The sequence below is a fragment of the Bacillus rossius genome, chromosome 1 (genome assembly GCF_032445375.1).
Source record: "Bacillus rossius redtenbacheri isolate Brsri chromosome 1, Brsri_v3, whole genome shotgun sequence".
In the NCBI taxonomy this organism is placed as follows: domain Eukaryota; kingdom Metazoa; phylum Arthropoda; class Insecta; order Phasmatodea; family Bacillidae; genus Bacillus; species Bacillus rossius.
The window spans coordinates 284,799,501-284,921,396 of NC_086330.1; the positions used below are offsets into that span (position 1 = coordinate 284,799,501).

General features: G+C 40.1%; 1 protein-coding gene across 4 annotated transcripts; it reads left to right on the forward strand.

Annotated features, from left to right (window-relative positions):
• Nucleotides 1-38,508: 38,508 nt before the first annotated feature.
• LOC134527678 (FAST kinase domain-containing protein 4) lies at nucleotides 38,509-120,291 on the forward strand. Of its 4 annotated transcripts, none has more exons than XM_063360576.1 (10): nucleotides 38,509-38,566; nucleotides 39,030-39,482; nucleotides 42,951-43,114; nucleotides 50,893-51,157; nucleotides 55,227-55,357; nucleotides 58,674-58,827; nucleotides 89,440-89,526; nucleotides 90,649-90,810; nucleotides 102,720-102,816; nucleotides 116,942-120,291. In XM_063360576.1, the coding sequence occupies exons 2-10, from the start codon at nucleotides 39,053-39,055 to the stop codon at nucleotides 117,150-117,152; spliced, it is 1,701 nt and encodes a 566-aa protein (XP_063216646.1). In that variant the 5' UTR covers nucleotides 38,509-38,566; nucleotides 39,030-39,052; the 3' UTR covers nucleotides 117,153-120,291. The 4 variants fall into 4 exon arrangements, with proteins under 4 accessions (XP_063216646.1, XP_063216644.1, XP_063216645.1 ...); XM_063360574.1 differs by having other exon boundaries at nucleotides 38,516-38,708; XM_063360575.1 differs by having other exon boundaries at nucleotides 38,551-38,640.
• Nucleotides 120,292-121,896: the final 1,605 nt, after the last annotated feature.

Sequence of the window (121,896 nt, forward strand, 5' to 3'; positions counted from 1 at the left end):
ATCTTGTCTTCGATGCTGGAAGCCATCATCATTGTATCGTCGGCTAGAGTGCGCCGATAACATGTTAGTTTAATTCGTATCCGCTAGAGTGCAGTAATCATTCATTACTGTGACACCCGCCATCTTGTAAATTGGCCGCCATCTTGAAAATCCGTAATTATTTAGCTAGAAATTCGGGAAAAGTTCCAAAATTCATTACATAAATCACTCATTAATTTACATATTGATTCGATCGATTCCCGTCTTCGGTTCGATACCCGATCGTTGCAATAATGTTTAATCTTATGTAAAAAAATAATTAAAATAAACCATGTTCAACATTCGTAAAGAGACTCTAAATCCTCTACGACCACCATCCTATCAGACATCAAGACCACCATATTGGAAATGTGTAATTTTAATGCTAGAGATCCGTGAAAAAGTTCAGAAATCATTAAATAAATTTCCGATCAATATACTGATTAATTAGATCGACTAAGGTCCTTGGTACGATCTAGGATGATGCAAAAAAATTAAATATAACATCAATTTAACATAATAGTAACAGGTTCGAGGAATTAAACACCGCAAGTTCTTTTACAAACATAATATTTATTACATAATTTCTATTCTACTACAGGATCACTTACGAAAGCCAGTAATCTTATAATCATTTAGTTCCGCAGCGGTGTGAAATGACTAATTCTTAGCTCCAATCGGTTTATACTAGACAGAGTCCAGCCAGAACCTTTACAGACATAGTCCACCTCATCTTGACAGAGTTTCTGGATACCGTTTTTAACAGTTTGCTTCACATCGTTAGAACTGTAAATTACTGCAGCCGATGTCTTGAATGCACACTTCTTCACTTTGTCATCGAACGGATATGGCTCTCCATATATACAGTCCAACCACAAGTTATATTTCAAAGGTCAGTTTGTTACTACATCATCAGTAAGCTGATTGATTATCTTCTGTCTGATATCGTCAAGAAAATTACAAATGTCCTTCGACTCACCGAACGTATTTAGATAATAGTAGTCTTTCAACGTTCCACGAAATGCAGACTGCGCCAAGTAGAAGCCATTATCGTTCACTTGTAATGCTCCGAACACAGTCTTAGGTTTAGTTCCATGTTCAGACGTCATAACAATCGGTTGCTGGGCATCTGTTTTTTTGGTTGTACGCTTTCGTGTCTCCAATCTAAAGCGAGGAGTCGAAATGTCGGCAGGTAGTTCAGCAGTAGGAGCACAGACTCCACCTTTACATTTTTTTGCATGATGTCGCAAACTGTCAATTCGAGTAAACCATTTAAGGCACTCATCACATCGAAACTTCATGCGAGAAGGATTCTTCGTGCATTTGCTCCGCTCATGTCTTCGTGCATCATGGGAAAATGCGAACGACGTATCACAGTAGCTGCAAGGATACCGTGGTGATGAAGACGATCCTTTCAGACCCGATCCAGATACAGGCGTTGCAACAGTAGTACCATTTCCAGGCATTCTCTTATGCACATCGATGCATCGTTGTTGCGACGAAACATTTACTTTCTGCCGCACAGCAGGACCTTTGCATGCCTTCATGTGCGTTTTCATATTATCTTTTCTGGCAAACTGCTTATGACATTTCTCACAAACAAACATTTTACGATATAGGTTCTTGACACATTCGCTCCTCTCGTGTCGCCGAGCATTGCTGTTGTTTGAGAAAATCTTGTCGCAGTAACAGCACCGATGTTCGCTAGTTGTCAAATCAGCATTCATTGAAGTCTCCATCGAGGTCGTATCGTCGATCGTCGTGGTTTCCTGCACATCCAGCTCAGTAGTCATTAAGCTATCTTCTGCTGGTGGTATCACATCTGTTGAAATCTCCTCCAATGTTGACGTCGTCGTCGTTTCCAACGAGATCTGCTCCACCATTGTCGTCGCTGACGTCAAGGTTCCCGTAGACGATGGTACAACGTCCATCGAGTTCGGCGTTAAAGTCGGTAAAGATGCCATCGAGTTCTCAAGAACAGGTAATTACGCGACTTATGCACCAGATGAAATAATCTAGGTGATCCTTACACCGTCGTCGACAGTAACAAACTCAGCGACCTGTGTCTAGGACTCGCTTATATACATGCACCGGATGGAATAATACGCTAGTCAAATCAAGAATCATTTACAATAATACTAGAGTCAAAAAAACATTAAAAATAGAAGGACCATCAACGAAAAGGCAGCACATTTGGAAGCACCGACAACGAAAAGGCAGCACATTTGGAAGCACCGAAAACGAAAAGGCAGCACATTTGGAAGCACCGACAACGAAAAGGCAGCACATTTGGAAGCACCGACAACGAAAAGGAAGCACATTTGGAAGCACCGACAACGAAAAGGCAGCACATTTGGAAGCACCGACAACGAAAAGGCAGCACATTTGGAAGCACCGACAACGAAAAGGCAGCACCGACAACGAAAAGGCAGCACATTTGGAAGCACCGACAAATAAAAGGCTGCACCGCCAACGAAAAGGAAGCACATTTGGAAGCACCGACAAAAAAAAGGCAGCACCGCCAACGAAAAGGAAGCACATTTGGAAGCACCGACAAAGAAAAGGCAGCACCGCCAACGAAAAGGAAGCACATTTGGAAGCACCGACAACGAAAAGGCAGCACCGCCAAAGAAAAGACAGCACATTTGGAAGCACCGACAACGAAAAGGAAGCACCATCAACGAAAAGGTCGCACCGCCAACGAAAAGGAAGCACATTTGGAAGCACCGACAAAGAAAAGGCAGCACCGCCAACGAAAAGGAAGCACATTTGGAAGCACCGACAACGAAAAGGCAGCACCATCGACGAAAAGGAAGCACATTAATTTGTCATTGACTCCAATATTCATTAGCTCCAATATTCATTGGCTCCAATATTCATTGGCTCCAATATTCATTGGCTCCAATATTCATTGACTCCAATATCCATAAGCTCCAATATCAATTGGCTCGAATTGCTCCAAAAGGTTCCATCAGCCTTTTGGCTCCAACAGTTTTTGGCTCCGATAGACATTGGCTCCAATAGTCATTGGCTATAATATTCATTGGCTCCAATAATCATTGACTGCAATATTCATTGGTTCCAATATTCATTGGCTCCAATATTCATTGGTTCCAATATTCATTGGCTCCAATATTCATTGGCTCCAATATTCAATGGCTCCATCAGTCATTGACAACTACAGTCTTTTGGTCCCAAAAAACTTTTGGCTCCAAATATATTAGGCTAGAATTCTTCGAGTCTAAGAGACTATGAGAACACATGGCTACGAGTCTAAAATCATCTAGCTGGTTACGAGTTATACATGGCTTGCGAGGCTACAGAGCTACGAAGTTTCTAGTACACAGGTTTACATGACTGCGAGGATACAGGACTACAAGTCTGCAAGAGTACTTGACTACGAAGGTACTCGTCTACATGACTCCAGTTACCGCATCTGTCTTCGACGGAATTTTCTCTTTTGCTCCAACTGCTCCATCAGCATTATGTTATAAGATTACAAGGCCTCTTGCTTACGTAGCTCAAGTCTACGAGCCTCCAATGCATCATGACTACGAGACTACGAGCCATGAGGTTACGAGTCTATGCGATTGCGAGTCTTCTAGGTTACGTGATCGCGAGGCTATAGGACTACGAAGCTTCCAGAACGCATTGTTACGAGACTGCGAGGCTACAATTCTACGAGGTCCCAAGACATCCTGGCTACGCGACTACGAGCCATGAGGTTACGAGACTACATGACTACGAATCTTCAAGTTTACGAGACTGCGAGGCTACAGAGCTACGAAGCCTCTAGTACACAGGTTTACGTGACTGCGAGGATACAGGACTACCAGTCTGCATGAGTACTTGACTACGAAGCTACTCGTCTACAAGGCTACAATTACAGCATCTGTTTTCGTCAGAATTTTCTCTTTTGCTCCAACTGCACCACCAGCATTATGTTATAAGGTTACAAGGCCGCTTGCTTACGTAGCTTCAAGTCTACGAGGATACTCGGATACGTAGCTTTAATTCTACGAAGTCCTAAGACTTCATGACTACGCGACTTCGAGCCATGAGGTTACGAGATTACGTGACTACGAATCTTCATGTTTACGAGACTGCGAGGCTACAGAGCTACGAAGCCTCTAGAAAACGAGTTTACGTGACTGCGTGGATACAGGAATACAAGTCTGCATGAGTTCTTGACTACGAAGCTACTCGTCTACAAGGCTCCAATTGACACATCTGTCTTCGATGGAATTTTCTCTTTTGCTACATCTACACCATCAGCATTATGTTATAAGATTACAAAGCTACTTGCTTACATAGCTTCAAGTCTACGAGGCTCCAATACATCATGACTACGAGACTACGAGCCATGAGGTTACGAGACTACGCGATTGCAAGTCTTCAAGGTTACGTCATCGCGAGGCTATAGGACTACGAAGCTTCCAGAACGCATGATTACGAGAATGCATGACTAATTGGCCGCATGGCTACGAAACTTTATGTCTCTAACTGACTACAATAGCACTATTCAGTGGTGAGAGTTAATTTATTTCATGCAAAGGTACTTGCTGCAAGCAGTTCCGCTTTTCAACATCGGATGACGTCACGTTTTGCTTACAGGTAAAATAATATTTATTTATTTTATGCGGGATGCGAGTTGTTCACTATCGATCGCATAAGAAGAATGGCATCGATAGTCTTCAAGGAGAAGGAAGTTCGTCCTTCCTGCTAGTGCTTCTCAGATTTCTCACGGTCCGCCATCTTGGATTGCGACGTCACGGCTGTCATCTTGGATGGGTGTGACTTTGACCTTTGACCAAACCGCAGGAATGATCGCAAGCATACGGATTAACCATCAAAATATTGATAAGAATAATCAGGAGCACAAGGAGAAAACCATCATAATATTGGCAAGAATAATCAGGAGCACACGGAGAAAAACGACACATGTTTTCTTTGATATCATAAAATTACAGAAAAAAAAATATTTAAAAATAAAAATAAATTAATACAAAAATTTAAAATAAAAACAAAAAATACATAAACAGATTCTGCTAGCTTGTAAACTTATCATTGTTGAGCAAAGTTAGAGTTCTAGTACAAGCCAGAATTTTATGTATTTTTTGTTTTTATTTTTAATTTTTTTTTAATTTTTTTTTATTTTGAATTTTTTTTTTTTCTGTAATTTTATGATATCAAAGAAAACATGTGTCGTTTTTCTCCGTGTGCTCCTGATTATTCTTGCCAATATTATGATGGTTTTCTCCGTGTGCTCCTGATTGTTCTTATCAATATTTTGATGGTTAATCCGTGTGCTTGCGATCATTCCTGCGGTTTCGGTCAAAGGTCAAAGTCACACCCATCCAAGATGACAGCCGTGACGTCGCAATCCAAGATGGCGGACCGTGAGAAATCTGAGAAGCACTAGCAGGAAGGACGAACTTCCTTCTCCTTGAAGACTATCGATGCCATTCTTCTTATGCGATCGATAGTGAACAACCCGCATCCCGCATAAAATAAATAAATATTATTTTACCTGCAAGCAAAACGTGACGTCATCTGATGTTGAAAAGCGGAACTGCTTGCAGCAAGTACCTTTGCATGAAATAAATTAACTCTCACCACTGAATAGTGCTATTGTAGTCAGTTAGAGACATAAAGTTTCGTAGCCATGTGGCCAATTAGTCATGCATTCTCGTAACCATGCGTTCTGGAAGCTTCGTAGTCCTATAGCCTCGCGATGACGTAACCTTGAAGACTTGCAATCGCGTAGTCTCGTAACCTCATGGCTCGTAGTCTCGTAGTCATGATGTATTGGAGCCTCGTAGACTTGAAGCTATGTAAGCAAGTAGCTTTGTAATCTTATAACATAATGCTGATGGTGTAGATGTAGCAAAAGAGAAAATTCCATCGAAGACAGATGTGTCAATTGGAGCCTTGTAGACGAGTAGCTTCGTAGTCAAGAACTCATGCAGACTTGTATTCCTGTATCCACGCAGTCACGTAAACTCGTTTTCTAGAGGCTTCGTAGCTCTGTAGCCTCGCAGTCTCGTAAACATGAAGATTCGTAGTCACGTAATCTCGTAACCTCATGGATCGAAGTCGCGTAGTCAAGAAGTCTTAGGACCTCGTAGAATTGAAGCTACGTATCCGAGTATCCTCGTAGACTTGAAGCTACGTAAGCAAGCGGCCTTGTAATCTTATAACATAATGCTGGTGGTGCAGTTGGAGCAAAAGAGAAAATTCTGACGAAAACAGATGCTATAATTGTAGCCTTGTAGACGAGTAGCTTCGTAGTCAAGTACTCATGCAGACTGGTAGTCCTGTATCCTCGCAGTCACGTAAACCTGTGTACTAGAGGCTTCGTAGCTCTGTAGCCTCGCAGTCTCGTAAACTTGAAGATTCGTAGTCACGTAGTCTCGTAACCTCATGGCTCGTAGTCGCGTAGCCAGGATGTCTTGGGACCTCATAGAATTGTAGCCTCGCAGTCTCGTAACCATGCGTTCTGGAAGCTTCGTAGTCCTATAGCCTCGCGATCACGTAACCTAGAAGACTCGCAATCGCATAGACTCGTAACCTCATGGCTCGTAGTCTCGTAGTCATGATGCATTGGAGGCTCGTAGACTTGAAGCTACGTAAGCAAGAGGCCTTGTAATCTTATAACATAATGCTGATGGAGCAGTTGGAGCAAAAGAGAAAATTCCGTCGAAGACAGATGCGGTAACTGGAGTCATGTAGACGAGTACCTTCGTAGTCAAGTACTCTTGCAGACTTGTAGTCCTGTATCCTCGCAGTCATGTAAACCTGTGTACTAGAAACTTCGTAGCTCTGTAGCCTCGCAAGCCATGTATAACTCGTAACCAGCTAGATGATTTTAGACTCGTAGCCATGTGTTCTCATAGTCTCTTAGACTCGAAGAATTCTAGCCTAATATATTTGGAGCCAAAAGACTTTTGGGACCAAAAGACTGTAGTTGTCAATTACTGATGGAGCCAATGAATATTGGAGACATTGAATATTGGAGCCAATGAATATTGGAGCCAATGAATATTGGAGCCAATGAATATTGGAGCCAATGAATATTGGAGCCAATGAATATTGGAGTCAATGAATATTGCAGTCAATGAATATTGCAGTCAATGAATATTGCAGTCAATGATTATTGGAGCCAATGAATATTATAGCCAATGAATATTGTAGCCAATGACTATCGGAGCCAAAAGTCTGTTGGAGCCAAAAGGCTGATGGAACCTTTTGGAGCAATTCGAGCCAATTGATATTGGAGCTTATTGATATTGGTGTCAATGAATATTGGAGCCAATGAATATTGGAGCCAATGAATATTGGAGCCAATGAATATTGGAGCCAATGAATATTGGAGCCAATGAATATTGGAGCCAATGAATATTGGAGCCAATGAATATTGGAGCCAATGAATATTGGAGTCAATTACAAATTAATGTGCTTCCTTTTCGTCGATGGTGCTGCCTTTTCGTTGTCGGTGCTTCCAAATGTGCTTCCTTTTCGTTTACGGTGCTGCCTTTTCTTTGTCGGTGCTTCCAAATGTGCTTCCTTTTCGTTGGCGGTGCTGCCTTTTCTTTGTCGGGGCTTCCAAATGTGCTTCCTTTTCGTTGGCGGTGCGACATTTTCGTTGATGGTGCTTCCTTTTCGTTGTCGGTGCTTCCAAATGTGCTGTCTTTTCTTTGGCGGTGCGGCCTTTTCGTTGTCGGTGCTTCCAAATGTGCTTCCTTTTCGTTGGCGGTGCTGCCTTTTCTTTGTCGGTGCTTCCAAATGTGCTTCCTTTTCGTTGGCGGTACTGCCTTTTCTTTGTCGGTGCTTCCTAATGTGCTACCTTTTCGTTGTCGGTGCTTCCTTTTCGTTGTCGGTGCTTCCAAATGTGCTGCCTTTTCGTTGTCGGTGCTTCAAATTTGTGCTGCCTTTTCGTTGTCGGTGCTTCCAAATGTGCTGCCTTTTCGTTGATGGTCCTTCTATTTTTAATGTTGTTTTGACTCTAGTATTATTGTAAATGATTCTTGATTTGACTAGCGTATTATTCCATCCGGTGCATGTATATAAGCGAGTCCTAGACACAGGTCGCTGAGTTTGTTACTGTCGACGACGGTGTAAGGATCACCTAGATTATTTCATCTGGTGCATAAGTCGCGTAATTACCTGTTCTTGAGAACTCGATGGCATCTTTACCGACTTTAACGCCGAACTCGATGGACGTTGTACCATCGTCTACGGGAACCTTGACGTCAGCGACGACAATGGTGGAGCAGATCTCGTTGGAAACGACGACGACGTCAACATTGGAGGAGATTTCAACAGATGTGATACCACCAGCAGAAGATAGCTTAATGACTACTGAGCTGGATGTGCAGGAAACCACGACGATCGACGATACGACCTCGATGGAGACTTCAATGAATGCTGATTTGACAACTAGCGAACATCGGTGCTGTTACTGCGACAAGATTTTCTCAAACAACAGCAATGCTCGGCGACACGAGAGGAGCGAATGTGTCAAGAACCTATATCGTAAAATGTTTGTTTGTGAGAAATGTCATAAGCAGTTTGCCAGAAAAGATAATATGAAAACGCACATGAAGGCATGCAAAGGTCCTGCTGTGCGGCAGAAAGTAAATGTTTCGTCGCAACAACGATGCATCGATGTGCATAAGAGAATGCCTGGAAATGGTACTACTGTTGCAACGCCTGTATCTGGATCGGGTCTGAAAGGATCGTCTTCATCACCACGGTATCCTTGCAGCTACTGTGATACGTCGTTCGCATTTTCCCATGATGCACGAAGACATGAGCGGAGCAAATGCACGAAGAATCCTTCTCGCATGAAGTTTCGATGTGATGAGTGCCTTAAATGGTTTACTCGAATTGACAGTTTGCGACATCATGCAAAAAAATGTAAAGGTGGAGTCTGTGCTCCTACTGCTGAACTACCTGCCGACATTTCGACTCCTCGCTTTAGATTGGAGACACGAAAGCGTACAACCAAAAAAACAGATGCCCAGCAACCGATTGTTATGACGTCTGAACATGGAACTAAACCTAAGACTGTGTTCGGAGCATTACAAGTGAACGATAATGGCTTCTACTTGGCGCAGTCTGCATTTCGTGGAACGTTGAAAGACTACTATTATCTAAATACGTTCGGTGAGTCGAAGGACATTTGTAATTTTCTTGACGATATCAGACAGAAGATAATCAATCAGCTTACTGATGATGTAGTAACAAACTGACCTTTGAAATATAACTTGTGGTTGGACTGTATATATGGAGAGCCATATCCGTTCGATGACAAAGTGAAGAAGTGTGCATTCAAGACATCGGCTGCAGTAATTTACAGTTCTAACGATGTGAAGCAAACTGTTAAAAACGGTATCCAGAAACTCTGTCAAGATGAGGTGGACTATGTCTGTAAAGGTTCTGGCTGGACTCTGTCTAGTATAAACCGATTGGAGCTAAGAATTAGTCATTTCACACCGCTGCGGAACTAAATGATTATAAGATTACTGGCTTTCGTAAGTGATCCTGTAGTAGAATAGAAATTATGTAATAAATATTATGTTTGTAAAAGAACTTGCGGTGTTTAATTCCTCGAACCTGTTACTATTATGTTAAATTGATGTTATATTTAATTTTTTTGCATCATCCTAGATCGTACCAAGGACCTTAGTCGATCTAATTAATCAGTATATTGATCGGAAATTTATTTAATGATTTCTGAACTTTTTCACGGATCTCTAGCATTAAAATTACACATTTCCAATATGGTGGTCTTGATGTCTGATAGGATGGTGGTCGTAGAGGATTTAGAGTCTCTTTACGAATGTTGAACATGGTTTATTTTAATTATTTTTTTACATAAGATTAAACATTATTGCAACGATCGGGTATCGAACCGAAGACGGGAATCGATCGAATCAATATGTAAATTAATGAGTGATTTATGTAATGAATTTTGGAACTTTTCCCGAATTTCTAGCTAAATAATTACGGATTTTCAAGATGGCGGCCAATTTACAAGATGGCGGGTGTCACAGTAATGAATGATTACTGCACTCTAGCGGATACGAATTAAACTAACATGTTATCGGCGCACTCTAGCCGACGATACAATGATGATGGCTTCCAGCATCGAAGACAAGATGGCGGCCATGACGTCATACTAGATGATGATAAAAAGTGGTGGGAGTCAGTCTGCCAGCACCCACCACGAGGGAAGGATCGGTCGTCATTTTTATTTTTTTGCACGTTCGGGTTCGAACCGAGGACTCCGAGCTCCGTGTCGAAAAAGTAAGCTTTTTAAATATTTTTATTAAATTTTTATTATTTGAATTTTTTTTAATAAATTTTAATTTTTTTATTAAAATCGGATAATAAATAAAAAAGTTAAAGATGGCGACCATAACGAAAATTGCAACGGTGACGACATAATCCAAGATGGAGGTCATGGTATCCTTATTCCTAGAAATGGCTTAACTGAGGCTTGAGTTAAGGATGCTTAAGCCAGTTTTAGGAATTTTCAGCCGCTGAATTTTTAAGGACTAAAAACGGAAATTTTTCCCTCGAAACGGGGAATTTTTCCCTCGAAAAGAGAAATTTTTAATTTGTGGAATTTTTTGAGATTTTTTGGCGGAACTTTTTTCCACAGAAATGGAAAATTTGGCGAATTTTGGGCAAATTTTGCCCAATTTTGGCGGATTTGGCGATTTTTGAGGATCAAATTCAAGGTCAAGGTCAAAGGTCAAGGTTACAACCATCCAAAATGGCCGCCGTGACGTCACAATCCAATATGGCGGAGCCGGCTCTCGGCTCCACAGCCTGAAGCCTGCGCTCGGCGCCCCCAAAGTATACTACTATGAACCAAGCGAAGTCACTTTTAAAATATTTTGAACAATTTCCTACAGTAATTTTTATTTTAATAGAAAGTGTTGTACTATAATCAATTGACATTATTTCCAAAAAACTACAAAGTGTTGAAGAAGATATATAATATGAAAGCAAGATGCTATCAAATCTCAAAACAAAAATCAGTAAACTCAGAAGAGGGTGGCAAACCGGAAAAATTGATGCAACTGAACTTTGCTGAATGTTCCGCCCCACTTCCCCGCCTCAAGAATATGAAGGAAGAAAAAAATGTTTGATGAAGTTCAGGTCGATGACCCAGTTATAGATGAAGAAAAGCGTTTTCATGTTGAAGTATTCAACCGAAGCTTGGACATAATAAGTACCCAGGTTACAGAGCGTTTTATCGCGGTCAGTGAAATCTGTTCAACTTTTAAGTGCTTGAGGCCCTCGTTTTTAAAGGACTCAAATGATGAACAAATATTAGGATCTTGCAAAGTTTTAGAACAAAACTACCATATGATCTCTCTTACAACCTAGGCCCATAGCCTGTTAGATTTAAAACTGTTTTTTTAAGTCACATTGAAGAAATGAAAAGTGTTAGGGACTTAGCAGATACTATAATAGTGCGTGCACAAGTTAGTTCCTGGTTTGGTCAATGCGTGCTTATTTTTTTTTTGGACAATACCTGTTACAACTGCAAGTGCCGAAATGTCATTTTCAAAACTGAAAATCATCAAGAAATATCTAAGAAGCACAATGTCACAAGAGCGGTTAAGCTCCTTACCAACAATCTCTATTGAACGTGCTGGGGCCAGAACCATTGACTTAGATGACGCCATAACACAGTTTGCAAGTGCAAAGTCACGAAAGAAGCTTCACTAAAACCCCTTTAAACTGTGACTAGTTAAGCAAGCCTCATATAAAGTATGTTTTATTTTGTTTCTAGTGTAAAATATATTATGATTGACTTTTGGATGAGCTCTTTTACAATGTAAAATGCTTTGCTTTCTTAATCATTACTTGAGAAATTTTAATTACCTATCTTACTTTGATTTCGCAATTAAATGCAATGTGAACTACCTTGTTTACTTATAAAACTACGTTTTAAAAAGAAGAATAGCTTAATTTATAATATTATGCCTTCATATAAAAGCAGATTCCCTTTTGTTACACAGTATTATTTATGAAAATTTACGACAGTTAAACACGTAATCAAATATAGTAGGCGGCACGAATTCTGAAGCTTGGTCCTGAGCAGCTAATGTGGTATTAATCATTTTACAAACATTTTCCTAAACGAAAGTCAAATCTGTCCATGATCATTCAATCTCAATAATTTTAATATTTCCTTTAAAATAAGTTAATAAAGATAAATAAGCATTAAGTTCAGTTACGAAAGTGCCAAGCTTCAGAATTCTTGCCGGATACTATATAATACCTTGTATACTATTTACTAATGATCAACGATAAAAACACAATATAGTGACTACAATATTGTAAAAAAAATGGGTGGGACTATGGGAGTGAATGTTCCTTGCCCTAGAGTGATGTTCGTTGCTCTGGGGGGGGGGGGGGGGGGGAGCCTTGAGCCATTTCTGCTCCAGGGCGCTTCAAACCTTGCTACGCCACTGTCAACAGCCATCTTCCACCTAGAGGTTACCGCTAAGTGTCCAAGAGATCTGGAAATGCAGCCACCACAAGTTGTTATTTAAAATACCACAGGGCATGATATGCTTACAGGTGTGTAGAAACCATTAAAGTGCTTTGACATTTACGTAAAACACTAACAAGTTACACTAAAATATCGCACTGACAGTAGATTTTTGTAAAGTATCACATGGGTAGAGAAAGATTTGATCACCAAAAGTACCCAGCCCGTATTAAATTTAAATATGTAGGGGCACATATCGCCTAATGATGGTGTCCTTATGTAGTGAAACACAGCCGAGTCTTAAGACTATAATAGGTTTTGTTGATACCCAAGTCTGATCAGCTTTGTGGTAACCCCTATGGTCGTCATAGAAGAATTTGAGTACGGTTGTATTTTCGTAAGCCATTCGGATCTGGAGCATGCAGTTGGAAATACAGATGTAGTTGCATGTGCTCATCGCACAAGGCAATCTCTGCATGAGTCGCAGCATTTACTATTGCTGTATGTTGTGTGCTACCATGGTGATGGTACCTAACTAGAATGATAGGGGTAGCTGGTGACTTGCAGCACATACAGCACCATTGATTGCCAACTGGTGACACAGCCTGACCCTGGATAGGGGCATGACATTGTTCTTCTGATAAACATGAATTATGGTTGTGGGGTCCAAGTTCCTCGATAGTTTGTTTGCAAGCTGTTAGAAAGTGTGGGGTAACTGATTTTTCTCAAATAGGATGAGCTGAGCTAAGAGTGGGCAGTACCCCTCAGTGCTGACGATTTGCCTCAGGAACTTCAGCATTTATGTCCCGATATGGCATTTTCTTGATGCTCACATGAACCCACATGACCAGACTTGTGAAGACCAATGTAAGGTATTTAGTATGGTCCTCCTACATATTGTGCCGGAAATTAGGCATTTCGTCACCTTTTTAATTTTTTCTATAATTTTAAAAATTTTTGGGGTTTCTTATTTTTTTAATTATTCTGGTTGTTAATGGGGGTGATTTACTTTTGTTAGGCTGGTGTACGCCATGGATTTAAACTTTGTGCCAGTGGACCGAAGCCCCTTCCCAGGGGGCCAATCTGATATTTTGCTGTCTAATGTGGACATGGTCAGCCCGGTTGAGATTTCTCTCGCCTGCAGTCACGTCCCGATTTTGTAATTTTAATTCCCTGCATGACCAAAACTGCAAAGAGCAGCTCCTGGGCTGCAAGCTGCTACCTTGTAGAGACCTGCTGAGAATAGCATGTCTCGTCACGAAGCAGTCTCCAGTGGAGCTGCGTTCCCACCGGAGTGGCGTTTTCTGTGCCCCCCTTCCTCTCTCTCCACATCACTTTAGTTCTGAGAAATCCAGGAGCAGTGACCTGACATGAACTTAGCCAAAAGACCTAAAGAGACCTCCGCGAAACCTAGCGGCAGGAAAAAGCAACTTCACCCATGGTGGCCAGCGAGCTGAGACTATGCTCGTGACACCTGGCGGCGAGTCAGTTCACCGCCTCCGTTAGTTCCCCTTTACACCGCCAGAGCGCAGCGCCGCTACGCCTTATGGCACTATGCTTTCTTCTCCCGACCTGTAGAAGTAGATTCTTCGTTGCTTTCGTTTCGGTCCGGTAGAGAGCGCGCATGTCGTGTTCTTGTCACGCCCGCCTCGGACTCCTTCGGAAATCTTCAGCTTAGAACCGAACCTACCCCCCTCCTCCCTAGGGCTTTAGTGCCTGTTTTAATTAGAAGCCTGGTCCGCCCTCGTGGACTCTGTCCTCTGATCGCGGCTACTGACCACGTGTGCTCGACGTCCTCTGCGCTAAGAGGCCTTTCGCGGGAACGGCGATTTTCGGTTGCACTAACGATGTAGTCAGTTGCTTAAGGGATGTGATCCCATTTGTACAGTAGCCAGGCAGAGGTAGTTTTAGAAAAGTCATGCGTAGTTAAATTTTTTAGTTATATTTTTAATTCTAAAAATTCTGGTTTCCTTCGCGCATCCGCGAATTTTCGGTGCGCGTCATCCTGATGTCGGCGCGAGACACCTCGCGAGCCCGGTTTCCACACCCTGTTTGGTGAGTAATCTTTTTTTTTCTCCCCAAATTCCCGTTGTTGGCTTTCGCGCCAACTGTGTAGGACTGTCTGGACGCAGGTCTAATTCGTTTTGAATTTGGGCTGTGTTTCAGACAGGGTTGAAGTTACGGAGGAGAGAAATTGCTCCCCGCATGATCTTCGGGACCTCCAGCTGATCCCCCCCCCACCCTTGTTAGAAGAGTTTGGCCGGCAGTCCGAGATCATCCTGGAAAGACCCGGGTGATATAAAATATATATATATTTTTTCACTTAAATAGAAGGAACTGAAACAAAGATACCAGCGAGCAGTGTTTTAAGGACGTCATCCTCAAGAATCTGTAAAATCGAGGAAACTCATAAATATATGTAATTGTTGGGACATTCAAATTTGGTGCAATTTTTAAATTTTTGATTATGTAATAATTTTTTGTTAAGGTGTAATATGTATTATTTTAAATAATCCTGGGGCGCCCCCTTTTAACTTTGTTAATTACTAAGATTTTTATTGTCAGGTTTGAATAATACTAACACAAAATTCCTTAATAATAAACCAGGGAACCTATAGACCAAGCTACTTGTGTAGTGTTAATTTATTTATGATATACCTTCTTCCCTTAAAAGATCCACCAGCTCCCAAGTTGCTTGTGTCAGGGAGATCCAAATTATCTTGTTCTCCACCTCGTGCCACCTCTGGCCAATAACTAAATTTTTCTTATTTTTATTACCCAGCAAGTTTCCAAGGCTCTTTTTAATCAATTTAAAATAATTTAATTTTGAGGCACGAGGGGCGTTACAATATGAGTCCAGAAGATGATCATGTTGTTCAGGTATACAACAGCAAACTTGCAGACATAATCATCCAAAATGCAAACCATTACTGTCTGGAATGTTTCTAGGCATCTTTTTAATTAATACTGCATGGCACAAAAATAAAAAAATATATATTATCACACTGGTACTGTGATGCCATCTTTGGCTTGTCCTTGGGCCAGACTAACCGCAAATATTACCTTCTCTTGAGTTTCAGGGAGGGGTTGTTGGTCATGTAATGCTTGTTGTCTCCTCTGTTGTGAGGGCTGTGTTTGATCCTATTTGCTTCTGGTGAGTTATGCCGCCACACTCTCTGAAGATTGTGTTCTGTCCCCACAGATTGCTGGACATAGTCTTCAACTGACAGCACGTGACAGGCCCGCAAAAAGTGTTGAAATTCTTTCCTCATAAACAAAGTAATGGTATATAGTGCAATGGTGGGTTTTCTGCTCGGAGAATTTCTCCGAAACAATTGTTCTTAATGGGCGATGAATTGTTCCACAGCTCTCCGTCTCGCTGGCCATTCCTGTAGATCTGAGGTGCACACTGTACGAGGGAGAACACTGTTGAAATTGTGGGTGAATGTCCTGGTAAACTCTGGGCGGCATATTCCGAATCATCTTTAGAGGTTCCACCAGTTGCGGGTGGGGCCGCGCAGCTATTCGCCGGTCCTGTCTGCCCACTCGTCATATGGTACTCTGTAATGGGCCTAACACATCTTTCACTGCTTCAAGTATGCGCATGGGTCTTCACGACAGGTGCGCGGGTCGACGTGGTTGCTCCCAGATTCGCCGAATTATGCCGAAGTTTATTGTCATGTGAGGGCTCCTTGGTGAAGGAAAAGGGGGGGGGGGGGGGAATTTTAGTAGCGGGAGTCTGTGACACGCGCAACTTGGTATGCCTGGGACTCGACGATGACAGCGCTCGTTATCAGCACCGATGTCCGGTGTCATCTTGCTCGAATCTCGCATGGGAGGGGGAACTAATAAGCTTGCCATCCCCCAAAATTACTGTTTTGCGCAAACTATTTTATATTAATTGGAACTATTGAAAATTTTTGAATATTTTTGATTTTCGCCAGCCCTATGTTGGGCACCAAAGACCATAATCCGCTGTCTGTGTGTTCGTGACCCGAGGTGGGCCTAGTGGAGGCTGGCAAGAATAAGTTTGACTTTGTTCCGGAGGGTACCAGGTTAGCCCTTGCGGCTAATCGCTGATGTTTCGTGGGTCATCGGCTCCAGTGTGGCCCACTAGGCTTGGAGGGTGAGGTTTAATTAGAAGATCAAATTCTTACTAGACACTCTGCATTGCAGGTCAAGCGAAAAGTGTATCTGAATAATAGATACATTTGGATGGAGCACATGTGATTTTATTCCTGTTTAGGCTGGCAGCTGTGCACATTGTAGGCATTGCACCGACAGGAAAACAGGGCACTTACAAATTAAAATTGGCATGTTAAATAATACATTTAATGAAATAATATGAAATAAAACACTAATCGAACATATTGCAGTTAAAGTTACGCATTTGCTTCACACTGTAAGAGTGGTGGCTGGCAAAGTTACAAATACACTGGACGAGATGAAAATTATACATTAATATTTACTCGACAGTATTGAGAGTTAAAATATACCCATTTTACTTTACTTTTCTTGAGATGAGACCTGGCGACAATCTTGCACAGGATTTTATTGGAATCGGCCAGTACCTTAAATTGATGGAATAACTATAGACACTAGCCGGCTATGGCTAAGGCTATGGTGAGCCACGAATTTACATTAGTCATTACAAAGTCTATTGATGTTGGCAAAAGTATGCTCAACTTTTAAATAAAACAGTGGGCTGGAGTCGGCCAGTGCTGTAAGTTCTGGATCATGCGGTGGAAGGATCGCATGGTGGGTGAAGCTATTGCTAGCCGGGTAAAGCCCTGCACTGTAAATAGTTCCGTGATGCGCGGAGCGGGAAAAGCAAAAATGTTTAGAATAAAAATCTATAATTATCATAAATACTGTAGTCGGTGAGAACAATGGTGATGGCCCCTCGCAAGACGATGAATCCGCCCTGGTGATAACTAAAGACTTTCGAGTGGTTGCTGAAGTTTGTTGTTGGTGGTTGAAGGGGGGGGGGGGAGGGGGGGGACAGTGCCGCCGCCTCCAGCCAATATTCTTAAAATGAACTAAAAATAATTTAACATGAAACTTAATAACTAGACACTTCACAAATCCACCGAATAAAAAATTTAATGACAATTAAGATGCTGAAGGCCTAAAATGTTGTATAAAATATTACATTAAGTTTAAAAATAGAATTACTATTCAAGATGGGGATAGTGTTTGCTTTGAACTGCTCTCTAAATATATTTAAGATGGGTTGAAAATTAAGATGGTGTGAAAGAGAACAACTACAACTTAAGATAGGCCCTAGGTCGTAATTGGAAACTTTAGCATTCACAGAATAGGAAGCTCTTTAGGGGCTAACACACTTTAATGGTGAACTATTACTTGTCTGCACTAAAGGGGTTGATGCACATTGCAAGGGAACACTTGGATATTAAAAAAATAATTATCAACAGAATGCAGCTTACCACGACACTGGTTATTACCGTTCCATGTCGGCATAGTTGTGTCTTACTCGGTCCATTCACAGTACTAGTAGATTCAATAACTAAAAATATTAAAATGATACATCCTGTATCCCTTAGCTGTAAACTTCACCCGAATAAGATCATCGACCACAGAAGAAAAATTATAATGCTGGCTATACATTACTGGAGTCAACACTTTAGCTCAGGTGTCTATAACTCTTCAGTACATCCTAAAAAAAAATAACAAAAAGGGGTAGAACAAACATTAGATAAAACTTTCCAAAGTTTACATATTCACATAACATAATGAGTTGCTACCAGCTTTTGATCAACAGCTTGCATAGAAACAGTATGTGTCTTACAAAATGGCATGAGCATTGATTAGTATAATGATAGCCAGTATTCACCTTGTGTATCATGTCTGTCTTGGCGCCGCCAGTCGGTGCTCCCTCTGAGAGCACAGGTCATTATGTGTCCTCAACACCTGATTAGGATGAATATAATAATCCTAGTATTAGTTTCAGCTATCGGCCACATGTGGATCTACCTATGCCAAGGGCGTGCTAAGTGTGGAGGTAGCCGCCCCGTGTACTTTCGCAACTAAATAATCCTCGATTTTAATAAGTTAGTCATTGACATTCACTTGCTTCGCCGTCCAGCGCATCCTTAATCGCAGCCTCCCGACGCGTCATGCGCCATCATCTGTCCTATTGCTAGTCTCAGGATAGCCTGCCACCCCCGGTTGGTTATTTCTGTGACGTTCTGCAAGCTGTGAATCAGTGCCGCCATTCGAGGGCATGATCCAAAACTCTACTGAGGGCTTGGCTTCCAAAGTTGACACCCATGGGGATACGATTGAACTGATAATGACCAAAGGGGGTGGAAAAGGCAGTATACTCTCTGCACGCCTGGTCCAAAACACATTGATGAAAGCTGTGATTTAAATCGATGACCGAAAAATTTTTGGCTTTGCCCAGGTGTTGCAGTGCGCTCTCCACCGTGGGTAAGGGCCATACATCCTCAACGACCTTATCATTCAAAGGCTTGAAATTATGGACAAGGCGCCAGCTGTCGCCGTCCTTTCATACTAAAAAAGTGGGAGTGCTGTAGGGAGAGGATGAGGGGGTAATAACCCCCTCCTCCAGCAATCTCTGAACGATATCTCGAATGACTTGAAGCTTCGGAGGCGAGACCTTGTTATATTTGCTGGATACTGGTATTTCATCTTTCACATGAAACCGGTAAGGAAGGACTTCACACTTTCCCAATTTATGTGTTATCACGTCCGGAAACTGATCGACGAGATCCTTGATCGCTCTGTCCTCCTCCCTATCCACCGAGCCTCCTGCACACCCCAAGATGATAGTATCGGAAGATTCGTACCGCAGGGAAATCTTGACACCAGGGGCGAAAGAAAAACACAAGTCCCGAGAGTGACAATTCAAGACGCCCTGTGAATGACTCAAAAAGTCTAAACCTATAATCAGCCCAGGTGTCAACCCCGGCACCACCGCAAACAGCCAATCCCAGACAAAATGCTTGATCTTAAAATGGAGGACCACATACCTGGATGCCTGGATAATCTGACCATTGGCCACACCAAAGGAAAGTTGCGACTCCTCAGTGACATGCCGCACCAAGACCAGCTGTGATTCCAACAACAGATCAAAAAGATTTTCACTAACAACAGAGCGCGAAGCTCCGGTGTCCAGCAGAGCTGAAAAGAAAACACTACCGATCTTAACGGGGACACAAAACAGGCCTAGACGCCGAGAGGATTTACGAACTGCCCGACAAAAACGACCCCTCTTACGTCCTGTCAGCGGGCGTTTCCCGGACAATCTGCACGAATATGCCCCGGACGACGACACCGAAAGCACCTGCGCTCATTGGGGTCCAAACGCGGCTGTGAGCACTGCCCAGAAAGATGCCCGAAGGCGGTGCAGTTGGCACACCTGCCCCCCTGAGCCGCTCCCCTGGAAGCCGACCGAGGACTAACAACAATCCCATCTGAGGCATATCTATCAGAACGAGCTCCCGAATCCCCGTCTCTATAACCCACCCCAGTAGTCGAGGAAACCCGATGTGTTCCCTCATGCCCGTAGTCCTGTACCTCGTTCCCCCGATCCCCCTGAGGGCCAGATGAGTTCATGCCCACCTGAACAGAAGACCGAAGTCCAGCACCCCGCGAGGACCGGGACGCAGAGGTCTCGGTTCCCCGATCGGCAGACGAGATCCCGTCCCCCATCTCCAGTCGCACATGAAAAACCGCCTTACGTGGTGAATATCTAGGTTGGTTCTGACCCATCCTGGGCACCTGAGGAAACTCGGCTAGGTACTTCTCATGGGCAATCCTGCGGCTTTCTACTTCACCCCCCCCCCCAAACCCCTAAACCCTCAAAGGTGGTGGGTGGGGTCAGCATGGCGCAGTGCTGAAAAACAGCAGGAGAGAAGTTGCCCAAGATCAACTGGACGAACTCACTCTCCGGCAGCCCGATGTCCAAAGCCTCAGCATAGGAAGTGACCGATGTAATAAACTGAGTCACAGACTCACCTGGCCTTTGAAATAGAAAAACCAAATCCCTCTTACATGAATCATAGACACGGGGCGGACAGATTGCTGATACTAATTTTTTTTTAAACCGAGGGAAATCCAAACCCTGCAAAACTGCCTCGGTGAGCAAGGATACAAAGGTACCAGTGGTTTTGCTAAGTAATGCCTTCATAAAGGCTTCCTGAGGCACCAACTTAAGCTCATTTAGCCTATCAGCCTCAATAATGAAATTCAAAACAGATTTAGGGTCACTCCCACCCAAAACAGGAAAGGATTTTAGAGTGGAAAAGAAAAGTTTTTCATTAAAGCTGGATGACATGGCTGAACTCACGACCGGTGGTGACTGCCGCAGCTGGTCTCCCGCGGACGGAGCAGCCGAGTCCCACAGAAACTGGACAAGGCGGGACAGCATAGACGCCACGGTCTCACCCTCCGTCACTAGGAGGTCGTTCTCGTCCAAATACTGAACCAGCTCCTCATGATGCAGCTGGTAGACCCAGGAAACTCCAACGTGTGTCGCCATTGCATGTAACAAAGACTCACAACACTATAAGCTCTGCTTAGCAGAGTAGCGTAGACGTTGCATGCAATGGCGTTGCAGGCTAACGGAGAGGGAAAAGCCCCCACCACAGCGTGCTACCTCAGCGCTCCAGGCAAATCACAAAAAAATCCCCCGAACTGGGATGTGTCCCTTCAGTTAGGGACGAAATAAGAGCTAGGATGAAGTGAGCAAACATGAAAGACACCCAAAATATTCATGTCAATAGCCCTTTATTTGCGGAGATTGAAAGGTAGACGATGATACGGCCAGTTACATGACGGCGCCATGTACCATGTGACGTAGTGTACCATGTGACGTGTGAATAAATTCAGTTATATTCACGTGTTTTCCCTTAATCGTTACGGCATCCTGGGTGGCCTAAACAGCCCGGGGAGTCCTTTGTCGATGCATCCCTGCCTGCAGCCACGAGGCAAAGAACCCCGCCCTCGAGTTAAAATTCTAAATTTCCTTAGCTTAAATCATTAATTCAGTAATCAGGCAACGGGGACAGCGTCAGTCTATTGTGAAATGATTGTTACAATGCACCACTGCTAATCAATGTGATTGTACCAAATGGATCACACAACTGCGCTCAGTCATGAAACATTTCAAAGGAGATCATAGGCATCCACCCTTACACCAACATCAAGCCTGATTATGAAAAACATGGAACAACATGCAACGAATTTTCAATTGTCTCTTACATGCATTCCTATAACACAATATGCAAAGGAAACAAATGTTAACTCTTATAATAATACAACAAAACACTAACAGAAAAACATATTCTTAGCAACATCCTTTTCCTGAAGGTAACTTTATATGATCAGTGCTGAAAGACCTGAATCTGTCATTAAGTTAAGGTGCATTCATAATAACTTGCACTTTTGTGTGCTGCCCTCGAGCCCAAACAAATTACTCATTTCCAAGAGGACACGTATGATGTTGCCCCATGAAGTCCCATCGACAAAGGAAAGACGTTTTACACTATCATTATAATTACAATTCGCCTAACCCAAAGTACTGACCAAAGAGGGAACACACAGCTCTGGAAAAGAATAAGCATTCGTAGAAGGTGAAAATGGGGGAAATATCTCTGGAGGTTAATCCTAATGAGGCTAGGTGTGACATTAAAAACCTGATTGTCTGACGACTGCTACCAGCCAAGACTTCACACAAAATTCAGCATGTCCTTGTGGTAACCAAATGTCTAGCATAAATAATTTCCTTCTCTATATTACTGATAGAGGTGAATTTTTTAAGGCACTAAATGCATTGAAGCTATAGGCACCATTTAAATTTCCTAAAATTTTCCTTCATGCTCGACTAGAAATTATCATGCCATATACCTTATTTCGGGTGTCTTAACTTTGTGCTAGATCCTAAAGCCTTCTGGAAGCCTTTGAGAAACACAACACCAAACCATTTCGAAGTTCTCCAAAGTTTGCAGATTGCTAATTAAAACACAATATTGCAAGGATTTAGATATTTTATAGTCATAGGGTGGTATTCATATTTATGTCTTGAGCAATTCCTTCGTCAAGAAATTCTTATGTGCATTCTTATTTAAATATTTGTGTGCCATAGACGTTGCTTAAGATTGTCTCAAGAGATCGCAATGGCTGATTCTCGTGAACCTCGTATTTTTAAACTTATATAAATCCTATTTGAAGTGTTGAAGCAATTTGATATGTGTTTTAAATGAATTTAGTGTTTGTTTGTGACTGGTGGTTACATTTTCAAGTGCTAACCAGACCCATTTATTTACATATCGATTACAGAACAAGTACAATGGATGTGGAAGACGATGTGTTTAATGATGGATGATGAAGTTCATATCACCATCAAAAAGATGAAATCTATATTCGTGACACCCAGAATCCATTAAAAAAAATAATTTCAAAAAACTTTGGAATTTACAGTAATCATACATAATCTCCCTATCAAGTTCCTCAGAGCTTCGGTAGAGTAATTGTTAGAGTGATAGACGCGCAGAAAGTAAAATATAAAAAATTAATTGTAGGTTACCTACCATACTTTTAGAATAAATGGCTGAAATTTTATAACATTACACATTTGATTCAATGGATAGTGGGTAACATGTTTACAAACTCCCTTAAAAAAAACAATATCTCATCTGTATGAAGTTTTTATATCTCGTTAGAACAATACCAAATCATTTTTGTAATATATTTTAAATATGACCGATTATAACTGCAAGGGTTCGAAAATGCAGGGGTTAAAGGAGAAATAAATTCATAATTTCCTTCACTATTAAATCTGTTACAATTTATTGTAAATCTTCAAATACTATATATATAAACTTTCTTTTGAAACAATTTTTGATAAGACGAACCATTACTGCAAGGAATAGAAGAAGAAAAAATAGTTGTCTGTAAATTCGGTTTACGGACGATAGTTTAACGTTGACGCCGACCGCCGGTGCTCCCTCTGGTTCGCACAGGCCGTTATGTCCACAACAACACTTACTCTTAAGTGCATCAAACACGCCCGAGCGTGATGTCCGCCGAGTGTATAAAAGTGCGCCGCGACGAGCACCAAAGCGACAACAGCTCCCGGCCGGGTGTGGCAATGCGCCGAATTAAATACGTAATTATTCTGTTCAAATCAAAAACAACCAATTTAATAACAATTTAAAACATAATTAATTCAAGGGAAATCATGTCTAATTGTTTTATAATCATATATTGTGTAACATGTCTTTTAATCCCAAAACTGGCCGGATCTGTTTTCCCGTGCTCCACGTGTTTAGGCGCGAGGCCGCAGGGCGGTCTCGAACTCAGTTACCGTCAGGAGCTCGCAGGGGTCGGACGCTCCGCAAACGCAGAGCCATCAACTTTCGCGCTACATCCACATATCAGCAATAGTGTAAGTTTTAAAATCCTTTTACCAGCTCTGCGCCGACCCCACCCAGTCGCACGATATTTCGTGCGACTCGTAACTAATTAATTTTATCCCAACAGGGAACTTTACATTTTCTACTTAGTTTCGTGTCCAGAGATTAAGGACAGTGTAATTGAGTTACGCAGTTTCGGCTTCACAGCCACTTAATTGTTATCATCGAAGACTTTTAGCAACGTGTGTCGAGTTCTTACTCGTTAACTTTCGCCTTATAACTTTCATCGTCTGTAAATGTGTAACTTGTAATGTGCAATCTAACCGAGTAATTTCCAATTAGAAAGTGACTGTAACGTGTATGATTCCAGTGTACCGGGTTACGTACTTTTCGGGACCTCAATATTTCACCATAGGTTAGATTGCAAATAACTTTGAAACGTCCGTTTGTATGTGCTGTTTTCCATGTTAACGTAACTGCCTGTAGAAGTTCTTGCAGCACAGGAGATCTGTAGCTATCCGCCGCGCCATTCACATTTATAATCGGCCACTGTATAAGTCCGTATACACCACTTGGCAACCTATCCTGGTCGCGCGTACCGTTTACGTAGAGAGATACGCGTGTCGCAGTGGTCAGACAACAGAAGCGGCCAGTACCTGGACCAATAAGTGTATCGGTTCTGAATCAAATGCAGTGTCGTGTCAAATCGTTTACCAGTTATTTATAAGGCGTTCTGGGTGGCCTGAACAGCCCGGGTAGGTTTCGAACAGAGACGAGCTCCTGCCTGCAGCCACTAGGCCGAACCCCCATTAAAACCCCTGAGATCACTTTCAACATTAATAATCAATATAAAACTTAGACAGGCAGCGGGAGTGGCGTCAACGTGACAACGTCATAACAAAACATTTGTTGAAATGATTGCATTCTTTTATGAATAAAATTGAATCATTTTTATTGAATTATCGTTATTTTGTATGGATACAAAGAAGGAGTGAAACGAAATGTACAATTTAATTAATAAATTTATATTTATTTGCACTCATTAATTCAAATATGTTTATTACTTTACCGAAGAGATTATTTAAACAATAACTTTTATACATGTTTGCTATTTAACTTCTTCCAATCTGTGTTATTCTGTTAAGGATAGGACGATGATAGGAAAAGTAGGAAACGAATGGGAGTGTTTCAAGTTGACGCCGACCGCCAATGCTCCTCTGTCGCATAGACCGCTATGCCTCATCAACGTCTCGCAAAAGCGTGTGCACCGAACGCGCCCGTGCGCGCAGCAAAGGGTAGTGCGTGCGACGAGGCGAACGCCATGCAACGAGTGCTGCGCCGGCGGAAGGATCCGGCCGGGTGTGGCATATCCTTCTGCCGCACTACAATAAATTATTTTAATTATATTTTTCCACCGGTTTTAATTAAAAATTATTTTTCATTAATTAATTATTCAGTCCTGTCAAAATTATGTCTCACTGAGCGTTTTGTCCCGAACCTGGCCGGTTCAGTTTCCCGCAAAATTCACACGTTTCCGCAGGAGGGCTGGCGGGTGAGGGGGGTCGCGCGCGGCGACACCGGCAGTGTCCTTCGAGAGCTCAAACAGGCCGGAAGCCTGCGCGCAACGCGGAACCATCAACCTTTGCTTTCACCGACATGTAGTTTTCAATAGTGTAATATCTTTTCAAACTTTTACGTACAGTTCCGCGGTTGGCCTCAATTTACCATGAGGTATTTAATTTAATTAAATCGGTGCTCCAAGATGAGTGTTCTACGTCATACGTAAGTACTGTGGGAAGTTTACGTGAATTTGCGTCGGCGCTTCGCGCCCCAACTTAGCCTACAGGCTACTTAGTTTTGGCCCGCACGGGGCAGCCAGCAGGCAACGCGTGCCGTCGAACATAATAACGATTCAGTCCCTGGGACACATCTAGATATCACGTAGAGTCACCGGAGACACGGGCCTACGTGCCACTAGCCCAGTTTATTAAGTGTTATGTATTAGTGAAATAGTTGCTCGTCAAAGTGTTATCTGCCACGTTAGGGTTTATGTAGCACCATTGTACGGCATTGTGCCGCCAAACATAATAACGATTCAGTCCCTGGGACACATCTAGGTATCACGTAGAGTCGCCGGAGACTCGGGCCTACGTGCCACTAGCCCAGTTTATTAAGTGTTAGGTAATAGTGAAGTGTATTGTTCGTCAAGATATCGTGCGCCATGTCAGAGTGTATTTTTGTAACTATCGCATCACGTGTACAAGTCCACCCCTCACGCGCATTAAAATCGTGAGCCGCCACTGAGGAAGTGAGCTGCGCGTGTGACTAGTCGCGTCGGGCAAACCGTTACGGCCAGAACGGGCAGCACCATGTATTGGGCTGTGCTGTATTAAATTCATCAACTATCTTCCAGAAACTTTGTGTTATTCTTCAGGCGTCCCGAGTGGCCATAACAGCTCGGGGGGCCCTACTGTGTTAACCCCTACCTCGAGCCACAAGGCCGGACCTTCCCTTAGATCACGAACCCGAGCAAAAATCACATCTAAATAGTCAGAGGTAACGGGGACGGCGTCAAAGTTTAATGTGCCTCGAAAAAGTCAAATCGATGGTTGTTCCAATCGAGTGGAAGAGAGATAGATGCGGCGCAAGCGTACAATGAGTGTAACGGGCACAGCAAAACGGGACAATGTGAGTCGATTTATTAGACGTTGTCACGTCAAAAAGTTCGGAATTAAAGAAATATTACTTCTGTTCGCTCTACACTATCAAATCCATTCTTATTTATTTTTAATATTATGTTGAAATTATATTGTAGATAAATTTTGATACAAGCAATTATTACCGCAAGGGGGTCGAAAGTACACAAACACTATTGAAAAAATTTGTCTGAACAATTTTTGAGACGAAATATTACTGTTGGAGGTTATAATAACAAAAGGAAATTAAAAAATTTAAAATTCCTTCCTACGTAGCCTACACTATTATATTCGTTCAAACATACTGTTAAATTTCTAAACATAAATCTTTCTTATTTAATGTTAAAATTTCTTTTACTGTGTAGTTAAATGTTATATTTTTATTAAACTAATATTTATGGTACTGACGTCGACCTAAGTGTCTACCTAGCTTCCGCAGCCCGTTATGCCACGCCAACACCTTCTCCTGTCTTGTGTCGCGAGTGCGCCATATTGTGCAGTGCTATGGGGCTTGGGCAGGGGGGAGAAGACTCGCGCGTCAGGGGGGCCAACTGCCGAAGAGGAATTTCCTTACAGAAGACTCGGAGGTTATGTAAATAATCGTATTAATTAATAATCGTAATAGTTCTGTAAATATTCTTTGCTAATTACTTTTTATTAATATTGAATAGTTTGTGTTAATCATTGTTCACTTGGCTACTGTGTCACGGTCTCCCGCTGCGACACGTCAGGGGTGGTGCGGTCGCGAGGGAGGGGGGAGGGAGTTAGTCGCGCGCGGAGCGCGAAGCAGCAGTCGCCGACAGGCCTTCGCGGCGGACAGATGTGCCACGCAGGACGCCGAGGCGGACAGCGCGTAAGTGGAAGCCGGTGTTGTGATGTGGGAAGCGGCCTTCGGCTTTCCAGACTCCTGGGGACAGTTCCCTGGTCTGGGAGCGATCTCGGTCTGGCAGCATCGTTATCTCAATAGTTCAAGCAGCAGGCACGGGCCAAAAGCGGCACGTGGACAGCGACAGGATTGACTGCGAATTACCGGCACGTTAACATGGGGTGGGGAGAGGCCAATGATAGGACCGCACGTTTTACCAAGGAACAGTCATCTATCTTTCCCGCTGAGTTTGTACATATATGGGTTTAGAGTTAGATTTTCAGTGTTGTATATAGTTTGTGCAAGATAGTGTGTCGGTGGTGGAGTAGGTGAACAAAACTCGCATTGCCGCGTGAAGCTTCAGACTGTCGCAGGCGGAGCCGGGCCAGCCCCATGTAAAGAGTCCCTATGCGAATAAAACAAACATTCTGCTAACACAGGCTTTAAATAATTACATATTCGAGCTGGTTCCTCCCGGGCCAATCTGGCCGAACCCTTCTCTACCTAGAGAAGCTGGGCAGCAGGGCATAAATAAACTTGGGAGGGACAGCCTGGCGATGTCAGTACTGCCGTCAGCCTCGGTCTCGTGTTCGATGTCGGGCGCAAGTCCTAGCGGGGTGGCTGGCTTTTTTAGAGATTTCTGTTCTGGGTGGGCGCCAAGCTAGCTCGGTGTCTAACCGTGTGATGGTCGTGGGTTCGTTGCCCCAGTGTGGCCCGCTAGAACCGTCTACGGTGATGGAATTTGGTTCCTGATTAGGTTGGGTTGTTTAGGTTAATTTACATACACTGTTCTGGTTGTTTTACGGATCGCACGTCGCTCACGGGAAGTGCGGGGTGGACGTTTCATTGTTCACGTTTTACACTGGTTCATTACATTGGGCGCAAGATCTACTCGGCGGTACATGACTGCCAGTGAGGCATCGTAACACATAGAAGTTTTGGTTACACTATTACACGATTACACTTGAAAAAACTGCACACTGTGGTGCTCTTACGTACACAATTACACTCCACACGTTATCTAAGGTGGACACCTCCGTGCCTCTACGTGTGTTTACTTATTAAGCCCTCACGCCAGTCGAGGGTGGGGGGGGGGAAGCTCGATTGTTTTTCGGCCAATCCCGTTAATCGTCTCTAAGTTGTGAGCCCGGCCACTTGTGTGGGCCGCGGTCCGTAGGCTAAACTAGGTTCACAAGCGAAGTGTCGTTGTGGCCGGTGCCGGTGCACACAGCTTTTAGTTAAAGTTCTGCGGTGGCGAGAGTCGGCCCGTGCCGTACGTTGAACTGCCCCGCGTAACCACTGGTGCGGGGAGTTCTATTAATGAGCGGCTGGGTTAGTCCCCACACCGGAAAAGGACCGGGGACACACGGGGAGTTTAATTGTAAGAGAAAAGGTTGATGTTTTAAATGACTATATTTACCAGAAGTGCTTGGGCGGTGAACAAAGGGTGATGACTCCCCGTGGAACGCACGTCCGCCCCGGCCCGTGTGCTGCTCTCAACTGGCGTGTGACCCTGGCGCGAGGGAAGGGCTCGGCCGTTCTCTCTCGCCAAAGTTTCCCAAGTTCCGTTATTCGGAAATTACTATGTTTACAAAAGGCTGAAGGCCGCTTAAAATGTCTAATATTATTACTAATGACACGTTCTGACAAAATACTCTCTTAAATAATTGCAATTTAGTGTTTCACGTAATAAAGTTTGAATTTGTAACGTCACACCAGAGAATGACTGTCTCTTGTTAACTGCTCCGGGGCTAATCAATTATGTAAGCACTGGGTTGCACACTGATGTTAATTAGTTGCTGTATTTAAGTTAGGCTGAAGGCCGCAAGGGGGGCACTCACACACATATTGTTTACTTAATACGTGTGAGTGACCCGGGCACTCCTACGTCGCACTCTATTAGTTAGGGGCTTTTGTTTGTTTCTGATAAATTAATTATTGTGTGGGGAATTTTGTAGGCACGGGGAGTGCGTTGCATGTGTAATTAAAATGGTTCGCTATTCTCTACCTTGGGCTGCGGTCCGCTCACTTGACTCAGGTGGGCCATGGCTAGGGGTGCTTTCCGTTAGCGAAGCCGAGTACTGGCGGGTGCAGGTCGGGCTTTGGGGTGGCCTTCGGCCGTACGATGTCAAACGCCCCCCCCCCCCTCGAGAAGCCCGACCTTGTGCTGCCAGTGGCTCCGCCACGTGAGGGTGCCCCTAGCTTCGGCAGCAGCACCGCTTCAGCAGTGTCCGTGGTGGCCGCAGCTGGTAGGACCTGCGTTCTGGTTATAGTGGCTGCTGTTGCCGCATTCGAGGTGGCAGCACGTCCAAGCTGGCGGGGGCCGTTGCGGCCGCAGCTGGTAGATTCTGTCCCTCGCGGATGGGTCGTCTCGGGTTGGCGACTCGGAGTTGTGGGTGGTGTTGTTTCTCTTTGGGGGCCTCCCGAGGTCGTATTCGGCTAGGTATTCTGGGCGTCGCCGGTCCTTCTGGGGCCTCCCCATCCGTGGTGGTGGTGGTGTGGCCGGTGTTCCGTGCGGTGAGTGGGTCCTTGAGACTGCCGGCATGTTTGGTTTGTTGTTCCTCAGTCGTTGGTCCATGGCGTCGGCCGCTTGCGGTCCGCTTGCGTAGGGCTGTCTCCTGCGCTCCGGGATACCTGGAGCTTCGCTGGTCTCAATGTCGTTGGGGTCGAACAGTTGGCGTGGCTCCGGTCCTAGGCACAGAGCAAATGTTCCCTCATCGGGTTCTTCTATGAACATACTGAATGTGGCGTCCGCGAGAGAGGCCGAGTGTCCCCATGCTCCGCGTGTCGGGCTTACCCATTGGGAAGCGTCTAAGTCCTCAGGCTCCTCCGTGATTGCCATCACGTCGTCCGGTTGGGGTGTTAAGTCCCTTGTCACCATTTCTGTGATCGTTGCATGCTTGTAATCTGTCGTTCGCCCTTGTTGGTGAGGCATCATTGCCTCGTGCGGGTTTTCTGGCGCGGGTGATGGTCGGTCTCTTGAGTTTTGTGCGCTCGTCTCTAGTGTTGGTGGTGCGTCATCGTGGTTGTCACTTGTGGGTGTTGAACTGGGACCCTCCTCCGGGTTTTCGTGTTCCGGGGGTTCGTCATGGTCTTGGTCTTCTGGTGGAGGTTTCCCAGGGCTAGAGGCGAGGCGTAAGTCGTCGCGGTGGATTTTTCGCACTCGTCTGCCTCCGAGTCGAACCAGGTACGACGTCCTCCCTAGAGGTCCCTGCACGGTGTAGGCCCCCCCCCCCCCCAGCGGTGTGCTACCCTGGTGCAGTAATTGCGCGGTGTTGCGGACAGTGGGTGGACGATGGGCGTATATGCGATCACCTGCTCGTACCGCGGGGGGCTCCCGCGCGGTCTTGGGGGTGATTTCTTGCGTATAATTCGCCTGGCGCTGCCTGGCGGTCTCGTGCATTGCGGTCAGGTGCCATGCACGCTCCCTCTCTCCTTCTCCCCCGTGTGGGACGCCGTGGGTAGCCCACTCGCCTGGCAGTGGCAGGTTGTTCCCCTGCACCATCTCCGCCGGGGTTCGTCCGGTCGCGGCATTTACGCGGCGGCAGGTGTAAAACAATGCGTCGGCGACAAGCTGGTCCCACTGGGTTTGGTCGTTACCAAGCCTGAGGCGGAGTTGGTCCTTCAAGTCCTGCTCCCTGCGCTCAGTGGGGTTGGCCCTGGGGTGGTAGGCTGGGGTGGTGTGGTGCTGGATGCTCATCCGGTTGCACCAATCTTGCCACTGTTTACCCAGAAATTGGCTGCCGTTATCTGTCAGCGCTGATTGCGGGTAGCCCCACCGAGGCAGGAGCTCGCGAGTCATGATGTGGATGATGGTGGTGGCCCTCGCGTTGCTACAGGCGTACACTTCCGTCCATCGTGTAAACATGTCAGTTACCACGAGCAAAAATCGTTTGCCCCTGGGTGACCGGGGGTAGGGCCCCATCACGTCCAGCACGATGGTCTGGAACGCTTGTGACGGTTGGCAGGGTTGTTGTTGTTGCTCGCCGTCCCGCCGGCGCGCTTTACGTACTTGACACACCTCGCATTTCCGAACGTATTCCCTGACGTCCCTTGCCATCCCGGGCCAGTGGTGGTGCTGTGAGACCGCTCTCTGTGTTTGGTCTGTGCCTGGGTGGCCTGCAAGGTCATGGTCATGAAAAAAGCGGAGTACCACCTCACGCGCTTCGGGTGGCATGTACGTCTTCCACTCTTCCGCGCCCCCTGGGGCGCGATTTAGGATTCGGTTAGCTTCGACTTTCCAATTGGCGTGGGGTTCCTCTCCTAGACGACTCAGACGTCGGTTGGCCTCGGGAGACTGTTGTTGGTCTGCCAGTACCCTTTGGTCCAGGTCAGTGGCGGTGTTTGGTGGTGTGTCGGCCCCTTCCTCATCAGTGATTATGCGTGTGCACGTGGCTGGTGGGTGGTGCCAGCCGTCCCTCGGGGAGGGGGGTAGCATCTCCTCCCACCCCTCGGCATCTGTCACTTCGTGCTGGTCGCTCGGGTGCCTGGTTAGCATGTCTGGCAGTTGGTTCTCCTCTCCTGGTATGTGTTCGACCACGAAATCGAACGACTGAAGTAGGAGAGCCCAACGTATCAGTTTACCCTTACGCCCTTGCATGGTCTGGAGCCAGGTGAGGCAGCGGTTGTCCGTACGGAGGGTGAATGTCCGCCCTTCAAGGTGGGGACGGTACTTTTTGACGGCCCATATCACGGCTAGGCATTCCTGCTCATTGCTATGATATTTTTGCTCGGCGGACCCAAATTTCGCGCTGGTGTACTCAATGACCTGTTTGTTTCCCTGGTCATCCACCTGAATTAGTACCGCCCCTACTCCTAGTGTGCTGGCGTCGGTCTAGAGTATTAAGTGCCGTTCGGGGTCAATACGTGCTAGCGTATGACACCTGGTGAACGCGCCCTTTACCTGTTCAAACGCCTTTTGGGCCCAGGTGTTCCAGCGGTAACGAGTCTGAGGGGACAGCAAATCCGTGAGGGGTGAAATTATGTGGGGAAAATTTGGTATGTAATTTCTTAACCAGTTGACCAGGCCAATAAATCGTTGCAGTTGTTTCCGCGTGCGCGGGGCCTCTGCCGCTGCGATTTTTTGCAGGTAGGACGGTTGAGGGTGGCTCCCTTCCGCATTGACTAGGTGCCCCAGGAATTCTACTTCTCGCGTGCCTAGATGACATTTCGCCGGGTAGGCCATTAGGTGGTGGGTGGCGAGCCATTCGAGGACTAGGGCAAGGTGGCGACAGTGGTCCTCCCATGTCTCCGAGAAGACGATGACGTGATCTAAGTACGCGAGAGCAAATTGGCCGAGGTACCCCTCCAGCACGCGGGTCATCATGGCTTGGAAGGTAGCCGGCGCGCACTTTAGGCCAAAGGGCATACTTGGAACTGGAAACATCGGCCATCGGTGATCGTGAATGCCGTTTTCTCTCGGTCCTGCTGCCGTATGGGCACTTGCCAATATCCCGATTTGAGGTCTAGTGTGCTGAATACCTGGGCTCTACCGAGACTGGCTACGGCAGTCTCGACGCTGATCTGTAGGGGTGGCGAACTGATTGTCACGGCATTTAGTGAGCGGAAGTCTGCGCAAAAACGTAAGGTGCTATCCTTCTTGGCTGCCAGTACTATGCATGCGTTATATGGGCTGTTGGAGGGCTCTATTACCCCGCCGTGCAGCATTTCCATCACCTGTTCGCGTATTATTCGCTGTTCGCGAAACCCGTATCCGCGGGGTGACTCGTAGATGGGTTGGTCGGTGGTGGTGGGGATGGAATGTTCGGCTACTGTTGTGCGCCGTAGGGGCTCAGTGGTTGTGAACACGTCTCGTTGTTTACGCAAGATTTTGTTCACCGCGTCTTCGAACTCAGGTGGGACATTATGACGTAAGTCAGTGAGGGTCACGCCTCAGTCTGCCGGTGTGGGGGCTCGCCCTATGGCGTAGACTACGAACCTTTCGGACCGTCCGACATTTACTTTGGCGTGGCCTAGTTCCAGTACGGCATCGTGCTCGGTCAACCAAGGTTTCCCTAGCACGAGCTCCTCACTTAGGTCGCTCACAACGATGGCAGTCACATTAGTAATCAGCTCCCTTAGGCTTATCTGGACATCTGCGTACCCCACCATCTGGTCGGCGTGCATGGTGGTGGCCAGGCGCAGCTCGCCTCGGTGTGGGCGAAGGGCACCGGTTGGTACCAGTGAGGGGTGGATGAACACATGGCTTGCTCCCGTGTCCACGAGTACAATGGCTGGCTGGTTGTTGATTTCCACTGGTATGCGAAGCAGGTTGTCCGGTGGTTAGGTCAGTTGTCCCAGTCTGGGTGGGGGGTGCCCCCCGGGGGCCGTGTTGGTCGTCGCATTTGGTTGGTCATCGTTGTGGTTTGTTGACATTGCGTTCACGTGTGCGGTGGTTCCCTCGACTGTTGTTGTCGCTGGGAGGTGGTTGGTGGTCACTTTAGGTGGTTGGGGGAATCTGTTTCAGTTCCCCCTTGGTCCGTTTCCCGATGGTTGTGTGTCGCGCGGTGGTTGTTGACGTGTGTTCCTCTGCGCGTTCCCCCTCTGTGGGCACTCATTGTGCCAGTGGAAGGTGCCCCTTGGGCATCCCAGTTGGCAGTGTGGTGGTCGGGGGGCCGCGTTGGCGTCCACTTGAGGTGACTCCGGTGCATAGGGAGGGTGTCGGCCGTCGAGGGATGGGGCCCCACGTTGTTGGGGCGGTGGTGCCCTTTGGATGGCTAGTAGGCGACGGTCGTTCGGCGGGTGGTGGTCCTCCCGGTTTGCCCTGCGAGAGTTCCTCCACTAGGCCCTCTGGAAGTTTTGTTCTGTGCTGCCAGCTGGACGTAGTCCTCGACGGTTGTAGCGCGGCTTATGCATAGGAAAGGCTGGAGTTCGTCTCTGAGTAGTAGTGTGATCGTGTGCAGTGCCCTGGTCGGTTCTACGAGTGGCGATATCCGGCGGAATAGCTGTAGCTTGTGGGCTATGAAATTTTCAACTGGTTCCCCTTCTCGCTGCATGCTACTGTAAAATTGTGAGGTGCATTGTACCAGCGTAGATCCGGCGTTAAAACGGTGGTTGAGGGCCTCGGTGAACTCTGGCCATTCAATGTCGGCAACTCCCCATAGTTGCCACCATGCGTGGGCGGGTCCCCGCGACCGTTCGCTGGTCCCCTCAGGCCACTCGTTGATGGTTATCCCGCTGTGTGCCAGGCGCACTTCGCATTGATGTGTGTATGCTAGGGGGTCTTCGTGTGGTGCTCCGCTAAACTCCGGTAATTTTGACATGTAGTTCGCTGTCTGTATCGTGCATGCACGTGTGGCGTCGGGTCGGGTGATTATCCCGCCCTTGGCCGCGGTGGTGGTGCGGGTTGCGTGTCCACACTCAGGGCATGGTTGCGGTTTTGTATCGGTTTCCGTGGTTGTTGGCATAGGTTGTAGTGTCATGGCTAATCCCGTCTCTATTTTTCCTTTCCATATCTGATCCCAATATACTTCCCATTGTTCGTGTTTCATGTCGGTCCTCGGTGGTGTTTTGTCCAGTGGTGGGTATTGGCAGGTGCTCCGCAAAGGTAATGGGCCTGTCAGTAGATCCATCGCTCTAGGCCGTTGGCATTGTGTGCATGTCGCGTGAGCTATGTATGGCAGCATAGCGCGTGGTTAGGCACAGTGTTGTTGACAGCTGAGCTCTGTTGACGGGGCGGGCGCACGTAATCGCGCGCGCGCCACGCGGTTGTAGTTGTGAAGGGTGAGGGGGGAGGGGAGGGTTAAATGCCCGGACAGCCGCACAAACGGACGGGTGGAGGATTGAAGGAGGGGAAAGCTGTTCGGATCCCGCGCGAAGCGGTGAGTTGCTAGGGGATGGAGGGGTGGGGGAGTAGCGCCCGGGCAGCCACACAAAAGGGAGAGCGAAGAGGTGGGTGGAGATGTGGGGATGTGGGGGGAATGTCGTTCGGCCCGTCGCGCGAAAGAGAAAGCGGGATGGTGCGGAAGTGAAGAGGAGTTGGGAGTGGGCGCTTGGCTGTGACGTCGCTCGCCTGCGTTGCGCGTTCTGCTGGAATGTCGTGCACTGGGGGAGGGGGAGAGGGATCCTTTGTCCGCTGCTCCTGGCGCGTCAGCCTGTCTAACCCTCGCGTGTCCAAAATAGCCATTTTCTTGTAGTTTGTTCGGTTTTCACGTATTTTGTTCAAAATTTAGCCACACGCTAAGGGCGTTATTTGCCGTCAGCCGCTGTCTCGTGTTCGATGTCGGGCGCATGTCCTAGCGGGGTGGCTGGCTTTTTTAGAGATTTCTGTTCCGGGAGGGCGCCAGGTTAGCTCGGTGTCTAACCGTGTGATGGTTGTGGGTTCGTTGCCCCAGCGTGGCCCGCTAGAACCGTCTACGGTGATGGAATTTGGTTCCTGATTAGGTTGGGTTGTTTAGATTAATTTACATACACTGTTCTGGTTGTTTTACGGGTCGCACGTCGCTCACGGGAGGTGCGGGGTGGACGTTTCATTGTTCACGTTTTACACTGGTTCATTACATTGGGCGCAAGATCTACTCGGCGGTACATGACTGCCAGTGAGGCATCGTAACACATAGAAGTTTTGGTTACACTATTACACGATTACACTTGAAAAAACTGCACACTGTGGTGCTCTTACGTACACAATTACACTCCACACGTTATCTAAGGTGGACACCTCCGTGCCTCTATGTGTGTTTACTTATTAAGCCCTCACGCCAGTCGAGGGTGGGGGGGGTAAGCTCGATTGTTTTTCGGCCAATCCCGTAAATCGTCTCTAAGTTGTGGGCCCGGCCACTTGTGTGGACCGCGGTCCGTAGGCTAAACTAGGTTCACAAGCGAAGTGTCGTTGTGGCCGGTGCCGGTGCACACAGCTTTTAGTTAAAGTTCTGCAGTGGCGAGAGTCGGCCCGTGCCGTACGTTGAACTGCCCCGCGTAACCACTGGTGCGGGGAGTTCTATTAATGAGCGGCTGGGTTAGTCCCCACACCGGAAAAGGACCGGGGACACACGGGGAGTTTAATTGTAAGAGAAAAGGTTGATGTTTTAAATGACTATATTTACCAGAAGTGCTCGGGCGGTGAACAAAGGGTGATGACTCCCCGTGGAACGCACGTCCGCCCCGGCCCGTGTGCTGCTCTCAACTGGCGTGTGACCCTGGCGCGAGGGAAGGGCTCGGCCGTTCTCTCTCGCCAAAGTTTCCCAAGTTCCGTTATTCGGAAATTACTATGTTTACAAAAGGCTGAAGGCCGCTTAAAATGTCTAATATTATTACTAATGACACGTTCTGACAAAATACTCTCTTAAATAATTGCAATTTAGTGTTTCACGTAATAAAGTTTGAATTTGTAACGTCACACCAGAGACTGACTGTCTCTTGTTAACTGCTCCGGGGCTAATCAATTATGTAAGCACTGGGTTGCACACTGATGTTAATTAGTTGCTGTATTTAAGTTAGGCTGAAGGCCGCAAGGGGGGCACTCACACACGTATTGTTTACTTAATACGTGTGAGTGACCCGGGCACTCCTACGTCGCACTCTATTAGTTAGGGGCTTTTGTTTGTTTCTGATAAATTAATTATTGTGTGGGGAATTTTGTAGGCACGGGGAGTGTGTTGCATGTGTAATTAAAATGGTTCGCTATTCTCTACCTTGGGCTGCGGTCCGCTCACTTGACTCAGGTGGGCCATGGCTAGGGGTGCTTTCCGTTAGCGGAGCCGAGTACTGGCGGGTGCAGGTCGGGCTTTGGGGTGGCCTTCGGCCGTATGATGTCAGTACCTTATCCTGAAGCTGAAGCAGAGTGACATTTCCACCAAAAAAAATACAAAGAGTAGTTTTTCAGATTTTCATCTTAAATGTTTTTAAAATCATTTTGCAAATGCTTGTTGCATTTAAAAAAGTAGTTATTCAGTACTAACAGTTATGGAGATGCTATTTTAGTGTAGTTATACTTAAAAAACGGTGATACCAAGTGAATGATTAATTAAAACTATAGTGAAAATGATTGATAAGTTTAGGTTAGCAACATAAATGATATGGTAATATATGTTATATTGTTTCTTATGTCGTATTGGCGAAAATAACTGTAGAAATGTAGCAGAGCTATTTTAAAGACAGTTTGACCTTTTTTTTCGTATTATTTTCAAAATAGTTTCTAATTAAATAGTTAGATACATTATGTCTTAACGTTCAACTTGCACAGGAAAGATAAAAGTTTAGCAAGTTCTTAATAGAAGGTGTGCTTCTTTGTGGTTGCAAAACACCTGTTTTTCCAGCTGTGATTCAAGAGTATTGAAAAAATAAAAATCTTCCTCACTTCAACGTACAAACACACCTCAACTTCTGGTGTTTCAGTGCTCTGTGTGAAAAGTAGCAGAATATTTTACGAATGAGTCAAGTCGGCAAGGTTCGTATATGCTCGTGTCTTTTTGGCTTTCTGAAGCGATTGATTCGTCAAGCCAGAAGTACATCAAACAAGCTGTTGCTTGAGCACGAAGACTTTATGAAGCTTATCTTGTTCATGGACAATGAAACATGGATATTGAAATCTCTGCTTTGAGTAACAAGATGGTCTTCGTCAAGATGGACTCAAGAGATTGCTCAAAACACTACTATTAATACCAGCCATAGAGTATTTAATAAAAATATCTCATTTTAACTTATAATTTTAGTTACGATAACTTAAGAAAAATCTATCATACCCTCCCGAAAAAATAAAGAACTATTATTTCTTACACTGAATGACCCTTACATTGCCATTTATTTCGGTTAACTTTGTAATTGTTAGGGATAAGACCTTTCCAATTTCTTATTCACATTCCAATACCCAATATTCTCATATGAATGATGCGCCTCATTAAAGAAGAGAATGAACCCTAATTTCTCCTTCATTGTATTAACATTTTCATTTTGCTCAAACCTTTGTTCTCTGTACAAGCATTAGCTTCTTAAAAAATAATTCCCGGTGCCACCTTGAGTGTATCAAGAACAAGATATAAAAGTAAGACTGTAAAAACTATTTTTTTATAATAAATCTATGGCTGTAAGGGTAACTAAGGCCAGGAGAATAAGGCGCGTTGTCTTTTTTAAGGTCTAATAATTTTTATCATAGAGTAACTAACTTATAACAAGTGTTATGTAAACGTGTTTATCAATAATTATTATGTAGGTTTAATAAGAATATATAGTTATATACCTTGTATTATTATTCCAAATTTTACATATTTTATGAGGTAAATACATGCCATGTTATTGTTTTGTGACTAAATATAACCTAACCTTTTTTTGGGCTTTGTTTATTATATACAATTATTATGATAATACGCGAACCTTACTGTTATATTTTTACGAGGACTCATGAGAGAGTAAATTCTAATCTTTAGTTTGTCTCAAGCACGTAAGCCCCCTGCGCCCCTTAAATTTACTTATGATTGTTATAGGTACGTTTCGTATCTAAAACCATTAGCAAAGCCAATATTTTATTTTTATCTTATTCATAATTTAATTGCTTATTCAGAAAGCAGCTTATTCTTATCACAGTCTCTGTTTTTCAGGGGCGTGAAGAGCAACCTATAAAATGATTCGACACGTGCCGTGGTTCCTGCGGCAGGTGCTCTCGCGCCTGGGCCCCCACGCCCGCGTTAAGAGCTCGTCGATCGTCTCCGCGCCCGTCCGGTGTAGCGAGTCTGAGAAGACGGCGGGGTCTCCGGCCATTCGGAAGGCTGAAGAGAGCGGCGAGCTGGATGCTGGGGCCGGCTCACGTGCGGCGGGGAGTGGCCTGGTCGCGGCTGCTTTCGCCTCGCTGAAGGACGGGGGCAGGGTGGCGCCCGGACCCGTGGCGAGGAAGCGCTCGTTGGTGGAGGCGCAGATCGCGAAGGCAGACTCGGTGGAGGCCATCCTGACGGTCGCGGAGCTGCCTACGCTATCACGCCACCACGCGCTCCGCATCATCTCCGTCCTGTCGGACTGGAGTGCGAGTGGCCGCGTGAAGTTGGCCGACTTTGAAGGTATATTTTTTTTTACATATTGTGATTGATCGATATAGACGTCTCTGTAGCATGTATGTGACTTTGTCGACGATAATGTTTGAACTGTTGATTAGATTTTCATGAAATTTTAAAGTTAGGCAGATGCTGCTAGTAGAATTTTTACGTTGGTGAATGAGCATAAACTTTTAAGGGTTTTTTTGATATTTTTAATACATACAGATTGTAGCTTCAAAATCAAACACATTGCCTAAATTTATGACTTGGAATCCAAAGAGGATGGATTCCATAAAAATGATACTGCAGGCCTGAAAGTGAACTAAAGCAAATAACAAGCAATTAATTATAACTGAATTATATAGGTAATACACTAATTCTGTAAGAAGTTTACTTTCAAAAATAATTGAACAGTTATCTATTTGCATAATTTAGTTATGTTGTAGGCTTGATTAGCTACATTACATATATTAGTTATTTGATTAGCATTACGTATTTTAATCCAAACTATTTTCTTGGTTTATTGGTTTCTTTTTGTCTATAAGTAACTTAGTAAGGTCTTATATAAACACATCTACATTTATAGTTCTCAAAATTGTTTCTGATTTAATTTGAAAAAAAAAAAAAAATTAGATTGGTAGTATTTTATACTATTTTCTTGGTTTGTGCTGATAATAAGTATGTAATTAGGTACCAACTTTGGTATTTACATACCTATTTTAAAAACAAAACATTGCGATCGGATAGTGATAGGATTTTATGTTGCATGGTTATGCACAAGACCTCCAAAGTTTTATATAAATCTTCATACCAGTGTGGTATAAACTTGATGACATGCTATGTTGTTTGGTGTGACACTTGCCATTAGCAAAATGCATTAATGATCGCGGGCCACTGTCAACCTGAATTTTAAAAGTTCTCAGAAAGATAATTATTTGTTCTTATGTACTAAGCTGGTAAAATTCTAGAAAAGCTTTTATATAGATAGCATATTTTTAAATTATTTTAACTGAACAAAATCATTATACATGGCAACACACTACACACACTTATCAGGAATCGTGGGAAAGAAACCACCCATGGCTCATAGTAAAAAAAAAACCATTCCAACATTTTTCTGAAGTAATTCTGGGCAATTGTATGCAGGGGCGAAGCCAGGGGGGGGGGGGGGGGTTAGGGGTTCAAACCCCCCTCTTAGCACCAAATCTTTAATTAATTTCTTATTCATCACTCAAACAAATTTGATATTAAAATTAATAAAATTTTTACCATTACAATATTAAATTTAAGTACCGAAAACTGCTAAACTAGCACTATTTTACACCTTAAAATCCAAATTTTCCCGGGGGAGGACCCCCGGACCCCCCACTTTAATACGGGGGGGGGGGGGGGGGGGGGGGCATGCTTCTTAACACCCTCCATACACAAATCCTGGCTACGCCACTGATTGTATGCAATATAAATCTGGATTACTGGGTTCAAACCTGGGTCTATTGTATGCGAGTCCAGTGTCGGAGCACTGGTTCACATTGCTGGATAACTGTAATGGTTGACCACAAGACCACACTATTTGTTTGAATTGTGGCATTCGTTTTTGTTTGGTCAGTAACTTTAAAACGGCAAGCATAATGTATCATGTGATCAATTGTTCATAGGACAAGATTATATGGTGAATTGTGATAAAACTGAAATAAACTGAAAAGCGTGTAAACACACTGCATAACACTGAAATGCAAGTGAATACACCATAATAGCACTGAAATGCAAGTTAATACACCATAATAGCACTGAAATGCAAGTTACATCATGGGATTAAGCATCATTTAACTAAAACTTTAATCAAATCTATAAAAAAAAAAGTAATATATTAATGTTTAAAATTCAAGAAATTTCATTATTTCCGGATAAAAATTGTACCAAAGTGCATAGATCAGAAAAATTAATTTAATTTGTTTTACTGTGCATTTCTTAATGAATCACTTTTAAACCACAAATGCTCGCCAATTTATTTACTATAATGTTCTGGAATCTTCTGTTTTAATTTATTACAAATTATTTTACGATAAAAATGCAGCATACAAATTCACATTTTGGTGTAGTAAGTATAACAAAACAGTATTTATAAAAATACAAACAGTAACACCGAAATCGTCTGTTTTAAAAACGAAAGTGGACTAAAAATAAAACCATAAAATCTTGTTTCTAATTATACAGGATCCTGCCATCAGGATAAACTTGTATCCATTATATAGAACAATTCTCTCTTTCTCAAAGTGCTTGACTTGCATTGTTGTGTGTTACCGTCTTCTATGACGTACCTAGCGGTCAGATGTGAAACTGAGATAGAAGAAACAGCTTGGTGTTGAAAGGGGTAATATATGTAAAGTAAAAATACAATTTTGAATATAATCTTTTATAACACTAGAAATGTACATGTATTTACCCTGAAAACAGTGTTTCTATATTCTTACTGGTTTCTGAGAAATCACCATTTATACGTTACATAAAAAAGCATGTGCACTGATGTGACCGCAACTATTCTTTAATGTGTAGGTCTGTGTGTTAGTTTTGGAGAAATTTTGTAATCAGGGATATTGTTTTGATAATTAAAGTATTTATATGATAATAGGTTTGCAATTACAAAGGAGATCTAAATGTTACACATCCTGTTTGTAGTTTTTGTAAATAACTAATTGCATTATGGAATCTTTGTTTTCTGACATTTGCATTTAAAGTAGTATTTTGAGTAGCGTAATAACGGAACAATTCTAATGGGAGTGAAAAATTTAAATTGAATTCGAGATGTGGGTCGTTTGCTTTCAAGATAGCATTTTGTACACTAAAGTACATAGCTGTGACATTAAATGTTGCAGTTTTTTTGACAAATTTTGTTGATTGAAGCGGTGTAAGTTTATGTGTGTATATGACACAGAGAAATTGAGTTAAATCCTGAGAATGGTCGATTACGTTAGGTTATTTACATTAAAAGTACTTCAAAACATTATGGACAGTTGGTTTGTTTATTATAACTACATTAAAAATATTGTAAAATATTTTTTAATGATTGCTTAGGAATTAACAATTTAAGGTGTAGCCATCCTGATCCAAACAATCATCCACATTATTTGAAAGTACTAGTTTTAATGTAGCTATACTAACCCAACCAAACGCCTACATTATTTTGAAATATTTTTTTTATGTTGCTAACCCAACGTAATCAACCATTTTCACAGTTTTAACTCAATTTCTCCAAATCACATCCATACACTGACCAACAAGGGAAAGAAAAAAAATGTCGACGGCCGCTACAGTGCACAGGCATCGCAATGAAACCTATTAACAGGGATTTCTCAGAAACCAGTTGGAATGTAGCAACTCTGTTTTCAGGGTTAGTATGGGAATGTCTCTAGAGTTCAATGAAGCTATTTTCAGATTGTTAATGTAAGAATGTTAGCGTTGAAAGTGGTGCCGGTGTGTGTGTGTGTGTCGCAGGGGACGTGCGCTTCGTGAAGCTGTGCCGGATCCTGGGGAAGAGCGCGCACGGCCCCCGGGCGGGGCCTGGGGGGTTCGGGGACCTGGCGACGGTGCTGGGCGTCACGGGAGACGACGAGGCGGCCAAGCTGGTGGCCGGCATCTCCCTCCCGCAGATGATCAAGGTACGCCGTGCTGGTGCAGCTCGTCCGTGAGTGGTGGATAAGACGAACAGTTACTGGAGGAAAAGCTCGGTTAGGTTAGATAGCTGCGTTAAAGTTGAACAAACTTATTACATATTAATGTAGCTAACCTAACCAAATTTCACCCGGATTCCATGTAACTTTGTTTCCCAGAACACGGGACTCTTACATGTTTAACTCAGATTTTTTTTTTTTAAATTCCATTTTGTTATAATAAAAAATATTTTGAAAATGGGACGACAGAAATAGAGATGTGGGCACGACTGGTTGGATACACGAAAGTACAGGAAATGAATTAACTACGAATGTCACTTTGAAGTGTATATACAGTAAAAATCTATCAAGATGCTTTTCAAGGGACTGGATGATAAAGATGTATTAATAGGGAAAAGTTCTTAAAACGGAAATAGTACAGATCAGTTGCTACATAAAAAAAATCATCATTAGAATGACATACTTAGGTTATGCGCTGTTTGTTCAGCTTTCTTTTTTAAAATTCAGCCATTTGTGCAGATTCCATTACCACAAATATTTGTTGTTGGTTAAAAGCCTCACATTACTTTTAAATGTTTATTATTGAATTAAGTAATTATTAAAAATATTGAAATACCTTTTAAGTTACCATGAAAACTACACATTAGAGATCCTCAGAGGCCCTGGTGCAACCTGTAAAGTGTTTGCCTCTAGGTTTATTTTTTATTTGTAGTAGACACCAGTAGGAAGGCCGTTATGTATTAGCTCTATCATTACTAGTGGCCAAGAGCCTGGGGGAATATTAATGTTTGTGACAGATACCTTGAAAACCACACATTGGAGACACTCAGAGACACTGATGCTACCACCTGTACGGTGGTTGACTCTTGAATATTATTTTTTAATGTTAATAGACACCTGTAGGAAAGTCCTTAATTCTATTGGCATCATTGCACATTTTGATGTAAAAAAATAAAAACCGTAACAGAATTTGCCTTAGTTGGTGGAATCGTCCCAAGCTCTCTGCACAGTGAGATCCAGCGAATAGAGTTAACTTCAGCACAGTTAGCATTCTTGTTATTGGTGTTAATCTCTACAGTTATGTTTTTGCAGCGTTCTTTAATTTGGCTTCAAGGATATTGTAAATTTATAAATATTTTCAATGCAATTCTTTGTTGTAAATACATGCATCTAAACATACCGGGTAATAAATATTTTATTTATGGATTAACTCTGAATAATAACATGTTTACAGTATTACAGTAGGGTTGTGCGAGAATGAGATTTAGGCCTCGAGAAATATTCGAGAAAGAAAATATTTTTCTCGCGAGGAAAGAGACGAGAATGAGAAATTTTTTAAATAATCAAGATTTACTGTAGATATCACTTTCAAAATATATTGTTCTGTAAATAAAACTGTTGTTTATCATATAGAATGACAATTTAGTTGCCTGTGCACAACTGACATGCACCACACGTTATGTAGGCCTACACTAAATTATAAATAAACATTCACTCACTTAGGTAAAAGTCTAGTAGCTAACATGTTAATTGTGATGATAAGCATCAACAAGAAATCATCTTAGAAGAAATAAAAATAACCTGTACTAATAATAACAATAATTGTATCAATAAAAATAACAAATGATGATGAAAACACCTTGAATTATTAAACACACTATTTTTACATTCTTTTTTTATTTTCATGGAGAAAAACAAGTTCTTGCACATGTTCTGTAGCAAGAAGTTGTCTCCTTCAGCTCACAATGTTCCCAGCTCCTGAGAACACTCGTTCAATGGCTGCCTCAGTCGCAGGAATCCCGAAAAACTGCATTGCAATTTTGCACAATTGGGGGTAAAGACTACTGCCCTTCTCTTTCCACCATTTTAAGGGGTCATCCGCTCTTGGAATAGTAGGCTAAGAAAGATAGTCGGACACTTCCATGTTGCCATTATTTTCAGCCTGTTGTGCCAGTTCATCGAACGCATTCCAGAGAGATGATTTCTTTTCTTGAGCTTCAGGTTTTTCTGAATCAGAGAGAATATATTTTTCTTTAAATATAACATTTTGACAACCTCAATAAATACACACTTTGTAGATATACAAACTTTAAACAGATGTACACATTGTTAAAAAAAATAATATACTAGTAGGCATTAAAAAATTATGTAAGTATGACAAATAGGTATGTTTTTTAACGTTAATGTAGGTAATGTTGAAGTTAGTGTCCTGAAACATACATTTTACTCATTATATATTTAATATTGATCAATATTTGAAGCCTTAAAAAAATTTTAATTCAACACTTGAGCTTACCTGGTGTGTTTGTTTGTGAAGGTGAAATTTGTTCCACTTTTCGCTTCAAATGCTCAACTGCTATCATTTTTTCATCTTTGGGTATAACAAAGTGCTTGAATCGTGGATCTACTAGCATGGCAGTGTAATATGTTTCACTTCTTTCAAACAAAGGGAACCTCGCCTTCAAAGACTGAAGCAGTGCTCTAGCAAACACCATACCAGCTCCCATTATTCCCTTATTTTTATTTACATAACCTGCGAGATATTGTGTCACAGAAAATAAAACTGGTATTACCATTGAAGCTGAAGGAGACTGTTCTGCACATAATTCAGTTGTGGCTTCATATAGTGGTTTCAAAATTTTGACGTACCCTTGAACAAGTTGCCATTCAGAGACTGTTAAGTTGTCAATATTTTGAGTGGCCAAATGACATGCAAGTGCTATTTTATTTTCTAGTAACCTGCTGAGCATGAGATACTCTGAGTTCCATCTAGTCGCACAATCTTGGATCAAACTCAGTGCTGGCAGTCCAAGTTCAGTTTGAATTTTATGAAGTTTCTTGGTGGCACTGGAGCTATGCTTGTAATGTCCAACAATTGTCCTAGCTCTTTTCAACATGCTTCCCATTCCATCAGTCTTCTTCAGTGCATCATTTAATGCTAACTGCAATGTATGTGCAAAACATTGAAGTTGAACAAGTTGTCCACAGCACATTGACATACCAAGCTTTATGTTTCTACCATTATCTGTAACTGCATATAGGGGTATTGCATCTTTTAGTTTGACAATGTTCCACTCTTGCAAGACTGAAGTAAACTTATCTGCAATGGCAGCACCAGTGTGACCTCCCGGAAAGTGATGACAACCAAGACAAAAAGTCTTGAGGGTAAAATCTTTGATAAAGTGGCATGTCACTGCCATGAACACATCATTGGCAAGGGAAGTCCACAAGTCACATGTGAAAGACATTGAAGCTACACTTGCCAATGCATCTTCCACTTGTTTGCTCACATTTTCTTTAACTTTAAGATACAAGCCGGGGACTACACTGTGTGAAAATGTAGTTCTGCTAGGTACTCTGTATAGAGGCTGTGCAGTACCAAGAACATTTATGAATGACATGTTCTCCACTGTGCTATAAGGTAACATGGCATCAGCCAGCCATTCCCCAATTGAATTTGTGATGGCTGTAGCTTTCACATGAGTTGGAGACCATTTAAATGTATCCTCTATTTTAAGCTGTTTGGGCACAGGTTCTCCAGATAAAATAGACTAGAAAATCTAGGCTGTGATGATTTTTGTTTCTGAAGGTCATCAAATTAATTTTTTATGGCAGAGTGAGGTGAAAGATGTCTCAGTAGACCTGATGTATTTCCGGACTTCGTTTTTTTTATAACTTTTCTACAAATGTTGCACGTTCCCGTTGACTTATCGCCACTTTTTGTGTAATACTGCCACACTTATATGACCACATATTCCATTTTACAGTAAAATTTAATTTGACATCAAAGTTTACTTCTGTTAAACTGTTATATTCCCGCAACACTTTTTTTCCACTTGGTTACGCCGCAGTTGGACATAAAGCAGTATTAGGAAATTATTATCATATTCCTAATAACAGCAGAGTAGCTCGCGTAAACGGGAAACTCTGGTACTGTAATGAAAACAAAGTAATTGATACTAGGGAGGCTTTGGCGGGATTCATTACTTGTGACGTCTTACGACTGAGTGAAACAAAGGTGGAAAAGGAAATGGGATAAACATACTATTTATACTGCCTTTTCAACGGGTTTGAACACACACATTTACGTAATTTTACGTAATACAAGGGCGTGAATTGTTCTGCGTGTTCAATCCATTCCTTTCCATTCCAGTCCATTTAACAATCACATGACTTGCGCAATCTTTTATTGGAAATGAAATAAGAAATGGAACAGCGAAGCAGGCTCGGTCTGGCAGAATGACCACCATTCCCTTTTGTTAGTTAAAAAGTAAATTTTGTATTTTGCCATAATAATCAACATTTCAGTATGCTATTAAACATTACCGAACAAAATATTATGACTAAATTAAAGGTAATTCTTTTAATAACTTGACCGTAATAACGTGTATGTAAACAAAACCTATTTTGTAGGTTAGGTTCAAACGTATTTTATTATGTATTACGCTTACGTAATTTAAAAATTAAATACGGCAGTTTTTCTTTCAGGATAAATTGGATTTTCATATGACAGTTTTTATTCACAGTTTCGGTTATTGATATGGTTTTGGATGATTGACTATCGGCTAGTCTAATATCTCTTAATGATTGCATCATGTTTGCTTTGTGTTCCGCAAAAATCATTTTTCGTCCAAACAGGCAGATGCGTTTGGTATTTTTAAAACATTTAATAATTTAAACTAAAATAATGGCAGTGTGTGTGTAATGTTCAACATATAAGAATACAACTATCAATATCAAATTTAGTTTCCATACCAAATTGATTTGTTACCGGTACCAAAAAAAATTCTAATTTTTTTTGAGAAATTAGTTTTCTCGCTCGCTGTTTGAGAATGCAATATTTCTCGAAATTTTTCTCCAGGTTCGAGATATTGCACAGCACTAGTTTACAGTGATGGGCCAGAAGAAAAAGATCATTGTAATGGCTACCGATCACAGTTGTTTTGTTTACATCAGTGAAGTGCCATAAACATCTCGGTCACGAATGACCGAAATCAATGCTATGTTAGAAAGATTATAAACAAAATATATTAAAAATTGCTGATGAAGCACACGTTACAAATTTTCACCTTTTAAATAAATTTTTTGTTGCAAAACCACCATCACTCAAAACCAATTTTCCCCCCTCAAATCATGTATAAAATTTTTCGCAATATTTTTTTCTACTCAAGGCACGAGTTTTTACATTCTGAGCTTTTTTAAATCATTTTATTTATTTTTTTATTTTTTTATTTTTTTTAAGCAGGCGTAGATGATCGCTACCATTAACATATGGCAATTATTACGTCATCTTACAGAAACAAAATCACAAAGCACAATCAAAATGCAAGATGTCCGTAGTTTATTTAAGCAGTACTAGTCGGTCAATTAACCTTGGAACTTGAAGGAACTTGTGCCTTATGCAGCGTTGCCATGCGGCATTGTCAAGTTTTGAATAAGCCTCATACCATGATTTTTCAATGCATGTTTTACGAAAAATTGTGCTCAATTTACGAGTAAATACTATATAAGTCCGGCCAGAAACGGAAATTGTAGCAAGATGAGTAAACTAAAATGTTCTTCATTACGTCCACTGTATAAAATTACCACATTGCTCGACAAACAATGAAACCTAATTAGCTCCTCATATTGCTGTACCAGTTGTATCAAGTGTCACAAAATCAGGTTAACGAATGGCTAGTGGTTTATTTTTGTTGTGTATTCGTCAGACATTATGGCTAGTATGAGGGAAATGGTGTACAGATGGAACAGCCTAACAAAGGACGAATGCAAGCAGATGATTGGTAGAAAAATAAATCATAACAGAGTGATGCATGTGGCAAAGGTTTTGACTGTCATGTTTGTTATTATTTTGAAACCATTGTTTAAAAGTTTAACTATAAATAAAGTTTAAGAGTGTAAAGATAAACTTTATTACATTATTTTAATCCTTGAATAATGAATGTTATATGTGAAAAGCATCTATAAATGCAAATGTTTTGAATGGGAAAAATTAACATTGGGATGTATAGAAGTGATCAAAGAAATAATTATTTAAACATTATAAACGGGAAACTGTATTATGCGGGAACGTCGTAAGTGATTTTTACTCTACTTTTCATATCCTGAGATGTTTTACAATAATAACAGTGCAGTATAAACATAACGTACTTTAATTACTAACTGCCAAACATTTTTTTTAGTACATTGAAATAAGATTTTGCTGAAGTCAAGAAAAATATGTTGATTATGATTTTTTGCCTTAGATTGTTAGGCCGTAACATTAGGATGACTTGAGGTGTAAGTTGGATGGGAGGTGTTGGTTAAATTCATACCTTGGCCTCCAGATTGTCATACTCTTGTAAACTCCGCATTCTAGGAACTTGCCAAAAGGTTTACATAACTTTTGTGCAACTTTCTAGACTCATGTGTTTGTATGCTCGATAGACTCCTATCAGAGTATCGTGGATTATTTGGCACGACATGTAGGACTAAAACGCACACAAAATTACGTTTGGCAAATCATGTGCGACCAGGAAAATGGGTGAATTTGTAAGTAACCAGTGAACACATGACATGAATTTCATCTTGCTCCACAAATTAACTCATTTGCAAATATGTACATATATTTACTCATTATAGAGTAAGATGGGGCAAATTATTTTCTTTTATATTTTCATATTACTTATATTCAGTAGCGGATCCAGGGGGGGGGCTAAGGGGCTCAAGCCCCCCCCCAAAAGCATCTGGGTCCACCATTGTTTTAGTGTTTGCCTTGATAAAGCCTAGCCTCAGCTGGGTCAAGCCCCTCCCAAACAAAAATCCTGGATCCCCCACTGCTTATATTGATATAAAACATGTAAAAATGTTTCTTATACATTTGGAAACATTTCTGCTTATTTTGAATCAATATAAATATGTATTATAAAAGTGTTAAATTTTTTTAAAATTTATTTTTGATTTACCTCATCTCACCCTACTGCCATAGTTTTCACTTGAATCGTAGATGTCCTTGATGGTAAGACATATCCGTATTTTGAACCCTTCTTTCTCGAAAACAAGTTCACCTGCAAATATAATATGAATTTGTGATGTAAGTAACTAATACATTGGTAAAAGGTGAATGGTTATACTGGTGCATTACTTCTTTTAAGTGGTTCACTTATTCCACAGCTGCTTGACTGTTTTAACCCTTTGAGTAGCAAAATAATACCTGTACGTTTATTCTGATTGTGCTGTAAAGAGTATGCACATGCATTTTTATTTTGTGACTTTCATTCGACCAGTGATAATGTATAAAAATACATACATTTTGTATATTGCTAGTAAAATAATGGAACAATGAATAAGAAAAATACATGATCATTAGTTTTTTCTTATTTATTTAGTCAAATTGATATTTCACATCTTATTTTGTCCTGATTGACACAATTTAATGGAAATTGAGAGTTTGACATGTCTCTAATATGGATAGAATACTTTTTATTAATTATTTTTTATTCCAGAAGCCAATTCATTCAATGAAATCACTAAATGTTTGTGTAAGTCACACTTAAAATCCCAACTTTTGTGAATATTTGAAAAATCTGTTGCACTAAACCTACTACCCTTGTTTCACTCCACCCCTTTATAAAGAACTCCTTGATAATAAACACAACTAAAATTGGTCCGTCCATTTTTATTATTCAGAGGTTTTACTGCATTTTGATCTCATGGAGTTCATCAAAGATGTTTCTGATGTTGTAATGAAGTAGATTGGGTGTGAACTGCTGGCTGGTGACTGGCAGGTGATGTCGACGCTGGCGCAGAAGAGAAGGCGCTCGACGCCGCTGCTGCGCTCGCTGGCGTTCAACATCGGGCGCCAGGACGAGCGGCTGGACGCGAAGCAGTGCGCGGACCTGCTTTACGCAGCGGCCGTGCTCAGCTTCCCGGACGACGTGCTCATGGAGAAGGTGTGCGCGGACCTGTGCGAGAGCGCGCCGGCCAACACCAGGTCGGCGGTGGTGCGCTCCGTGGCCACCAGCCTGGGCCTCATGCGCTACAAGCACACAGGTTGGAGCACTCTCCATGTCCGTGCACTGGCCGTGCACCGTTCCGGTTTATTGCATTTTCCTGCCGGCATTTCCGAATCTTTAATTAGATTGCTGCACCCTTACATGTAGACGCTGAAATCAATGATGCACTGAACGTATTTTTACGTAAATTTGCACACTGGTCGTGTATTTAATTTGTTTTATTTTTGGGTTTTTAAATTTTTTAGGATCTAAATAATAAAAATCACCGTATTAACCTGAATATAAGCCTACTTTCGATGTCGGGCCAACCCGCTACATTCGGATGTGGCCTCCTTCGAAAAAATAATTAATTCATTTTTTCTTCTACAATAGAAACACTTTCACGAACTCACTCTTCTACATCCGCTTGTTTTTCTGTGTCCTTCGCCGCCGTACATTACTCTCCATTACTCTCTACTCTTTACTGGTTCATAAATTTAAGGTTGTGATTTCTATCAGAAGAGTTTCAAATGTAATTTCTGCCTTGCACAACATATCCGTCATAAACTGAGGTTAACTTTGCATTTAAAACGTAAATTATTTTGAAGAGTAAAAAAACACACGAACATGAGAAATAAATATTCATAGGGTGCTTTCCTTTAACTAAATCTAAAATAGAACATTTGTTGTTCACTTGTTTGGTTTTTTTCAGACTTGTAGCAAATATTGTAGTAGGACAATATAGGAAACTCAGGCTTTTAAACATTTTAACATGGCAAATGCTGGATACACCTGACTGCAACGATCCTATTCTATTAGTCAAGCCTGAGAACGTGCACAGAATTCAAATTCCCTTGAATTACTAAGGGTGATATTGGCACTGATTTTCTTTTGTCCTTGGAAATGTTGTAGAGAGACGAATTTATATTCCATACATTTGTATGAAAACATTGTATTCATAATTGAAACAAGTTTTCGCAATCTGCAAAAATATGACTTAAACAACATGAAAAATGACCTAACTTTATATATAACAAAAGAACACACATCATACAACTGTTGACAATGATACATACTTAACTTCATACCTGAATGTTCGTTTAGTTCGTAAATTATTCTGTGAAACAAAATAAAAAATGGTTACTTTCATTGCATATGTGCTATCTTGAAAACAATGTTAAGAAAATGATATGTTTGAGTATTTCTGTCCCGAAAAACACAGTAAGTGTTTTTAATGTCTCTAACCTACTCTAACCAACCACTTAACAACAATTTACAGCATTTTAAATGTAGTTAACCTAACCATATCAACTATTCAAAACAGTGCTCTCAGCAGTCATCAAATAGAATAAGAAAAACTTATAAAAATTTTTCATAATTTTATTTAATTATTTTAGAAAAACATTAACGCTAGAAAATTTTTATTTAATGTTTACAAAAATTCTGCAGCGGACGTCTCCGCTGCTTTGAAGTCCGCGCGCTTGTTGTCCTCTGGTCCCCCCTCCCCACTCCCCCCTTCACATCACACCCCGCTCCCCTCTCCAGGCCTTTTGTCATAGTGACGTGTCTGCACCTCGGGGTTTTTTTTCCCTTAATTTCCCCTTCTGTGCCTGCACAGTGGGGGGTTGTGTATGCTAATTTAAGGTCGTGTCGCCATTTTGGACCCTCTTTCGTCTAATATGTTTCGGGCTGTTAACTTCGCTTGGCTTCTCGCCGCTGTCTTGCTTAATACTCCACCTTTTTTCGGCGTCTAGCTTCACGTGTCTAGGGTATTGTAACTGGTCAATCTAGGGCTTAGCTTGTAATTCTCCTTCACGTATTCTTGATTTTCGCTCTCGACATGGAGTGTATTAACTTGTATAGCTTTGCTGGAGGTTTTTTTTTGTCAGCTCTGGTTTGTTTGTGGACGTAACTCCTTTAATTTGGCTTGGTTTCCCCAGGAACGTGACGTCTGCATTGTGCACGTGACTGGATAGTTAAAGATTCTGTTTTGGTCGTCTTTTCTCCACACTGTTTTCTTGCTCGTGGGCTCGTGTATAGTTTATTATATGTATTCATTTAATCTTTGTATGTTTGTCTCACTCGCTGCCCGGTGGTCACGTTATTTGATAGACATGTGTGTCTCGAGGCTCGATTGTGCACCACTGAGGTGTCTTGGTAACTGAGACCGATCAATTGGTGTAAACACGCGACACAATTGTGTACGCTCTGTGTGGCGTCTAGATTTTTCGCCCAGTGGTATTGATGAAATGTAATAGGTAATATAATTATGTTTTTTTGTATTAATGTGTTTTCTATCCTTACTCTGTCTATTGTTGCTCATTTTCTTTGCCTAATTGACTATTTGTATGAGTGGTCTGTGTACCTACATTTGTGAGTCTTTATGCGAGCCTTATTAGGCCTAGTGTTTATTGATTACCATTTTTTGAATAAAACGGTAATTTGAATTTTGTTTAGAATTCCCCGCCACGAATGGTGTCCTACACACTGCGATCTGTACTCTTCAACGCTGTTACTAAGTTCAAAACCACCTCGTAAACCCTCTGCATCCTTGTTCTAGCATGAGGCTGCGTTTGTGTATCTTTGGTGTGCGTGCCAATGTACCCTAATTTCCTAGAACTGCGGTTCTAAGGATGCTTTTAAAACCGTATTATACACATATAAAACAAAAAAATATTTCAAAGCATTAAATGTTCATTAAACGTTTTTATTTTATACTCGTAATCTCATTGTGATTTGTTTCCATAAAAGGTGGAGACACGTTTCCACAAATAGATAAAATAAAGTAATATTCCTCTTATTTTAAATGTCATTTGTGCAAAATTTCCCTAAGAAGTACCTATGTATATACCATTGTAATGGGTGGGAAAGGGTAATGTCATTTTTAGGATTCTTGTATAGACAGTGATCACTCTTGTGTCTTTGTCTTGAGCTGGTAATGTTATCTGACGTACTGTGTCGTTGGAGATGCTGTAGCTCTCCGGTAACTGGTGGCACGGCATTAGAATCATTAATAAAATAATTATAAAATATTCAAAGCGTAAAACACTCTAAGTCAAAAATATTTTTGGTAGAAGGGGGCTGGAATTCTGTAATGTTACAAGCTTCCCTGCTTTGGGGCAGATTGGGGGGATTTTCCACGTATTTGCAGTGAACACCGTGTCTATGTCCGTGTTTGTTTGTGTTGTGCCCCTGCTAGAGCCGTCGGCTATTGGTGTGCACATGGCAGACATAAAAAAATACACATAAAGAAATACACAGTTTTAAGATAAATTTCAATGACATTGAAATAACACCAAAATGTGTAATATTCTAATATTACACCTTATAACACTAAATCGTAAAATACCATCAAATCCATAGTATTCAAAGGGTTCCTTATTCCAGAAAAAGTTTGAATAAAAATGTTAAAGTAAATAAAGTAAGTTAAAAAATTCAACACTGATAATGATAACCTCTGATGGTTACTAGGTAAAATTTTGTTTTCATACCTATCCTGTTACCATTTCCCCAAGATAGGGTACTTTAAATGTGTAATTATATAAAATAAAATAATATATATTGATTCTGAAAGTTAGGAAACAAACATTTAAAGGGTTAAATGTTTCAACACCATAGTTAATATTTTTAATTCTCGATGTCTAGATTCGGATTGGAGAAAATTGTGATTTGACCCATCAGCCATCACTATATATAATGCATCTGTTCTTACTTTTTTTTTTCACCTTATAGTTTCTGATAAAAACTATAAATTGAAACACATGAATGTTTGTCAATTGATTTTTGGTTCCAAGTATAAAATGTAGCTTTACCACTATCAAATTGGCACTATTTTGTTAAAAAAAAATTATTGAGTTTTTATATAGGTATATATAGTGTGTAGTTATATATATATTAATATATATATATCTAATGTGTGTGTTTAGGCACACACGCACACACATATAATATTACTCCAAGTTCATGAAATAAACAGCATTTATAAAAATGAAACCAATTACACTTAAATATTTCATTTTGAAGAAAATAATAACTATGAACTCTTGTTGCAAACTATGCAGTTTACACTCTTTGTATACGAGCAAAACAAAAAAACTGAGAAACTCTTGTCCCTGTCCGCGTCCCAGAGGTGCTGGATGTCTTGTCGGAGTGGGCTGCCACCAACGCAGACAGCTGCCGGCCGCAGGACCTGTCGTCCCTCGTCCTCACGCTGGCCACCGTCAACCACACGCCCTTCAACGCCGACGTGCTGTTTGACGTGAGTTACTAGCTGTGGGGTCGGCCCGTCTGGAAGCAGTCGTGGGATCATCTTATTCTGAAAAAGCCAGGAATGAGTTAGAGAATTTAAGTGATGTTTTCCTTTTAAGAGTCCGTCTCACACGCAATGTTGATTTTTTTTAATTCCTTTTTTTTTTTAATGGCTATTTCTAAAATTTTAACTCAATACCTCCCTTGCATTTTCAACAGATACAGTAAAACCCCTTATTTGCACTTTTCAAGGAACCCCAAGGAAAAAGTGTAAATTGCGGGAAAGTGTAAATTGTGGGAAAGCACTTTTATTGGCAGTTAATGCTAAATTTTAGCTTAAAAAAATGTATCAGCATTTACCTATTTTTAATTATTGTGTTTATAGTACTAACAGGAATATTCAGTTCCTTGGCCAAAACCACTCGGGTACCCACATGCTTGTCAAACTTCTCAATAATTTTAATTTTATCTTCAATAGATAAAGTATTTCGTGAAACTTTATACCTATCCATCTTCAATCAAAATCTTGCCATAAATAATATTGTGAACGATAAAAAAACACGTGCTAACCAAAACGGACGTTGACTAATGTAAACAATGAAAGCCATCATAGATATGTACTGTACATAATGCAGCACTACTAAATATACGTACTGTGTATGAGCGCTTTCCGGTAGTATCGATAGCTCAGCGCTTCGGACTATGCTCTGCTACGAGAGTGCTCTATGACACCATAAATAAAACCGTTTGTGGTTCTGCTACGAAAGTTCTCTATGGCAGCAAAGATTAAAACGTTAGTAGAGGAGAGGCACCATAGAACTTGTCGATACATCAAAACGAAAGGTTACAGACAATAGGCGAACTACTTCAAACTTTTCACATCTATGACTAACGTGACGAGTATTTACATTTTTACCGTGTTTTGAAACGTACTTTCCGGGTTTTTTGGTTACGTAGCGGTGTAATTTCAGGGAAAATGCAACACGAAAGTTAATGTACAATAAAACGGACCTACATAAAATGACGTTATTTGCGGGAAAACGTAAATAACGAGAACGTAAATACGAGGTTTTACTGTATTCACTTGTTGTATTACCATGGGTGTAAAAAGGTGTTCAATTCTTCGTAATTATCATCACTTGCACGACTTTTTACACCCATGATATTACACCTAGTTGATATACAGTATAATCCCGCCGATGCGACCCCCCTCTGATGCGTCCATTCCGTTTATACGACCGTTTTTTGAGAAACCATGAAAGATTTAAGCAGAGAAAGTCGAAAATTTGAGTAAAATCGGCTGAAAAACAAGTCTGTTACACTTTGTCGGGCGCTGTGTGTTCACGTTTATCTTGGCGGGAGCTGTACTGTAAGCAGGCATACACACAAAAGACAGCTAAAAATAGATACCACCCCTCTAGACTGTCCACGCGGCAGTGTCTAGCCGAGCTCGGCGCCTCCACTATCGCAGGAAAAGCCGTCTCAGCTGTCATGTTATTATCTTACCCGCCCATTTCGCAGGAAAAGCCGCTGTGGTAGCTTCTGCGAGAGCGTAAGAAACTCATCCGGCCAGGCTGGCGGTAGTGGCGGCTTTTTTTTTTAATTGCTTGAGCTGTCAAAATAAACATCGGTGATGGCAAGGGCGGAGCGCATCCTGTCAGTCTGTCGCTGTGATTATCTACTCCAAAAACATGTCACAGCATTTCAGGATAACATTGGTCTTATATCTTTCGTTTATAGCCGAATGTTTTCTACCTGATCCACACAAGTTCCTTCGCCACGTTTTGAATGAAAAAAACCAACAGCCGGCTAGCATCGCCGAACTCGCGTGACGCGAATTCATTTAGCGCGAGTATTTTATGTATGTGGATATTTTTTGGGGGGGGGGGGGGGGGGGGGGGGGGGTTAAAAATTGGCCAGAATTCTCTATTGCGACCATTCCGTTTATAAGTCCGTTTTGCCGGAAACCGTGAGGGGTCGCATCAGCGGGATTCTACTGTATGTTGATAATATTTATGGCAGACTAACAAATGCAAGGGAGGTATAGAGTTAAAATTCTATAAATAGCTCGAAAAAATAGTCATTTTGAAAAAACAGACAATGAACATGGTGTGTAAGGCCGAGCTTTAAGTTGCAAAGATACTTTGAACCAAATACTGTTCCACAAGTTACTGAAGATATCACTTGTGTGCAGAAGTTTACATTTGTCAGACGTAAAGTCAACATGACAAGTGAACAATTGTATGTAACTCATAAAACTAATTGCTGTCTTAGGTGAAATATGCTAATGGTGCACAAGCAACATGCATTAAGCCCTTTGATGTTCTTAATGTGCATCTTTTTAATTTTTTTAAACTAATGTATCTAAACAATTTCAGTTTGCAGTTTTTCTGTCGCCTGAACCTAGTCTTCTGCTGTTGACTGTCCACATGTTGTAAAATTAAGTATGACTTATTATATCAGCCCCATTAATATTTTTAATCTGATACATATGTACACAATTATATTTTTATTATACAAATACAACTGTTATGTTATATTAACCTTAGTGTTAATAGTTAAATTAGTTGATATGCTACAACTTCACTACACTTAAAATTCTATTGAATATTCATTATTATAAAGTGTAAGTATTTGTAATACAATCAAATACAAAAATCATAAATATTTGTTTTTCATATTTAAAATTTTTGACATTTGCACAGGTCTAATGCCAGAAAATAATCTGAATGTTTGTGAATTTTAAACTGGTTAAGATGTTGTCACAAGGTTCTAGAAAGGTTTTTACTTTAGGGTGTTCAGCCATATGGACAGCGAAAAACCCTGAATGGTCAGGAAAGTACTTATATGTTAGGTCAGGGAATTTAAATGAATTGGTTGGTAATACGAAGGCTCATTCGGTATCACTAACCCGTTAACTGTGTTATGCAGATTGTATTTAGGTTCAGTCTAATTTGTTGTGATGCTGGTGTGCCAAGTATTTTTGAACAAATTGTATTTTTTTGTCATGCAAAGCTGGATTCCATTTGTAACATTGCCTCAGAGTGTGATGTAAGGAACCAAACTTTGGGCCAAGTTTCTAGGTGTTTTTTTTTTTTTTTTTACTGTGAACAGCTTTTCTCAATACATTGAAGAATCTGTAAGTAGGTTGTGAAGTGAAGTGTTAGTGAAGTGGCCCAAAAATTTGACATTGGTTGTTTTCAATTGAACTAGTTAATGTTGTGATAGTTGAAATATAAAAGAAGATAGGTACTCTATAAGTCAGGGAATTCGGTTTGTGGGTTTGCTGGATGTCCTGAGCTCAGCTGCGGCGTTGCGTGTCTCAGGCTGTGGAGAAGCACGTAGTGCCAGACACCCTGCCGAGCCCCGTCGCGTGGCTGGAGTTCGCGTGGTCGCTCTTTGTGCTGAACCGTGGGTCCGCGCAGCTCGCAGAGACAGTCCTGCGCCAGGAGTTCCTAGACAAGCTGGCCGCTGGCAAAGGTAGGACCCCACATTTTAAGGACCTTGCATTTCTCCATTTCTGGCTATAACTACCGTGCTGAGTTGCTCACCGGGTTCTTGCAGGTTATTCAGGTGTCTACAGGTCATGTAGGTTACTGAAAAGCTTCGAAATAAACAATAACAGAGCTGGCAGTCATGAAACTTTAAATTCCAGGAGCCCTTCTTGCTAACTTAATTTTGTTATTTTGACACTTCATTTCAGTTTAAAAGTCATACATTCAATATGAATGTTTGCAGACTTCCATATTTAAGGCTGGATTTATAAACTATGCAAGAATCACAAAGTCGCAATAACTCAACCAATGGAATAGAATCACGCTTATCTATAAAGCACAGATTTCGCAAGACGTTACCAACCCTTAACTAAAAATTGTAAAATGGTAGAAAACAAATTTCTACCCCTGCCTTTTAATAATTCATATTTATTATGAAAACAAAAGATATTGCCAATAATTTGACTTGGGTGTTATTTTCTTCCACTGTATGAAAGTTCAACATGTGAAAACGTTGTGTATATAATCAACAGAAATGTGGGCTCCATGCTCAAAAGTTTGCAGTTGTGGCCACCCGAGAGGGAAAATTGGGAAACCTTGAATTAGGCGTGAATATGCCTATTGCTGGTAAATACAGGAGAAACAAGGTAATTTTTGGAAGCCAACAGGAATTATCTTTTTTTCTAGCAAATTCAGGGTGTCTACAGGTCACGAAAGTAACGAAAAAGTGACGAAACTTTCACCTAGGTCACGAAAGTACCGAAAAAGTACCGATATACATTTTAATGACCCGAAAAAAATAGTTTTTACAAAAAATTTTTGCTGTATACACCGTGCAGTTTGTCTACATACGCAACGACCCTTCATATTATTGATATGCGGAACTGGACAACGCATCGAGAGATCGAGACAAAAATCGAAGATATAGTCTATAGGGAAGCGTCTGTCTACAGCAAATGATGGAAAGAAAATGGCCGCGTTGATGTTTATAATTTTTCTTTTGGTGTTTAATATTAGTACAGTTATTTGTAGTTGTCTTTGTTCCAAACATTATCACGCATACGAGATATGTTGTGCAGTGGGCGAATTCGTCAAAACATCCATGTGAATCGGCAGGGAATAAATATGTATGACCTATTTTTCAGCAGCAGTATTAAGGTTAGATATGCGTTGTTGTAAGTTATAGCGCCACAGTGTTAAAATATGAAATAATGTCTGTTTTGTCTAAAGTAGAGGAAGTAGTGGAAGAAATTAAATATTTTTAAAGTAAATAATTTACTTGTGTTATTCCAGGATTCCAGCATTAAGTAAAAGAAAATTAACGGAACTAAAGTAGTATATTGCGCGCCTTTTCTTTCTGGTAAACATTATCTGATTAGTTCAGCATAAGTGTTTCGGTGCGTTACGTTGAAAGAGTTCTTGGTTTTGTATCAAGGCTTAAACGTTTTTTATACAACTTGGTCTTGCCAATAGTGCTGTGGTGTATAGGTTAGCTAGTTAACGTCTAACGTGCATTGCAGACTGCGGGAGTGTCAAAAATGTCTCTTATTGTGTAAGAAAAATTTCTGCGGTAGTGTTTTAAAACAAAATGCCCGGGAAATGCAGTTTTCAGGAGCAATGGTACAGTTTGCCATGCGCTGCTGAAGGAAAGTGGACGTTGTGGCTGAGGCCTCTTGAAAATTCACAGAGCAAGGCACTGTGTACATTATGTAATAGTGAATTTGATATTGCTCATGGTGGTGTTTATTGCGTGAAAACACATAAAAAGGGAAATCGTCATGATAAGTGGGTTTCTGTCTTGTCCACAGGGAAACAAACTTCACTAACAGAGAGAATACAGGCTTTAAAAAAATAGGCTTAAAACACTTCATTCATGTAAATACATAAGTTATCAAATTTTATTTATTAAATATTGGATGGACTGCGAAACGTGGTTCCAAGCATCCTTATGTTTAACAGTTATTTAATTTTACTGTGCAAATTATTTAAGGGTTTCATCATCGTTTTGTAAACTATTTTAAGTATTTGTTAAACATAGTGTACATTGACTTTGTTAACTGATTGTGTTAATTATATAAATAAATATAGACTGGAATAGGTAGTTTCTACCTGCAATTGAAAATACCATCTTTATTAAGGTAAGACAAATTTTATTTAACCCATAAATTTATGCATAAATACTAAAAAAGGTTTTTCTTATAAGTTTATATATATATATATAAATCGTAAGTAAAATGTGTTGTTGATGCATTTTAAACCCAAAAAGTTACACAAAATATTTTGCTAAAGGGTCCCTAAAAAATCCCCAAAAAGTCACTAAAATAATTTCCTCAGAGTCTGTAGACACCCTGAAGATGGAAAGAGCTTAGTTGAAAAACTTCATGCCATGCCTTCAGATTGCATCACTTATAACATTTTTGAACGCTGTGTACTGGCGAACCTCACAGCGGCAGCGGATGTACATTTGGCAATTTGACACACTTGTTTTGTTGGCTGACGGGGTAGGGGAAGCATGTCTTAATTACTTTCTCTTTTGTGTTTCTTTTTACCTGTACTTCTGAAGATTTTCACCGAGTAATAGTAAACAGAAGGCATTACCGAAAACTAATACCATGATTTGACAGGTGAAAAACTGGAGAATCTCATTTGCAGAATAAATTCAAAAAAATTACTTTGAATGTTAAAGAAACTATACTAGCAGTTATAATTTGTTATCCTTTCCTTTTTTGTTTTCTTTTATGCAGCACGTAGCTGTTTCAGTATACCACAGACAATAAATAACACACACACACTTAGATATTACATACCTGCCAACTTTTACGGATTGTCCGTAAAATTTACGTATAGATGCGTTGTTTTACGGTTTTACGGAGGCTAGATTTTTTTACGGATTTCAAAACTTTTTAATAAATTTAGAAATCGCTGAACGTATAATTTTGACTTTGTAACGACGAGGTCTATATGAGAGAGACAACAAGCATGGACATTAATGCCAAACAAAGAAGCATCTTTATTCTTGACATCGTACTTCTCATTGGTTCTTTCCGACGAATCAAAAATATTTACTTGTCCGTTTGGAAAACAAACGCCACACAGCTTTAGTTTCCAAACATGGTGGAACGTAGCAAGCGGTAATTAATTGCGTAGAAGTATTCCGAAAAGTTTTAATTGTTCTGTTCTTTTATATTTCCTATATACCTTACACCAATAGGAAAATGGACGAGTGATTAAATATATTTTACTAGTTTCGCGGTGTTTTCCATCTATTTATTTTATTTATTTATTTTCCTCCATCTGACCATACAGACATTTGCACAAATGGTATAGGATGCGTCAAAAAATATAAGAACAACAACAACAATAACTAGGAAGTCACACAACAATTTTACGGTAATAAATGTGCTCGAAAGCAAAGAGAAACATGTTCTACAGCTCCGTAAGAAAATATTTCATTACTGCATGTAATTACATGATTAATAAATTTCCTTTTAAGATTGAAGTTTTAAAACATGCAGAAGTGGCACGATTGAAGGGAATTGAAAATGCACAATTTTCCTCTGTGCGTTACTTTGTAAAATTGTTCCCCATAATTTTGGCTGTGAAAAAAGAGGAAACTATTGATTTGGCAATAGATGAACTCCATAAACAATTTACAAATGTGCAGATTGATGACATTTTGGCTGTTGTGGATAAAGATGTGTCGATTGATGTGAAATGGGCAGAGTTATCACATACACAAGGAGTTGAAGGGGCTTGTAAATATGACAGAATATCAAGGGTAATGCTTTTTAAGTATACCACACAGTAATGCAGAATGTGAACGTATTTTTAGCTTGGTAAAAAAAAAAAAGACGAGAATTTAGGTCATCTATGTCAATAGAAACACTCCAGCCAATCTCTGTTCTTAAATGCAAGAGGTCTGGACCATGTTATCAACAAAACTTCAGCAGTGTTTTCCTGCAAGCAGCAAAGAAGGCCACTTCATCATCATTACAAATTAAGTAGATCACTACAGATTAATTTTTTTTCCACATAAAATTCATGAATCATTCATCCATCAGTCCAACATTTTTTTAAATGTAAGACCACCTTCATGTTTGGTTTATTGTTCTCAGAGTATCTTTTTTGTGTAGTTGTTAACATTGTTGTGGTAATTTAAAAAAAATATCACAGCAGCACTAGAAATTATATTTTAAGAGTAGTTTTGCATAAGATTTTGTTGGGTCGAATATAAGTTTATGGGAAAGTCGAGAAATTGATATTGGTTACCAGTACTACTTAGAAATTGCTGCACATGATTTACACCAAAAAGTTCAAAAAGTTGGCAGGTATGGGTGTATGTGTGTGTGTGTGTGTGTGTGTATATGTATGTATATATATACACACATATATATAAAAATATCTCTTGATGAAGAGTTTTTTATCAATATAATTATTTTCAGGTACCTATATCTGTTCTACAGCAAGTATTAAAGTGATTTGACTATAGTAAATAATAAAAAAGGATGAACATTTAGGGAGGTATTTTTACAACTGGGGCATTCCATATCAAATCAACCAATAAAATAGGTAATAATTTTAAACCATGAGGTTTTCAAAATGTATCATATTTGGTGATTATGTTCTGCTCATCAGTATGACCAAAAATACAAAGTTTAAATTTTTTGGATCTTTTGTTTTTGAATTATAAATTTTGAAATACTTAAAAGCGTGTAATTTAAAACCATTTGTCATAGAAAGCTCAAATTTGCACCATTCTCTTTAGAATGACAAGGGCTTTAATTTGACACATTACTTGATTACTTAAATGTTTTCCAAAAACTCAAGAAAAAAAAAATTTTATATAAAAAACAAAAATCTGAATTATTAGTTTTGATTAAAAAAATATATTTCATACCAAACCTCTTTAGTAAGTTGTGTACAAAGTTTCATGATGGTATTCCAATGGCATCATATTGAAATGGTTTTTCATGAAAATGGATTTGTGTGAAAATTCTGTTAATTCGTAACTTCTTACATCATAAAAAAATATCTAACTTTTTTATTTAACAGGGCCGGCGCGTCCATATAGGCGAACTAGGCAACCGCCTAGGGTGCCAAGTAGTTGGGGGCGGTGCAGCACGACACATAACAGCTGATATAATATGTTTAACGATTATTGAAACTAGATGAAAATGGATTTTTGTAACAGTTTGGAATGTTTATATTGATATAAGTAATTATTTAAAGTCCACGGTGACCTGTTTATGATTTGTAACAAGTAAAAAAGTAAAAAAAAAAAAACACAAGCCTGCTTACATTTGATTGTTGACAAAATCTTAGGCTTACGTGATGTATTTTGAGGCAGGGAAAATTTTTTTGGTATCCTCAAAGGAGGGGGGGGGGGGGGGGGGGGCATTAAGTTTTTTCGCCTAGGGCGCCAATTTACCATGCACCGGCCCTGTTATTTAAACTTGTCTTAATAATTGATTCTCCATTTTATCTTAAAAATATGTAAGAAAAGTTAGGTCTAAATAGGGTGATTATAGTTTCTTAGGTCCATTTGTAGAGCCAAGATTATATGGTTTCATTTTGAACCTGATTTCGTCATTTAAAACCACACATTTCGTCGTTTTTTCGTCTTTTAAAAAAATACAGGTTTTTTTAAGCTATTCATGGTACTTACACAATATATTTCACGATTGTGACATAAAAAATAGCAGTTGGGCCTATTGTGTTGTTTAGAATCACATGTAATCAACATTTTAATGTTCTGGTTGAAAATTTTCTCTTAAGAAGTACCATCGCTCATCAGGTCATCACAGTTCCAATTTTTTGGATGACACATTAAAATAAGATACTACAGAAAGTTTTACTATGCACACTTTTACACAAAAATTACGAAAATGCTACCATTGTTAAAAGTTCTGCATTTTCTGGCTTCAGCGATCTTCTTCTGTCACTAACAATTAAAGAGTATGTTGAAAAAGACCGTTCAGAGTCGACGTTTGAGGTTGGTATCCAGAGCAACTACAAGGCTGCTGTTGCAAATTCTGAGTAATCTGCTTTCATTCGACACAAAATCTCCATCACGTCGATGTGGTTCACATGTGGCTTTTGTTGTTCTTCAGCGACAATTTTTTTCGGGGCTACATATCCGCCTGCTAGAGTAAGCTTTGGTACCTGCTTGATGAAAGGTAGGGTCTGGGTGTGCTGTAAGAATTCTTTATCATCCACAAAATGTTTCCCATATTCTGAGGGTCAAAAAGTGCTCCAATATTTGTAAACAGATGCCGAGAAGGATCACAAGTGATCAGTTCATTAAATTTCAGCAGACTCAAATTTGCTGTATGCTTGAACTTCTCTTTCAGTTCTGCAGTATGTACAGTTCTCATTGATGACAAAATGTTGTCAACTGATTCTGGCAATATACCTTTTGTCAGCACCGCAATTACAGACTGCAATTTGTTTAGTCTGGATGACAGATGATGAGCACAAGGATATGAGCTGCCTTCCAACCAGTTGATGCATGACGTCGTACGGCTTACCTCTCCTTACCTTGCCCAGACTTCAAGGTTCATCCCTCCCAGGCATACAAACCATCGTGTCTCTCTCCCCCTCCTCTCTCAACGTCCTTTGGCATGTGAAACTGTCAACATCCTTCCTCCCCTTCTCCAAACTGCGTGTGACGAAAGCCAGGTTTGTATAGTCCATTTCTGGTAAAATGAAAAATTTTTAAGGGCCCCGCCACAGCCATTTACCGTTAATTGCTTTGATACAATTTGTTTGTTAGTTACACAACATTATTTCTGCTGGAAATCACTGAAACTTCAAAATTTCTTTAATGGAAAAATTTATCAAGGCCGTAAAAGTATTCATTTTTACCGCAAATGAACTATACTCGCCCTTCCTGCCGGACAACATTCTCGGCGCGTGACGAATGGCAACTACAGTCGTGTGCCGTGCACAGCCACGAAAATACCTACGCGATTTCCAAACTACACTAGATATCCGACTGGAGTCTGTTTACGAAAAGCATTTAAGAATTTGTTAATGCTCAACTGGTTTGTTTGATATCGGATCAAGATGATTTAGAGGAGATAAAATGGCTAAAAGGCATGTTTTCGTAGTTTTAGGTGTAAAAAACCCGTTACAAATTTCTTGAAAGTATCAGAGGGAAATGCATAACACCTTTATTTTTATTTTTACGCTATATAATGTTACGGTCACCGCTCAAATTTCACAGTTATCTGACGGGAACGAGATGACTGCATGCCAGTCAGAGCCTTGCACTTGGAGGTTTTACTGAGCTAGAACTACCATTGAGCGTCGCTCTTATCATCCCGCTTCACTAACACACAAGCTGACCAGACGGCGCCGTAAAGCTGATTAGAGGAAGCACGTAGAAATGCAAGGCAGGAAATTCTTCCAGCTTATCAACCAGGACTCGGGCAAGTCTTGACTATCAAGCTTGTTGCTATTAGCATTAATATTCCACACTGTTCACAACTGGAAGATGTGACTATTCACGCAATCGTAGAAATAACAGTTTGTATAAGGCGGGCAGGTTTAAATAACGTGGTATCCTGTCGCATAGCAAACATTAAATGATCTTTAATGTTTGCTACCCGACAGACGGTAGCCCAGCGCTGGGATGGGAAGGGAAGGGAAGGCAGGCGGCGGGCAGGCGAGTGAGTGAGCGGTCGCCCGTCTGCGTGGCGCCGGCGGCCGGCTGGCGAGGCGGGTCAGCACACATTCCATGTTCACACGCTTCCGTCGGGGGTTTTCTTTTTACGAAGGTAGCGATTTTACGAATGCAATCCGTGGAACCGTGAGCATACGTAAAATCGGGGTTCTAGTGTATGTAGTTTTCGCTTCATGACTTATCACATTAAAATATAAGAGACTTGTATTGTGTAATGTCGGTGTTATTTTGCGGTTTTTCTTAAAAATCGCGTTTTTCGCATTTTCCATATAAATTCGCGGAAAATTTCGTGATTTCGCGATTCACCATATAATCGTGGCCCTACCCATTTGTTATATTTACCAAACAGTAGTTTCTCAAGCAGTGACATGTTTCTTTCCTATCTCAGCTTGTAACCCTTAGTCAGCTTCCTCCTACTAGGGCTCTTGTCTTCAGTCATTGTGTTGTGAGTTGTCTGAGTGAACAAGTGCTCTGTGCAAGTTCATAAGATAAGGTTGGATAAACTGTGGGGTAAATATTTTTGCAATCCTTTTAATAAAGACTAGCATTGGGTAACTAAAAACCTAAAGAATGTCACACCATGTATGAAAAAGCTAAATTATATTACTGAAGATGGAATGAAAATTTGCACTTCTTGCCGCTTAGAGTTAAGTAAGAAACAGTCATACTCAAGTTCTGAAAGTGATACAAATATTCATGACGAACCTTTGGCTGAAAATGTAAATACAAAACCAGGCTGCAGCAAAGATAATCATGAGTATATGGATATAGAATCAGGTAGAGATTTTTTAAATGCCTCATTGATATTAAGAGGAGAACCACTAGTTGTTAAAATAAAATGTCAATCAAATAAGAAATACTGTAAAAAAAAACTTGAAAAAATTAAATTAAAATTTAATGAAACTTTTTTCCAAGCTGGCAACATAGAAGAGGGTAACCATAATCCACCAGACAACTAGCAGGCAGATATTCTTAATCGGTTAAAAGAAAAATTTGCAACAGCAAGCAAGAATGAAAAACTTCAGATTTTAAAAATTTTACCAACCAGTTTGTCTTGTGCAAGAATGGAGCATGAATTTGATGTTAGTAAGTACCGTATTTACTCGCATATAGGTCGCCATCGCAGATAGGTCGCCATCGCAGATAGGTCGCACCCATAATTTGAGGTCTTGAATTTGGTATTTAAGATTCCCCCCAAATAGGTCGCACCGGTAATTCATTACACATACGCATTGCACCACAGTAAAAAAATTTTTAAAAAGGGTCGCAAATTGATGGAAATTTACTGTCAATAGCGCGCCGTGCGCGGAGAAAGGTCATTGTACTCGATCAACTGCTGTTACGGCACGCCGGTTGGCTCTCTTTGTTCACTGAGCTGCGCATGCGCAGTATAACTCACTCAACGCTCCGCCCAGACTTGTGACCTTCCATCGGCAGCCAGCCAATAGATGCGAGCTTAGCGGAAAAAAATATAAGCTCCACCTCCCGTGTACCAGTTTTGTCCAGTTCTAATACCAGTTTATTGGTGTACGCACCAGTTTTCTCGCTGCCGTGACATGTTCAAGTTTACGTTCATCTTGATGTCTTGATACCAATAATTAATTAATTACGATCCCCAGAAATAAATTGTTAGTTTAAAAAATATGCGTCAACTGTACAATACTTCCGAAATTATAAAATACGTATAAAACAGTTACCAAGACTCAGCTCATTTTATCTTGTGAAGTTTGTTTCGTACCAGTATTTCGGCTAAGTTGTGACATAAATACAGTATCAGAACTTGACAATCAGCTACGTTTATACATTCGTGAGTTTACGTTTTTCCCTCGTGCATTTTAGATTGTCTCCTGCTATAATTACTCGGACTTTTACACGCATAGGCTTAAATTATTACATGTTTAGAAATAAAAGCATCTTTTCATGTTATAAAATATGTATATTTTGCGATTTAAAATGTTCATTGCCAACTATAAACGTTACGTTTTTCACTATGTTTTTAGGCTTACTAGCTAATCTTATCTACTCTTAAAATACCCACGGTATTTTCTGGTTGTTTATGGTTGTTATGTGATGTAAATAGCGGGATGGATTCGATTTTTGAGATGTAATTTGCGTGAAAGTATTGTATTGGACTAAATGGGAACTAAACGGGGCCTGAAGAATATAGTGCAAATAACTGGAAAACGTAAATAACGGTAACGTAAATAAGGGGTTTCGCTGTATGTGTACTTTGTAAATAAATTTGCCTATACCTATATAAACTTCTTTTTCGCATTTTAAAGCAAAATATTGCAAAAAAAATTCCTCAAAAATTTTTTAAATTTTTTCTTTACATATAGGTTGCACTTCATTTTTTCCCCATCAAATCTGGTAAAATTGCAGCGACCTATATGCGAGTAAATACTGTATATGGCGAGAAAAGCAAAAAAACTCATTGAACAAAAGAGAGTGCTATTGACACCTGATCCAAAACCTGGGAAAACTTTACCTCGAAAAACAGGTGTGTTGGTAACGGAATTGGTATCTCCATGGGTAAGGAAATTGAAAATAAGCCAATCCATTTTTAAAAAAGGTTGGTTTTGGGAAATTTGTGTGAAATTTATAATATTGTCAAATAAAAATTCCCTTATCTAAAAATTTGCTTTTCAAAGTTTGCAGAACTGAGGCCCAAGAACTGCATTATTGCTGGTGCCAGTGGCACTCATTCTGTCTGTTTGACTGCACACCAGAATGTTTTCAGGAGGTAGGTTAAATTGACACTTCCTGGCTCTGAAAGTCATCTTTTGAGTTATAAGGTATGTATGGCTAAAGTTATGTGCAATCCACCATCTCAGGCATACTTCCTAAATGAATGTGACTACTGTCCTGATATTGAGGAATTTATAGAAGCTTTAACCAGGTTTTTCGAGGAGGAAATGATTGACAACATCACTTTCAAACAATGGATTCCTGTTGACCAATGCAATTTCGAAACATTTAGGAAACAATTTGAAGAGTTTGTTCAAGAATTTTGAAATCAATTGAGTAACCTTAAAAAAGTGACTTTGTTACTAAACAACAATCAAGGTTTTTTCTCCGAATAAATATCTTTGTTGGAAGAAAGTTAAGCAGTAGAAACATTGGAGTTTGCCGAAAATTATTTGTTTGTTCTACAAGATGAGATTCAAGGGTTTCATTGTAACAATTCTATGGCTACTGTGTGCCCTTTTGTAGTGTATTTCAAGGAAAGCAATCAAGAAACAGGAAAACAAGAGCTAGTTCACCAGAGTTTTGTATTTATATCAGACTACCTTACACACAATATTGTCATTGTTCATGTTTTCCAGAAAAATGTAATCCTTTTTCGGAGAAATTATTTGCCAAATTTGAAAAAGCTGTATTATTTTTCAGATGGTTCAGCGACACAGTACAAAAATCATAAGAATTTTCTGAACCTTTGCTATCACAAAAAGGACTTAGATGGACTTGAGGCTGAGTGGCAGCACTTTTATGCTACATCACATACGAAGGGTATTTGTGATGGAGTTGGGGGTACAGTAAAGACTTGCTGCCAAAGCCAGCCTCCAAAATCCATTAGAAAACCAAATTCTAACACCTTTTCAGCTTTTTCAGTGGGTTGTGAAAAATTTTCCACCCATTACATTTTTTTATGTAACCAATGAGTATATAAATGAAGAAAATATTCTAAAACCAAGGATTGAAGAAGCTGTGGCAGTCCCTGGAACCCAGAAATTCCATGCCTTTATCTCTCTAGATCTAAATAGGGTCAAAACCAAAAGTTACTAATTTTATGATGATTCAGAAAGAAGCAAATAGGGTACAGATCAGCTCTGGTAACGAAGACATTCCATTTGAAGAAATTGTGGGTTTTGTGGCTTGTGCTTATGATGGGTGGTGGTTGGCACATGTTTACTCAAAAAATGATGTTGAAAAAGAAGTTAGTGTTTACTTACTTCACCCAAAAGGACCATCACCATCATTCATATATCCTAGGAGAGCAGATACCTTAGCACTGTCATTAAACTATATTTTGTGCAAATTACATCCAACCACAGCAACAGGTAGAATCTACCAAGTTCCAGCATTTGAGATGGCCGAAAAGCACAAGTTTTGGCAAACCTTTATTAATTTGAAGTGCTAAAAGAAGAAAAAATTGTTCCTTTAGTGCAAAGTAAGTTGAATTTTTTGTTTAAATAAAAAAGGTAAAATGAAATTGAAATGTAAATATTATCAAGTATTATTTAAAATATTAATTTTAAATTAGGCTAACTAGTAATGAATTAACAGAATTTCCATATGCATTAATTTACATTAAAAATCTTTTCAATATGATAACATTAGAATAACATCATGAAACTTTGTACACAACTTACTAAAGAGGTTTGGTATAAAATATATATATATTTTTTTCATAAAAATTAAAAATTCCAATTTTGGTTTTTTGGAAAAAAAACATTTTTGAGTTTTTTGGAAAAAAATTATAAAGTGATGATACACTCAAGTTATATGCAGGGTGTCTACTGACCCTGAAAAACCTGGAAAACCTGGAAAAATCAGGGAATAATCAGGGAAAAATCAGGGAATTTTTGTTTGGTAGGTTGTAGTTGGCAATACGTTTTTTTGTTTATTGATCTGCTTGCATTGACGTAGCATCAAGTGTATTGCGTCCCATTTTTTTTATTTTTGAATGGAAAATAACGAACAGTTCCCACGTCCATTTTCTTTTATTTACCATCGGATTCGGAAGTGGCGTTAAATCACGTGATGCAAACTGGTTCAAGCTGGTCTGTTATCCTGCTGACGTACGTACTGCAGCATGTGCTTCCCACGTTCGGATTATACTGACAGGTGCATTTAATTTTAAGTATCTATGGATGCCCTCAATGTAAACTGGGCATTTTTGTTAGCTTTGAAAATACATATCACAGACACTTTTGGTGAAGATTCGCCATCGTTGCTAGAAATTGGTAGCTGTCGGCTTCATACGGTCCATGGTGCTTTCAAAACTGGAATTTCTGCTATACAATTGGACGTTGTTAGTTTTTTGAGGCACAGTTACTATTTGTTTATGCATGTACCTACCTGCAAGGAGGGCAGATTACATTAGAATAACTGGATTAGAGCTTTTTTCCAAGAAATTTTGTGCAATCAGATGGAATACTGCAGTTGCTGAGCATGCAATGAAAACGTTACCCCACCTAAAGAAATTTGTTAGTGAAGTTTCTATTTCATCTGTGTCTTTCAGTGTAGTGAAAAGTGCTCTTGAAGATAATCTTCTAGAAGTAAAATTGACATTCTTCTACTCTTTGGCATCAGAGCTGGAATTGTTTCTCACAATGTTCCAAAGTGAAGCACCCATGGCACCTTTTCTCTATGATTCACTGGTAGACATTTTATTAGCTTTGGCAGGAAAGTTTTTGAAACCAGAGGTACTGAAGAGCTATGAAAAGCAATGTATCTCGATTGGATGTAGATAACCAGGAAAATCTATTGACTGCTAACAATATCAAGTTGGGTTATGCAGTATGCCATGCCATCAAGAAAGAGAAAGTACCAGTAAAGTCTGTCCTGTTACTGAAAAATGATGTTAGGACTTGTCTAAAGGTTATGGTAAAAAACTTCAAGACAAAATTCCCCTGAAGTACAAACTTACCAAGGGAATTTCCTGCTTAAGTCCGTCTGTGGCTTTAAATTCGGGTGTGAGGAAACAGTGTGTGAATTACAGTTTAGAATGTTGTCTTCAAAACAAGTGGCTATAAGGACATGAAGCTGACAACATTGAGTGATCATATCAGTTGGTATGTTCCTCACAAGATTCTGAAGCACTGTTCTCGAGAAGACTGGCGCCTTGATCACTTGTGGGTGCTTATTCTTAAGGCACATACAGTAGCTGCCAAAACAGGCCTTCTAAAGTTTGTGAGGATGATGTTGGTACTTTCCCATGGAAATGCATCATTGGAAAGAGGATTTTCAGTAAATTCTAATTTGCTGACTGAAAACTTGCATGAAGAAATACTGATCGCACAAAGACAGATGTACGACTTTGTTCAACGTTCTGGAGGTGTAGAGCATGTTGATATCACCAAGTCCATGTTACAGTATAAGAAATGCTAGTTGTAGGCGTACGGAAGCCCTGCAAACAAAACAAAAAGAAAAGGAAGCTACAGACAAGAAGAAGGTAGAAAAAGAAGAGTTGAAGAGGAGATCAAGGCATTGCAGTTGAAGAAGGCTCGAGTGTTGGATTTGGCTCGTTCTGAAGCAAGTGCAATAGACACAAAAGTTGAGTCACTGCGAAATTGATGGAAGCTTCCTTTTACTTATGTTTTTGCAAAAGTAAGTGTGTGAAATATTTGTAGCAGCATGTTTTATTTTCCATATATTGAGTCACTTTGGCCACGTCTGGAAGAAGGTATTTTTTTTTACTAATTTAAGTGAGTTGAAATACTTTGAAACCCGTCAATGTACTGTTATGCAGTTTTTTCAGTTTCGTGGAATGTCGTAATTGTGTTACAGAAAACCTGGAAAAGTTCAGTTTTAGACCTGGAAAACCTGGAAAAATCAGGGAATTTCATTTACTAGATCTGGTAGACTCCCTGTTTATGTCAAATTAAATCCCTTGTCAATCTAAAGAGAAAGGTATAAATTTGAGCTTTTTGTACCAACAGTCTCAGAGTTACATGCCTTCAAATATATCAAAATGTTCCTACTGCCATCACCCGGGGTCTTGAACTCGATACCCGGGGTAAGCCTAGTAGTTGCTGGTGTTTCTGTTGAGGTGTTTGTTCTCCGGGAGGGCGCCAGGCTAGTCTTAAAGCGTCTAGCCGTTGTTGTGGTGGGTCGTCGGCCCCAGCGTGCACTACTAAGCTCCTAGGCTATATGGTGGCTGAACACAATGAACACACGCACGTAATTACTTGACGGTTTTTGAACGAATGGGAAACGCGGGGAACGGCACGTCTGTACTAGTTTAAATGATGACCCGTTGTCGATTGCCGTTGACCACGGCTGGCCTAAGAGGGGGGGGGGGGGGCAGCGTCAGCCTGCATAGGCTAGGCTAGGGGTGTGGTATCGCAGCGGGGTAAGGTACTGGCGGGGTGGAGACCGGGCTTCACTGTCACAGGCGGTACGACGTCAAACGCCCCCCCTGGAGAAGCCCGGTCTTTCCCTGCGATAGGTACCCCGCAGCATGGTTGCACCCCTAGCATTGGCAGCAGGTCCAGGCTGGAGGCGCTTGGAGTGGCAGCAGCTGGTAGGGCCCGCGCTCTGCTCACAGGTCATCCCGCTGTGTGCACCCAGGGGCTGCATCAGCAGACCGGACACCCCGGATTGTTCCCAGGTGGTAGTCTGCAAGGTATCACTGTGGCCGTCTGACCCGTTGGGGCCGTCCGGTCAGGTTGTCATGTTGGCGGAGGTCATTTTGGGTGGCCGACGTGGTCTCTTCACTTTCTGGAATCCCAGGTGATGCCAGACCACTCAAGCTCTGGTTGGTTTGGTCCTCCTCTGGTTCCATTGCGGGTGGTGTCAGCACGTGGTCGCTGCTCCTATCAGGTGCGATGTCTGCACCTGTGAACATCCTTGTTCGCATTTGTCGCTGAATTTGTCGCTGTGGGGTCATTGGCTCATCGAGGCCATTATCATCCAGGTGACACGGGTGCTGGGTTGGCCGGCGGGGCTGTTCGTTAGCCTCGTCATTCGGCTCGATCACATGGACAGTGAAGTGGGCATCCTCCAGGGATGCCAGGTGGCCCCAGGCTCCCCGGGTCAGTGACACAGGTGCATCGGGGTCAGTCTCATACGGTTCGGTCACGACCGGTGGTGTACTTGGTGCCTCGTCTGCATCGAATGTCATTTCATCCGCCGAGACATCAGTGATAATTACTCGTGGTAATCGTTTGCGTCTGAACCGTCTGCGTGAGACTTGCCCACCGTTCTGGTCCTCGTCCCCCTCACCCTCAGGGGTGGTCGGATCGTCCAGTTCTCTCCTGGGTGCTGGGTGTTCTGGTGGAGTCAGTGTTACAGGCGATTCTGGGAGCCTGTCTCCCGGGAGTGTGGCAAGGCGCAGGTCATCACGATGAATCTTCTTCACCCGCCGTCCACCTAAGCGCACGAGGTATGTGGTCTGGCCCAGGCGTCTCTGTACCATGTAGGGGCCACCCCAGCGGGGGCCAATCCTGCGCAGTAATTATGTGGTGTGGCCGACAGGGGATGGACACGCACAAACACTTGGTCTCCTGCTTGTACGGTGGGTGGCGTGTGGTTCGTCGTTGGTGTTATTTCCATCGCGTATACTTTTTGCCGTTGGCGTGCTTCTTCGTGTGTGGCTGTGCGGCGGCGGTCTCGCTCTTCCGGTCCTTCTGTCGGGTGTGGTACTCCATGCGTGGCCCATTCACCGGGCAGGGGTAGATTGTGTCCCTGAACCATCTCGGGGGGTGTTCTACCAGTTGCCGCATTCACCCGACGGCGCATGCAGAACAGGGCATCTGAAATGTGCCTGTCCCACTGCGCATGGTCCGAGCAGAGGCGTATGCGCATCTGCGCATTCAGCTCCTGGTTGCGGCGTTCGGTGGGGTTTGCCCGCGGATGGTATGCGGGTGTGGTGTGGTGCTGTATTTGGTGGTCGTCGCACCAAGTCCTCCACTGTCGGCCCAAGAACTGGCTGCCATTGTCAGAGAGGGCTGACTGCGGGTAGCCCCAGCGCGGCAAGAACTCTTGTGCCAGGATTTTGGTGATGGTGGCGGCTCGCACATTTCGACAGGGATAGGCCTCCGTCCACCGGGTGAACAGGTCAGTTACTACAAGCAAGAACCTGTTCCCCCTCGGTGTTCGTGGATATGGGCCCATCATATCCAGCGCTATTGTCTGGAAGGCTGTGGTGGGTTCCCGTGGCCGCTGCTGTTCCTCCCCATCTCGCCGTCGTGCCTTCCGTGATTGACAGATTTGACATTCGCGCACGTACTCGCATACATCGCTGGTGACCCCGGGCCAGTGGTAATATTGGCAAACAGCCCGCTTCGTCTGGTCGTTGCCAGGGTGGCCGGCTAGGTCGTGGTCATGGTAGAACCGTAGTACAGCTTCCCGGGCTTCAGGTGGTACGTACGTCTTCCAGTCCACTTGGTGTCCAGGTGTACGGCACCACACGGTCCCGTCTCGTACACACCAGGTGTCATGTTCCCCCATCGTCGCCTGTTGGCGCCGTCGATCGGCCTCTGGTGACGTCCCTTGGGCTTCCAAAACTCGGTGGTGGACATCGGCTGCTGTACTCGGTGGTATGTTGTCTTCCTGGGCATCGGCTGTAATCCGCATGCATGTTGCATGTGGTTGGGCTTGCCTGTTTTGGTGGCTGGGTGGCAGCATATCCTCCCAGTCTTCATGGTCGGCTAGCTCGCTGTTCTTGTCTGGCTCGCAAGACAGAAGGTCGGGCAGCTGGTTGTCTGTTCCAGGGACATGTTCGACTTCAAAGTCAAAAGATTGCAAGAACAATGCCCACCGGATCAGCTTGCCCTTCCTCCCATGCATGGTGTGCAGCCAGGTCAGGCACCTGTTGTCGGTGCGGAGCGTGAATGGTTTTCCTTCCAGGTGCGGGCGGTACTTCTTCACGGCCCACATGACAGCCAGGCACTCCTGCTCGTTACTGTGGTAACGACACTCTGCCGAGCCGAACTTCGCACTCGCATAGTCGATGACTTGTCGGTCTCCATTCTGGTCCAGATGGAATAGCACAGCTCCCACCCCTAGTGCACTGGCATCGGTTTGCAGGTACAGGCGGCGCTCTGGGTCCAACCGTGCCAATGCGTGGCAGCTCGTGAATGCGGCCTTAATGTGGTCAAAGGTATTTTGTGCGATCGCATCCCACCTGTAGCCCAACCGTGGTGACAAAAGGTCTGTGAGTGGAACAATGATATTTGAAAAGCTCGGTATATAGCTCCTTAACCAGTTAACGAGTCCCACAAAACGTTGTAGCTGTTTGCGGATCCTCGGCACCTCAGCCTCCGCGATTTTCCGCAGGTGGACTGGTTGTGGGCTGTTGCCTGCCGCATCCACCAAGTGCCCTAAGAATTCGACTTCGAGCGCTGCGATATGACACTTGGCTGGAGCTGCTGTTAGGTGATGTGTTGCGAGCCGCTCTAGGACGAGGGCAAGGTGGCGGATGTGGTCCTCCCATGTCTCGGAAAACACGATGACATCATCGAGGTAGGCTATGGCAATCTGTCCCACATACCCCTCTAGCACCCGCTTCATCATCTCCTGGAAGGTGGCTGGCGCGCACTTTAAGCCGAATGGCATGGTGCTGAATTGGAAGCGCCGACCATCTGGTGTTGTAAAAGTAGTTTTACCTTGGTCCCCAGGCCGTATGGGCACCTGCCAATAGCCAGCCTTGAGGTCAAGCGTGCTGAACACTTTGGCTCGTCTTAAGCCTGTGATGGCGGCCTCGACACTAATCTGGGGCGGAGGTGAGCTGATGGTGATGGCGTTCAGGGGCCGGAAGTCCACACAAAAACGCAGCGAGCCGTCCTTTTTCGGGGCCAATACCACACATGAATTATAATGGCTATTGGAGGGCTCGATGACACCATCCCGTAACATTTCTGATACCTGCTCTCTGATGGCGCTCTGCTCTCGGAAGCCATATCCCCTGGGTGGTTCATGAATAGGTTGATCATGCATGGTTGGGATACGATGCTCCGCCACTGTGGTGCGTTGCAGGGGGTTGGCGAGTGCAAACACATCCTGCCTCTTTTGCAGCACCTTTTCCACAGTTGCCTGATGCTGCGGGGGTACATCGTGATGCAGTTGCGCCAGTGTAAGCGGTTCGCGAGGTGGTTTGGGTGCAAGCCCCGTGGCATACACTGTGTATCGCTCCCATGTTCCCACGTGGACTCGTGCAGCCTTCAGCTCCACCACAGCATCATGCTCTGCTAGCCAGGGCTGTCCTAATACGAGGTTCTCATGCAGGTCCTCCACAACAAGGGCAAGAACTGTGGTTGACATTTCCCGAAGGCTTACCTGGAGTTCGGCTTGACCCACTGTCATCCCTGGCCATGTAGTGGTCGCAAGGCGCAGCTCGGCGCGGTGGGGTTGGAGTGCTCCCGGGGGTACCAGGCTTGGGGCGACAAACACATGGCTCGCACCTGTGTCGACCAGTGCCGCTGTTGGCTGGCCATTCACCTCCACCGGGATGCGCAGCAGGTGGTCGTGTGGCCGGAACAGTTGGCCCAGCGTCGGTGTGGTACCTGGCATCATCCCGATAGGTGGTGGTGCAGGGGGCTTTGAGGGCATTGGCCCTGTGGCCGGTGATGCCGTTGGTAAGGATGGTGCCAGTAGCACTGCTGGTGGTGTGGCTGGTGGAGCCAAGAGTGAGGTTGCAGCAGGTGGTGCCTTGGCTGAGGTCATGACAGGTGGTGCCGAGAAGGAAGTTGCGGCAGGTGGTGCCAAGAAGGAAGTTGCAGCAGGTGGTGCCGAGAAGTGAGTTGCGGCAGGTGGTGCCGAGAAGTGAGTTGCGGCAGGTGGTGCCGAGAAGGGAGTTGCGGCAGGTGGTACCGAGAAGGGAGTTGCGGCAGGTGGTGCCGAGAAGGGAGTTGCGGCAGGTGGTGCCGAGAAGGGAGTTGCGTTAGGTGGTGCCATTCTCGCGGGGGGTGGGCCCCTCAGTCCCGCACCCCCGGTGGTCCATTTCCCGACTGTGGCACTGTCTGCTGCTGGTGTGGTGGTGGGGGAAGTGGGCATTCACTGTGCCAGTGATATGCTCCAGTGGCGCAACCCCGTTGGCACTGAGGTGGCCGCTCATGGTTGCGTTGCGACTGGTTGTCCCAGCAGCCTGCGTGGTGCTCTGGCGTGACGCCAGTGCATCCTCGATGGCCCGCTGCCGCCTGGGTGATGGTTGAGGCTCACTCGGCCTGGCTTGGTGGTTGGTCACTGGTGCGCCCGGTAACGCTAGGCTGTGGTACCCCCGTTCTGTCATTGATGGGTTTCGGTGCCACACCATCTGGAGGTTTCTTTCAGTGGCCACTGCCTGTTGCACATAGTCTTCTACCGAGGTGTGTCGGTAGCAGCAGAGGAAGGGCTGAAGCTCATCACGCAGCAGGGTGGTGACAGTCGGCAGCGCTGCCGTTGGTTCTGTGTTCGGCATGATCCGCCGAAACAGCTGAAGTTTGTGGGCGACAAACTGCTCCACTGGTTCCCAGTCTCGCTGCTGTCTCCCATAGAATTGGGAGGTACACTGTACCACCACCTCTCCTGTGTCAAAACGCTGCATGAACTTGGTGGTGAACTCCGGCCACAGCATTCCGAACTGGCCCCAGAGGCTCCACCAGTGACGCGCCACGCCCCGCAGCTGCTCACTCGCATGTTCTGCCCATTCATCAGGTGGTATTCCTGCCCTCGCTAGGCGCACCTCGCATTGCCGTAGAAACTCGCCCGGGTTCTCCTGTGGCAGTCCACTGAACTCCGGTAGTGTTGCTCTACCCGTGTTCGTCACCATTCACGGTGCCTTCATGTGGCGCTCAGGTCGGTCAGCGATGTGTGTTCCCGTGCCTGCCTTGGCTTCTGCTCGCGCTGTGCGCCGTTTGCACACTCTGTTGTTTCTATTTTATCTAATGGGTTTCCCGTGGCGGTGTGCGTGATTGGTGCTGTGGTCACTAGGACAGGCGGTGTAGTTGGTGGTAGCCCCGCTTCATCCTTCCCTGGCCACACAGGATTCGATTGTATTTCCCATGTGGACTTTACTGTTTCCCGCTTGATCGGGAATTTTAAGGTGTCGGGTGCGCATCAGCATGTGTTATGCCACGGTAGTGTCCCTGTTAATAGGTCCATGCCCTTAGGTAGGTAGCAGTTTGCACAGACTGTGGTTGAAATGTGTGGTAACATTTCACCGGTGAGCAATTGTGTTGTTGACGTCACTGGTAGGTGTCAGTTTTTTTGGTGTAGCTAATATAATTTAGGATTAGATCACGTAACAATTTTTACCAATATAAAAGAAAGTCACACATAATGTCCGGTGATGTTTGGTGTAGTCGGGATGAGGACTGGTGCGCGCGCGCACAGGAGGGAGGGGTGGCGCGGTAGGCCGCTGCCTGGACGACCGCACAAAGAGTAGAGCGATAACTTCGGCTGGTGGGAGAAGCAGGGTGGGCCGTAAAGGAGTGCTCGGGCTGTGAAGCGGGGGGAGGGGTGTGGGCAGCTGCCCGGACGGTCGCACAAAGAGAAGAGCATAGATAAGGGAGGGGATAGATGGATATCTTCCATAGAGCAAACATTGACAGTGCTTACAGCGCTCCTGGTGGCTGGACCTCAAACTAAAAAAAAAAAAACTACTGTGGCGGGCAGTTCAAAATGCACTATTGAGACTTGCATTCCAACTCAATCAATGAATTTGCTTAACTGTAAGAGCCAATGATTAATTAAATTTTACAAACAATACATTCCATTTACCGTGTATACACAATAAATTAATGTCCTGTTTGCAAATTTTAATAAACATTGACATAAATTGTTAGAAGTAAAACTTAAAAAAAAATTATGAGTTGAATTACAAGCCTTAACAGTGCATTTTGAACTGCCCACCACAATGTGTTTGAAATTGTTAGTTGAGATAAAATATTGTAATAACTTTATTAAAACAAAAATAGGTATAAATACTGGTGACTACAAAAACAAGCATTAAGATTGTACATTTGCAACAGCATAGAGCAAACATATTGTCACGGTCTGAAAATTTCATTACTTTTTTTTCTTAAATTTTATTGTAATTTTGTTTCTCGTCAGGTTTACGTGTTGGTGTACGTGCACGTTTCCAGGCTCGGCCGGTTGATTTCGACACGCGGGTATGGGAATATAGGTTGCTGCGACATTAGTTTACAGGCACCGCGGGCTTTTGCGAGGCTGCGTGGTTAGCTAATTCTCGCGGGTTGCTGGCCAGGGCCCGCTGAGAGGTTGCAACACGCCGTTCCAGAAAAACCTGCTACGCTACGCTAGTCTCTTGTTTGTCGCGCGAGGCTTTTGAGTACGCGTTTCGAGGACTCTGTCCTGATTAGTGATGCCATCTTGCGTCCGAGTTTGGAAACGTAGACGGAAAAATAACAATCGAGCAGCGCAAGAGGGAGAGGGGGAAACTCGTGCGCGCCTGCGCGGAAGGAATAGCTGACTTACTTGTTTTTCATTTTTTTCCTTGTGGGAAGGGAGGGGACCGCGAGTTGCCTTGTGGATAAGTTTTCCCGGTGTTCGTGTGTTTTTTTTTTGTTTTTCCGGCATGGCCTAGTTTTGTAGTTAAAACCTCCTTCCAGGGAGGGGCCGAGGCTTTTTGCCTGGGGACCTCTCTGGAAGCCGAGTCCACGTCGGTTTGAAACAACTTTGCTTCGCCTCAAGTCAGAAGGGTAAGTGGTTGGCCATGGCTCGTTCGCCACAATCATTTCTTGGACGATCTTCGTCTTAATCTTTTAAGTAATAATGTAGTATTCCACCTCTATTATTTATTATTTGGTTTTGGGAAAAATCGACGTCTGGTTATAAGCATGCAGGTAGTGGTAACTGGGAAGTATACTATCCTTCCGCGTAGCTGTGACGACGAGAGAACCGCCATGTTGTAGAGATAATTGTTTGCCGGCTGACGTCACTTTAAAGTGTATTTAATGTATTTATTTATTCGTTAATCCCATCCCATTGTAAAATGCTTTATTATTAATTTGTTAATCAAATATTTGGTTGATTATTATTATTTTTTTTTATTATCCTAGTGAATAAAATCTGTGCTTGAATGAACTAATCATGTTTCTTTTCAGTACATAAATTATACCCTACACTTCCTGTATAGGGAGAAGACTTGATCTCGAGTACCATGCTTACCAACAGCTACCACCCCCCAAATGTTATAGGTTATTTATTGTTATGTGTATAGGTGTACGCGGGACGTCTGACGGAGCCCCGTCACAATATTGCCAAATGTATAAAGCAGCAACTAGACAACTGTACCTATACAATATAATTTATTTATTTATTGGAATGTAAATATAACTGGCAAAAAATGTTTCATCATTTATTGACATTGCAGAATTGTAAAATAGTTAGTACCTACACTATAAATGCAATGATGTACTGTGCCATAAAAGCACAAATTCTGAAAGAAACTGTGATTGTACTGAATTTTAATATATGTCCACTTAGTTTGAAAGTATTTATAATGTTACTGACCTAACCTAATAGACCATTTTAATTAATTAGGCATTCACAAACACACGGCAAAATAACAAATTGCAGCGGTCGAATGATTGGACAGGTCTTGTATTGCAAAATAAGAACGGCGATATCTAAAGTATTTGGAATTTCTTATCTCCGCCGGGTTTAATGAAAAGAGGAAGTTAAAGAGCATATAATAAAAGTATTTTCGGAATTAATTTTTTTTTTCACAAATACCGCCCAACTACATATTTACCGGGAGGGTTTTCGAAAAACATAAAAATTGCAATAACTCCCATAATATGATGAATATCACATCCGATGGAGCATATAATAAATTGTAGTGAAAACACAATTATTTTTTGTCCAAACTAATTTTTTTATACAACCAACCATGATTGCTAGGGATAGAAAAACAGGGTTTCCTAGACCAAAAAAATTCATAACTCCCTCATTAGGCAATCTATCAAAACCATTTAATTTTTTTATTATTCTTATAATTTTTATCTGAAACTTTTATCAAAAACAATTTGTGATAATTCGAAACATTGCAGAAAGGGGTTTAAAAAACTGGAGTTGAATATAAATAAAAATTCGAAGTACAGAACTATGTAAGATTTTAAATACAATCTTATTTATTATTAAACATTGAATTTTTGTGTACAACTGTCGTCTGAAACTGTTTTTTTATACGATCAAATTTATTGCAAGGGGAGAAAAAACAGGGGTTCAAGAACAAAAAAATTCATAACTCCCTCATTAGGCACACTATCAAAACCGTTCAAATTGTTTATAAATCTTATAATTTGTATCTAAAACTGTTACATGAAAAATTTTTTGATTATACGAACAATTGCTGAAAGGGGTTGAAAAAACATGCCGACATGAACGAATACATTTGTAGTAACAGAAACAGATGATACTAGGGCATAACTTGATATTACTAACCTGGCAATAGGAGGGTTGCATATCCTGTAGACTTTGTAAATAAATGCTCATTACTAATTAGAGTTAATTTCGGCGAAGCAATCACACGTTTCCAGTGCTGAAATCTTTCCACGTCACAAACACGAGGAAATCTGTGATGGGTTTCAGTCCTGTTTTGACAACCCGGCACACAACAGTTTTTAGTGTAGTACATATTGACATAACGCAAGTACGACAAAAACACTAAATATAAATTACACAATCAACAGGAATAAGGTAACTTAAACTGTGCACAGTTCATAAGCATTTAAGCGGGAAATAATGTCAGTCAACGTAAACAAAACAGACTACTAGCGCTCAAATGCACTCACGTGGGTGGACCTCGAACTAATTAAACTGTAAGCGGTTTTCCTATAAGAGATAGCCCGCCATGGAGAAGAGTGTTAGCTCCGGCTGGTGGAAGGGGGAAGTCGGTCTCGCTCCTTTGGAATGTCCAGAAGTGAAAGGGAGGGCCCTTCGTCTGCTGTTCCGGTCGCGCCTGCCTGTCTAACCCCAATTCCTTCACACGCACGAGATGGCCGTTTCACGCGCACTGGTTTCCTTGGTGTAGGCGGATCGCGGAAAAACACTGGAATTATTCATTTTTGTCACACGCATGGGTGTCAAATGCCATCACCCGGGGTCTTGAACTCGATACCCGGGGTGAGCCTAGTAGTTGCTGGTGTTTCTGTTGAGGTGTTTGTTCTCCGGGAGGGCGCCAGGCTAGTCTTAAAGCGTCTAGCCGTTGTTGTGGTGGGTCGTCGGCCCCAGCGTGCACTACTAAGCTCCTAGGCTATATGGTGGCTGAACACAATGAACACACACACGTAATTACTTGACGGTTTTTGAACGAATGGGAAACGCGGGGAACGGCACGTCCATCCTAGTTGATGACCCGTTGTTGACTGCTGTTGACCGTGGCTGGCCTAAGAGGGGGGGGGGGGGTGGGCAGCATCAGCCTGCATAGGCTAGGCTAGGGGTGCGGTCTCGCAGCGGGGTAAGGTACTGGCGGGGTGGAGACCGGGCTTCACTGTCACAGGCGGTACGACGTCACTACAAACTTGAGTTTTTTAATTTTTCAAAAATTCATAACTCAAAAACCAAAGGTGATAAAAAATTCAAACTTTTTATTTTTTATCTGTTAAGCTAATACTTTCTCATAAAAAAAATCATAAAGATCTGAAGACTTCATGTTTAGACATTTGATGTGCAGATTATTGTGATTTGAAGGCTCTCTATGAAGAATTTAAAACTGCGGACATAGCTCAGCTAACAATGGTGAGATTTTAAATTTTTATATCAATAATTATTATTGTCATGTATGAACTTTTTTTAATCCTAGGCAGCTGTTAAAGTTATTTTATTTGTGCCATTATAATTTTTGTATGGTTTCTACCAATGTAGTCTTTTTTTTAAATATTTGCTGCTTTTGCTACTCATATACAGTAAACTCCCGGTATATCGCGCCCCGATTGATCGCGGAATCGGGTATATCGCGGGTCAAACCATGTCCCCCAGTCAGAAATGAATAATAATGGAATAAATGGTTGATAGCCGATTAGGATAATTTTGCATTGTAACTAACAAACTAAGCATCGGGCAGAAAAAAGCCTAGGCGTAGAAAATGTCCGCAGTGAAATTCTAAACAAGATATCTCCGTACATTATTCCTCTATCTTGTAGTGTTTTCAAATTATGGTCCAATCCAGCCCAGTGATATTTTCTGAAAGACTAGTTCTTAACGTCGCTTTATCTCACAAATGAAGCAGGGGACCTGATAAAGCCCACCGTCCAGCGACATTATCCAGCGTGACTCGGCTGGGGATTGATGTTGGATAGGCTTGGTTGTCGGCAAGCGCTGGGTAGGGAGAGGCGAGCCGAGAATATGGAGAGAGGTAGAGATTAGAGCGGGCAGAAACATGCCGAGGGGGAGTGGGGGAGGGAATGTGTTCACGTAGCACACAGGCAGAGCATGAGTCACTTGACTGAGCAGCGTCCCTGCGTACAAGGCAAAATCAGGTAGTCCGGTGTTTAAAATTCCACTCCAGAATCATAATTGGTACATCTGTATATAAATGTTTTGTTACAACTTAAACCTACAGACGTTATATTATTGGGTAATTCATTGTATTATACACGTTCATCTTTTTACTTTGGTATAATGTTTTAACATTAAATGGTAAAGTAAATCAGCTAGCGTATTTTTAATCTTTGCCCAGGAATTCCCAGTGGTCCAATACTTACGTGAACCATACTGTACCACTTTTGCCGTGAGGTAGTAAACAATTCCCGGAAATGTTTATGTGTAGCGGTCTCCCGACCTTTAACCAGAGGCTGGGGAATATAATACTTGCCGATCCGAGCAACACACACTCAGCAACTCGACACAGTGTTTGGTGAAATAAGTAAAGACATAGTTTAACACGGTTTTTAATACGGCGTCACTGATTGCGCTAAAATTAAATTGGCGCAATTTTTGTTTCCCACACGTGACCATTTATAATTTACTGTAAGCATGGATAATAAAGTTTAACCACTTGACACGATAGACGATTCTTTATTTTTTATTGTACGAATGCTAGAATAGTTTTTTCCTGTATCTGCGGCCTACTTCTGCAAAAGACAAGCTATCTGTAAGTAAATATAGAATTTTTATTTTGTCAATCAAACTCGGTACTTTGCGATTCATATTCGGTTTGAAGTATCACTACGGCCTTTCTTTTTAGAAGACTTCGACCACAGAATCGTGTGTAACCGCACACACTGCACTTACTTTGTTACGGACACTGACGAAGCAGATACTGTGGCTGACACCACGAGACTGGCAGCAGCTTGTGTGCCGCACGTGTGTATGGCGGCGTGTGGCGCGCTCGTAGGCCGTGCGACAAACTGTGCGCGGCACGCGGAAAAATAAAAACAATTCAACATTTAATATTTATCTTTAAAATTTATTATTTTTCTTTTTTCACCCGCGTTTAGTGAAAACTGCGGATGCAAAGTCCGCACAACGGCGGGCCGTCTATACTGTGCGTGCTTGCCGACCTATTAGAACACAGGCGGTGTTTTATGCCTTTTGACCTTGGTCACATCGAAACATCGCGGTTATGCAACAACGCGGGTAAAAGTTATGTCCCCCGACAACCGCGTTAAATAGGGAGTGTATTGTAGTTTGAACAACATACAAGAACTATTAAATTATGCTAAGGAAAAGCACTTTAATCACATAAGTAATGCAGTCTTACAGAAATAATTTGGATTTTAATGTTACCTTTTATTTTATATATTATTTAATGGTTGATTTTTAATATTAAATGGCTGGTTAAATATCTAACCAAAATGGTTAGATATGTATGTTTTTGTTAAGGTAGTAAAAAATAAGATTGTCCGTAGAAAAACCTTTAAAATCCTGGAATAATCCTGGAATTTTGTCTGGTCAAATCATTGACCACACTGGTTTGCTTTGTTAACTGTTTTCGGAACACGACTCTTCCAATTTGGCCATCTGAAACACAAGCCAAAACATAAGAAAGTAGGAAGTTTAACAATACTTGTATTGCATCATTGTGGGTTGTACAGTTTATAAACCGGCACTCTGAAATGTAGTTGCTGAAAATTTTACACCTTGCGTTCTTGTGTAGTTTATAAACTATACCTAAATCATGTTGAAAATATCTCTGAAAAGGTTTTAGTTATTTAACATAAAAATTGACGTGTTCCTGCAAATTGTACATCTTTTTTTCTATTCTGTTGAGTTTTTTTTTTCCTCTTTAGATTAAAAAAAATTTTCATTTTATATGTAAAGATTTTAAGAAAATTTTATATAAAGATCATGAAATAGAACTGAAATTGGTTAACTAGATATTTGTAGAAAGTCCTTATTTCTCAGTGTATAGTTACTAGGACTTTGAAAAGTCCTTAGATTGCTTGTGGTTTTGAAAATCCTTGAATATTTAATGTTCATGAAATAAACTAATCGTAAATAAATTAAAAATCATGAGTGACCAGAGGGGCTGTGGTGTTCCAGTGTTTGGATCACTCGCTTCCCACCAAAGCAATTTGGGTTTCTGTTTTGAAAGGGTCCTAACCGGATTGTTTGCTAGTAGGAAATATGGCGGAAGTAGCAGTAAGCCAGTAAGTTTTCTCAGGGTGCTCCCTTTACCTATTCATTCCGTCAATTCTCCATTCTCATCTCGTTAAACTTCATTGCCATCAATGGCACTGCTGTAGACTAGGCCACAATTTTAAAGTACAGAATGCCACAAAAAAGATTCATCTTAAAATCAAGTAAATTTGGTAAATGTTATGAAGACTACTCTTTTTTTACCAGCAATATTTACCCTCAAACCCTGTGAGGAATGTTGTGAACTTACCTAAATATTTATGTTTATTAAGGAGGAAAACTTAAAAAAAAAAAGCTTTTTAGGGTGTTTTACTGTATTTATATTTCAGCCACAGACTTTTTTTTGTTCGTGGCCCACTTGGCTGGAAGTTTTCACGTATAGTTTCTATGAGTCATTTTATTCCTCCGTGTTACTATTTGAATTGGTTTTATGGACATAGAACTTACAGGTTTTAAGGGGGAGAGGATGATAAATAGGAGTGTGTGAAGCTTGGGAAAGTCAGTCTAATAGAAGACTAATTTTTAATAGATTCTTGCTCTTCTAAACTCACATTGTGCATCCACAGCTTAATTTTAAAAAACCCTTCATACGAATAAACTGTCATACTAGGGATGTAAGGGAACGTAACGAATGAAATGTCGGAGTGGGCGCCACCACGTGATATGGGCACGTGGACCCGGCGGAGACTCCCTTCAGGGCGTGACGTGACCCGTGTAAGGCTAGGCCCGGTTCCCTTAGCAAACGATATCGCAGCAGTGGGCTCTTAAGGCGTCCCACACGCCTCGTGGTTCAGGAGCAGGACACATGGTCACTCGACTAAATACTCACGGACCCGATGCACTCCTTTTATTCCAGTAACTTTACAAACAAGTCTCCAGTTGCGCTACATCTACATTCCCACATTAAAACTGTTAATAACGTCAACGGCGGGAAAGAATCGGTTTACAGGCTGACCAGGTCACCTCGTGGCCTGGCCTGGTGAGTTTAAGACGCGGTTCGTGTTTAAACGTTCAAAATGAACGTAAATATTTATTGAAACGAGCCGGCCACTCGGAGTAGGCCTCGCAGATACGAAAAGGTTTTAGAAATTATGAAAAATCCAGCGGATGCTAAGAGATCAGTTGAATGTAAAAAATGCAAAGTTGCGAGGTGCTCACCAAGCATCCTACCCCGGGTGACGAACGGAAGCGACTGAAGAGGCCAGGGCAGCATGGCGGCCGGAAAGCGCTGGATTTACCGTTAGTCTCTCCTGTTATTCATTACTACATATTTAACTAAAACAAACACACTAAAATTTTTACAATAAAATTATACCAAGGCTTCCTTTAATTAATGTTGAGTATTAATTATTTTAATTAGGATTATGGTTCATACTGGTTGCGGGTAGTTCCATTGCCTGCCGCATGGGGCGCTGCGCCGTCCTTACCAACTAGCACTGCAAACATAATCCTTGGGGAATATTACTTAAAGAAAAGACATGTAGCAATTACGTAAACATTAAGATTAAATAAGAAAACAAAAGGGGTCGTGGCACAGATTCTACTCTCGCCTCTTGTCGGCAGCCTCACACGCACACACAAACAACTGCACACGGGGCAGGAGGTTTGAAATAGAGGGTGGTGGTGGGAGGATAGGTGTGGTGACGGCGTGAGGAACATCGGGCTCAGAGAGGGCGTAGCCCCGGTCGACGTCAAAACAAATGGTTGTAGTGCATGGATTTCCATTGCTAATAAGCACACTATCCTCCTGACGAGAGGCATGTGGTTGAGAAAGAGAGATCATAATTCTTTATACCAAATGTTTTGTATATTTAAACATTTAACAGGAAAAAAGCAGAATTCATAGTGTTACAGAATGTTCAAAATAGCTTGTTTTCAAGATATTTAAAAACATATATAGTTAAATGCAATACCTAATCGTAATATGTTTACATTTTAAAAGTATTTCATAAGTTCATCGAACTCTGACACGTAATTTTTGGTTTTACAATTCTTTACTTTTAATTTACAAGCAGTGGCAGTTGGTTAGTTTGCTAAATGTTTCCCACATTTTTCTTATACTTTGTAGTATACAGGGTGTGCTGAAATATTTAAGTGATTTTACTGATCTTTGACTTTAACTTCATCAAAACTTGGATCTTCATCTTCTACTCAAATAAAAAAAGGGGGGGGGGGGGGATCTGGGGGATCTTTGTACACCCTAATAATAAATACTAGGGATGAGCTTGCTGAATCCTCAAATCGTTGAATACTTTTAAATCTCTAGTGTTTGAAAGATTTGAGATTAGAGAGGAAAAAGATTTAAAGAAAAACAACGGAGAAATTGTAAAGTAGTCAAAATTTCAACTTGAGCAACTCTGAAGTCTACTTGATCTATTAGTTTTTCTTCTGTTTCTATTACCTGAGATAACGTTCGTTTAATATGTAATCATGCAAACTTAAAAAAACTTAGTTTGTGAAGTGTACATTTATAGGGTTCTATGTGTTATCATTATACATAGTTTTTTTTTCCCTTGTACATTATTTTATTTTGACTCATGACTCATGATACCTAGATTTGGCTTCAAGGGGTGAATTCTAAAGTCCTTTTTATGATTGTGATTTGACCTATCACTAAATCATTACATATTGTGTGTTTAATTTTTATGGAACTGTGATTTTCAGGTGAAATCCAGGGCATTCCCACGGCATCGAAACTTAAACTTTTAAACATCAACGCGTGTGTGCAACTAGAACTTCCACAGTACAGTGGTGAGAGAAATAATTACTTCTATGTTGTACCAGATTAAAAGTTAAATATGGTGATTTATTTATAAATGTTGGATTTTGTAATTTTTGAATTTTTATCACTTAAATAAACTTAAATTTTTCTCTCTTATTATTTATAGAATATATTATTTAATGTATGATGAAATTTTGTAATTAGTAGTTTCATTAAAATATTAGTTTTGCAATATAGGTATATTACTTTAGCTAATGATTTTTGCTCAGTATTTCTCAAGTGTTTATGTTTCGTCAATTGACAGTTACCAAGTTCTTATCTCATATATGTGCTGTGATACAATATCTGCTCTTAACTGTTTTTGGAAAGCCTTGAGCTTTGGGGCATTAGGGCCTTATAATCTTCCATGTCGAATCTAATATCAAATTATTCATGAATACAGAATATTTTTAGAGTACTTGCCAACTCCTACCTGCGACCTTTAGCTACGAAAGCCTGCCCGCTGCCATTGCCGCACCTGCCTGTCCATTTACTGGCGCTGCCTTGAAAGGTAAAGGTTCTGACCGTCCATTTCTGGACGTGTCATTCTGTCATTGAAAGGGAACTGCTGCCGACCATCCATTTTCAGACGTGTCAACCCGTCGGTCTCAGATGCCTCTTTGCAGCATTGTGCGGCCAGCGCGGCAGGAAGTCTTCACAGGCAGATCTGGTTTCCCGTCAGTTACGTGTCCTTCAACAGTTGGCACTACAGGGGCTGGCAGCTCAGTGTGTATCAAGGCGACCAGAGGCAGTGATTTGTGTTGGGCACAGTAAACAGCCTTGCACCGGGAATGGTCTTGACGACTCATTTGCAGACTGGAACCTTGTGCGGCGGGGAACCCCTGACAAAAGAATGTCCCTGGAAGAGACTCGGTCGCGCCTCTAGTGCCACCCGCACCTCAGCCGCGCTTCTCGTGACTCGGCTACACCTCCTGAAAATCGCCCGTCTTGTGGCGAGGTGGCCATTAAGGGCCCGACAAGCGTCTCAACCCCTCGTCGCCCCCTTCCAGAGGAAGGAAGCTCCAGAGTATGGGACCAGCATTGGGGTAGGCAACACGTCTCAAGCTTCAATATTTGAATGAATGTCTCGAGGGTTCACCTTATTGTCCTAGGTCCTCTGCTGGTTGCGGACTCCGAGATTCATGACGTGCCGCTGGTGAGGTCGCAGGAGAAGACTGCGCTTCTAGCAGCAATATTTGACTCCATGGCAAATCTTCTCTCCTCCAGCACGTATTTGCGCAGAGACATCAACACTGGAATGGGTTTCCTGTTGGGTACGTTTGCTCTAAGGTTGCAAGATTAGGGATGGGCTGGTGGAAGCCTCGAAATCATAGAATAATATAGAATCTCCATTATTTTAAATATGTATTTGAGTTTCAAGGAAATTTTTTAAAATAAATATTGTAGAAATTAGTATTTATATTATTATTAATGTTTATAGAAAACTCAAAACTTCAACTTTACATTAATTGGCATTTTTCTTCGTACCTATTCTACTACCCATCCCCAAGATATTGTACTTTTAATATGTAATCATGTAAATAAAATTATGAAATATATTGATTTGGGAATCCTAGCTCATGAAACGAACATTAAAGAATTGAGTGTTTCAACGCCATGTTTAATTTTTGTCTTTTACATTATTTTATTTTTGACATTTAAGATTTAGATTTAGTTTGGAGGTAGTCTTTGTGATTCTAATTCAAGAAAATTAGGATTTGACCCATCACTATGCAAATTGTAATATAAAGACTTAAAAGGCAATTACAAAGAACACCTTATTCATATCTATCTTTCATATCTATTTAATCTATCTATCAATCATATATATCTAGCTATCATATCTATCTTTTGCTCGTTGGGGGCTTCGCCTCGAAACCCCCACATGGTGGCTGTAGTGGGATAATACATATGTTGTGTATTTTTAATTTATTAATTAAAAATAAATAAAAATTATTTACTAACACATTTATATGACAGATGGTGTCATTATATTTGGCGGGAATGTAAGGATTTCCAGCTGCCTTAAACATGCTAAATTTGATGTTTGTAGGTGCTGCATAAACAAGGAAAAAATTAATCATTTGTTAAAAAATACCAAATATAGTTATATACTGAAATATTACCGTTGATGCTAACTATAATTTCCAATGAGACATAAATTATATAACTCATTAATTTTGATATGGCAACTGTAAGTTGAGAATGGAAAATTTTTGAGACATTCATTAAGAAATTACAAATGTTTCACTGGATCTAAGATTGGTTGTAACTAAGGTTTTACTGACTAGATAATATAATTCATGTGACTTGACATTTTAGCTCTCTCAAAATCTGATACTATTGTTCAATCCGTGTTTCATACATCCACAATGAACCTCCGAAGAAAAGTCTGCATCGACTTCAAAATTTCAAGTTCACCTCTCTAATGCACTTTGAGAACATAGTCACTCGAACCACCACAGGAATTTTGATAAAAAAATTTTTTTCATAAACAATCTCTTGATATTCTTCCCCATGAATAAATATAAAAAGGTAAACTTTCGTAATTTTAACAATGGTTAGAGATGATGGATAAAAGCCTTTATAATATTTACTTATACTTATTTCATATTTCAAGATGCATCACTGTATTTATATTTTTCTGAAATTGTTTTTTCCCTATTTAATATGTTGAAACTGGCTTACAGTATTTTAGATGTAGCTATTATAATGCTTTCATAAATATATACACCAATCCTTCACTTAGCACGTCTTCAGATTGCACGAATTCATTTAGCAGAATGTTAATTTTACTGCCCCAGTCTTGAATAGCACATCTGTAAATTTCAGTTAATGCGAAATCTCCGCAGGCAAAAAAAAAAAGTCAGCCATGACGCCACGAAGTTTGTTTCAACTTCTGTTAACAACAGATGTGCCGTGGCATACAGTTAGCTATACAAGGGGGGGAAGAGATGTGCGCGCAGGTCTGACTACACTATTGGCTGTTGTACAAACATCAGATGTACGGTAAAACCGGCACAGTATGTGCTATTTACTGCTGTAAACAAAATGGGTTCACTTTTCACGTGTCATTGCTTCCATAAAGCATTATGTCAAAGAGGTTATAAATAGTTTTGTTAGAATTCCTTAATGTGCCTATGACAATAATATTTCTCCTAGTTATAAGTAATTACATAACTTCTCTCCATTTTTAAAAACAAAGTTTTGTACAACTCTCTCAAGAAAGTGCTAGTGTCAATTATTTCCATGTTTCTTCATGCTAAGCAGCCCGAGTGGTATGAGTTCTAAAGTATTTTTCTGTGGCCATGGCTTACAAATAAACAAACATTGGTCCCATCGTGTAAACAAGTGTGCAAAATGGTGTCGCAAAAATTCGCTAGTTAGTGATATTACAGCGATCATCACAAAGATATTTTAGCATTTTGTCGCCAGTAAGATATAGTGTTTTTTCATCATTTAATGTGTTTATAGCAATTATTCGTGGTTATATTTTTTTGTACAATTTTCCATCATCACAAACAATGACTATTCTTCTATTAACAATAATCACGGCCGCTTGGGCGCTTCTTGTGTTTTTATGGGTGCTTAGGTTAATCTGTCACGAGTATTGTGTTACATCTTGGTTTTGTGATTAATCATTATTAATTCAGCAGTGAGTGAACAACTTGATTTCAATATATTCACTTTGATTTTTGAACAAGACGCGCATAGGAACATGTTATATCTCCAACAAAAAAACTGATTTCAAAATCTTATGGATATCAGGATCTTCCTAAAAGAGATACGTTAATAGAATACTTAAACCAATAACATGGATGAACTGATCTGAAACTGCTGAAATTAAAAAGAAATTTATTCATTTTAAGCAAAGCCTGTTAAGTAAAACGTAAAATGTTCAATCTTATAGTCAAGCTCTCAGCACTACATCGAGTGGCAAGAAAACCGAAGTTGTTGCAACTCCGGGTGTCTGGGGTAACAGCAGTCTGTCCCGTGACCTAATTGAGACGCAGCAGAAAAAGCGCACGGTTGTGAGCAGCGATGTCACAAGTGGCCATAATTCAAGCCAACATGCTGCCGAAGATGGTTTCATTGTGTATAGTTCACGTAAACATAAGAATAATCTGAGCACTAAAATGAAAGGGGAACAAGACCATAAAAAAAACTCCCATGCAATTGGGTATAAGGAACATAGGGGGGAGCTGAATTGTTGCCCCTTGGATGGGCAGCCCTTCAGGATGTTTCTGGCAATGGTTTGTTTGTACAGCGACTGGAAGGGCAGCCCTTCAGGATGTTTCTGGCAATGGTTTGTTTGTACAGCGACTGGAAGGGCAGCCCATCCAATTTATGAAAACATGTTTCTTTAAGTGTTTAAATAATCCTGAAAACTTTCCCCTTGGAAGGGCAGCCCATCAGGATTTTTCTTACAGTAGTGTTTTTGAAAGGTTGTCTAAATTGTTGCCCCTTGGATGGGCAGCCCATCAGGATTTTTCTGACAGTGGTGTTTTTGAAAGGTTGTCTAATTGTTGCCCCTTGGATGGGCAGCCCTTCAGGATTTTTTCTGACAGTGGTTAGTTTAGGTTAGGTTAGATTAGATTAGATTAGGTTAGGTTAGGTTTGGTTAGGTTAGGTCACTTTACAAACTAACCACTGTCAGAAAAATCCTGAAGGGCTGCCCATCCAAGGGGCAACAATTCAGACAAGCTTTCAAAAACACCACTGTCAGAAAAATCCTGATGGGCTGCCCTTCCAAGGGGCAACAATTCAGACAACCTTTCAAAAACACCACTGTCAGAAAAATCCTGATGGGCTGCCGTTCCAAGGGGCAACAATTCAGACAACCTTTCAAAAACACTACTGTTAGAAAAATCCTGATGGGCTGCCCATCCAAGGGGCAAGTTTTCAGGATTATTTAAACTCTTAAAGGAGCGTGTTTTCAGAAATTGGATGGGCTGCCCTTCCAGTCTCTGTACAAATAAACCGCTGTCAGTAAAATCCTGAAGGGCTGCCCTTCCAATGGGCAACAATTCAGTCGCCCCGAACATAGCATAATTTATCAGTATCTGATCACACCATACTTTGTCTCACTGAGACTGGTTTAATAACTATAGTATTAACTCACACTACTGTAATGACAATTACTATATCCTTAGATCAGATAGAGGTCGTGTTTTAACATTGATGGAAAGAGGAGGTGGTGCTTTAATTGCTATTAATAAACATACATTCAAAACACTGTTGGATCCAAAAGACTGTTGGAGCCAAGACTGTGTCTTACCAACGAATGCTTATGATTTCCCTGCAGTTGAGGCTGCCTGGGTTAAAATTAAATTATCGCCATTGGATTCTCTGATGTTTGGAAACATTTACATTCCCCCTAATACATCATCTGTAACCTATCTTTCCTACTTCGAAAATCTTGAAGATATGTTTTTGAATTGTCATGATAATACTATATTAATTATGGGTGACTTCAATGTGTCTGGTGTGGACTGAAAAAATTTATATACCTCTAATATTATTCATTCAGGCATTCAGCAAAAAGATCAAGCATTGATTAACTTCATCTCTGGTTTGGGCTTATTCCAATTTAATTACTCATCAGTTTCTAATCACCTTTTGAATCTTTGCTTTTCCAATTTCCAGCAGTGTACAGTTATTAACGCTATGGACCCATTAGTCAAAAAAGACTGGCCTCGTCCTGCTTTAAACGTAAACATTAAATTAGATTTAATATTTAATAAAGAAAAAATTTCATCTACTTTTAGAAATTACAGGAATAGTGATTTCCTTAGCTTATATAATGCCATTAAAGAGCATGATTGGTCAGATATTTATAATTTTAGTTATGTAAACAGTGGTGGACTATCTTATCTCAACTATTTGTGACAATATTAATTATTATGTATCAATTACTACAAAGAACACATCATGCTATCCACATTGTTTTCCAAATTACTTATAAGGACATCGAAATCCAAAAAAAAAAAATATTTTCATAAATCATATAAACGCAATGGGAACCCATATTACCTATTATTCTATGTTCTCTCATTATTGTAAAGAGGCTAAACTTCTCTTTGATCTTTGAACACAATAAAAAAGCTAGGCTTCAAAATGTTAATAACAAAATATATCATAACCCTAAATATTTAACCCTCTTAGTGCCAGCCTCTGCTAGGATGGTAGTGCTAATAGTGCCAGGTCATTTTTAACTAAATTGCATCTCTAGAGTTTAATTTTAATAACTTTTTAACCTTTACTGTTATAACTATGAAATTTTTACTGTTTATAGATAAATGTTTTCTTCTGTCACTTCTCATGTTTAAACATAAAAATTTTCATCTTATTTTATTTTTGTTGTTTTTTAAATTAAAAAAAAATAATTATTAAAATTTTTTTATGGATTGTAATGTGGATAGGGAGAAGTTTTGACAGTAATATTCTTTGGTTTGAATTTTTTTTAAAATATTTAATTGTTTTTCTATATGATAGTATAATAGTAATGTAATTTTTTCCAATATTTATTCTAAAAATAATTTTTTGAAAAAAAAAAAAAAAACATTGCTTTTCTAACTGTGTGACAATACAAATGAAATCTTTTCTTAACGTAACTCCAACTATATAGTGTATTTTGAATCCTTATATTTTTTTAATAATTATAAGTCTGTTATTAATGTATTTAAAAAGTAAACGATTTAATTAAAAAAATTATGCATTGCTATTGTATGCCTTTATACAAATTTAGGTGAAACTGACTTTCAAATTTTAGAAGAAAAATATTGTCTTGGTTTGATCAGCATTTTGCATTATCACATTTTTTTCAATTAAAAATATAAAATTAATTGGTAGTTCATGATAACAACAACGATAAATCCATCACAACTATAGTCAAATACATATTCACTGGTCCTAGCAGCTGTGTTTACTAAAACAAACACCATGCAATCCTTTATGGCATTTTGCACAAACTGTCCTTGAACGCTTTCTTTTTCCTCCCTGACGTTTACTGGATACACTGCAAACACAACATTCTTTTTCTTTCTTCAATGGCAGTTTCAGAATTCCTGATGACGCCACACTTTCGTTAGTGTCACCAGGTTGTTGGTGTTGCTGTTCTAGCCACTCTTTCCCGAGACTGTCCACTACAGCAGAGACGAACTCATATCTTGTCAGAATGTTACCATCTGTATTCATTTTGTACAAAATATAACTGTTGAGTACCATACGGCCAAATATATTGAAACATACATTTTTCCAGTATTTCAATGACCTTCTTTCGTCGAGGTAACAATACAGCATCATATCACTTGTGTCTATACCACCCATGTATTTATTGTATTTGTGAATGATTTTTGGTTTTTCACGCACTCTCTCTAGTCCGTGCCGTTTTTTAGTACACTGAACATCTTCTGTTTTTCCATTTGTTGATAGTAAAATTACTGGTTTTGTTTGAGATTTCTTTTCGCGATATGCCAATAACAGCAGTTCATTACTTTTGAAATACCTTTTCTCCCCAACCTGAAATTTATTTTGCCTGTGTAATTCGGCTGGTAGATGCTTCCTGTTCCGCCTAACAGTGCCAGTAAGGTAAGTCCCTTCAGAATAGAGTTTCTGTGCAACTGGTACACTTGTAAAAAAATTATCAACAAAAATGTGATAACCTTTTCGTAGTAAATTCACACCTGATAATAGCTTCATTATCACAGTGTACCCAAGACCATATAGTTTTATGCTAGTCTTATCTAATTGATCTTTAGCACCACGGTATACATAAAATCCCATGCAGTAATTGACAGTACTATCACAAAGCATCCAAAATTTTATTCCCCATCTATGGTGGTGTTTGTTGGGAAGGTATTGAAGTAATGACGTATGGCTCTTTGTTCCGACCAAACTTTCATCAATGCTCAGCATTTGGTATGGAGTGAAGTGGTGCTTGAAAACATTATTTGCGTGGTCAATAATTGGCTTGAATTTTCCTTCTGGATCATAGTTTGATTCGCCTGGTAGACCAAGGTTTTTGTTATTCGATAGGTGGAAAAATTTTAGAAGTAGTTGAAATCTATTGCGAGAAAACATTTTTCGAAACCATGGCATGCTGCGAGATGGAACAGTAGACCAATATGAGGAAAGTGTAGGCATTTTTATGAGGCCCATATTTATTATACATGCTACAAATGCTTTCATTTCAACAACTGAAGTTCTTTTCCAAGAAATAGCTCTTGAACCTGTACCTAATTTACCCTTGTTCTGTGATAAAAACTGCTGAGCATATCTATTGGTTTCCTTTACAAGAAGCTGTAGTAAGGAAAAAGTAAACATTAGCTGGAAATATGCTATGGGCTTCGAATTTCGAGGGGGTAAATGTTTTGGTCCAGCATTTTCTAAAAACTGGGGTATGTTGTGTTTTGGTGGTGAAAAGTTTTCACAAGAAGACCAGATTATATTATTTACGTCAGTCTGTTCATTTTCATCCGACGAATCACTTGAACTATCGCCTGAATTCGTACGAAGTGATGCACCGCCTGGAATATAATTACTCGCAGCCACAGGAGTAAGTCTCGGTGTGTTTGAAGTAGATGGTAAATGCTCTTCCTCATCAGTACTTGTATTGTTGTCGCTTGTTGTATCACTTTCACAAATATCACTATCGAGCGAATAAAAATAGTCGAGCATTTCTTTGTCATCTTTACCCGCAATGTAACTTCTTTTCCGAGACATTATTATGAAAACGAGAACAAAAGCCTTGATCGCACAAAGTTTCGCGGTAGTATTAGTTTGAAACAGAGTAACATCACTTTCCACTGAGAAATATGCGGGAAAACGTGTTTACTATGACTACTACAATAATAATTTTCAACGCAGAATAACCAACGGTATAAAATCCTACGCAATTTGTAATATCCACGAAACTGGTAGTTACATATATCGTTTACATAAATGAACCATTGTTGTCATAACTTTGAAAAAAATACATTTGTAGAAATTTCTGGAAAACAGTTTCATGATATAAAAGAATTAAAATAAAGAATTTACAAAAGAAACAATTTTTTTTTCAAAAGGAAAAGTGTTTCTTTAGAATAAAAAATGCAGCAAAACGCGGTTTCTTACGCTGTGCGATGTCCAGCAGTATGACACTCATACTCTCTGTTGTGAGAAAAAAGAACTAAATAGTAGGGCACATACGCTACCTGTTTTCAGAAAAAGGAACTAGATAGTAGGACACTTCATTAGACAAAGGTAGAATGCGCTACTAGTAACAAAAACCTGTCTTGAAAACGGAAAAAAAGACGGGCCGATTTTTTGGCCCTGGCAATTGTATTCTCGCACAACAAGGCAAGGCCGATTTATCGGACTTTGGCACTAAAAGGGTTAATGTTAGTAATTATAGGCGTATATCTATTATAAACACATTTGTTAAAATTATTTACAAAGATCTTTAATTCAATGTCAAAAACAAACTTTCTAACAGTTAACATGGCCTTCTAAGTGACCAAACTACGATCACTAATTTTCTAACTTCTCTAAATCCTATTTATCCTATAGCTATTTCATATGGTCAAGTGGATTCTTGTTTTTTTGATCTGACAAAAGTATTCGGTTCTGTATTTACAAGATATTACATACTTTGTAAACTATCTAATTTTGGGTTAACTGATAAATATGTTATCTGGTTTTCTAGTTTATTTAAAAGCTAAGTTTTATGTTTTGATTAACAATTTTAATTCAAATTTCTTTCTTGCTTGCTCATGTGTTCCTCAAGGTGGAACTATGTCTCCCCTTTTTTTAATATTTTCATTAATGATATCATTAATGAGCTCAGCCATTCTTCAGGTTTTCTATTCGTAGATGACCTCAACGTTTCTAAATCTAGTACCTTTATTAGTGACTGTCATTTACTGCAGAAAAGACATCAATTCAATTGTTAGATTGTATTACTAATTTAGTTGAACTCAACTACAATAAGACAACTACCATAACTTATACTAGAAAATACCATCCTATTATTTTAAATTACAAACTGTTAAATCAAACTCTAAAGAAAGCTAGTGTTATTAGAGATATTGGAATTTTGCTAGACTCTAAATTACTGTTTTATTATCATATTCAATCTTTGTTATCTTATATTAATAGAACTCTTGCTCTCATTAATTTATTACATTCAATACTTCTAATGTTCAGTCTAGTCTCAGTTTTATATATCATTAATTAGAACTAAACTAAAATATATATCAGTTTTATGGAATAGAATAAGCAAAACTGATGGCAACAAAATTGAAAAAAATTAAAGTATTTTAATTGAGGTTATAAATCAAAATAAGAATTTTAATAATAATGTCAATTTGCACACTCGTCTTGACACCCTGTCATATTGAAGAGATATTTTATATGCATTATTTGCAAAGAAACCATGAGAAAATAATCTAACCTGTAATTATCTTCTTGAAAGTACAGGTATTAAACTACTTTATTTTAACTGTCAATATCAACCTTTGTTATGTTAATTAAAAAATTCAAAAAAATAGTTTATGGGATGGTTAAAATTTTTAATAAGTATAACAGTTTTAAGAAACAGGATTAAGAAAATAATAGATAAACAATTCTCTATTATAACTACTTTTTATTTTTTATCTGGTTTACTTTGACTTATTTTATTGTATAGTTATCATTTAGGCTCGTTTTGTGTACTGTTCTTTGGTGTTTTTATAACTGTCAATTTTTGATTTTGTTTTATGTAACCTTGTTTGTATGGTTTTGTTTTGGCTTTGTGTATTTATCTATGTTTTGCCTATCAATTAAGGCTAATGATTTGCTGTTTGAGGCATGGTACAGTTATTAATTGAAAAAAATACTACAATGGCCTTTCTAGGTAGATTTTTGATAGTTTTTATTTTTTTTCGGGGATTCAAAAATATGAATTTTAACTTTATTTATTTTCCTGTCAGTTACGTGACAATATGTACTTACTTTCAAAATATTAATTTCTAGCTTGTCTGGAAGTGGGTTAGAATTTGTATAGATGAGTGAGTGAGTGAGTGAGTGAGTGAGTGAGTGAGTGAGTGAGTGAGTCGCACAAGGGGTTGTATATATACACATATATACACACACACATATATACACACACACACACACATATATATACACGTACATACTCACACTTTTTCAGGCAGTGTAATTCAAGAGCAATGTAAGAAAACTGTTTAAATTGCATGAACATGTATATACGTAGTTAGATTTTAAATATATTTGATAATAAGTACTAGGTTACTTATTTAATCTTCAGCAGTATACAAATACATAACTCTACAACTCAGGTATTGGTTTACTGATTGTCTTTTTAAAGGTAGAGTAAATAGTTTTTTGTTTTACTTTCTTTACTTCAGCCCAAACCATTACTTGTAATTGATTGTAAAATCATAATCTTTCTCTTTGCATAATTAAGTTTTAAGTGCTGTTCTGTTTTGTTCCTGTACATACTAATTGTGTTAGTATTTTGTTATTTTAATTACTAGCACAGGAAGTATGAGGGGGAAAAAACTTAAACAGCTGCATAACTACCTTTTGTTATTTACACCACATTATAGTGCTATGCAATCTTAATGAATAAATAATAAACAAACATTATAGCAGGACTATTGAAGAATGGCATTATTTTTAAAAGACTTTTATTTTTTGAAGTTTTTGTTTTATTTTGAACACCCCTATAATGTGCTTAAACTAGCTAAAAAGGAAATTGTATACAAACACCAAAATTGTCCAAAATTTGTCCTTCAGTTACTTATCATATTTATTTGAATCTAAGACACAATCATTTGTAAGATGTACACATCTTTAGTGCTTAGTTTTTAATAAATAAACTTATCTATGAGTGTAAGACCCAGTTCAGATATATATATATAAAAAAGTTTCATTAACTCCACAGTACTTCCTAGTAGATGTGGTACAGATTTTATTAGTCAACTTTGCATTTACCATGTTTTATCGCATAATCGTCGCACATTTTATACTAAAATCAAGTTTGAAAAGTAGGGGTGCGACTTTTATACAAGAAAAAAAAATTTGTTAGTTAAAGTTATTCATAAACATAAAACCCATACATGGAAAGTATGTTTATTAAGTGGAGTATACAAGAGCACACTGAACAATTTAAATTAATAAGTCATGCAACAAATACCTTTCTTCAACTTTAAATAGAAAAACAAAATGTGAATGCGAATGTGAGACTGAACTAACGCATAACTATCGTCGTAGTACACACCAAGAAAGAGTGCGAGCAATCAAATGTAGTTAACCTGGAACTCAACAGAGAGAGCGCGTTGCATCCAATGGGCGAGATATTGATATTTGACTAAGTGTGCGCGCTCTATATGGGAAGCAACATAACCAAACATGAATGATGCCAACTAGCGCTGGCTACATTTTTATAAGCGGTACACTGCAACGATGCAGATGAATAGATAAAGGTTATTACGTTTAAAAACATCTTAAAAGAAAATTTATACATCAGACAACTTTGTATTTCCGTTAATTAAATAAGTAAAATAGTTAATTTCCGAATAAATATTAGATTTCTACTTTAAAATACATTGTTTTATACGGAAAAGATACCTATACAAATGCAACGTTTACGCGATAATTTTTTTATCTAAATTTTTGAAGCCCTAAAATATGGGTGCGACGATTATGCGCGTGAGACGATTATGTGATAAAAGAGGGTACTTGTTTGGCAGCTTCAGCCTTAAATGAAGGAGTCTTCTATTTTATTTGACCCATTAAGATCTTTCTGTCTTTTTTTAAATGAATAGTAGTCTGTTTTGTAACATATAGCCCTAACATGTGATGCCATCAATGTTTTTTTGTTTATCATCCTGAATTTTAGCCTTTCGAAATAAGTTGCTTTCTTCATGATGTTAAAAAATGTGATGTTGAATTTGCTTGTAAAAGTAGGACAGCATCAATTGTATGCTGCATCCCATATTTATATGCAATATAGGTGTGCCTTATAAATGAGTAAATACAGAACATAGAGGATGCCATGCATTTTTTAATTCATTCTATTTTCATAGCAAATAAAAGTCACAAGAAATTTACATCTTATAGTGGAATAAATTTGTATATCATGCATTTTTATTTTACCCTTGGTAAGTTGGATCAAAATTCGGCCTATTTTTTTTTGCAGATGGTGAGTGTTTACTTGATGCAAATTGTAACCCACTGCCGGTTGAAGGAATTGATTCCTCTTCAAGTGAAAAATCATCCAACAAGAAAAAAACCAAGTGAGTGTAAAACTTTAGTCTGTAATTTTCTAAATAAGAGGTAATATATTGGTAAACACAAAATATTAGTTGATTAAAATTTTTTAGGGTTCGCCATAAGTAGAGCCACGATTTTTTCGTGCACGCGAAATAAAACTATGTATATTGAGTGTTAACACCACCAAAACGCGAAAAATAGATTACGTACCATATGAACAAGAAATACATAACAATATGAAAAATAGATTACGTACCATATGAACACGAAATACATAACAATAACATCGCCAGTTAGATGACAAATTCTTGTTTATGTCATTTCTTGGAACAACTATCTTTTTAGGCGTTTCAAATACACTTTTGCAATACACCTCGAACTCGCATACCGCGAACAATTGGTTCCGAGAAATACTCGCTCTAAGTGATTTGGCGTTACGCGAGTTCGGCTATCCCCGTTAATAACAATGTTATTTTACATGGTACAGTTTAGTGAACGCACAAAAAAATTCTTTTAAGTACGAGGGGAAGGTAATAAAACTGTCACACGTAGTGGTAGAGAGCATCAGTCGTATTAACTTTGAGGAAAAAACATCTAAGAACAATAATGAAACATGGCACAACTGTTTGGGCACGTACACACCAAGTTACCTTTGAGTTTTCCCCTAAATTCTTACGTGTGTCTGTTTAAAAAAAAAACCTAAAACAAAAAAAAAACTCGTAAACACACATGACATAAGTTGAAGATTGCTTTACATAAATGGAAAGATTAATGTAGATTGTCCGGAGAAAAAGCAGATGTGGATGTAGTCGCTTCTTCCTCCACGAGTGAAAATGTAAACAAGCTGTCTTTGTGTTCGAGTACAGCAGGGGGTGAATCAACTTCCTGTCCTGAAGTGGGAGGGGTAGCTGGCGTGTCACAACCTTCATCTTCTCTTTCCCAAGCCGGCACCGTCGCCTCCTTCACAAGGTCTGCTCTTTTGGAAGTCGATGCAGGTGCAAAAAAACTTTCTAGCCGTGTTTGTGTTTTACTTTTTTTTTGTGTTTGTACAAGTCTTTGTACTCCTGACATACCTTATCGATTTATTTTTTGAAGTTGTCACTTCTTTCTTCGTTAGGATCATTCTCCTCTACAATAATACAAGCTTCATTTATTTTGCAAAAAAATGTAGCCAGATCTGTTGATGTGAGGACTCATTCAGCTCTAGGTGACATGTATTCTGTTGCTTCCTGTTCTGCACGTCTCACTTCATCCTGTTCAATAAGTTCTTGTGCGGTCAGTTCTACATCATGGGAGTTAATGTTTTCATTCACATCTGTTGTGTCAATTTCTTCAAATCCAAGTTTTTTGCCCATATCCACTACATCCTCTGCTATTTCCTCTAGCCGACTCTCAACTGGCTCAAAGCCAGGGAATTCCTCTTTAAAGAATGGACACAACTTCTTCCAATCACCACTTAGACAAGATTGTTTCATCTCATCCCAGTTTGCAAAGATGTTATCAATGGCATTTTTTATGGAATACGACTTCCAAAATTCTTTCAATGATGGTTTCCCTTCCCCATCCGTCGCTTTGATTGCCTGCAGAAAAGTGCGTCGTAAATAATATGCTTTTAATATTGTATTCGCCCCTTGGTCCATACGCTGCATCAAAGAGGTTGTGTTTTTAGGCAAAAATACCACCTTCAAATTTTCGTTCAGGTCTGTCAGGTGAGTTGGGTGGCCAGGATCATTGTCTAGAATCAGCAATGCTTTGTTATCAAGGTTGTTGTCTTTGTTGTACTTTGTAACATCTGGTACAAAATGTTTTGTAAACCAATCTGTGAAGACAGCCTGTGTAATCCGTGCTTTATGATTTGCCTTCCAGATTACTGGCAAATGTGGTTTTGAGCAGCCTTTGAGTGCTCTAGGATTTTCGGAGTGGTACACTAATAAGGGTTTTAATTTATTATCTCCCGTTGCATTAGTGCCAAGCAGAAGTGTAAGTCTAACCTTGGAAGCCTTAAATCTGGGGGACAGTCTTCTCCTCTCTTGAAATGTAAGTCCTGTGAGGAATTTTCTTCCAATATAGACCTGTCTCATCTGCATTATACACTTGTTGAGGACTGAAGCCTCCCTCGGCGATGATGTCTTCTAGAATGCTAGGATATGATGCAGCTGCAACTGAATCACCACTAGCTGCTTCTCCTTACTTTTTAATACAGTGCATATTGTACCTGTCTATGAACCTTGAAAACCATCCTTTACTTGCTGTAAACACTTCACTACTATCTTTGAATATATATACTGTATAGAAGTCGCCAGCCCAGGTTAAAATTTCTAATACGGTTTTGAGGTAGTTGGTTAATTCACCGCCGCAAGCGCCACCATCTCTAGGGCATCGACTCGTGGTGGTCCCTGGCGGACCAGTGTCAAACTCTTCAAACACCCCTTCCCCCTCCCGTTGAACGACGTTGAGCTGCAGTGAATGATGGGTGAGGGGTGCGGGGATTGACATCAAGCGACAGCGCTGCGCTCTAACGTGTAAATAACAACTAAGACGATACAGGGCGTTACGGCAGCGCACTGCAGCGGTGAAGTTCCCAAGCTGCTCATCATACGCTTCTGTAAAACGTAGAGTAAATCCTATCCACTCGCGACTTCTATACAGTATATATATTCAAAGCTACTATCGGGGTACTTAGGTTTTAAAGCAGTAAAAATGTCTAATGCTTTTTCTTTTATCACGCCCAAATTAACACCACACTTTATCTTTACCGTGATTTTTTTCAAACACCCATTCACTGAACAGTCTTTCAGTGTGAATCATGATGGGTGTTCGGTTCCGCACTCTCACCTCCGTGGATGTTATGCATCAGATGACAACAGTTTCTCCAGTTCACTTTTATTTTTGATAATGGTCCGTACCGTAGATTCACTTAGGCCTAATGCGCGACCAATTGCACTGTTGTCTTCATGGTTTTTAGAACGCCGTACAACTTCCAACTTTGTCTCTAAGGCAGGGTTCGTACGGTCCTTAGTAGTCCTTAAAAAGTCCTTAATTGTTACTATTCATTTTAAGGGCCCTTATAAGTACTTATTTTGTCTGGTGGTCCTTAAAAGTCCTTATTTTGTTATACTTTATTCATCAAATTCACTTTTTTTTCTTCATTCTTTTCAAGTATTTAAAATAAAATTTTGGAATGAGCAGTGTCAATAATGTCTAGAAATTTGCATAGTGTATTTGACCATGATGTTTTAATTTGTGTACGTGACGTGTGCTGTCGTTGACTCGCTGTGTTGCAAAACGTGCGTACGTTCTTGTAAATGCACCAATATTTATGGTACTCAGGACACTATAATTTAAATCTGGTATCTACCTTGGAGGTTTAATTTGGTGTATGGTACGACAATTATCGCGTCTTTGTTGTACCGTAGGAGACTTTACAAGGTCTGGCAACACTCTGCTGTTGCCAACGTTCTGCGTGTGCGCTCTCCGCTCTGTACTTTGATCCACGTGTGTATGTGCATTTTTACGTAGGCCAAGGTGTAATGTTTGTGCGCTAACATGCCAGGGAAGTGCATTTTTAATAATTTATGGCTTGATAAAGAAAGTTATAAATTGTGGCTGTCCCGGGAAACGACAGACAAGCATAAAGCAAGATGTCGGCCGTGCGGAAAAGTTTTCAATATAGGCCGAATGGGTGAATCGGCCTTGAAAGCACACATGTCAGGTGAGTGTAACATTTTCTTGTATTTATTAATATTTTTAAAATTAATATTATACTTCATTATACGTAAGCTTGGTTCACTTATCGACTTTGAACAAACACGTGGTTTTCAATGTTTTAAGAGTATTACTTACGCAAATTATAAAGGCATACAAGACATGATTGCTTGTATCATTAATTTTTGTTAAAAGTAAGAAAACTTTAAAGTATTTTTAATATGAATTACTACTTAAAAAGATTTTCAATATTATTTCTCAGCCGATGTACTTGGCTGAAAGGATAACCTCCGAATTCACTTTACTATTTCAAAACGTTTTGAATATGATTGTCATACAATACTATATTTTTTGTAGGAGCAAAACACTGTTCATTGATGGAGGAGAAGAGTCGGTCACTAGGATTAGGTGATTTTCTCAGTCGGAAAGCAACAGTGCTTGAGAACAAAAGTGATACAACTGCTTCCACCTCAACTGCTACAGCTCCAACTGTTCAAGCATGTGATTTGCCAACCGTACATCTAAGTACTTCTTTGGATTCCTTTGCTTCTAGAAAAGAAGTACTTGATGCAGAAATTTTGTGGACTTTGAAATGTGTTCAGAGTCACTTCTCCTACAAGTCATCTGAGGAGTCTTCAAAACTTTTTTCCTTAATGTTCCCAGACAGTTCAATAGCCCAACAGTTTTCTTGTGGTGAAAAAAAAGTTGCATATTTGTGTCATTTTGGTTTGGCACCCCATTTTCAAACACTTCTATTCAAGTATTGTCAAGAAATCAGCCACTACGTGTTATTGTTTGGTGAGACATTAAATAGAAGTACTCAGCAGAAACAAATGGACATTCACATTAGGTTCTGGCACACGGACAACACAGTCCGAACACGGTATGTTACATCAGCATTCATTGGACATGCCACAGCGGAAGATTTGCTGAAGAATTTTTACTGTTCCACACAGAAATTGGATTTATCCAAACTGATTCAATTGTCTATGGATGAACCATCTGTAAACTGGAAGTTCTACAAACGTTTGCAGGAAGACCTCAGAAAAGAATATAATTTTGAATGCATGGACATTGGGAGTTGTGGTCTTCACATTTTGAATAATGCATTCAAGAAAGGTGAAACAGCCACAGAGTGGCATATATCTTCTGTTCTTGTCTCCCTTTATTCATTGCTGAAAGATGCCCCAGCAAGAAGAGAAGACTTTTTAAAGGAATCCAAAACACAGAAGATGCCTGTGAAGTTTTGTTGTTGCCGCTGGCTAGAAAATGTTCCTGCAGCTGAAAGGGCATTGCTAATTTGGGAGGATGTTTCACAGTATGTCAAAAAAGTTGAAAAGGGGACTTTGCCAAAAGTGTCATGCAAGTCATTTGGGATTGTAGCTGAGGCAACAAAAGACAAACTAATGACAGTGAAGTTAATTTTTTTTATCTCATTGGCAAAAATTGTAAAACCATTTTTAGAACAGTACCAAAGTGACAAACCATTGCTGCCTTTCTTTGCTAATGATATTTTACAGCTAGTTAAGAAGTGTACACAGCTGTACAATGTTCTGAAACCTGCACATATTGATGAGTGTGTGTCTACAGTTGATAATTTGTGTAAGTTTGATTTTTCATGCAAGAAATTCCATGCTTCGCCAAGTGATATGAGTTTAGGATTTGTTGCCGACAAATTGTTGAAAGAGAAACTCTTCAAGGAACATGTAAAAGAAAAGCAAGTAGTTTTGAAGCATGAATGTCAAAATTTTATTTTGACTATGCTGAAGAGCTTGATGGCCAAGTGACCAGTGAATTTCTCTCTTGTGCAAAATGCTTCATGTATAGACCCTTCTCTAATGGCTAAAGATTCTGTTGGCTGCAATAGCAAAATGAAAAGCGTTCTGACGTACTTTGTCCAAAAGAAGAAGATTTTGCCTGAAGATTGTGACGAGATTTTGATTCAGTTTGGAGACTTTATGGAGAATTTTGTCAAACATTCACACTGCGAGTTTTTGAATTTTGACCGGAAAGAAGGCCTAGACACATTTCTTAGTGGCTTCTTTATAGGCGCAGCATACGAAAAGGTTTGGAATGTAATTAAAATGCTGTTGATTTTGTCACATGGACAAGCTTCAGTAGAAAGAGGTTTTTCTGTGAATAAAGCTTCTGAAGTAGAGAACTTGAAAGAAACTTCATTGGTGTACCATCTATGATGTGCCAATAACAAAAGAGCTTAGGATGTCAGCTTCGTCTGCTCGATCCAGATACATGCAGTACTTAGAGGATCAACGTGCTCAGAAAAATACAGAGAGTGAACAGGAAAAGAGGAAGGTAATGTTTGATCAGCTTGAAAAATTTAAAAGGAAGAAGATATGCTTGGAAAAGGACATAGAAGAATCTGAGAAGTCTATTGATACTCTTGCACAGAAAGCGGAATCTTCCAGAGACATAGGACTTTTCATTAAGTGCAATACAATTAGAAAAGAAATTTCTGAAAAGAAAAGGGAGCTCTCTGATATTGGAACCGAAATAAGTGAACTGTCAAGAGTGGTGAAATAGTGTCAAGTGTTTTAGTCCATAATGTTTTATAATTTTTTTTTGCACAAGGAATCTTTTTTTTAACAGTGTTCTACTACTTATGTAAATAATTATTAGGGTACTTTTTTTACTTATGATCTCTTTCTACTGATTGGGAACTAAGGAGTTAAATCATCTTCTGTGTGGTAAGTACACAAGATTATATATTTTTTTCAAGTTGTGTGTTTTCGTTGCCCATTTTTTCTGCTTTAAATTTTTTAAATCCCGTAAATAGTTCTTAAAAATGCTTTTAAAAAGTCCTTAGAAGTCCTTATTTGTCATGCTAGCAATGGAGTACGAACCCTGTAAAGAAATAGTTTTTCTTTTTGCTACCACTTTATCAGACTGTACTTCTATTGCACGTTTCATAATTATTACATATATACTGCGAACTTTACCACGCACAACAAAATGACTAGCTGATTATAAAGTGTACTACAAAACAAAGCTTGACGATTACTAGTATATCTACAGTCGCCTGGGAAGCGCTTTGAGTCATGAAAACAACACACACACGTGGCGGGCGGGTAAGATTACATGATAGCTGAGACGACTTTTTCCTGCGATAGTTGACGCGCCGAGCTCGGCTAGACACTGCCCAAGCGGCATTCACACAATGTATCCGATTATGCGGCGACACCTCGCGGCAGTAAATTTATACCAAAAAATTAATTCTCACCTCGCATTATACTGGTTTTTATTTCGCGCTATCTGAAACCATTCCACAAAAATTGTTCTCGCGTTATGCACATTCGCGTTAATTGAACTCGTGCTGTGCGAGTCGGTGTATATAAATTTAACAGAAGACTTTAATATTTCATAGTTTTTACACAGATAATAATTTTTTTCGTTTTTGGTTATATACACACGTTAGAAAAAGAGTGCCGCCATTATGCCAAGATTGTAAATAGACACGGTTAGCCAACACAACGCAAACGCACTTGTGTGTTAAGAAAAAACAATATTAATGTTTTGTGTATTGGCATGATTGCATCAAACAGCATTATTTTAGTAAACATAAAAAAAATGCATTTTATAGCGTCCATGATGTATTTACCGTGCTGCAAATTAAATTGAGTTATATTTTCATTACATTTTAAAACTTTTTACGTTCGTTAAGTTTCTGTGGATTTTTTTTCTGCGTTTCTGTCTTAGGAGAAGGTTAGCAACATTGTGTAACAAACCAAAAAATGCCTAAAAATAAACTAACAGTGGTTGCACGTGCAGCAGAATTTTCAAAAGAAGGGTTTTATGTTAGTGGTAGTAAAATATTGATGTGTAATTTTTGTTACTGTCATTTAGAGTTAGAAAAGAAAGATACATTAAACAAACACATTCAGTCAGAGACACACAAAAATGGGAAGCAAAGGCAAAAAACTTCAAAACGGCAGCTCTCAATTGATGAGGCAGGGCCAGTGCTAAAACGAGCCAAGGAGCAAAAAGATGAATTTGTTCTGGAAACAGTTGAAACATTTATTGCGGCTGGAATTCCTGTTGAGAAACTGGACAGCTGCAAACTTAGGGAATGGCTAGCAAAACATGTCAGTGGTGCTGGTGATATACCTAGTGCAGACTGGGTAAGAAAAAAATATAATCCTCTTTTAAGGGAAAAGAAAGAGACAGAGATCAGAGAAAAAGTGGCAGGCCAGAAAGTCGTAATTATAGCAGATATTGCAACCAGGGGCAGAACATAGCATTTTACTTGGAACATCATGTGTACTTGAAGCTGCTAATGCTGTCAACTGCTCGAAAGCTGTGATTGACATATGCACCAAGTATGAAATCAAAGAAGAAAACATAGTTGCATATGTAACTACGGTGCTAGATATATGACAAGATCTGCAAGCACTTTGAAAGGTATATTTGGTGAACATGTGTATCACGTGCAGTGCTGGGCACATAAAATCAATCTGGTAGGGCAGATCTGGCAGAACAGTTTGGAGGATTTAAACCTCTTTGTGATCAAGGTAAAAAATGCTTTTTTGAACACACGAAAGAGACGGTATGCCTACCTCAACTTTTTGAGGGACAAGAATGGAAAAGATAACGTGAAGATGTTTCCAATGCCCATTGTGACACAATGGGAAACATGGTTTCATGCTGTTTTCTACCTGGCTGATCATCTGCATAACATTGTTAGCTTCTTCGAACAATTGAGTGAATAAAATAATGCTGGTGTGAAATTCATAAAGGGACTGCAAGAAACTGAGATACAAGCCCTTGAAGCGCAGTGTGTGTTTGTCACTGAAAATTGTGCCTGCTTTGTTGACACAATAAACTTTTTGGAGGTATCCTCCTACCCAACTGCCCACCTCCTCAATTCAAAGCTTCAGAAGCTTCAAATTTCATTGGAAGTTCTAACAAAAGGAATTTTTCCAGAGACTTTTGAAAAGTTACTGAGAAAAATGAAAAGTGTTCAGTCTGCAGCCTTGAAAGTACAGTTCAAACAGACATCACAGCTTAGCTTACTAAAGCTACATGATTTTGTCTCAAGTGATCCTTCTCATGCACTTTTTCGTGATACTGATGCCCTGCTGAACCCCAAAAATATTGGGAATGTCAGCATAGAAGACAAAAAGTTCTCAAAAATGGTTGATACTCTACCTTTCCTACAAAATGCAATAGCAGCAGGTTATATGGCCCTTCAAAAGCTTGTAAACAGTGAACTACAAAAACCACCCAGCCAGTGTAGACATAGTGAACCTCTTGTGTCAACTGAAATGTGACTTTCCTGAGTTTGCTGCAGCTGCACTCAAATTAATGTGGATACCAACATCAAATGTTGACAATGAAAAGGTCATTTTCAAAGTATTCTGTCATTGTCAGTGACCGGAGAAGATCTCTTTTGCCTGAGAATGCTGAACTTCTAACTATGGTTGCTTTCTCATGAATCATGAATAATGTTCACCAAAATAAAATACTGGCACCTGTATATAAATGCACCTTCACCAAATATGGGAAGAATAATGCCAAAATTATGAGGTCCTAAGTTATGTTCATAATGTTTTTATACTTTCCTCTAATACACAATCTACACCATTAATATTTATTTACTTTGAACAATGTTTTAATTTACTTTGAGCAAAAATTGTAAATATTAATAAAAGGGGTTACAATTACATTTACTATTATTGATCTTAAATCTCCTAAATAATTCATAAAGGCGAGACCAAAAAAATCTGAATTTTTATGACGATAAAGACGAAATCTCAAAATCTTTAGGACGAAATTTCCCAAAAAATAAAACCGTAAAATCTTGGCTCTAGCCATAAGTATGTAACAAAAATGGATTAGAATGAAATTGTGTTTTTCAGTGGTTATTTTTATATTTCTTAATTTTGTGATTTGTATTGGAACCCATGCCAACCTTTAGCGCTTCAAGGCAACTGTTCTGGTGGTAGTCTTGGCTACTGATGTTCGTAGCATGTTCTCAAAATAAGTGTTGGCATAATTCCTTGAATATGCTAAATTTGATACTAGTTTCGATTCTCATATTTGGGTTTTAGTTCTTTGATTTGTATTTTGTTTCCATCATATTCCATTCTCGTTGATTAAGATAATGCTTGTCAAAATACTCTTTTTTTATATTAAACTAACAACCCACCCCGGCTTTGCATGGGTAGCAGAGCATATATGCCTACATTTTTTTTTTCTGTCGTAGTGTCGTATCAGGCTGTTGCGTCGAGCATGTGAGTAACATTAACATTGATAACTTCTGCCGGATTATGTGTAAAAATGAACATATTACGATTTAATATGGGGAGAACTGGGTTCGTAAGGGATAGCCCGATTAAGTTTTATTACAGTTTTTTTGATTACAAATATTTACATCACTAATAAATAATCTTACTTAAAATTGCCTAATCACCAGTTACTCGCACTTAAAAAAGTTTATTCCCAAGTCACTCAGTGTCTGTGAAGCTCCACAGTCTGCACTCCTCTCGCGACTCTCGCTACACTAGTTGCGGAACTCACGCGTCACACCCCACAGAACTCTGTCCCAAAAACCTGTTGCCGAACTCACTGCGGAACATTTTCACCAAACTCTCGCCGCACCCGCAGCACTCTCGCCACCAAAACTGTCGCGGGACTCTCACCGCCCCAAGAACTCCCGCGGAGGTCGGCGTCCCTGCTTAAGTAGTCTCTGGTGCTCTTCTAGAACTGTCTATTGCAGTTGGGGCAAGTCGTATCATCCCGCGCCGAACTGATGCCCGAAGCTTTGAGAACAGCGTCACTTCTCACGCCACGGCCTGCAGAATTCCCAAGGCCACTCAGCGATAGATAATGGCGCTGAGGCAGGACGATGTGTGTGGAGCAGAGAGGGGAAGGGGGGTAGCGACGACCTTTGTAATCCGGCCAGGCACGCGTGGCATACCCAGTGGCGGCCACGTAATACGTGCATGACGCCTGATGCCTGGCAGGGCCGCCAGCCATCTCAGAACCTGGGGCGCGCCACATTCTGGTCTCTCTCTTTCGTAACAATGTTGTGTGTGACAGGGCAACATACAATTGGCCATGTGAAAAGCATTGAGTGGTTAAGTCAATTCCAGCAACTTTCAAAGTTTGACCTTTGTGCTTTATTAATAGTCATTCCAAATGATAATTTAATGGAAATTGGAGCCGTTTGAACTGAAAAGGCAATTCTGAGAGTATCATTGGTATTCTTGGTATTGAAACAGCTTCACCAGTACCCTAACCAGTTATTATTTTATGTTCAATCATAAAAGTTCTTGAATTAACTATTTTGTGTCTCATACCATTGCACAGTTTTGGTGGGTTTAAATTTCTTACTAATATAATAGGTAAACCTACTTTTAATATTAATTTGTGAGGAAGAATTCCGGTAGGTGTCAAAGAATTTAAAAAATTCAGATGAATAATGTACTGCCTCCTTTCTATCCATGACTGTGTCAACTGAGTAGTAGATTTTTGATAACTTTAATATTTGAAAGATTAAAATAATTTATTTTATTAACTTGCTAATTTGTAGGTGATAGTATAGCCCTTTCTCGAAACCGATTTAGTCTCTTAGTGATTATGTTACTAGTATTGGGATATACCTTTTCTTTCTATTCCTCCACAGTTTGCACCAAAACAAATAGATTATTAAGATTGATCTTGACATTAAATGGCTTGTAATTCACCATTACCTACTTGGAGTAAGTCTTCGGAAAATTGCCCATCACAGTCTTAGGATAAACGGACGTTGTGTTCCACCGACAACTCTCGTACTCTTTGGGAAACATGCCTTTCACTGTCCAATGATATATGGTCTTCCCTCTCTTCATCATTTTTGTTAAGTCGAAACAAACAAATTATTTTGGCAGTTGACGTACTGTGTCCTATATTCAATCTTAGTCAAGGCATGATTACTTCGAGTGAACCTAAAATTATTACAAAACAAAAATCAGATAAAATTCACTCAAACAAAAGTAAGTTTACAATTATAAATTTTAATCTAAAAATAAGTACCTATCTACCGAAAGACAACACATAAAAAAAAATATGACCTCCACTTCCTAATTGATAAAAATAATGCATATAACAATTGTAACCAACAGCGAACATTAAAATGTAAGTGTAATACTCAAAGATAGATAACGCGCAATGAGTCAACTCGCTTCGAAAGTCAGTTTACTATAGGGAAACTCACACTTTACCGCTCGGCTGAAAATTAAACTAATGGTCCTAGTCAACATTTCAAAAATTATCGTCATAGCTGATAATAATCTGCTTAGCTAGGTTTGTTTTCTCTTTTTGTAGTTGCGATAACCACCGTTGAAGAGTTAGCGATAGAAAAAAAAAGTAATGGCTTGTTGGCCGTAGAGAAATTACACTCACAAGTTGTATTTATACAAAATGACTAATTCTGACTTCAATAACAGTTATATAGTTTTTTTAAATCATATATTTATCAAAATAAAAAAATTGCCAGTAACACTCAGGGACAATGTAGCTTCATATTAGTAAAAGAATTTATATGTGCCTGAGGACTGGAACAGAGCTCAATTCCCGAAACGTCGCAAGTGTTGTCTTAGGAAACCTACTGTGTTTTTCTGCGCTGTCGTCATTGTAGTGTCTAGAATATCAATTTTGTCATATCGCTGGGTTCGCCTTTGTGTCTCTGTGTTGTCGTTGTGTTGTTAGAATTGGATCATTAGTTTCAGAGATTGAAATGACAAATATGTCATTTTTGAATTGTCCATGCGTTTTTTCTGTTATTGTTTAGCGAGACAGTAGTGGAAAAAACTTTGAATACTTGTTGCATGTTTAAAATGTTGCCTATGTGTTTTTGTTTTTGATAATGAAATCCCATTAAAACATCAAAAAATGGTATTTATATCACACAAATAACTTAACCTCAACAATGAACGTGGGTATATGACAAACTCATGAAGTACGCTATGTCAATTATTCATAAGCAAACGAATATTCGTTATTTCGAAGTGTTAGTATTCGAGGTCAAATCAAAAATGAATAGTTTATTATTCGTATTTATATTTTAAAATTAGAATATTTGCACAGGCCTAATATTTGGCAATACAGTTGGAGGGGTAGTATTGGATTGAAAATGGTTTCCAATTTCCTCCAGCAAATAAATTTGGACTGATAACCTCAATTTTTTTTACATCATGTCACACTATCAATGTTTATTTTTGGTCTGAATTATCTCAGAAGATTCAATTTTTAATCTCATTTTGAAATTAAAAAGGGCCTCTCAATGCTGGGTGGAATTTTAGAATCAATTATGCTATTTGTGCATTTTAAAATGTTTTTGATATGTATAAATAATTCACAATAATATTTTTTATATAATAAAAATAAATGTTCAGTGATTTTGTAAAGTTATAAGAAACATAATTACATTTTTAACATAAAATTATTTGGCATACAACATTTATATTAACATTATTTTAGTTACTTTGCTTTTATAAATTGTTTAATCGCCTATGTTAGGATGGAAGCTAATGCAATTTCCATTTTCGATAGTCATGATTTTGATTGGCTGATTGCATCCAACATCCAACATATTTTAGAACCTGTCCTATATGTAAAATATTTGATGGTAATTCAAGTCATCCAACTTGTCCAACAAACATGGCTACACTAGTGACATTTTCAGTGATGTCACATCCCTCCAACATTTGTTGACACAACATCTGGGAAGATGTTGAAAGCGAAAATTGACAGTGTGATTGGGCCTAAGTAACCTGATGTTGAGACGTTAAGCCATAATACATTTATTCATTTTTTCACATTCATTTTAACACTTGATGGGATCTAACCAGCCATTGGACTTATAACCATACGTGCTTACTCAGGTTCCTACTGACAGGGAAACTCTGAAAATCATAGAAAACACAGGGAAATTTTCAATATCTAAGTACAAAACAGTATCTGTGATTTTTCCTACTATACAATATCTTAATGTCCTAAAACCATATGTATTTTGATCATAAATTAATTTGCTGTTAGTAATCTGTAGACGTTAGTGTTAGGGTTACAAACAACTTACTATATATTTATTTGAAGCAGAGTCACAAAAATCTTTAGGCCTAGTCAGTAGTTTAATCTCAATCTCAGTGGATAATTTATAATATAAAGCTTGATCAAAAAATATATTTGTTATTTTTAACAGACTGGGAGTGTTAGTTACGTAGTGTTGATCAAAAAGTTAACAGTGCAAACTTTATATTATACAGGAAAACATTTATAGTCAAATTTTCGTGATGTATATGTTGAAATGTGTTTCGGTAGTATTTTTTTTATTTTAGTATATCCCTATGAGCCAGGATAAAAATGTTACATGGGACAGCGGAAACTCATGAAAATGGGATGATGTTGCTGTAGTTTTAAGCGGTCCTGCCCGGGTGTGTTGCGAAGGATCGGCATCGTGGCGCTCGGCTACCACGACCTCTGCCGGGGAGCGCCGGGCGAGCAGAGCGGCTTCTCGGCCCTGGCTGCGCGGCTGCTGTGCGGGAAGGGCTACAAGGTGTTGGCTGTGCCGCACACGGACTTCAGCCCCCACGAGAAGCTGGTGCGTCGGGTGCAGTACCTGGACCAGCAGCTGAGGAGCACGGTCCGTGACAGCTAGGGAGCCTGCGGGATTCTGCGTTGTTGTCTGGATGACCATCTTTGAATCGCGAATAATTAGGCATGCAGTGAAGGACTAGATTACATCTGCAATCCTGGTTGTTGATTACCGAATTTACTCGATTATAAGACATTATTTTTGTGACTTTTTGATCTCAAAAAAAAAAAAAAAAAAGGAATTTGTCTTACAATTGTTGGCATCTTACATTTGCCGAATTTATTCAATTATAAGATACGCCTGTTTATTGGCTTTTTAAAATTTTTGGAAAGAATAAGTGGACTACAATTTTCATGACTTCCTATATTTGCAGGAATATTCATCAGTATTTGTTTTAAGTATTAATATAACAGGTTATTTTTTTACGATGATGATTGAGAGGGAGCTTACAGTGAGATAAAATACTGATAGTCACAGGCATACCACTTTGTGTGCAAGGCCCCTCTCATTTTTATTTCCAAAAGCACTGAGCATGTAATGTGTTACAATACAAACCTCGCCTTACTCATGGTTAGAGCAGTCAAATAAATGCAAGGGATCAGTATAGTCTGTTTACAAAAACTGCTGGGCAGTGTTGTGGGATTAGTAGATTATTTTACTCGATTTTAAGACTATCATTTTTTATGTTTAAACATCTTAGCTCTCGGTATACAACATTTGGTAGGAGTAATTTCGTGAAAATTTAATGGAAGTTGATGAACAGAAATGTGACACAAAGATGGTGGACTAGCAACATAAACCTGTATATAGTCACTTTTGTAACCATTAGAGTACATACCAAATGTATTGGTGTGCCAAATGCAACATTATAGCGAAACTACCTTGAAATATATTTGTTAAACAAAAATAGTCATAGTAAAAGGAATCTCATTTTTAAAAAGACATAAGAAAACTGGCATAAAATGCATATAATTCATACTCTCCTTTTAAATTCCCAAGATGCTTAGTAGCCCAGCTTTAGAGCACACACTTGGTAACTTCAAGAGGCGAGGTTCAAATCTTGCCACTGGAAAAAATGTTTTACTTTTTTTAATAACAGAATAATAATACAAAGTTATGTAATAATAATTTAGTATCAGCTAAATAATGTTAAGGTTTGTTTGTAGGAAGTATTTACAGATTGATTTCAGTCTTTTAAGCAAAACCAAATATACAAACATATTCTTAGTGTTATAATATGTGTTTTAAAATGTTTCAGGTTAATGTTTGTGTAATGTCGTAGAAGTATACTTATAACTTGTGCATATACTTTATAGTACAAACTGTTTGCTTAGTGAATTTAAACAAGATGGGTCATATTTTGATAAAATTCCTTGTTGAAAATCAGGTGCAAAGCTGGGGTTTAGTATGTCTTCAAGTCTTTTATCTGAGCCATACTGCTATTTGTGCATGATGATGGCAAACAACATTTAAAATTCAGGCAGAGAATTCTAATGGTAGGGGCAGAAAGTAAGTGTGTGATTCACAACCTGAAATTTTGGTAAGTACTTGAAAAGCGAAAATTCTATATCAGTTTATTTATCATGCTCTGCCTTATTTGAAAGAATTATGCTTTTACTTTTGTGTCTGAGTTTCATATTATAAGTTTATTTGCAACGTGAACAACATGAGAACACATTAATTTTCTCGTTACCGAGGTTAGATGTTTACATATCACTGGTGACTACTGACAGACTTGCTTGCATTTTTTTTAACATTTTATTCTTAAAAAATGAAGGTGCATCTTATTGACAATTGTCCTTAGAGAAACTGAGGACTTAAAGCTGTCTTAGTCTTAAAATCGATGGTGTCTTAAATTCGAGTATATATAGTACTTATAAGAACCTATGCACCAGTGTTAATATTCACCTTTTACATAGATTTAAGTAAAATAATTTTTGGGGAAAACTTAAGGCTCAAAATGCAGATAGGTCATAAAATCAATGGTGTCTTATATTTGAGTAAATACATTGTATAAAGAGAGCAGCCACTAAAGAAATTACATGGACTTGATTTTGTAGACAAATGTGGAACCTAATGTGATGCCAGAAAATAATGTGAATTTTGCAGGTCTACAGAAATAGCTAGTTGTTGATAGTACACATTCTTCACTTATGGTAAAGAAGCAGTGCTTTAAAATGTTAACTTCATGTTGAAATTATATTTCTCCAGTATAGATCCATGGAATCATGTCTGACTTTCTCAAAGCATACACTTCTTTACTAGCCCTCTTCCATGGCGTTTATCACTAAAGTTAATTCAGAATAAAGTACACGACACTACGATCTTGGTCATTACATACATAGTAAGTATTGCTTAAAGTTTTTTTTTTTTTTTTTGTTTAAATAAATATTTTTGAGAGTCTTGCACAAGATCTACTTTCGTTGCATTATGTAACCGTATGCCACATGGAAAACCATTATCTACTGAATAAAGTGCTTTGTGCTTGTATGCTGATTATGCAAAGCTGTAAAATGGTTTCTAAAAATAAATTTATGACATTACAGTTCTTCTGTTGCAATCCTTATTTATAAAAAAACAGCATTATATTTCTGTATATGCCTAGTCAAACATTTTACTTTTAAATAAGACACTAAGACATAATTTCCATTCTATTTATAGAATGATCAGTATTGTTCTTGAAGTGTGTCTTTAGCAGAATACATAGTAACACATTTCAATCAACCTGTGCGAATAAAATTTTTCTTAAAATTTGAATTGTATTTGAACCAAATACAAGTTTAAAATTGAAATAAAACAATGAGAAATTTTTTTTGTCTTCAATAGTTTAAATATGTTAACTTATTATGTAATGAATAGTATCATTGTTACGTGTAATATTTAAGTTTTTTGCTAAGTCTAGTCAAATAAAATATTTGTTATTGATTAGCTTGTCTATTGTAACCGAATAAATTATTTATTTTGCTTATTTCTTGATTACTGTTGTTAGTATCATCATGTTATGCAATTACAATATTTATTGTTTTGTGTGTTTGACATTGAATTAAATAAGTAAGGATTTCTGGTTGTGAGAGGTAAAATTGCCTGAAAACTGAAAATGGTTGACAATGCAACTGCAACTATGTTGTAACAATGTTTTTGCAACATGTTTGCTGTATGGGTACCTGGTTACAGAAATAAAAATTTGACTCTTTCTCAACTATTCTATGTCTAATAGTAATTATACATAATCAGATATAAATGCAGAAAATATCTGCAATTCATTTTATATTATCCTCTATGGCAAGAGAAATGGTTATTTTCCAGGCTTATAAAAAATAACGTTGAAATCTCGTTTTGAAAATGAAATCAACCAAAAAATAAACCATAAAACTTGTCTACTCATTGGATGTTTATTCATAACTATAAAAAAATTTTATGATCATTTGTGGTTTAAAAGTGATTCAATAAGAGATGCACAATAAAACAAAATAAATAATTTTTCTAATCTATGCTCTTTGGTACAATTTTTGTCTGAATTAATAATATTCCTTGAATTTCAAACATTAAAAGATTACTTTTTTTTAATATACACTAGAGTCCCGTTATAATGAGGTGTCACGGTTCCGGGTTTGATCCTCGCTATAACCGAATTAGACAGATTTTGGCCCCCAAAAAATAAAAATTAACCGAAAATAGCATAAAAATTGTGTTTGAACCTGTATAATTGGAAAATAACAAGTTTTAATAACGAAATCTTAATTTCTGTGAGCAGATGTGTGAATTCTCTTTAAAACGATACCCCACAAGTACGGATGCAATCACCGATTGCGTCATACCACGCCACGTAAGTATAGCATCTTAGTCCGCAATTGATTACTTGGCTTGGCCCGCGGCCGACACAGCATTGTCTTGCTATCTATCGTCGACATGGGCTGTCTGCTGGCGGCCATGTTGGTTCGGGATGTTGCTAACAGGTGGCGCTAGTGTAGCGTGATGATTTAATTCCTTACAAAAAAAAAGTAGGAGTGCGACAACGCACGTACGCCTCAAATGAAATAGTCGCTTGAAAACTATACCTTTTTCATTTAAAGAAACCTATAAACGTTTTTTGAAAATAAATTTGGGATTAAACTCAAACCATCACCACCCCCTTCCCGGACAGATACTCCAACAACTGACCGAAACAAAACAAGAAAACTGTCCTAGCGATTCGGAAATAAATACGGTAATGCCTACTATTTGTAAAATAAATAACGTGACGTGTTTGTAAACGTGTCACGACAAATAATTCCAAACAAGTTTATAAATATTTGTGTATTATTAACACAATCAATTAGCAACAAGTAAAAAGACGGCTCTTAACTTTTTTGCCCTAACATAGTTATAAACAATGTTATTATTCGTTAATGAAAATGTCCCAACAAATTAATTTAGAGTTTTTATATTTTAAAAAAAGTGCGCATTGTTGTGTTTATTGGCGGGTAAAAATATATTTTGTCCATTTTCTAAATAATAAGAAATGCGTACAAGTATATGTATATTCAAAGGCTTGGTTTATTCGAGTCGAGCATACCTTGGCCTTGAAGCCAAGCGGAAGTTTAATAAAAGAAAGAAAGGACGGGATTCTATTTTTAAAGCCACGCACTTAGGTGGCGACTGCAAGGCTGAATAATGTGACAGGTGTCAACGGCAAGATGTCTAGTGGCGAGCGAGAGGGGTGAAGATATAGCAGACAAATAACCAAGGCACGCTTCACGCGATCACGCCGTAAATTCATCAAAATGACTTCGTTATAGCCGTGTTCTCGCTATTACCGTGCTCGCTG

Bases quoted from the DNA above. Each gene is read 5' to 3' on its own strand.
- LOC134527678 (XM_063360576.1), top strand. From the start codon at position 39,053: ATGATTCGACACGTGCCGTGGTTCCTGCGGCAGGTGCTCTCGCGCCTG. The intron at 51,158-55,226 runs GTTGGAGCACTC...TCCGCGTCCCAG, and splicing joins CATGCGCTACAAGCACACAG to AGGTGCTGGATGTCTTGTCG. The intron at 55,358-58,673 runs GTGAGTTACTAG...TGCGTGTCTCAG, and splicing joins ACGCCGACGTGCTGTTTGAC to GCTGTGGAGAAGCACGTAGT.